Source organism: Paroedura picta, chromosome 8, assembly GCF_049243985.1.
Source record: "Paroedura picta isolate Pp20150507F chromosome 8, Ppicta_v3.0, whole genome shotgun sequence".
NCBI classification, from domain to species: domain Eukaryota; kingdom Metazoa; phylum Chordata; class Lepidosauria; order Squamata; family Gekkonidae; genus Paroedura; species Paroedura picta.
Window position 1 is genome coordinate 82,585,608 of NC_135376.1, and position 144,179 is coordinate 82,729,786.

A 144,179-nucleotide genomic window follows, 5' to 3' on the forward strand; every position below is an offset into this window, starting at 1 on the left:
AACAGCCCGAATGAGCTGAGCATCTGCTGATAGACTTGACTCGTCACTCAAATTGCCACTGATTAGCTGATTAAGTGCCAAATGGAATTCAGATTTCCACCCCCAAAAGCCTCGGAAGCCACACTCCAAGTGCACTCTGTCAAATGTTGCTGCCAGTGCTCACATCAGGGATAAAGGTTGTATTATCTTGCTGTATTGGTAGATTTCTTCCCTCCTGCTTCCCTGACATCTGGTCTGCTTAGAAAGCTGCCTTTTACAACCTCTGAACCTCCTCACCAGATTAGGAAATCTTGGCCTAATGCAAGGCAGCGGTGAAAGGTAAGAACCACTCGTGAAGAAGGAATTCTATAAGAAACACTTTTTACGCAGTAAGTATAATGTTGCTCTTATAATTACAGATGGTGCTAAGTGGCTGGTGCCTACCATATTGTTAGGAATTATATGGAGCTTTTTAAAAATAAGTAGCTTTAAATAAGTAAGGCCTCAGTCAGAAACGCAGATGAACAGTTCATTCAGTGGAATAATAATAACTGTCTAAATAGGATCACGCTGTGCTTTTTCCTGACGATAAAAATGTAAAGTAGGGCTTTGTTTTGCTGAGAAACACTACTGAGGTTTTTTTTGTAAAAACAAATCTTTATGGGAAACATGGGCACAGCTGCCATTTCTTTCGCTGTTCCATGCCAGAGGTCTCTGTGTTAGATATAGGTTTTGAAAGATGGCCTTAAAGAGGGGTTACAAATGTCTTCAATTTTTGTCTTAAAGGCAAGATGAAATGGGGAGGACTTTATTTCTCCAGAAACAAGTGTTGTTAAGAAAAGTTTGAGATACATTTGCACTGTTCAAACAGGGTTCTTCCTCAGGCCAGCCTTCTTGCCCGGCTCCTCCCCCGACCTACGGTGTCCCTGCAGGGGCATCTCCCCACCCGCACCATGGTGGGAGAGCAGCATGCTGCTCCCCACCATCATGCAGCAGGGGAGCTATGCCCCCGATCCCCCTCCACTGCTGCTGCTGGCACTTCAGCGCATGTACGGCACTTCTGGCTCCACGCTGCCTGGGGCCGTTGCGCCGGGGCAGCCAGGGTGTGCCCTGGGAGCTCCGCCTCCATGTATAGTCGGGGGACGGCGGGGCTTTTGGCTCCGGCGCAATGGCACAGTGGCAGCTTGGTGTAGCTGCTGCCATGCATAATCAGTCTTTGTTGGCTTCACATTATATGCTGAGTACACATCACTGCTTGCCAGTCAAGCCTCAGAAGAAGTAAAATGGCAGCCAGAGGGAGGGGAACTTGGCTGGAGGAAGATTTGAGAAGTTGAAAGCCATAAGCATCCCTGCTAAGAGAGTTCTCAAGGGGCCACTCACTGGCTCCTGCAATCATCACAGATGTATAAGAACACTCCTAGCCAGAGTGAGAAAGGGAGGAGAGGCAGAAGTCAGAAGTCAGAGCAACCAGCTCTTGTTGTGGAAGGAATAATGCTTCTCCTTGCAGCAGCACCTCACCAGTAACTTTGGAAGCCACTTGCTTTGATGGGTGGAGCCTGTTAGAAATGTTCAGTATGAAAAACAAATTGTATCCTTTTTTTGCAAAAATACCAGGCCTTTTACTATCCTTTTCCTGTCTTTTTCTTTTCTTTTCTTTTTTTTTGGCAAAAGCAGACCTGAGATCTCCTGTACCCATTCATGCAGTAACTTTGCCTTCCTTATATACATACATAGCTTCAACATGGTAATTCATGGAGGGGAGTTAAAAAGCTGAAGTCATATGGGTGCCTGAGCTTTGCTGGATAGCAACGCACCCAAAATGGCCAAAATACCATTATGGAGGATAAGAACAAGAGGGGGCTGACAGAAGGAACCGTGGAGGTCAAAACAAACAGTGTTGCTATTGTCTTATTTGCAAGAAAGGGACAGGATGAGCAGCAGTAGATGGTGCCTCTTGAGGCAGGAGCCTGAGGTTGATAGCTGCAGACAAGCAGGTTGGAGGGTTGTACAGAAAGAGGTCGGGGGCTGCATGTGGCTTGCGGGTCTCAGGTTGGGGACCCCTGCTGTACAAAGTTGTTTCCCTTCTAAACAAAACTATTTTATTCTTTTAAGTAGCTTGGTGCTTTACCTCCATTGCAAATTTAAACTCTGCCATCACGGATCACCTCAGTGCAACAAAATGACATCTTCCTATTCAGTATGTGGTTGCTGATTGCCTGGGATCACTCACATGACAAAAAAGTGAAGATCCTCACCACGTTTGAGCTTGGGGGGACCTTTGGAATGATGACATGGTGTGGTGGGCTCAGCCTCTAACTGGCTGCCACAAAATGGCTGATGGGGAAGGTAGAGCTAGCTATAAAATGGCTACTTCAGCTTATCTTCAGTCACACTGAAAATCCTCGTGCTGTGGTGGTTTCTGGTGCCAAAGCACTGGTTCAAAAAAATATATATATCTACAGCCAATGAAATCTCCAACGGCCAATGCCCACTTTCTCAAAACCACTTGGTGGGGACCAGGTAAGGAGTTGGCAGGTACCACATTGGGAACCCCTGAAGCAGATTTAGCCAGAGGAAATGAGGTATGCAAGACAGGAAAATAGGGGAGTTTTCCTACAAATGTTTCAAGAAATAGCTTTATGCTACCAGAACAAGTAATAATAATAACAGTTGTCAACCTGAAAATTGAAACAGAAGGATATTCTGCAGAGCATTATAACCTTGTTTCCCCCCTTGTCTTGTAAGAGGCTGATTTCAGGTCCCATTTCTTGAGTTCAATCTTTGCAAACAGCTTGCCATCCTTCCCCCCATTTCTAGCTCCCACTTTCTATGCCTGCAGCTCAGCAGACGTTAAATGAAGTTCCTATTATTTTTGCCCGAATGGAGTTTTAGAAGTCCTAAAATACATTCTCAATACGTTGCCAGAGAAAATATTGCGATAATGTACAGGTGATTTTCTACGCTATTCTCTTTCCCTCTCTCTCTCATACCCAGGCACACACACACACACACACACACACACACACACACACACAAAGACATACACACACACACACACACACACAAAGCTCTATTGAATCCTTTTGCTTTGTCAAATCAAAACTACAATTCTTTCCTTTAAAAAAAAAACACAAAGGTGTCCATTCTTTTTTACCTCAGGGAACCTCATAAACACTTTGTCATGTTTCCTCCTTCAAATCTCACAATTTTTATAAAAAGTCAGTGCAGAAGGAGTCAAGATTGTGACAGCAGCTCTGAGTTAAGCAATTTATTTATTGTCTTCTCCATTATGACAGCCTAGGGCTGGTAAGTGATGTTAATTATAAAACGCCCTCCTGACAACCAGTAGGGGGTGGATGGGGGTTACTGGGAGCAGCTGGGAGGCCCGTCTGATATACAGCAATGTGTCCACATCATTGCCCAACTGACCTGGAAGTGACATCATCATAACCAGGATGTTAAGCTGATGTTTTGGTGCTTGGGCAAAAACTCTATGGTAAATTTGGTTTCTACAATAGAGTTTTTGACCAAATGCCAGAGCATTTCCCCAATGTGATTGGGTCACTTCTGAGTCACCAGGACAATGATCTAAACAAGTTACTGCACTATGGATGGTTCTCCCTCTTAAGGAGAGGGTAATTGAGGGCCATTTCGCACGGCTTCAAAGTAGCACAATGGTTGCTATTTGGAAACGCTACTAATTTGCCATAACCCACGACGTCGTAGACAATCTGCAACAATCCTGAAACCAATCAGCAAAAAGCGCTTCGTTGTGGCGCTTTCAAGGGAATCCAGAAAAGTGGATTCACCCTCCGGATAGCGATACACTCCTGCAACCAATCTGCAACAGTAGCGCTAAAGACCTGTGCGTTACCATTGTTGCTGGTTCTTCAAAGTCCCTCCCCCTGGCTCTCTCCTCCAAACTTCCGGCGAAGCGATCGCCATTTTTTTTTCTCCGAGCGAGCGGGGATAAATGCACCAGCGAGCCTCTTTCTGTTTAGAGGCTTCCCTGGCTTCAGTCCTTCACCTTTAGTCACTAAGCACAAACCACTGAAAAGCCCGTTTGCTGAAATAAAGTCCCTTTATTTTTTACAAATAAATTCAGCCGAAAATCGGGCCCGTGAGAGGGGGGGGGGATTTTTTTTTTATCACTCGAGGCAGCGTGCAAACGATCATACAATCAAACGACAGCTCACATTAGGCAGCTGGATGGGTCTCTCCGTAGCAACGAATCTACCTAGATTCGTTGCTATGGGTCGTTTTTTTTTTTTTAAAACCTTTCTTAAAGGGAAAGGGGCTGTTTGGGAGCATGCTAACGGCTGCCCATTGGCTGCTTGACGGCCAGGGGTGGGACGAGCTTGGCAATAGCGCTTCCTTTCTAGCGATTTCTGCCGAGACCGGAAGCCTGTGGGAAACGCTAAAAAACGCAACTGATTCCACTACAAAGGCAGGTATGCATAACGACGAATTCCACTATTTTAAATGGCGATTTTTCATTCCGCAAACAATTTGCAACAAAGATCCCTGTGCGAAAAGGCCCTAACTTTCCTAGCCAGCATATCAGCAATAGGGAGGTGGGGCCTGGAGAAAACAGTAGCTTTAGAGGGCAGGAGTTATAACATCACATTCCTACTGTCCTATGTCATCACATCCCCTATGTCCCTCCAAACTCTGACTACCCATGACTCTGACTACCCAGTAACTGGAGTTAGCAGCTCTAAATTTCAGTGGCAGAATTTCAACAGTTTTTTAAATAGACATACCTGGTTAGGAGCATCATGGACCCAGTGGCAGAGTAGGTCTAATTATTGCTATGATCTCTGTAAATGATGCTGCTATCATGTTGTTATTAGTCTCTTTTAAGTTTTATGATGGTTTTAATATTAGTGTATTATTTTAAACTTCTTGTAAGACTCCATGAGCCAGCCCTGCTGGGAGTGGTGTCCCGCTTTACCAATGTTAAAATCTGGTCACCTTACTCTAGAGGTGGCAACTCTCCTTTGATAACCACCTGAAATTTTTTTTTAGAGAGGGTGGAGTATGTGGAGGAGAGCATAACTGATGAAGCAACATCACTTCTGGGTGATGGCTTGGAAGCCACACCCCCACTCCCAGCTCTGCTCTAGGAATTCCATCAATCTCTATGGTAAAGATCATAGAGACTGGTGACTGGAAGTGACATTACCATGTCCATGGTTTCATCCCTCCTGTTTTCTGCTGCTGTGACAGTGTGAGAGTGTGGTGTGGGGAGAAGGTTGTCCACCTTGGTCGACAGTCTGGTAAGAAGCAGACAGATTTCCTTCCCATCAACTCTGCCACCAATAACATAGAATTGGAGCGAGGGAGAGATGTCACCGCTGCCAATGAAGAGCTCAGAAAGGAAGTACTTAAATTCATACTGCAAGTAAGCCTGACAAGCCACCTAGGTTCATATTTCAAATCTATCAACAAAGACTTTTCAAGTATCACCATAAAAAATTAGGCAGAATCCATAAGGAAATAGTACAAGTCACATTGAAAAGCTTCAGAGGAGCACAAGGCTATGGAAGGAAGCCATGCAACAAGGAATCTTTCGCTAGAGCAAGGCTTTTCATTGAGCAGAAGATAGTTGTTGGATCTAACCATATGTATTCTCCCCTCCATCTTGATGGGGAGCGAATGCTTTGATTTGCCCCCCAATTCTGTCTGTGAAGAAAGCCCAACTGAATGCTTTTCTGGAGAAACCATTTCCGCTTTCAAGAATTTCAGCTCTCTACAAATACAGCCAACTTATTTTCTCAAACAGTTCTCAGAAGCCCATTTCCAAGCGCCCCTCATCCATCCAATCTGTCTTTTTACACAGTCTTCTTCTGGCACACCTTGAAACCTGAGTTAATGAGACTGGCTCTCAGTTCTCTAAATGTGAGTTCATCCCGTGCAGCCTCCTTTGATTTGCATTCAGGGTTTTATTTATTCATCTGAATATTCTCTTTGCTTTCATCTTCTTCTGAAAAAAAAGAGAAACCAGGACAAAAGATTCCAGTGCCTTGGCTGCAAACAAAACCCTCCAAAGGTTACATTCGCCAGCAGATTTTCCTATGAGGGCCAGATTCCTTTGTATAAATCATTTATTACCCCGTGTCCAGATGAATACGTGCAGTTCTGAGATTTCAATTGGACCTCTGGCCTTTCGGAATAGAATGTAGAGCCCACAGCAGGGCCATACCTTGAACATTTGAATGATTGCCGTGGCTCTCTGCTCCTTTTTTAGGCAATACAACAGAAAATTTGGGATCCATCTTCAAGGCAAACTTTTCTAGGTTAGGCACATCAAATGAGGTGGGCAATAAATGATGACTCCCTACCCTAGGAAAGTACACATAAACAAAGCTTATCCAGTAACCTGAGATCACTCTCTGATTCAGCTCTTAACACGGCCCAGTATAATGTGGGATTCACTGAGCCAGACGGAGAGCTGTTTAATGATTTCAATATTTAATTTAGGAACAATAGCAAAGCAAGCTTTTGAAAGAATCTACTCCGAGGCAACGCTTGCGATCACAGTGCTGTAATGTTTTCATTTTGTTTGACTTCGGTGGGTACATTTAACAAGGCGGTTAATTATGGCCATGAAAGGGCTAAACGTCATCAAACTGTGGACACTGTGTGGTGCAGGTTGCCCTGAAGAAAAACGCCCTTTCTTCTGTGATGCCCTGCTTATGAAGCGAGTACGGACTGCCAAAATTAATATCCCTGGCTTTAATTTTATTTTAAAAAAGCAGTTCAATGGCATGATTCCCTTTTCAGTGACCTCTTTGAGCCCTTGGAAGATGGGTTTCCAACCAATTAAGTATAAACGTACACCATCTTGAACTTCACAAGGGGCCTATCAACCCTAAACCTAACCTCCCCTTCAAAAATTCATTGAACTCCAAACAGAGAGGGTGTGTTTGTGTGTTTAACTTCTAATTAATGCAATTAGGAACAAAAATCTTAATGGAAAGGGCCGGATTACAGTTATTTGGCGTTTGTTTCCTTAACGCCTGGCATCTTAAAAAAAAAATAGTCTTATTCATACATTGCCGATGGTATGCATACTGCTCATTATCCCAACATGTCTAATTGCTGTTTTTCTTAAATAACTACCAGGCCATATGTAAATGATCTTAAAAGCATTGCCATGACGTTGTGTGAAAAATTAGCGTGGATAACAGATTGGGTGACGGATCACACAGGCTGAGCGTGCTGGAACCCTGGGCCTTCCGTGCTGACACCAGGCTTGAAATACTAACTGCTTACTCGGAAGCTGGCTGCCTCTGGCCCATCTGGGGGAATTTAACTTAGTTAATTAAAGCTTCATTTGCTCAAATCCTGGCTTAACCAAGAGTCAGTAATGACCCCCTCTTCCTTTTTCTTCCTCTTTTAGATGCTGCTGCATCGCTGAGCCATGGCCAAGTACTGATTGGATTGTCGCTGGCCAACTGTTCGATATCTGGCAGGCTTTGATGCCCTCCTCTTACTGGGTTTCCTCTGCCTTGGCAATGATCCTGGCAGCAGCTGACCTAGAAAAGGACAAAAGGGGTTCTTTCTAATAGTTTTGAAAAAGTTGCCAGGGGGAGGGGGGGATACATTGAAAATAGCCAGCGCTTGAGTGTTCCTGGTGTCTCTCTACCATTATGCTTGCTTTTGGTCACAGTTCTTGTCCACACTTCTTCCAAGGAACTCCAGGAAATGTGGAATTTGATGCCAGAGGAGGCAGTGATGGCCATGGGCATTGATGGGTTTAAAAAAGGATCAGACGGATTTGTGGAGGATAGGTCTATGAGTGGCTACTGGACCTGGGGACTAAAGAGGATCTCCATGTTCAGAGACAGTCAACCTCTGAACACCAGTGCCAGAAGGCAATGTCAGAGGAAGGCATCAGCCTCCATGCCCTGTTGTCAGCCACCCCAGAGGAACTGGTTGGCCATTACGCTGTGCAAGCAGTACGGGACACAGGGCCTAGTCTGGATATAAAAGGACAGCCAGAGGGGGCTGGCAGCCCCTTGCTTCTTACCATGTCTCAGCTTGCTTCCCACCCTCTCTCCCTTTTCTTACAATCTATGAGGGTTATTGTTGTGTTTGTTTTATTTGTCACAGCCAGTGGTTAGGGTTAGGGGTGGATCCTTTTGAGACAGAGTCCATCTCTGCATGCCAGATTCCCCAGGATAGGGGCCTCCAGGGGAGGGGGATGGCTGCCTGGCATGGTGGGTGGCTGGGAGTGGCTCCAGTACAAAATTGAACCCATGGAGCTTCTCCTTTGCTTGCCTTCCCAGGTTCTAGCAGGCCTGATGGGTAGCAGGAGCCTGACCAGTGTTTTCCTTGGACCCTGAGGGCGGGCCTGTTGATGGGTTCTCTCCTCCGTCGGCCTGTGGTCAGACTGAGTTGGAGGGTAGGGATGGTTTGGATCCACCCAAGGATTGCCTTTGCTCATTCGCATCAAAGGTTTGGTCTTTTATCTCCAATATATATATATAAGCATTCTGTGTCTGTTCTCTTTGCGCCTGATCTCTCTCCCTGCTCTGCGAGCCAGTGGACTATCATACATACCTACTATATATGGCATAGCACATAATTCACTGTCTAAGACCAAGCCCTACAATCCAACCACACCTAATCTGGTCCCTTGCTATTCCTTAACACCTGTAAGGTTGTCATCAAGCATTAAAAAAATTATATTTACCTGGGAAATAGAAGAAACAGATCAGTTATGCCACATCAGCTTGCCAGGCATAGCTTGGCAACAAACAGGAGGGTTAGGATGGGGATTTGTGAGAAGGCATGTGATGTTGCTGATGTCACTACATCACTTCCAGGTACAACCCAGAAATGACAATGGGTAACACTAGGAACCACCAGAAACTCTTTGGCCCTACCATAGGGTTTGTGGTGCTTTCTCATTTTATTCATGTTCACTTCCAGGTTGTACGCAGAAATGCCAATTGTCTTCTACAGATGCCAGCTAAAATATCACAAGCGTATGTTCAAGGAATTCAAGATCATTGTGGAAGTGATACTCCCTTCTGACAGAGCTTGGGTGTTTCTAAACCTGAAATTACTACTGACCTGTAACTGACCCTTGCATTCTGTGTTAGAGATAAGAAACACTAGTATGGGAGCAAGCAGCCGTACTGTCAAGAATTCATTCCTTTGTGCATCTCCCAATGCGATAACTACTATCGTTGGCTAAATTATTTTCTCACACTGAAAACCATGCTGTGAGAAGGAAGGGTGATTCTTGGGGGAATGACTTGGAATACAGATACGGAAGGCAGGGAAAGCATTACATTCTCCATGTTGAACTTGGTGGGATTTGCTTCTAAGGAAATGTGCATGGAAGGAAAGGTGGCACATGATAGCTCCATCTTCTCAGATGGTAGACTGGGTCAGTACTTGGAGGGGAGACCATCAAGGAGGACTCTGCAGTGGGAGGCAATGGCCAACCACCTCTGGTCATCACTTGTCTTGAAAGCCCTTTGCTGGGGTCACCATAATTTGGCTGCTTCTTGAAGTCACTTTATGCACACAAATGTGCATGGGCTTGGGCTGCAGACAGATTCATTAGAGTTTTTCCATCATCAGAAAGATGGAAGAACTCCTGTCAATTCCAAAGAACATGTCACTTCCTTTATATGATTTAAATTCTATTCCACCTTTGTAGAAAAAGAAGTCCTTGAAAAAAAACATGCCTGAAGTTTATTCCTGTAATCAGAGTCACTAATCAGAATCTGTTTTGAAAACTGATCTTCTTATTCTGAAGTTTCATGGACTTAAAAATAAAGGGGGGGGGGGGTTGCACAAACCGATACAGACTCTGGCTGTTCTGGGTTGTGTGGCCAATGTGGTCTGGTAGTTTTAGTTCCTGATGTTTCTCCAGGAACTGTGTTTGGTATCTTCAGAGGTAGGACATGGCAAGAGGGGAATCTCTCCATGCCAAAGTGTGAAGTGTGTAAACAGTGGTTGGGCATTTTATTTACTGTGTGTGTATGTGTATCATCTCATTCTTCTCTTATCTGGGATTCTTCAAGCAGATGGACTGGAAATTAGACGTGCCACACATTGGCACAGAGACATTCCCATTTTGCTATGTCCTACCTCTGAAGATGCCAGCCATGGTTACTGGTGAAATGTCAGGAACTAAAACTACTCAGAGGGCCCCAACAAGCAGGAAGACATGAGGACAGCTGGGGCCTGATGGTATGCATGCCTGGCTGGGTGTGCTCGGCCACAGCATAAGGGGTGGAGGGTGAGCACCTATATAAAGCGCCACACTGAACTAGCCTGGGCTATCCATATCAACAGTGTTAAGCTGATATGCTCTGTCTGGTCTGTCCCAGTCTGTGTGGTACTGGGGGTGGTGGTGTCATTATCCTGCCCTGTCCCCAGGTTCTACTTTCCCAAGGTCACCTTCTGCTAGCAGAAGCTTTGATTTCCAGAAGTGCATCCCATTTGTGTGGGTTCCAGGCTTTCTTATGAGCCATAAGCATTGTCAGGTGCAACCACCCCCTGCAATTGCTCACTTCTACTTGGTCAAATGTTTATGAAAGGTACTTTTTAAATAGTCTCTGGTGACAAAGCCTTTGGAGTTCCCCAAGCCCACTTGAGATTTCACTTGTGGTTCAATGTTTGCTTCAGGGGGTGGAGGATGGGGGGAAATGAGTTACCCATATTGGCTTTTGGACAGGCATCAAGGGCATTTCATGATTTATTGCAATCTGACCAAATGACTGGGAAGCTTTTAAAAGTCAAAGCCCATCAGGACTACAGGAGACAAGAACACGCTTAATGCAGCCCACTGTCTTGATCCATGAACATTGAATATAATGCAGCAATATGGGTGGTCTCTGGGAACCCATTAGCTCTGCCCCTCGAGTCCCATGTTTAATATCCTTAAAATGGCATCTTTCCTGATATGAAATTATTCTAGCTCCCTGCCTGTAAGTTCTGCCTGAGGACCCACAAATACAAAAGGCCATCCCAGGGCAAGCTGGAAGTGTCCAGCTGTCAGTGGAAGAATGTGTTGAACCACTGAATACCGAACAAACATGTTTGACCATGGGATTGGGATGCCAGTCCCCAGGTGGGACCTTGGAATTATGGCTCATCTCGAGGGGACTCATATCAGTTCCCCTGGGGAAAATGGCTCCTTGGGAGGGTGGACTCCATAGCTCTGCACTCCAATTAGGTCCTTTCCACCCCAAATCTCACCCACTCACAGAGTCTATCCCCAAAGTCTCCAGGTATTTCCTAACCCAGAGCTGGCAAGCTTACTTGGGATTCAAGAAGGGAGAGGGGGTTAGAGTAGTAGAGAGACAATCCCCCACTTCAGCAAGCTCAGGGAAATCAAGGCAAGCACTACTTTATTTTATTTTACCTCACCTTTCTCTCCAATTCAAAAAGCCTTACGTCACTCTCCTCTGCTTTATCCTCACAACACCCCTTGTGAGGTGGGTGAGGCAGAGAGTATATGGCTAGTCAGCCAATAAGCTTCCATGGCCAGAGTGGGGATTTGAACCTGGGTCTCCCCCATCCCAGTCCAGCAACATACTGGCTATTTAGCGAATCACTGTGTCTATCTTTACATTGAGTATGGGGGAGGGAAACAGTGTAGCAAGAGATTGTGAACGCACACACAGAAGGTTTGTACAACCCAAACACTGAGTCAACCAGGTGAAGTTGGCAAGGCTAGACTAGAGAATATCTTGGCTGTATTTGCCTCTTATTGTTTTATGCCAATAAAGGTTATTGTTATTGTTGTTGTTGTTGTTGTTGTTGTTGTTGTTGTTATTGTTATTAGGGGCAGAGCCCATTGTATCTAAGAATACAACGGGCGCTAGAGCTTGGCAGTGGGATGAGGAAGGGGAGAAGTTTTCCAGTCTGTAAGGGCATGGGGTTAAATTTGTGTGTTGTGTTGGAGGTTGTGGTGGTGTGGTGGCAAATGAGGGCATGGGTGTGGAGATATGGGTGTCAAGAACCTGTGGTGTGAAATGTTCGTTGAGTGTGGGAGAGGACTGACCTTTGGGAATTGTGGCGTAGTGGTTACAGATGAGCTTTCCAGAGCCATGTCTTCAGATATGTGAAGGGAAAATCAGACTGGAGACTCTTCTTAGGGGAAGAATGCATGGCAACCAATTCCTCCCAGTTCTGCGTTATTTCCCTTCTTGTGTGAATTAGGCCACAGACACCAAAATGCCCCTCTGCCCTAATATACATGGGGTAGTCACAGAATACAGGTGTCCACCCTGTTCCTTCTTCTCCATTTTTTCACTGTTGATAAAATGTTATGTGCCCACATGCTTCTTTCATGTTCTTAGAAGAACGGATTTTTGTACCTTGTTGTTTACTACCCAAAGGAGTCTCAAAGCGGTTTACAAACACCTTTTCCCTTCATCTCCCCACAATAGTCAATCTGTGAGGGATGTGGGGCTGTAAGAGGTCTGAGAGAACTGGGAATGGGCCGCAGTGACCCAGCAGGCCTCAGGTGTCTCAAAGCATTTTCCAATCTTCCCTTCCTCTCCCCATAGCAGACTCCCCATGAGGGAGGTGGGGTAGAGAGCCTCACATAAAAGCTGGCAACCCTAAGAGGAAGACTCTCAGTACACAAGCAGTCTTGACCTTAGTAAGATTTTTTATACTGTTTTTTAATTTGCCAGGCCAAGCTTGAAAAAAAAGTTATTGCAGTTCCCATGTCTCTCCAGCCATTTACTTGTTCACTATTTACAGTTTCAGGCTGTAAATATTTATTTAGATCTTCCTGCACTTTCCAAACTCACAGAACTGATGCTGGTCTGCCTGTCTGTGCCCCAGAATACAAACAGTTGCTGGTAAGTGCTGGCCATAGGTGTGCCCAGGAGGGACACACCTGCACCACTCCCTATCAACTGCAGGCAAAAATGGCTCCTTTGAAGGCTGGACTCTGAGGCATTGTACGATTTTGAAGTCCCACCTCCAAGCCTCCAAGAATATTTCCAACCCATTGGTAGCCAACCTCCAGGTGTGGCCTGGAGAGCTCCTTGAATTACAGCTCACCTGCAGAGTATAGATATCAGCTCCCAAAAAGGTTGTTGTTGAACTGAAAGACTTGAAGCCTACTGCACAGTGTTGTTGTGCAGATGAAACAGGATACAAAAGAACTTCTGCAACAGCATCCAGTTTCGTCTGCTGAATAACACTGTGCACTGGCCTCAAATCTGCAGAGAGTTGCAAAGAAGAAAGACACATTGCTTGGCTGTGTCTAACCCCCGGCCAGAACAGTATTTTAAGTGGGAAGGGGCTTTTCTGTGGCCTCCCTGTCAGGCAACTGTTTGGCAGAAGTGGAAAGTTCCCCACCCTCAAAAGGAATGCCCACACCCATGCCCTCAGGCTCGCTTGCATTGCTCTTGCATTGCCCCCCTCCCCTCAGTCAGGGGCTGTCAGGGGCTCCTTCCCAGCAGGGCTGAAGGGAGGGGGGAGGGGGAGCACTCACCAGCCTCCTGCCAGCTCTGTCAGGGTTCTGAGGCCAAGTTACAGTTGGACATGGCAGTTAGGACAGCCTTGGGGTGAAAGGGGCTGGCTCATCCTGTCCAAGCCTCTGTTCTCATCCCCCTTGGCAGCCCTACTGACCTTCTCTCCCTTTGTTGTTCAGGGGCAGACTGGCAGCGATGTCTCCAGATTGCCCCTGGCTGGGCTGGTTGGGCGAGCCCTGTCAGAACTTTGGCTTTGTGCTTTCCGACTGGCTGGAACTCTGATCTGTCCTGGTGAGGGCCCAATCGGAAGGTGCTTTGTGCCTTCCAACTGGCTCCTCCACTTGTCAGTCCGGGGCCAAGGGGCCAATCGAGGAGTTTTGATCCCGGACTATTTTATTAAGAGGGACAGATTATTATTATTATTATTATTATTATTATTATTATTATTATTATTATTATTATTATTATTATTATGAATAACGCCACCCAGCTTTGATCCCAGCACCAATCCGATATGCTCAAAATGCCTTCCCCCCCCCTTTTTCTTTTATCAACCTGCAGGCTTTTCTTGGCCCAGACTAAAAGCTCCTCACAGTTTAGAAGCTAAGCAGGTCCACCATGGTTAGTCCTCAGATGGGAGACCACCAAGCTCAAGATCACTATGCAGAGGAAGGCAATGGCAAACCACCTCTGGCCATCTCTTGCCATGAAAACCCCATGAGGGGTCACCATAAGCGACTTGCGACTCGACAGCACTTTTATTATTACCACAAAAGATTAAGGATCAGGCATGGGGGATGGGAAAACTGTGTGAGAATGTGCATCAGCAATGCATGCACAATCTAATTTTGAAGGTTGGTTTATTTCTTAAAAATCTGGGGTGCCATTGCATTTTCTTACCCCCACAGAAGAGATGTGTTAGTGAGAGGGCGGCAGAGTACAGGCCAACCCCATCAGATCTTGGAAATTAAGCAAGGCCACTACTTGGAAGAAATAGTGTTGGATTTTATACCCTGCTTTCACTACCTGAAGGAGTTTCAAAGCAGTTTACAATCGCCTACCTTCCTGTCCCCACAACAGACACCCTAGGAGTTAGGGGAGGCTACGAGAGCTCTGACAGGACTGCTCACTCCTAAGAGCACTATCCAGACTGTGTGTGGCCTATGGTTACCCAGCTGGCTGCAGGTGGAAGAGCAGGGAATCGAAATGGGCTCACCAGATTAGAAGCCACTGCTCTTATTCACTACACCTTGCTGGCTCTCTGGGAGAGAAGTGAGTCCAGCTCAGCTCCTTTGATGGCTTAATAATTCCATTCCAGTCCTAGGAGGCAGATCAATTATAGTGATCGGCACTGGTGTTTTCCCTGAGTTTCGCCTCCTGATATAACTCCCCATTCAGGAACTAATCCAAGCTACACAAGAATCGGTTTTGCAGTCCCTCACAACTTTTACCTGAAGAAGCCGAATCCTTTGAGAGAGTTTTCATTTGCAGAGGTTACTCAGTCATAATGACTAGCCAATTACTACCGATAGAAGCGGGGGGGAAGCTGGCGTACGGGGTCATGCATCACTGCAAAAGTTCTTTCAACACATTATTGCACAAGGTGTGCGCACACGCAAGCACACACACACAAATCAATTACCCAAACTTAGAAATACTTCAAACAAAACAATAAAACCCAAAAGGTCATAATGAAATCAAACAATGTCATAAATATTTATAGGGGTGGAAAAATGTCCCGGAAGGATAGCGCCTCCCCTAAGCAGTCGTTCTGTGGCTTACATTCCTTTAATGTCATCTAATAGCATGTAAATTTCTATTCTTCTCATTTCCAGTAACAGTCTAACCAAAATCATTGGGAGGGGGGAAATCAAAGGATATTTTAAAGTCACTCCCTTTTTTGAAGTAAATAAAAGATTTTTTTTTGCCTTGAAGTGTCATGTTTCATTCATTGTGAGCCAAGGAGAATTCATGAGTCTTTCAAAAAAAAATATTAAAAAAAAAACAGCATTGTGCTTTTTTTTTTTTAATCACCTTTATTAAATGTCTGCAAGGTAGATGAATATTAGGATTTTTCATTGTGGAGGGAAGAGGCTGAAATTGTATCTTAGCTAAAGCATCAGTCATACCTTTCCCATAACATAGCAGCTAAAACTTAAATGCTGGTGTCACTGTTCACATTGAGCCCTTTTAAGTTTGTGGCTCTGCCATTCTATATTAATTGCTGGCAGGGACCAATCAAATATCCTATGGAGTCATTTTTAGAGGGGTGGAGGAGGTTTTTCTTTCCCCGGGTTACAGGTCACTTAGCTCCCATCAGTTTCCTCCTACAGCACACAGGATAGGGGCAAATAACCCAGAATCACTCCTTGTCTACCAGCTGGTTCACACATTACTTCAAAAAATGCAAGTTCAAATGATAAAACACATGCATGGGGTATGCACATTGTAAATCAACTGGATTCCCCCACATCACTGAAATGGCAGAAGGAAGGATAAGGCCTTCTATCCATGTTTAATAATGGAAACCCACCACTGAGAGGCACACATTTCATTCCTAGTTGATGGTGTCAATCTGCATTTGGAGAGAGGACCATTTGCCATCAGCACAATCACCATGTGTCAACTCCCCCTTCCTCCCCACAAACATTATTTTATTTATTCACTTTGACATCATGGAATCAGATGTAGCATCGGGACATCATCCTGTCTATTGGGCAATTGACTGAGCAAAATTTGGAATCTCTCTTTCTGCTCCTCTTTTCTCGGAACTTCCATCTGATTGAAACTAAAATGCTCCAAAACAGGCTCCCAGTTCTTGAAAGGAGGGAAAGAAATGGATTCTTGGAATTTAGGGAGAAAATGAATGAAGCAGAACTAAGAGAAAGTCAATCCACACATTGCACCAAATTAGAAATAGTGGGAGGTGAGAGAATGGTGGACTCTTACCATTTTGGTGTGCTGGGCTGTGGGTCTGCTGAAGATTTAAATATTAAATATTTTCAGGATGTAGCTGAATGGAATATAATAGAGAAAGAGGTTTAGTCACACTTAAGTGTGAAGAAATTTTTCTTTGAAGGGGGAGACTTAAAATGCCGCACCCCCTATCTGCAGTCTGGAGTAGTCCACTTCAGAATTCCCCTCACATCTTTAAACCTCTCCTGCAAAGCGGATTAAATAAAAGGGTAAGGGCTGGAGTTAGGGTGGGCCCTGTCCGGGATAAAAAACTCGGAGGGCCCAATCAGGAGCTGCAAAGCTACCGGACTCAATGTTTCTTTCACCTAGCTTGTTCTTCCACATGGCTCTGTGCTGAAAGATGCAGTGTGATCCTGTTTGCTTGAATGTCTGCTGAGTTAAGTGTGGCTTGAGTTATTGGCTTTAAAGACATAAGTGGAATGACCCTACATATGACAGCAGGGGTCACCCAGAGCTGAATTGCGGGCCTTTGCTCATAAAGTTGCCGTGAGTCATAAATGGCTTGATAGAACCTAACAACAACAACTAACAAGGGCCCTGCTCTGGCTCAGGTGCTACAGGCTCTCCAAATTCTTAAAGGGTCATGTCACCATTTCCAGGGTTCCAGTAACAACAATAACAACAATAACAATAACAATGATGATGATAAGTTCCCAGGCTGCTTTTACTTTTCACTGCACCTCTGATGTCATGAATTCATAAACATTAATGAAAGATGGACAAAGCATTGATGCATTTTGATTGAACCATGGACACATTTTGTTGCAACCTTTCTTGTTTTAATTCAAAAAATTAGGGGGGAGGGGGCATGGATCACGACATTTGTTGCTTTTCCACTAAGTATATGCATTAAGGGCATTCATTGCCAGAGGCTGTAGTGATGGTCAAGGGCGCAGACAGCTTTAAAAGAGGATTTGACAGATTCAAGGATTATAGATTTGTGTTTGGTTACTAGCCCTGGGCCCATTCTGCACACAGTGGACAGTGCACTTCCAAAAATCTAGCTGCAGAAGCACATTGCCGTTGCATTCTCTGGTGTGTGACTAAAAGGAATTTTCACATTCAGTGGTGGTAATACCCGTGCCAGGAGATAACATCAGGGGAAGGCCTTGACCTCTATGCCTTGTTGTTGGACCTCCAGAGCAACTGTTTGGCCACTATGTGAATACAATACAAAAGAAAAAATCTATTCCAAGGCTACTATAGATGTAGTAGATTTATACAGAATAAATGAAATAAAAGGTTCTTCGTTCTTGTTTATTCTTGTATACGATCCAACCAGAACGGTATCTAGATATGTCCCGTTTTCAAATAATAATCTTCCTCAGTGGTTGTCCTCACTTTTGAATGTGAATGTTATGAATGTCCAAATTGTGAAATTCAACCTCTATTGAATAATATATATATCGGCCTTTGGCTTTTCAATATGGGGATGCTAGTAATACCAACTGCTCCAACTTGTCTATATCTGGCCACTATGTGAGACAAGATGTAGGGCTAGATGGAACACAGGTTTGATCCAGCAAGGCTCTTCTTGTGTTCTTTTCATTTTGTAGATAATATGTGTATTGTACCACAGTAGAGAAATATTTGGTCGCTGTTATTAATTCCAAGACCATAGTAACAGTCTGTAACAATGGATCCATGAGAGCTGTGATTTAGAAGTGGAGTCTATGATCACAGGTATTCTGAAGGACTATTTGGAAGTATAGTGAAGTAAGATCTAGTAATAAGGGAAGGAAAGAGATGTGGAACAGATTAAAGGTTCCATAAAAGAACTGTCTGACCTTTAAGTATGCCAGTCAGTCATTGTCTCTTGTGATCTTACAGGCTTTCAGCCAATTTGGAAAAGGACTGATAAAATTTGCATGGCAAAGTCTTACTGTAAACTCTGTTGTACTCCCCTGATCCCTCTCTTGAAGGTATCCATTGAAGACTCTTTGAATCTCCAACATCAAAATAGTGCCAGATAAATGTACAGTCCTTTGGAAGGAGGAAAAGTGACAGGCACTATATTTATTCTAGACAAGGTATAACTGTCACTAAATGTGATAAGATGGAGCACTCATGAGAATGTAGACAAAGCCAGAGGATTTCAAGGATACCTTTAGGGAACAAAGTCATGTCTATACGGAGTCATTGCCTACATAATCCTAAAGGCTGAGCATTGTGAAATTCAAATGCTAAACACATTGGAGAAAAGGTTATACACTACCAGGAGGCTATCTATTCAAAGGGGCCACATGTTCAGCATGTAGTAAAGTTATAGTGAAAGAAATATGGAAGAGCGCTGAAAGTATGCATACTTACTCCTTTAACTAATTTATTTATTTGTGCCGGCATTCAAAGTGACTTGACAGGTAAAGAACATAATCAGTGGAGGCCCGGACAAAAATGCAGTATCTACATTTAAATTGTGCCACCTCCACTACTGTCAAAGCACATGGAAGACCTTCCTGAATATAAACTGTGTATCTGAAAGCAGAGGTTAGAGAGTGGAAAGGCCGAATGACTATCCTTAACTGGATCCAAAGTATGGGGCCATCACTGATTATGCACTGTCCTGGCTCCAGCCAATATAAGTTTGGTAAATAAAGGAATATAGAAGAAAGCAGCACCTAATCTTGTTTAGGATTGTTCTCGGTATTGGTCAACGTGCTCTGTGATAGAAATGTAGCTCCCTAACTGTATGAACAAAGTTGGAGTCCATTGGCAACATGCACACTGAAGCTTATAACTTGAATCAAACTTTGTGGGTCTCCATCTTTGTTCTGTTGTTTCAGACCAACATGGCTACCCACCAGAATCTATAAATATATGAACTTGCCTTAGACAGAATCAGACCCTTGATCCACCAGACAGGCAGTGGCTCTGCAGGGTCTTAGGCAGATGTCTTTCCCATCACCTACTGCCTGGCCCTTTTAACTGGTGATGCCAGGGACTGATGCATGGAGATAGGCAGATGAGCCTCTGAGCCCCTCTCCATTAGAACTTTAATCACCAAGACCCATCCAACTTGAGCAAAACTCCTTCGCCAAATATACCAAAATGATTCAAACTGGAACAATTGTTTCTGACAACCAATAGTATCCAAAGGTTCTCTGAATTGAGAGGTATTCTTGCACCTCGCTCTCTCTTTTCAGGTTTTTGAGACTCAGGATACAAAAAAAACCAAGACATTATAGGCCAGGTCTTTCAGAATTCTGGGCAGTAGGATTTTAAAATGTTTTATGTAAAGAAATGCATTTTTAATGTTTTAAAGCAGCCATCACGTACCCAAGCCTAGGTTTGTTTGTTTGTTTTTAAAGGCTAAAACCGGCTTAAAGGCAGCATAGCATTAATGTAGAAGAATTGCTCAAATTTGGAAGTTGGGGAGGGGGAAAATCCTGAAAAGCAAAAATAATCAACCTGAGGGAGAGAGAAATCAGGGGTCCTCAAAAGTAAAAAGAGCCCCTCCCCCCAAAGAATCAAAGATTTCCACAGCTGGACTTCTCTGGTGATTGTGTGTTTACTGGGAAATGGTATCTGTCTTTCAAAACTTCAATGTTTAGAACAGAGAAGATGAGAACAGTTTTTGTACCCAATTTTTTACAACCCAAAAGAGTGTCAAAGCAGCTAATAATTGCTTACCCTACATCTCCCCACCACAAACACCCTGTGAGGTAGGTGGGTCGGAGACCCATTATGCACGGGGGTTTTAGTGCACATTCGGGGTGGAATGGCGGCGACTAAAATCACCGATAACGCACGGAGCCGGCTGCAACCGGCCGCAGCTTCGGTGCATGCCGCCGAAAAAGCCGCGTCAGTGAAATGCGGAAGAAAGCGCAGCTTCCGGGTGACCGGGGCGCAACCAGAAGCGGCGCCCGTATCGCCGCGTGCATAATCGGTTACTCTGGGTTTTGCCGCCGTCGCGCCCCGCCCCGTACATAACCGGTATGCGTCGCGTCTTCCCCCTCCGCGTTTTCCATGTGACCCGAAATCGCCGTTTCGGCGGCCGTGCATAATGGGCCCAAGAGAACTCTGAGAGAACCATAACTGGCCCAAGGTCACCCAGCTGGCAGCATGTGCAAGAGTAGGGAATAATACTGTTCTCCAGATTAGAGGCTACTGCTCTTAACCACTACATCAAGTTGCCTCTTATGCATTTAGTCACCTATTGGTGGGTGGGAGACCATCTCCGTTCCAAACCAATGGAACAATATTTGACTAAAAGCTGAAAGGGGACTTCAAGACACAGGTTGTGGTTTCCAAATTTGAGAAACAATTATCAGTTTCAATGTCCTGAGCAAAATCTCTCCTGTGTGGTAGAGTTTTGGTTAGATGTTGTGGACTATTTTATAGTTGTTCCAAAGCCCAGACCTAGCCTTGACCTGGATGGCTTAGGCTGGCTCAATCTTGTCAGTTCTTGGTAACTAAGCATTGTCAAGCTTGGTCCGTATTTGGATGGAAGACCACCAAGGAAGTGTAAGGTTACTGAGTACAGCCACACAATGTCAAACCCTCTCTCTTCATCTCTTGCCTTGAAAAGTCTGTAGGGACTCCATAAACTGTCTGTGACTTGATAGATCTTTCAACTTACACAGCCGTTTCTCTCTGGGGCTCAGTTTTTGAGTTTAATCAGTTTATGATGTTTCTGGAGCTGGAAACAACCACCTGCTTTTTAATATCTCAGCAGTGCAGTCTTAAGGGAAGTTATATCCTTCAACGTCCTTTGATATCAATGGACTTAGAAAGATGTAGCTTTGCTTAGGATGGCACTATAAAATTTCATTCCTCTGTGGAACGTGCCCTATGATTCTTGTGATAGGGGACAGTTTAGGAGCCGATACAAAACAGTATGCAACATTGTTGTGAGCCCCTGCTGATCAGATTGATCTTGTCACACAACCAGCTTTCATTCTGTTACTAAGGAACCCAATTCAAGTTTATGAAAGGGCAACAGACAAGAACATGGGTTCTTATGTTCTTTTGTACCCAGATGCCCGAGACAAGTAGAAATTGGACTGTTAATGCTTTTATAAGTAATGGCCCTTAAAATTAGAAGGAAATAGGCATACAGTATGGTTGAGTAAACATTTAGCTAAGAGGCAAAATTAATTACTATAGTATAATGTTAAACTATGCTATAGTATTTATCATTATCATTATTATTATTACGATCATAATCATTATCATCATCATCTGTAGTTTCCAAGTTGCTGTCAAGGATGGACATGGGCAGCATGAGAAAGAGAGAGAGAAGAGAAGAGAAGCAAATGTTCAAGGAATGATCTGTAGGGGTACTACACGGTACTACATCCTCACAAAACCTAAGTGAAAAAAGATGGCCCATCAATGAAATGGAATGGACAGTATCATATATACATTGGGAGTATTCAGCTGCCATGATCATTTCAATGCATGCCATAGACTACATTTATTTATTTATTTATTTATTTGTTTGTTTGTTTATTTGTTTATCATACTTCTATACCGCCCTCCCTGGAGGCTCAGGGCGGTTTACATTATAACAGAGAACAATACATAAAACAATACATGTGCAGCAATCCATATGTTTGTAGTACACATGCTGTTGAATCCTGTAAGGATTGTACCCTGAACAAGTTTCCTAGCTGGGTTTGATGGGGTGAGGGGTAAAAGGGGGGGGGGGTGTAGGGATAAACGCCTATATGAACCTTGTTACCAAAATGGCACATGTCAAGAACACATGTGAAGTGGGGAATGGCTTGTGACAGGTTAGTAACATAGTGAAAAGATTGAATGCCTATGTTTCATAAGGTAATTGAACCCTTTAGAACTCAAGGAAGACAACGGATAGTAGTGCAATAATAAACAATCTTTAGAAGAAAATACTAAAAAGAAATAGACAAACATATATCAGGCACACTAATAGACTATTGGATAGGGAAAAGAGCTGCAGGAAATAAGGGATTTACCGGTCCTGGAGAGTGGAGAGGCAGAGAGAGACAACACAACTGGCCAGCAGCATGAAGGGTGATCTGAATGGATCCCAGATCAGAAGCACACTTTGGCCTGGTAAAGCAAAGTTTTTTGCACCCTTCTGAGAGGAGGAGGTCATGCTTGGCACATGATGGGGGATGTGAAAGAAGCAGGATGGAAGCATGGTGGAATTTTCCAGGGGTAAGACACTGGGAAAATGGCCTGGCTGAGTGAGGAAATGGGTGATAATTGGCTTAAAGAAAGGAAATCATCATGTATCAATAGGTGTCAGAGGATTTCTGTAAACTAGATCTTTGGCGTGGGGGAGAGATTTCCCCTGGCAGATTGGCTTAGGTTGAGTCAGAGGTGTGTAGACAAAGGAAATTGCCTAGAAGCCTCCTGGTGAGCTTGACTCTGCTGGACACTTGATCAGCAGTACAATGGTGGGGGGGGGGGAAGGAGAGGAAAGAAGATAGGATGTGTCTCAGGGCTGCAGCTGTCATGTTGAATCTGTGGCTTGGATCAAGCTGGAGAGAAGATGGAGTCTGGCCAAGCTTGGTCTTGGTGGACCATGGAAGTAGTGTCTGGCTTTAGCATAAGTGTAGACTAATGAAGGGTGCCACGGGTCATTGGGCACAATATGCCAGTCCATCAATGCATAGTATTGCCACACATAACAGCCTCTACTAATGGATACATTGATAGTGTTACCTTTATGTCTAATTGGGGGTAACCTTTTGTTCCAGTCAAACCTAAACCACATAATTATGGTTCATATAACAGGTATCATGAGGCTGTGGCTCACTGGTAGAATATCTGCTTTGCATGCAGACGACCCCAGGATCAGTCCCTGGCATCTTTAGTTAAAAGGCGATATTTGCAGATAATATGGAAGGTTAAATAACTACAATATTCACAAAAGCATTATCAAAGATAAACAAGGGAAGGAACTGACTGACCAACAGAGCATCAAGAACAGGTGGAGGGAATACACAGAAGAATGGTAGGCATGAAGAACAGAAGTTTGCTCTCTTCAAAATGAAAAAGAAATAGAACTTGAACTGGCCATTCTTGAGAATGAAGTTGAACTGGCTGACAAAGGACATGGTGGTTAGATATGACCGGTTGTAAGCCGTGACTTCTTCGGGTTAGATACGATCCAAATGGACACCCAGGAAGTGATGTCATGTCTCTGTAGGAATTAATAGAAACTCTATATTAAAACCACATAGGTTATGGCAATTTTTAGACATCATCCCAGAAGAAAACCATTATAACAGGAGACTCCCCCCCTGGAAGTCTTATTAAAGGCAGAATCTGGCTATAATTAATATTATAGCCTTGACCTGGATCACTCAGGCTGGCCTGATCTCATCAGATCTTGGAAGCTAATCAGAGTTAGTCTTGATTAGTTATTAGATGGGAGCTCACCAAAGAAGTCCAGGCTTGTTTCAGAGAGGCAGGCAAATGGCACCGCAGAACGTTTCTTGCCTTGAAAACACCTTGGAGATCCCTCAGGATTATAGCTTTTCTCTGGACCACAGGGATCAGTTCCCCTGGAGAAAATGGATGGTTTGCAGTCTGGACTTCCTAAAATTGAGGTACCTAGTCTCCCCAAATTCTGTTCTAAAAATCTTTAGAAGTTTCTCAACCTGGATCTGGTGACTCTGTACCTATTTCTTCTACTGGGAGGTGGAGGGACCTGGCAACCCTATCCATCAACCAACTGCAACATAGCAACCCTTTCCGCCAGATCTGGCTATGCTTATTTGACTTCTGCATAATTGTTAATCTCAAGTGTTTAAAACATTGACTGGTTTTCAATGTGTAATTCAAGTATTTCAATCTGCGTTCTAATTGTGTTGACTGGACTATTGTAATCTGTCTCCTTACAATCTGGTTGCTGCCATGGTAGCTCTCTTGAATCAGCGGAGGTAAGGCTGGGAAAAAATATTTTGAATAAACAAACAGATAAATAAGAATAAAGACCACTACCTGAGACCTCAGGGAGCCACCAGTCAGACTAGACAATCCTGAGTTGGATAGACCAAAGATCTGACTCTGATTAAGGCAGCTTCATGTGCTCGTACAGGGTTAGAACCCAAGCTACAGGAGACTTCTGTGAAAGCAAGGGTGATGTATTTGTTGAGTTCCCCTCTCATTGCATACTCCCAGTTATAACCTTCAGTAGCTGCAGTTTGGGGAAGGGCCCTTGGTAGCAATTGCAAAAACACGGCAGGGAAGATTTGTTCCTTTCAAAAAATGGAGCTTGCAGTCTTAAAGATTCAACCCCTTTCCATTGTTGACTGATTCATTCTAGATGTGATTATTTAAAAGCAAGACAATTTCTTAATAACCGCTTGGCTATAATTCCTCAAATTACTGTGTAAGCAGTTCCTCCCCTTATGGCAACAAGCCTTTGGATCTGTGGTCAATTTTCTCCCTGGTGCCCTGCAGTGCAGAATGTTGGATTGTTCTATGAACAGGTAGTATTCCCCTCCCCCCATTCAGTTTTAATTCAAAAGCAATTGACTGTGACTGTGTTTGTGGTAATAAGATGACTCATAAAGGTATATCCAAAATACTCCAATCCCGGTAATACAGACCTATGCAACGTTCACAGCCGTCCTCTCATGGCTTCGTAGAAAGATTTCAAATAAACTTTGAAGTCAGTCAAGGGACAGAAATGAAAGGAAATTATCTTCATGCCTATGACTAAAACTAAGAAAGGAACATTGATACAAGATGAAATTTGTCATGCCGCTATTCCTCTAGGGATGATAATGACGTCCCTTCCCCTCCCCCCCCCCCACACACACACACCTGAATATCTGCCTGGCTTTTAGAATACTGAGTGGTCAGATGTTATCTGTGGAATGGATTGGATGAATGGGTCATGTGCTAGGCTTGCTTTTTATCCTTTCATTTCCATGCTTCATACAAACTACTGAGAATGGCGAGTGTGCTTGACCTTTTATTTATTATTTATTTATTTATTATATTTATATACTGCCTTCCCCCAAGGCTCAGGGTGGTTCACATAAAACAACAAGCAACATGGAACAGTAGAAAATGTGGGAAACATTAAATTAACTCATACTGATAGCGGGTTGGGTGGAATTATGGTGGGTGCTATAGGAGGGGGCTCAGGAGGAGGGCCCTTGGGAAGAGATGGCACAGGTCGACCTCAACCAAATGCCTGGTGGAGGAGCTCCCTTTTGCAGGCCTTCTGTGTTTTATAGATAGATAGATAGATAGATAGATAGATAGATAGATAGATAGATAGATAGATAGATAGATAGATAGATAGATAGATAGATAGATAGATAGATAGATAGATAGATAGATAGATAGATAGATAGATAGATAGATAGATAGATAGATGATCGATGGATGGACGGACGGACGGACGGACGGACATGGATGGATGGATGGATGGATGGATGGATGGATGGATGGATGGATGGATGGATGGATGGATGGATGGATAGAGGAGCTTCCTTTTGCAGGCCCTTCTGTGTTTTCTAGATAGATGGATGGAGGGATGGAGGGATGGACGGACGGATGGACAGACGGGCGGATGGACATGAACAGATGGATGGACATATAGACATAAAGATAGATATAAATCTTTATTCTTTTATCCTGCCCTTTCCAGTTGCTCATGGTAGGTAACAACATGGATTAAAACAATCAGGATATTTATTAAAACATTTATATGAACTTAGTAGATCTTGGGGTTGGGGACTTCCAGATCTTTCTTGAGGAGACAGATCTTCCTTCTATTCCAGCAGTAAGGATAGCACTTCTTGATGGTTTATTTGGGCTTCAACCATAGTCCTGGTGGAATAGCTCTGACTTGTGGGCCCAGACAAACTAGTTCAGGAATCACTTTCAGTAGACTGTTCCACCAGGCTGATGTCAAAGCAAAGAAGGCCCTGATCTTAGTTGAGGCCAATCACACCTTTTTTGGGCCAGGGATCCTTAGCAGATTTTGGTTTGATGGCCTCAATGCTCTTGGGGAGTGGGCATATATACTCACACACATACACATTGCTTTTGAATAAGCACCTGTATAGCATGTAAAAAGGAAATGATATGATCATGCTTATTTTATTTATTTACATTATTTGTAGTATGCCTCTCTTAAAGGGACACAAGGCAGATTGCACATTGTGAGCCAGTAGAATCACAAAAAAATGAGATGTTCAATAAAGAATGCATTAGGATTTTAGAAGTCTTGAGCCACCAGAAAGAACTGAAGCAGAGCGTTAAGTACCCACATGACACATTAAGCTGTACAGAAAGCACATAAATATGATCCTACTTACAATAAGCTAAACACAGCAGTGTAGATCACAGACCGTAATCACTAATCCAACCAAGTTTGTAAAAGCAATTTGTACAGTGCAACCCTATTACCTGTATAGAAAAGCTTCCTGGAATAGTCAGGTTTGCACCAAGATATGTTTTTGTGCTACAATCTCAGCACAGTGTCCAAAGGAATCCTGATAAGATCCTTTGTTTTATTCATTGGGCACACAACTCTTGCACACTGACCCATTGCAGTAGAAATATGACCCTAGATTGCTGTGTGGGGCAAATGGAAGAAGGGAGAAGCATAGAAATTCTTGCAAGTACCTTTAAGAAACAGCATGATACTCATGTGATTGTCATGTTGGGGGAAGAGAATGAACTTGCTCACCAATGCTGAAAGCAAAAAGGCTCTCTAAGAATCCAGATTCTTTAATCCTTTGTTGAATTTGTAAAGAACGGGGAGTTCTTGCTTAATACAGGAAAACACTTGATGCTGGAAAATGAAGAGTTAAACTGAGCAACTTTGGATTCCTAGGTCCAGTCGGCACAGGGCTTTTTATCCACTCCCAGTCTGAATAATTCCCTCCCGTCCACACTGAATTTTGATTTTGGTGGCATTTTGATTTTGGTGGCATTAAATTTTACTTCTGCAACATGCATGATTGATCTGCGGTGACCCTACCTTTCCCCCACGATATCCAAGAGTAGATATAAGCCTTGATATTTGAAAAACTGCAACCAGTATAATTGTAGATTTCTTCTTTTTGTGAATTAACTTACTGCTCTGTGCCTCATAGCAAAGCAGTCGTCCTGGATTGGCCAGGATGTCAGTTCAAAGACTTCCTGTTTCCCAATTGCAAGGCTTCCCTCCCTGTTTTAAAGTTACTTCTCTCAGCAGAGATTTGCCTCCTTCTCTAAGAGGCTGCTGCTGGCTCGGGAGTCAAAAGAGAAGTCACCCAGCCCCCCCCCCCGTTCAGGAAAGGTAGTTCAGCTTTGTGATCACTGCTCCCTTCCCCTCCCCCTCCCCTCTCTGAGCTTCCCCAATCAAGTACAGCAGGGCTTCCTGTTTCAATTCGGGGGACAGGGGAGAGGCTCAAATCCCAGGTTCAAATCAATCTGAATTCAGCAGAATCAACAATGGGAAAAATGAATAAGAGCAGAATCAGCCCTAGAGAAGATTTTCATGAAGTCTAGGAAATTAAGCCATCAGCCCAGTTGAGCAGGGACAGTGTTGCTGGCTGCCTTGCTCTCACAATTGATACAGGAGGACTGTTTACCTTCTCAGACCTGTCAGAACAACCTCAGAATCTTGTACCTCCTGCTAGAGGCCATGGGAAACTAATCACTGGATAATCTCTGAGCAGTGATTTATCTGACCATGATTAGATCCATTGGTCACTTGTGTTCCAGTGGAAAAAATGGTTCAGAGCTGTTTGGGACATAGAGGTTCACTTGCTGGTATGCATATTTCCCTGTGCCTTGTGGGTAATGGATGTGGACTTCAAACTTCCTCATCTGTTGTGGTCTTTGTTTTGCTGTAGTCAAAAATTCATGGGTTTTCCTAATATGTGTCTTGTTGTTCTAAGCATGTATTGTGATTGGCTTTCCCCAAGGTTTTTAAGTCTTATCGTTCTACTTACTTAATCCTGTCTCGTCTAATGGCACCCATGAGATTTCTGGCAGCGTTCTTGACCAGTCAGTAGTCTTGGATCCAATTATCTACTGCTGTGATAAAACTACACTGTCATTCTAGTATTTATGCTTGAAGTACGGTACAGATTTTTAAGCAAACTCTGGAGATCCCCTATTTTTCTTTTGAAAAATCTTTGTGGGGTTTATATTCCTGCCCAAATTAGTCAAATAGTTGTCTGCACACGTACCACTGGGAGGCTGGATAGGGGCCTGAAGGTGAATCCCTGGAGCATGGAGGTCCCTGGGGCCTGAAGGTGAATCCCTGGACCATGGCTACTGGCAGGCCCAGATGAGGTACACTCCAGGAGCCTGGCAGGCTTCTGTCAAATTTTCAATAAGCAGATTTGCTGTTGAAAAAAAGTGGCAGACAGAGTGCTAGGTGCTTCCTTGCTGGAGTGACAACAATCTTTATTTTATAGTCATTCAGACCAAAATTTAAATATACTTGTAATTAAACACTGAAGCAATTCAAAAAGAGAGGAACCAATAAGAATAGTATAAAAGCTTAAAAAGTCTGACGTCACAAGAACTTAAAATATACTTTAAAACACCAAATGACAATTGGATCTTTATCGCATTTAATTCCATCTGAAATCAAACAGAAACATCCTGATCGACATACAGAGCCCACAATTTCATGGTGACAGTGCCACATTTATTTGTGCAAAGAGTTATTTGCCTGTTTTCATCTTGAAGCAACTCCTTGTTGGAGCTAAAGGGCAAGCTTAAAAGGGTGGTATAAAAATGCAATAATAATAAATACTAAATAACTTTTGTGTTTCCCTGAGACTCTTCCCCCCAACTTGGAAATTAGTGAATCGGACAAAGTTAAGAGGCATGGAAGTTTCCCAGGCAAGGTTTCCCATGCAAAGTCCGCTAGAACCTGGACACCACAAAACATTCCTAACGTACGCATATATAAGAACACAGCCATTTAAAAAATGCTCTGGGGAAAAGAGGCCTTCTCCCCCCCCCCCCGGGCAATGAAAACATACTAACATGGCAAGGTAGAGAAGAGACCATGGGAACAGGTAAGCAGGTAACCTGTGAAAATGGCAAGGCTCGTGACAAGACCAGGGGAACAGGTAAACAGTGGGCCTGACCACAATGGCAGATGCTGTGAGCTGCTCTCGGCCCAGTCATGGTAGCTTGGCCTTGGAGCAGCTCACAGTCACCAGAGCAGCTGTGACTGGGCCACAAGGTGAGTCATGATAGATTTCATTGGGGGGGATTTGATTCCCCCTTTGCAAGTTTTAGGGGTCCCTAATGTATGTTGTACGAAAGTTTTCTGGATACTTTGGAGGCCAGTCATGCTCTCTCAGCTATACCTATTTGATAGGGCTGTGTTGAGACTAAAATGGGACTGTGAGACTCAGTATGCTGCTCCAAGCATTCTGGGAAAAGTTTGGGAAAAGTTCTTTGGGAAAAGTTCACCGTCTGAAATATAACAGACAAACAGATGGACTCTGCTTGTCCTTCCTTTGGCAGGTGACACCATCCAGAGCCTGGATGCAGAAAGGTACAGTTAACAAACTGACTAAGTAAATAAATAATATTTATCTCTTTAGCACTGTTTGGCTTATAATGCTAATAGCTTATCCCCAGTTATACATGAAGAAAGGGGAAGATTTCCACCTTCCAGAAATTTGTTTTGAGAGGTCCTATGTCTAGGAGTGGTTTGATGGAGAAAATTCTTCACAGACAGACGGGATCCTGTTAATTATTAAGGTCATTGTGATAAAAATAACTTCAGTTGTATAACAGAGCTCCTTACAGGAGGGAGATTTATGGTGGGAATCATTAACTCTAGCGGCTATTTTATCTCGGAGCACCCTGCATGAAATAGGGTGACCTTTTATCTATTACCTTTTGGGTTCACCCTGTCTCAGAGTTTTGAGATTGATGACTCATTTTCCTCCAGCTTATTGCATTAAATATTCCGCTCAGGCTATGTTTGCTTTACTGTGGGGGACTGTTTGCACAGGAAACAGCAGCGAGGCATATTGTGATAGGCGGCCTTTTGGAATTTTCTGAAGATTCAACCAATCGGCTACGGCTGTCAGTTTCAAAGGAGCCCATAGGGGCCACCGGGAGGAAATTGAGAGGCTAGGCAAGCAGAGGGAAATGGAAGAGGTTAACCGCTATAAATATTTCAGCGTTTGTAGCAGCCAACTTCTTTTGCACATGGGTGAGATGATGAGAGCCCTGCGACCGAAGCGGAATGCTCCAGGAGCGGCCTTAATAGGCTTGGGGGAACAGGAGTCTAATGGGCTGATTTGAGCTCATTAAGATGAAAGCTATGAAAGTTGGAGGTGGGAAGGAGGAAGCCAACTCGGCTTAGTGGACAAATTCCTGGGGCTTGCGACCAATCTTGTCAGATGGATTTTAAACATGTCTGCCTGCTCTGCAAATCAGGGTCAGTCAACAGCTTGCCAGATGGCTAGATGGCTTGGCAGTAGAGGATGAAGAAGAGCTGTTTTTTTTTTAAGTAGCCAAAAGAATCCCAAAACAGCTGACAAGCACCTTTCCCTTCCTCTCCCAATTAACACACCCTGTGAGGCAGGTGGGGCTGAGAGAGAACACCTCTGCAAAAAAAAACACTAGGAGAATTGTGGCAAGCCCTAGGCCACCGTGCTTGCTGCATGTGGAGGAGCGGGGCATCAAACATGGTTGTCCAGATAAGAATCCATTGAGCTTTAGCCACTATACCACCCTGGGTCTTAAAGATGTGTTTTGTATGCAGAAGGTCCCAAGTTCACTCCTCAGCTTCCCCAGACCATATGGACCTTGATCAATCAATGGCCTGATTCAGTAGAAGGCAACGGCCAAGTAATACAGCCTTGCAAGTGATTTTTTCTGCTTCTACCAAAAAGGCAAGCGTGTCCTAGTTTGCTTAAGGTAAGCCATGGATACTTTAACAAGTGATTAATTGCTTGCCTCAGTAACAAGCATCCAGTGACCTACTTCTTCATTTCAGACTTAATTGCATCAGGAACAGGGATCGCACAAGACAAAGTCTGGGTCCTGCGGCACCTTTAAGACAAGCAATGTTGAATTTGGGGTAGAGGTTTTCAGATGTATGCACACTTCTTTAGATTGCACAGCTGTAGGGGTGGGACGGCTCACCACAAAACAGCACACAGATAGCCCCATGCCTGCCAAGCATGAGTGAAATCTTTCGTGGTTTCTGCACCTGGGAGGGGGCTGAGGGTGAGTACCTACTCCCACCTTAAACTACGTCCTGTCTTTCCTCCCCAGACCTTCTTAAACCTGCCTGCTAACATGGGTGGTGATGTCACTTCCTGTGACATGTCACTTTTGGGGGTGTGCCAAGGAGGCATGGCCAGCTGACATCACTTCCTGGGCTCCTCAAAGCCTGAGAAATTATTTCAAGGATTCCTCCATGGTCAAAAGGTTGAAAACGGCTGGATTAGAAACATATCATCTTACTTTTCCTGTCTAGAATAGAGTTCTCGATTACATAGTTGTTATATTAATTTAATAGGACAACCAGAGTATGTGCTCTTTCTTCCTTTTTGCCCTCCCCTCCTTCCTTCCCTTTCCTACTCCACTCCTTCCTTCCTTCCTTCCTTCCTTCCTTCCTTCCTTCCTTCCTTCCTTCCTTCCTTCCTTCCTTCCTTCCTTCCTTCCTTCCTTCCTTCCCTCCTTCCTTCCTTCCAGTAGCAAAGCTGCACTATGCACACTGGCTTAATGAAGCACTCTGCTAACTATGTACCGCAGACCTATACCAGACCTATCCATCAGACATTGACTGGATGATGCTCCAATGGTAGGACTCAGTCTAGGGCAGCTTCAGGTGTTTATGTGTGCTTCTTCAGTGCAAGAACTGGGTTGTGTAACATGCAAACACAGCATTGAGAAACGTCGTGAGTCACATTGAAAATGTGTTGATATCCCTTTGAAATTCTTAAGCTTTTGTCACCCCCCCCCCCCCCCGCAAATACAGGGCACATCTTTGAACAGAAAATGTAAACAAGCATTCACCACTGTTTTTTTTTTCCTGCGGGGGGGGGGGGGGGGAAGCACCCAAGCAGCAATTTCTCTGCATTAGCTTTTTGCTAGTTGTTTGTGAGACACTCTTGGGGAGGGGAGAATAAACCAATGCAGTAGGCTTGGTTCAAGAGACTTCCGTTCCTTTTCTCAGGTTCTCTAGGAACCACAGTAAATAAATTACCGACGTCGCTGCAGCCTGTCTTCCCACAAAGCTCAGGTCGCAAATTCGATTTAACTTTTATTATAACGCACCCATTAGTTAGCCACAATTCTTTCGAGGAAGAACATTGCAAACATTTTACCTTGTCGGTTTCAATACATTTTTGTCCATCGTTGGTTTAGTTGTTCAGCTGGATCACCGGGGCAGTTTCATAGATTCCAGAGAACAGCATTGCAAAGACGAATGGCTCCAATTCTGCTGTAAAACACTGCAAAACAAATCTTAAATCTTCTCGCCGCAAACTACAGTTGTAATACAGTTGACAAAACAAACACTTTTAGTAAGTTTTTTTTTTTTTTGTGGGGGGGGGGATATGTACAAGAAAGCCACTGAGAATTTGGTGCTAACGTGAGTGCTAGGAAGGGGAGTGAATGGGCCAGGATTAGGGACAGATTATCCTGCTATAAGAGTCTGTTTCTACATCTGGGAGCCTAGCTGTTAGCTCGTTCTGACAGGCTGACTGTACCAGTTGAACCCAGCCATGCTCCTCATTGTATCATCCTGGCTTGCGGACAGCTGAGATGTTCTATTAGTTTCATCCAGTGTGCTTTGAACCTTGTGAGTACTTTTAATTCGGTGTGCTTTTATTATTTATGTGTGTATCTCACCTATGATATTCAGCGGTCTCAGACCAAGAGATCACTCTTATTTCTTTTAGGTAGGGGTCACCCACCCTGGTTTTTCCTTCACCACTCCCATGGCACTTATAAATAAATACCTAACAGTGACAACCTGGAGACTCTGGGGGTGGTTCCTAGGTGGGATTTGTGACAGGGAGGGACCTCAAATCCATATTGCTATGGAGTCCTGCCTCCAAAGCAGCCAATTTCTCTAGAGGAACTGATTTCTGTCACCTGGAGATGAGCTGTAAAACCAGGGGATCCCCAGGTCCCACCTGGGGACTAGCATCCCTAGCTTTAAGGAGAGGAGAAGTCCTGCCCCCCAGAACACTACTGCATTCACAGTGGTTCCGATCCAAATCCACAGTTATGACTATGTTTTCTACTCACAGAGGCATGTATAAAAGTGTACATTAAACTTATTTATGAAGTGGTGCCTAAGGCAAAAACGAAAGAAAAGGATAGTGCTGAGGGAAACTATTAATGCTAAAACTTTGATGATGTTTCCCCCCCCTCTTAAACAAGATTTCTTCTTATTTTAGCCACAGTCTATCCTGAATTGTATTTCAGTTCAGAATATTATATATTGATTTGGACCTGGAGAAGCACTGTTTCGGATGGTCTTTGATTCTATCTTAATTAATTCAAGAAATATTGAATCAGAGGAGAGTGAAAAAGTAATAAGGGCACCATGAAAGGGTGTGGGGGGAGTTTCCCAGGGTGCAATTTCACAAGTCATATGAAATAGATCACATCTTCCTCAGCAACTCTCATATATGAGAATGCTTTGGGCTTATTACCGTTTTTATTGTTTCCTTAAGCAGTCGTTGAGAAGTCATAGAATAACTGTGTCAGGTGTGGGATTTTGTTTTTAACCCAGAAGATTTATAGTAAGAAAAGTCCTGTCAAGATCTTAGAGATGAAGGAATCAACATTCAATGGCTATTTTCTCCAGGTCTATGGTTGAGGCTGGCTCTTCGAAGGAAGATCTGGACCCACCCCCAGAGTTATTCTTGGTGGCCAAGTGACTACTGACTTCTTGCCCTCTGGGATATTGAGTGGGCTGGGTTAGGTTGGCCGGGGTTGGATTTTTGGGCTGGGGTTGGGCCGGGGTTGGATTTTTAGGCTTCTTCTTTATTGTATTAGGAGTTTTGATTGGGGTTTTTATATGTTGTAACCCACCATGAGCCTTGCGGGAGTGGTGGGCTATAAGTATAATAATAATAATAATAATAATAATAATAATAATAATAATAATAATAATAATAATAATAATAATAATAATACTTTATCACCACTCAGTTTCAACGCTAAAGAAGTTCATCAACACGGAAGGTGGAGCTTTAAGAGAGATGACCGAGTGTGAAGAGCTGATTATAAAACAAAAAGATTGTTTATTATTGTGAACATATAAGTTATTCTTTCAGTTAGAAACAGAAGAACAAGTGAAAAAATGTATGATTAAATAGATGCTGAATTTTTGAGAGCAAATATCTATGCGCAAATAGGAACAGTTATGGGGGAAAGGAATTAAGTTCACAGCCAGTCAGGTCTTGTGAGGAAATATGTCTTTCAGATGGTATATTACTCCAGAGGATATTGAGAAAGTAGATAAAAAATGACAAAGGAAAAAGTTGGAAATCTACAATATGGAACCTTCTACCATAAGTGGTAGAGCCTCTTGTGGTGCAGAGTGGTAAGGCAGCTGTCTGAAAGCTTTGCCCATGAGGCTGGGAGTTCGATCCCAGCAGCCGGCTCAAGGTTGACTCAGCCTCCCATCCTTCCGAGGTCGGTAAAATGAGTACCCAGCTTGCTGGGGGGTAAACGGTCATGACTGGGGAAGGCACTGGCAAACCACCCCGTATTGAGTCTGCCAAGAAAACGCTGGAGGGCGTCACCCCAAGGGTCAGACATGATTCGGTGCTTGCACAGGGGATACCTTTACCTTTAACTTTACCATAAGTGGTGAACTTGAAAAGAAGCAAATGAATGAATGAATGAATGAATGAATGAATGAATGAATGAATGAATGAATGAATGAAAAAGGAAGGAAATACATGAAAAAATGCAGAATGTATTAAAATTGTCACACCAGAAATAATTACCTTAAAAAATAAAAACTGCACTAAAGTTAAAACATGTTTGAAGTGCAATGTCCTCCTTGGGTTTATGGCATCATTTTTTTTTTTACTTCGGGAAGCACGTGGCTGCAGTCTCTTCCAGAGCCCAAGTTTGAAGGATTGTAGGGAACAGGAGAGTCAATGGCGCTGTGTTCTTCTTGAGAGGCAGTGCGGCTGCTACAATGGCTGAAGAGGCCTCTGGGGGCTTCCCAGAACCTCATCCTCTGGCCTCGGCTGGTGAACGTCAAGGAGGGAATATTACCTCAGGTTCTCCAGACCAGTATACATTTTGGCAGCTGCACCATGGAGAACACTCTTTCTCATGGCTGAATGTCTGTTTGATTCTGATGAAAGATTTTGTACACTGACCAACTGCTGTCATGTTCTAAGGTTACATTGTGTTTCATCATACTGTAGAAATATATAGATGATGCAGCTTTGCTAAAGGGGGGCTGTCTTGGCCTTAATTCGATCACTTTTTAAAAAGGTAATCACTTAAAAAGAAAAATACCACACATCAGCATACCTGTGCAAATGCTTTTGCGAACTCTTAGTATTACATGCCGATGACAGTCGTCAATGGAGGTATTGCATGTTGGCTGGAATATTTAACAAAACTCCATTAATTTGTAGCTGTCAATCACAGGCACCAGATGTGCTTAGATTCTGAAATTTATTGACAAGCTGAAATAACTGACATTTAGATTGCTTGCTCTCCCAGATATAAACAGCCAAAGTTAAAGCTAAAACATGACATTTAGTTCTAATCCCTGTTGGAAGTGAGCGGGGGGGGGGGATCACTATTTTCTGCCTTTATGAAATATTTCTGAACTAGTAGCTTGAGCCACTTGTAGCAGGAAATACAACGGGTGCTAGCATGGTTTGATGGTATTGCTTAGAAGTCCTGGGTTTGAAGGGAGGGAGGGAGGGAGGGAGGGAGGAGAAAGTGGCAGTGGCCAGAACACTGGAGGGAGGGAGGGAGGGAGGGAGGAAGGCATAGAGAAAGGGAGAAAGAGAGGGGAGAGAGACAAAGTGAGAAAGAGAAAGCGAAGGGGAGAAAGGAGATAAAGCGATGGGAGAAAGAAAGGAAGGAAGGAAGGAAGGAAGGAAGGAAGGAAGGAAGGAAGGAAGGAAGGAAGGAAGGAAGGAAGGAAGGAAGGAAGGAAGGAAGGAAGGAAGGAAGGAAGGAAGGAAGGTGCAATGAAAGGGGAAGGAGGGGGAGGTAAAGGGTCTGCTGGGTGGGTGAGGGGGGTCAAGTTGTGTTGGGGGGTGGTGGGGGAAGAGTCTGGCGTAGAGATGGATGGGTATTTGGGGGGGAAGCTGTGGTGGGTGCGGTGCAGAGAGAGAGACAGAATGGAGAGAGAGAGAGGGAGAAAGGAAGGAGAGTAGGAAGCCACAAGGGAAGAGGATGGGGCAGGGGGAAAGGAGGTTGGGGGGGAGGTGAAGGGTCTGCTGGCTGGGTGAGGGGTGTGTGCCTTTCCCCCCACCCCCCTCCCGGGTAACTCAGTGTCATCGAGGCGGGCAAAAGAGCAGCCCTACCGCATCTGCGATGAGGCGGGGTGGCCTCTTTGGCCGCTCCAAAGCCTTCCCCCACTTGGCCCCCTGCTGCCAGACTCAGTAGGCCAAAGGGGGGCAAGGTTGGGGGGTGGCTAGGCCCAGAAGTGCTTTGTGCCTCCCAATTCGTCAGTCCGGGGCCAAGGGGACCTGGACTGACAAGCAGAGGGCCCAATCGGCAGGTGCCTCGCACCAATGCACATTTCATCCCAGGTTTGCACATCCCCCCCCCCGCCCACGTACACACCACCACCAGGGGGAGGAGAATCACCATTCAGGGGCTTCGCCCCCTAGTGCTGTCCAGCTAGCTGGTGGAGGACAGAGCAGCAGAAAAATGAGAGCTTGGGTTGTGTTGTCATCAAAGCAGCAATCTTCCTCCCAGCCTGCACTGGAAGTGACATCTTCATGTTGTGGGTGATGTAGTGACATTCTGGTATTTGGGCAAAACCTCTATGGTAAGAATGACATCAATCATAGATTCTTGCCCCAAACTGGAATGTCCTTATGTTGCCCTCAATGGGATGATGCTACTTCCAACATGTTCCAGAAGTGATGCTGTGAGAAAAGTTGGCCCAGTAGTTGGCGCTTTTTCTCCCAGTAAGTCCCACTAATCCCTCACCCCTGATGGTTGCCCACTTCAGGACTTCCATGCTGCTGCTGACATGAACTCTTCATTCTGAAAATTACCCTGAAATAATGATTAGTTTCTAAGGTGGTGCTGTCCTTCTATTTTGTTGTCTGAGATGGTGAAGGCGGGGGAGAGAACAAAATAATTCAGGCTGAGCTGAACAGAATCAGCCCGAAGAATGGCATACATGATGGTTTTTTGTTTCAGTCGATAAGGGTGTGGGTTGAATCTCTCTGCCCGTGAGGAGGGGGGCTGTAATATTCATTTCCTAGTTTCCAAACAAGTGCTTCAATTATGTTTGTTAAAAGTATGTGGGGGGGGGGGACATGAATAAAAGAAGAGGGGAATAAAAATCAATATCCACAAACTAACTCTCAACCTTGTTTTGACAATAAGGCATAAAACAAAAATCAGATTTTTTTTAAAAAAGGAAAGAAAGACAGGGAAGACAAAAGAGCACTGGACCAACTTTGAAAAAGCTGGCACCGAAAGGGATTCTACCAAGATTCACTCATTGATCCAATTCATGAGGTGAGCCTCGTGGGATAGCAAACACGCTGGATGTTTTTGCAGGAAAAAGGCAAACTGTTTGGCGGCTGAGGGGTCTAGGCCAAGAAAGAAGCCGAGTGCAGTGAAAATACATGGGATGAGAAGAGCGTAAGGGGAGACGTGTGAGCGATAGAAATTAAGGGTGTCTCCAGAAGTCTCTTTCTGAAGCTTTGATGGTACCCAGTGAAGCTTGATCTCTCTCAGTGTGAGGTGGAAAGCTAGTCATCAATTGCTTCTAATTTAGGGTTTGGGAGTCGGTAATTGAAGTTCTCGTTCAGCACTTGACTCGCCTCAGCTAAAACTGTCCCAGCAGGCCCCATCGCTCAAGCTGAGGACGAAACAGCAGGGGGATTCTCAGCTAAAGCCCAAGAGGACGAGACAATTTAAGGGCATATTTTCTCCTGAGGGGAAATCTTTTGGTAGGCATCATTTGGATTGTTCAAGCCAAGGTGGGAGGCTGGGGTCAGGAATTGTGGTTTATTTAAAGGTTTAAGGCTCGATACCGGTACTATGCTGGTTAACATCTTGACACTGTTGGCCTCCCACCAGGTCCTTGTTCCAAGATAAAAGAAGCAGGAAAAGACAAAAATCAGCAGCCTTAAAATCTTTACTGCCCCCTCGGTGTGTTATGAGGGAAGAACCAAGGAAGACTCTTATTGGCCTTCGGCAACAGAAAGAGAAGATGGTGAAAAGCAGAATAAGAAACAGGAAGAGACTGGCTCAGTCTTGATTTGTTCATGTGTAAACGGAGTTCACAGACTTGTAATCTTGTCGGTATTCACCATTGCTGTTTGGTGTGAAGAGGGCAATGTGTGTTTTTCCCTGGGAAGAGAAACCCAGGGAGGCATGCATTTGCCCATACCAAAGCAGGAAAAAACATATGTTGCCTTAGTCACACAAAATCCCCACAGATATTGAGAGGATTAAGATTAGTGTTCCTGTTCTGAGGTGTGATGTAGGAGCACCAGAACTGTAACAAGCGGACATTTCTCCATGCTTGCAGCATAAAGCTCACAATCTTTCCAACTCCTGATTTTTCCCATTCCTACCCTGGATGGCCCCTGTTCAATCTTGATGCCCCCACAATTTTTACTCTCTCCTTTACTTATACAGGCAATGTGCTATAGTGGTTAAGAGTGGGAGACAATATATGGAACTGGGTTTGATTCCCCACTCCTCCACTTGAAGCCAGCTGGGTGACCTTGTGTCAGTCAGTTCCCTCAGACCGTTTCTGCACAGAGGGTTAAAACGTGCATGGCCTCCTTGCAAATGTGAAATGGTAAACCTCGTGTTCGCAGCGCTCCTCATGGGAGACCCCTCCTGTGCATTCCCTCTGCCCCGTCACATCTTTTTGCCTCCCAATAAGGCTGCAGATGGAAAGCAAAAAGAACGTATCTCCCCACTCTTTAGCTTGTCGATCACAGCAACCCAGCAATCACGGCACAGCAGTGCTCTTGTGGACTGAAACTGTTTCCCCCCCAAGCCATGAAATTATTTTTAAGGCGCTTCTGTGTTGCTATGCAGTAATGCCACAACACAGATGAATTTTGAATATAAAAATAACACTTCCACATTGCTACGAAGAAATGACAGAATGATACAGCACCCCCCCCCCCCCGTTTGTGAATGGTGGTGTTTTGGACTCTACGTCTGGGTGGAATTGTGAGAGATTGAACATGGTAACTGGAGCTCAAAGAGTGCTTGTGTGTGAATGGTAGGCTTTAAAACAAGCAGCATACACACCTGGCTGACTGGGAGAAGGCTGCTTCAATCCGCCCGCCCCATCTTTCCTAGCTCATTCCTCACCTCCAGAAAACAGAAACTTGACTGTGTTTTGCCTGCGTGGTCCCAAAAAGACCATGGACACTTTGCTGAAGATTTTATTATACCTCTGTCAATGTAGGCTTATGGTCGCACTACAAGGTGGACTGTGCCATTAAAAAACAAAACAAAACTTGGGGCAGGAAATGGAGAGGGGAGGGTGGGTACAAGTGTGGGACAATGCTACAGAGACTATTGCACCTTTCTGCATCCATATGGACTTTCCCCTGGTAGCTCACCAATGGCATGAGAGATAAAAAATAGCAAATCCACTTTTTGCAATTTCCCTCATCCCAAGGCAAATGTGAGCCAGCCCCTGGACAGCCTTGGGATTCAGGTGTCATCATGCGGAGGGGGCTCAAAAACCCGCCAGCAACCAGAGGCTGTCCAGGGGCAGATTCCACATGCAGAAACGGTCTCAGAGCTCTCTCAGCCACACCTACCTCACAAGGTTTCTGATGTAGGGAAAGGAAGGGAAGGTGATTATATGCCACGTTGAGACACCTATGGTAGTAAAAAACATGGGATATATATAAGGAATTCTTATTCATTTGTTCCCCTGGTTACTGTTTTTTTGTTGTGAGGAGCTATTTTGGATTGCTACAGCAACCCTGAATTTCTTCTGGTAAATGATATCTGCGCATATGTAGACATGCCTGGTATGTTCTGAGGTGTGTGTGTGTTTTAGCCCAGGCTTGCCTAAGAATATAAGAGAAGCCATGTCACCCAATGACCTGTCTAATCCAACACTGTGTCACTCAATAAGGTCCACCAGCAGGGTCAGAACTCCAGAAGCCCTTCCACTGTGTCTCCCACCCCCCAAGCACCAATAAAACAGAACATCACTGAACCAAACACAGTCTTCCATCTCTACCTTGTGGCTCATAGCCACAGGTAGATTTCTGCTCCCTTTAGTTATCCATTCCCTTCTTATGGGGTCTCTATGCTTGCAGCCATTTTGAGTCTTGGAAGCTTATATCTCAAAAAACGTGTTGATATCTGTGGTGCTAGTGGAGTCAAATCTGGCTGGAGTGTTATAATATTCCTATCAGTCAAGTCATTTGCTGCACCTAATCATTAACCATTACAACCACAAAAAAACTGGTGTCGGATGAAATATGGCTTCTAGAATTTCCTGAACTTTGTGCTCACCTGTGCTATACGGATGTGTTCTGCCCATACCCATCACTGCAAAAATCTCTGCTGTGTCACAATTCCATTTCTTTTCCATTCAGTCCATTTCTCTGACTCCTTTGAATTCCCCCCCCCCATTTTTTTTCGAGTTAACTTTGTGGAAAGTAATTATATTCTGCTCATTCTACACCAGCTGGTATTTACTTCATCCTCCATCAGGCATCAACAGAGCATGGTGCTGCAAGACAGAAATATTACTCTGGCAAGCATAAATATTTCATTTTTCATACCACAAATGCGTTGATGATTTATTAATTAGCCTAAAGGCCTGCTGCTTCTGCATAGCTGAGCAGCAAAATAATTTAGCTAGGACGGTTGAGGAGGCCGGCACCATGCTTCCCCCTTGGAAAAAAAACAAAAGAAAAGAGAGAGAAAAATATTTTTGACCAGGGGGATGTCCAGAGGCTACAAAATCTCTTCCACTGGGACCTGAACAGAATTGATCATGATGAACCTCAACCATCAAGACCTTTGAACCACCTGTGGAGGACTCTCCTTTTGGGGCATTTCGTACCCCCCCCCAGTCCTTCATTTCTGAATTCTGTAGGTATTGTGTTAAAAAATGGTCTAGCAGCAACTCTTCCTCTGGCAAGGAGACTCCACGCAGCTGCGGTTCTCATTCCACGCCATAATTAAGGAAGCGGAGACTGAGTGTACTGACTCCAGAGAGGTTTGTTCCTTCAGGCTGTTAGCTGCGTGTGTGGCTTCCTTCAGAGAAACGGGATGATAGATATCTCTGCATGCTGTCAGAAGAACAAGGCAAACACAGAACTGATGGGAAAGGGAAACCCAAAGTGAGTTTTTGGAAGGAAGGCCAGATCAACAGGGTTTTGTGCAAAGTGACTTTATACCCGCCTCCAAAAAAAAGGGTACCACATTATAATTCTGGGTAGTTGGTTGACAATAAATTCAAGACACGCAATAGGAAATAGAACTAGACTGATCTACGCCTTAATTAAAAGTGTGTCAAAAGAAATTTTAGTCTGGTCCCTCAGAGAGAATGTCTTGACCTGGATGGCCCAAGATAGCCTGATTGTGTCACATCTTAGAAGCTAAGCAGGTTTTGCCCTGGTTACTATTTGGATGGGAGACCACCAGGAAAGTCCACGCAACAAGAAACCACTGGTGTTCATCTTCCACCTTGAAAACCCTATGAGGTTGCCGTTAACTAGCTGTGACTTCACACAACCAGTAATGGACTGCTCAACTGCCATGGGATGGGAATCTGGGCACTGGGTTTGATGAATTTAAGAGGAGGCTGGATGCATTTATGGCAGATAGAATTGACTCAGACAACCAGAGACAGGGCTTTCTTCAGTGGTGCCATCTTGCCTGTGGGGTGTCACCCCTTTTGAGACTTGTCAGGCACTATTGCTACTCTTTTTTGTGGTAGTGGTTGTGATGGAAGGTCAGGGCACTTTCTTTTAACATTTCTTTGACACAGACTTTTAATTAAGGGGCAGAGCATTAGAAATTGTTTTGACACTCTGAGGGCCATTTCAGCCTGAAGCCTGCATTAAGATTATCAGGTACTTAAGTTTCTGATGCTTAATGCTTTCTAATGGATTTTTCATGGTTGGATATTTTAAAAGATTTGTACACCACTTTCTTATCATGTTTACTTTGTGAGCCATCATAAGACAGTTCTTGGGAGAGTTGGAATAAAAACTTTCTAAATAAATAGATAATGGCAGTCATGAAGGGGAAACACAAACTCACAATGATATAAAAGACATTGCAGAGAGATTTCAATGAAGCTGTTGCAAATAGCCTTAAAGAGAACATTGCAAAAGCTCACATGCTAGCTGTAGCACATCAACACACATGAAGCTGCCTTAAAAAAAATTCAGTCAGAGTAGTTCAGCAGTGGAATAGGCTGCCTAAGGAGGTGGTGAGCTCCCCCTCACTGGCAGTCTTCAAGCAAAAGTTGGATGCACACTTTTCTTGGATGCTTTAGGATGCTTATGGCTGATCCTGCGTAGAGCAGGGGGTTGGACTAGATGGTCTGTATGGCCCCTTCCAACTCTATGATTCTATGATTCTATAAACTCAATCAGACACTATTGTCTACTCAGACTGGAAGGAGCTGTCTGAGGACTTATCCAGAGGTCTTTCACATCACCTAATTCACGTTCCTTTGAACGAGAGATGCTAAGAATTGAACCTTCTACCAAGACTGCCTACCTGGTGTGAGAATCAAGGATGTCATGGAAAGAGTGGAAAAACTTGTAAAGCCCAAGGACAGATATCCCTTCCTGCTTATCCATGTGGGAACCAATGATACTGCCTGGTACAGTGTGGAGCATATGAAATGAGACTACATGGCCTTGGAGGAAAAAAGGTGAAGGCCTTGGGAACAGCAGGTTGTGTTTTTGTTGGTTTTTCCTGTTAATGGCCAAGGATTAGGAAGGGAAAGAAAAATAATGCAGAAAAATGACTTGCTATGTCCTTGATGTCATTGGAAAAGGTTTGGAGCAGAGATCATGCTACCATGATGAGGCTCTTCTATCAGGAGATGATTTGCACATCACAAGGGTGGGGAAAAATGCCTTTGCAAAGAGTCTTATGGACCTGTTGAGGAGGGCTTTAAACTAAGTCCAATTGAGGAGACGTACATTCAAAACCTGGTTTGATGAAGATGGGAACACTGCAGATATGAAGAGAATGGTGCATATACAGGGAACTATTAATTTATGGAAAAGTTCAAAAACGAAAAGCCTGTGGTACTTGTATGAAGGATTATGATGTCTCTAAACGAGTGTGCAGAGTATGGGAAACAAGCAGGAAGAACTAGAAGTCCTAATAAAACAAGGGGACTATGATCTAATGGGCATTATAGAAGCCTGGTGGGATAGCTGTCACAAATGGAATAATAGGATTGAGGAGTACAACTTATTTAAAAGGGACAGACAAATAAAGAAGGGGGAGGAGTAGCACTATATGTTGGGAATATTTATGCTACAGCTGACTGCTGTTAAACTTAATAAAATTATTCTTCAAAATAACCTTGAAATCTGACCAGTCTTAAAATGTAAATCCATGCATATTATCTTAAGTTTGGCTAATACCAGGTTCAATGACCTTTCTGTTTTAATTACATTTGCAATTGGCTAACTGATGTCATTGTGGCCATTACAACTCCTTCAGTCCCCTCAGCCTCTACATGTATGATGATTTTGTACTTTGAATCAGAGATAATAGTGTGGCTATAAAACTTAATGTACCATTAGTCACAGCAATGATTCCATAGCACTAGCCAATTAACCTTTGCATTTAAGGAAGAGAGGGTCAATTCTAGTATTGAAATATAACATTCCCATTGCCAGTGGCTCACATGCTTATATACATGCTGATCTCATATCTCTCCAGGAATGTGTATATGAAGAAGCCATATGAGAGCACAACAAAGAATGTGGTAACTTTCCATATCAACATTAACTTATTTTCTAGCTGGGCACCATTGGTCCAAGAAGAAAACTCATCATTGGTTCTTAGCACATTGTTGGTTGTATACACACAGTTAGCATTGCTTTGGTGGAAAGTGCTGTCAAGTCTCAGTCAACTGATGACAACCCTATAGGGATTTGAAAGCAAGAGACAAACAGAGATGTCTCTCCATACCAGTTCTAGCTTTCCCTGATGGTGTTCCATCCAAATGCTAACCAGGATCAGAGACTCTGCAGAAGAAGGCAATGACAAACCACCTCTGCTTCTCACCTACCATGAAAGCCCCTTACTGGGCTCACCATATCACAAATGTTTTGTGCATTCCCATTCCTCTATGGCTTTCCACTCACCATCCCTCTTGATTCTCCCCCATCAATCATCTGCAGATGATTTCAGTTTTGGTGGAGTGGGGATAGCTTCATGTGACTCTTCGTTGTTCTTTTTGTGTCTGCACATCTGCCCCTCACCTGAGAGCAGTCACCTCCTCCAAGCTTGAATGGAAATTTGACAGAACCCTCAAGAGACTGTCAACTATACCGATCCATTAAACAATTTTCAGCAACCCAATTATAGATCATGAATGAGCACTGAGAACAGCCTTTGGCACAGTTTGCCAGATGAAGATGGTCATGAAATCACAACAGGAAGAATTGGAAGGCAGGCAACAATAGAAAACAAATCAGAAGCAAGAAAAACCACACTGTAGACCTATATTTCCCTTTGAAATTGAACAAGCAATCAAACAAATTTGGTTATGCATTCTTTGTACGTGCTCATGTACCATCAAGTTGCAACAGACTTATGGCAACCCCAACAAAGGACTTTCAAGGCAAGTGTCAAGCAAAGGTGATTTGCTAGGGCCTTCTTTCTATCCAAGTACTGACCCTGCTTAGCTTCTGATATCTAGCAAGATTGTGCAGTCCCAAAGGTCTCTCCCACTTCCTATTAAAAATGGATTTTAGCAATGTCTTTTGGAGACTTCAGAGACCCATTTTGAGTCAATGTCAATCATCCCTTGGAAGATAAACAGCTATCTGGCTTTATGTAAGGCAGATTAGGAGCAATTCTGTCTAGTTGGAAGAACATCCTATTTTATTCAATACAGCTTGGCTCAGGGAAGTGTTCTTAGTATTGCAGGCTTCAGGTGTTCCCATGCACTCTACCCAAAAGCTCTTTTCTTTGTTATTCCTCAGGGAACTGGTAGGGCTGCCAGCTCTTGGTTGGGAAATATCTGGAGACTTTAAGGATGGAGCCAGGAGTGGATGGGTATCAGGACCCTTTCACAGATTCACTGGTTCACCTGTTCTTGTGTTCTTACCATGTGTTGTTCCTTTGACCTGTTTGTGACCTGCATAAATTGTTTAGTAGTCTGTTTTTTTTTTAAGCTTTAAGGTCCAGGGCCTCTTTCTCACAGATCTCCTGGGAATATTATATATATATTTTCAACCTTGTTAGTCATGATGCATCTGTTAGGAGTGTCTTTGTATTGTCTAAGCTGTTTCATGCACTTTTTTGCATGGAAATACTGTTTGCACGGGAATACTGGCAACTCATCCTGCGTACTCAGTTTCAAATCATGAGGAGGGGACTTAGACACAGTGTATAGTTTGCTAGCTTACCTGTTTCTTCAGTTTTAGCAAGGAACCATCTTGTTCTCTGTTATTTTCTTCAATAAAGAGATTTCCTTTGACCAGAATCTGCTTATTGGAAAACTGACATAAGCTTGACAGAGGGATTTGGGAAGGGGCAGGACCTCAGCAGGATATAATGCCACAGAGCAGCCCTTTTCTCCAGGAGAACTGATCTTGTTTGTTTGGAAATGAGGTATAAAGGTGAGAGATCATCAGGTGACAACTATGTAAGGCATGTTCTGAAGTGAAAAGCAGATGGACCAATCCCGTAACTTCCTTCCGCCATAAACAAACTATTAATGTCATGCTTCTGTGTCCGTACATGCAACAAGAGCTATTCTGGGGCAACATCCCCTTCAATGTTCATATGGCAATATGCTCCAAATTGCTTAATTAGATTTCCTCAAAGAGCCCCCAAAGTGTCTGCACAGACCTGCTGAGCTTTCATTTGACCATCTGGAAGGCACAGGAAGGGGAAACCATCCCTGAACTGGGGGGCGGGGGAAGATTCATTGAGATAATATCGCTGCTGCATTAGGAAAGGTTGATAAGTTCACAAATATCCTTGTGGGAAAGATGAGATCAGGGCGAATCCTTCTAGCTGGCAAGGCAGACCCTCTGGAGGAGTAAATCATAACGCCAGATGCCAATGAAGGGCAAGCAGTTGTTTCCTCAAGAATTACTGTGTCTTTGCATCTTTTTCTTTAAGAGAGAGGTTTTCATCCCTAAATATTTTAATATGGATTGCTCTTGAGTCATAGTCCCTGGATTTGGCCTCATATGTTATAATGTTATAATGTAAACCGCCCTGAGCCTACGGGGAGGGCGGTATAGAAGTATGATAAATAAATAAATATCAAGGATCTGTTTTCATGCTTACTTCCTACCGAGTGGGCTTGGTATAGTGGTTAAGAGTTGGCGACTTCTAACCTGGGTGTAAACTGCACGGAGCTTATATTCCAATCCCAGATCAATTCAGTCCCTGCCCTCTTCACAGAATGCGATTTCCATTTGGATTTGGGGCGATTTAAAATTTCCTTCTGCAGCAAGAAGGATTGATCTGGAGTGACCCTACCTTTATTGTGCGATATCTTGGAGTGCATTTAACCCTCAATATTTAAAGGCTGTTTTGAATCTGGGCTGTCCTCTGTGGTGGAGGACCCGTGATTGGCCACAGGTGGTGATGTGACAAACTTGCCTTAAAGGAGAAGCCCCTAATTTCTCTCAACTTCTGTCGGTCCTAGATTTTTTCTCCCTTTTCTCTCTGCCTTTTTCGATCCTCTCCCACCCCCCCTCCAAGAAAAGAAAAAAAGAGGCTTGCCCCCCCTTCTGAACTACCCTAACCACGTGCAGAACACTTTCCTGTTTCAATGGGGAGGGAGGGGGAGAGGAAGATCCGAGTTCAAAGTGATCTGAATTCAACAGGATTGACAATGGAATAAACAAAGTAAGTGCAGACTCTGCCTTGGAGAGCTGGGTTTGATACTCCTTCACATGCAGCCAGCAGGGTGACTTTGGGCTAGTCACATTCCTGTTGGAGCTGTTTGCACAGGGCAGTTATGTCAGTGCTCTTTCAGCCTCACCTACCTCACAGGGGTTTGGTTGTGGGGAGAGGAAGGGAAAGTGACTGTAAGCCACTTTGAGACTCCTTCAGATACTGAAATGCAAGGGATAAAAATGCTGCAGCTTCATCTAGTGGAATGAACATATTGGGGGAATACTACAAGTTAGTTTTGGGGGATTCCTACAAAACAGGATTGGGGGGGGATCTTCGTGACTTTCTTTTTAGACCAGATCCTCCCTGGTTGTTACAAAGATAACCTTTAATTAATTTAAAGACACAGTGCATATGAACTGAGCATCTTTGCAAGAGAAATGGCACAGGCATATGTCAGTAAACTGACTACTTCCTCCTCTGTTGGTCCTGGTCTTCTTCTTGGCTGTGTGCCTTTTACAAATTTGGGAGATTAAGGATCAACTCTTCAGGCTGATCCCAAATATCCTAAATGTGAGGGTTGCTTGTGATACTGTGTTGAAGGAGGGGAGCTCTTCCTTTTAAAAAAATTGCTTATTGTAGAATGTCATATTTTGGAGGAGGGAGTTCTTGATGAGTCAACTAGCAGCCACGGCGTCCTCTGATGGTCACTGGTGCTGAAGTGGTTGGAAGGAGAAGCATAAAAAATGCTCAAGAAACCACAAAGAAGAAGAGTTGGTTTTTATACCATGCTTTTCACTACCTGAGGAAGCCTCAGAGTGGTTAGCAATTGCCTTCCCTTCCTCTCCTCAGAAGACGTCCTGTGAGGCAGGTGAGGCTGATAGATTTATGCAGAGAACCATGACTGGCCCAAGATCACCCAGCTGGCTGCATGTGGAGGAGGAGTGGGGAATCAAACCTAGATTAGAAGCTGCCATTCTTAACCATTACAAGAGAGAATACAGCCTGTCTCCTGTCTTACTGAGTTGAGTTCAGAAGAAGTCTCCACAAAATAAGTTGATGGAGAAGACCATTCCCTACCTTCCCCTTCTTCCAGCAGTCCATCATTGGTCCTGCAAAAGGGAAAGAGGGGGGAAAAGTTCCTCTTTTCATCTTTTACAGGCTTGGGGGCAGGTAGAGGTACCAAACCTTCAGCATGGCTGTAAGAGCCTCTCCTCAAAAGAACCCCCAAGTTGCAAAAATATTGGACCAGGGGTCCAGTTCTAGGGGGAAACTGATCTCAGTTATTTCCTACAATGAGAATTTATTACCAGACCTGATAACCTATTTTTTCTCATCATAGGAAACAATGGACATTGGATGAGGCACCCTCTTTGGGTGTCCAAGAATGGAAGTTCCTTTGGGGAGAAGCTCCTGTAGCCACACTGCAAGTTTCATGCCTCTACTTCAAACCCCAACTCAGAGCCTGGAAAAGATGAAAAGTGAAAAATGTCCATAGGCTTCAATGTGCTATTGGTTTCAGTGTTGCCAAATTGATTTTGATTCAGTCAAATCAATTTGACCTCATCAGAACAAACTCATGGGTGATCTGGACAAATCAGATTTAGTCCGAACTACTTTGCACCAAATATGAAACAGTCCAGAATTATTTTTCATTGCACATCCCTTTTCCTCTGAGTGGATTAGCAAGGCCTCATGAGCAAAATGAGCCCCAGGACAGATTGCTGCAGTGACAAGAGAGAGTCTAACCTGCCTTATTTGGAGAGACTTTGCCCATGCAACTGGACCATGGCTGACTTCCTATCAGTTTCACTTAATATTTCTGGTAAGGGCTTGGAGGAGGAGCTGATGGCTTAAGTGCCACTCAGTGCTTAATGCCCACTCAGGGCATCTGTCCTGCCCCTGAGTTCCTCCTCCTCCAACTGGCTTGCCTGTCTGTCCAGCGGCCAGCCAATTGCCTTCCATCCCCCACCCCTGACAACCCCCTCCTCCTTCCACTTCCCATTGAGGCTCTGAGGCTATAGATCCATGCTGGGTGAGAGCTGCCCCTACTGGTGACTTCCCTTCCTGGAAACCTCCGGCCTGCAGCCTTTCTGTGTCCTGGGGGAGGGAGAGACCATCTGCAGAGTTCTTCTACCCCCCCTACCCCCAGTCTAGCACCCATTGTATTCCTGAATGCAACGGGCTTTACCCCTAGTCTAATATGATATTGGAATGCTTTTGATATAACTCTTATCATGACATGCGGATTGCCCCTATTTTAACAAAGTTACATTTGATTGCAATAAAATACAGTCCCCTATTTGTTAGCGGACAGAGAAGCAAGGATTATTTCCTTAAAGAAATAAAGGATCCTTATTTGCTGACCATTAGATCAACGGATCTTGAAAGAAAGTGATTAAGCAAAAAGGGGGAATCAGGTAAAAATGGACTTCCAGCCACAAGGGTTAGGATGCTGCCATGGGGAGGGGAAAGGAGGCAACCCCAGAGCTGCAGGGGAGGGAAGGATGTGGGGAAGATTTGTAACCGTCAGCATGTATGTGCAATGTGCTTGTGGTGCTTGTGGTGAGGCCAATAACTTGTGCATTAATGAAATTAAAAAAGAAAAAACTATTAATATTACTCAGTGTTAGGGTTGCCCCCTTTTTAAAAAGCACAAATCTGTATTTTATTTTTCAATAGCTTTATGAGAAAAGAAACGTATACTTCAAAAAGATTATAAAAGCATAGCATGCCAGTGCAATAATACGATGGCAATATATTCTTCAGACAAACAATCTTAGTGGATTAATATCATCAAGCATAAAAGCAGTCACATGAACAATGAGCCATTTTGAAATAACTTCTAGTGACTGTTTCAGATTCTAGCGCTGAACGTCCGGGCTCTTGAGAAGAATTTATTTTGTGTCTATGTTTCTGGCAGTGAGTTAGTTCATATAAAAAGTGTTCCAATTATTATTAGATAATCCAGCTTCTTCCTATTACTCTTGCCATAATGATTAAACCTAATAAACATCTTCCTTCTCCCTTGGGGAAGAAATATTTTATAGCTGTTGATCCGAAGATGTTTTAAAGACAGAGACGGCTAGTAAATAAGAAATGTTGCTTTCTCAGCACTCTTTTCCCCCCATGCAAAAACAGTTCTTGGTGTATGTCATGCTAATAGTGAGACACTGGTAAGAGACGGACATTCTGTTAGGATTTGTAGATTATTTTAGGGACAAGAGGCCAGAGGCTGCAATTTTATTATAGAACTATAGACTGAAACTGCTGTGGCACTCAAGTCCTAAGAAAGCCAGCTTGGTGTAGTGGTGTAGTGGTTAAGAGTGGTAGCTTCTGATCTGGAAAGCCAGCTCCACACCTAAGTAAGCTGGGTGACTTTGGGCTAGTCACATTTCTCAAAGCTCTCTCAGCCACAGCTGTCTCACAGAGTGTCAGTTATAGGGAGAGGAAGGGAAGGTGAGATTGTAACCTGCTTTGAGACTCCTTCAGATAGTGAAATGTGGGATATAAAAACCAACTCTTCTTCTAAAATATAGTCAAATTTCCATTTCCATTTTAAACCTGCCAACTCTTCTTCTTTCTTTCAGGAGCTAAGGCCAACTTGGCCAGTACTTCCAACATGAGACCATAGGCATGAGGTAGCCACAGAAACTGGACTTGGGCCTCACCACCTTCCTCCTGGGCCTCAAAGCTTCAAGTGTCATCTGATGAGGTCATCTCCGAGTGCTGGGACAACAAAGATGATGCCAAGGAAATGTGACCCTCAGATGCATCAAGGCAGCTAGTATGCAGGGAGGCAGTCAGCAGAAGCCCAATCAGGATGGTGTGAATGTATCATGGGATGGCCCATGGGATGCAAGAGCCTGGGAGGAGTCAGATAAGGAGGGGACTGGCTGAAGACCTCCCAGGAACTGGCGAGTGACTGAAAGGGGGAAGATCAGCAAGGATGGGGCAGGAGACTCGGAAGAGGGGTAGTCTAACTCCTGGCTCAGAGGTTGAGACAGGTCATGGGGTGGGAAAAGGGTGAGACTGGGGCTGACTGGTGGGACTGGTGAAGAGGCATAAATGGTGGCTTCACAACCAGGCCATTGTACTGCCCTGATAAGGGTAATGCTCCTGTAGGGACAGGATGGGTGACACAATTTTCTGTTCTGTTCTGAAGTCTGAGGAGACAGTGGAGATTGAAAGCGTATGACTGCTGAGGACCAGGGGATAGCCCTAAGGACCCATAGGGCAGAGCCTCACAGTTTGTTCATCCTCATTCCCACGGGTTGGGTCTTGATTCAGTTAGCAGTTTATGGGACCAGCCAGAAGTGCTGACCTCACTGCTGAAACAGAGGGAAGATCTGCCCTCCAAGAATTGTGAGCCACCCCCACTCCCCATAGCCTAAATCAGTTAATGGCTACTGGATTTAGAACATGTTTATGGACTTACATTGAAACTCCTTTGGGTAGTGAAAAGGGGGCTATAAAAGCCAGCTCTTCTTTGGTTTTTTTTTAATTAACCCTGTTTGAACTAAAAAAAACAATGCCGTCTAATAAGATTTTACAGTTGTCTCTAAATACATGTACCAGTTTTGACCCCTATTTATTCCAATTTTTCCCAAAGCTAAACCACACCATTAGTTAGACTGGTCCATTTTTGCATAACCCCATTGAGCATCTGAATTCTATCTGCCGCATGGGCTAAAATCTGAAGAGAAGGAAGAAAGATCTCAGGAATGTCAAGAAAGGCAAAAAGAAGACTACTGATGTTTGTTGGGGATGCTCTGCATATCCCTAGGTTATCATGGTATTTTGCTTAAAGCAAAATTGAAACATATTTGGAGCTTTCTTCTTAGGCAACGTATATCTCTGAAATTTCAAGGAAAACTAAAGAAATTGATTCACAACATTTCTCAGGTGGGTTTTTCATATCTGTAAACCGGATCTGAAAACATCCACACATAGCACTGCGCACACTGTTGTACATGAGGGAACCCATGGGAAAGTGAAAGTTGGAACTGCCAGTTTTAAGAGGGTCGGTCTCTTGTTAGGGAGAGGGGAGAGCTTCCAGGCTTACAAAATTGATCAAAACACTTTTGGAACCATCTCTAAGTCTCTTGTTGGCTTCTGAGAGGCAGGAGTGAGTACATCACAGATCTCAAATGGAAGCCAAGTGCCTAGAGAATCTCCCAGTGAAGTCCATGTAACATCTCTTTGATGGTCCACACCAATGGTGGCTAGATTCAATTCCCCCCTCCCTCCAGAATATGAACAGGAGTTTTTGCTGAACAACCAGAAGCGATTTTCTGCAGGAATGCACCATTATTATTATTATTATTATTATTATTATTATTATTATTATTATTATTATTATTATTATTATTATTATTATTATTATTAGATTTATTTCCCGCCTCTCCCGATAGGCTCGAGGCGGGTCACAACAACTAATCCCATTAAAATTCCCATTAAAACATCACTCTACTAACATGGCGGTTAAAAATCCCATCCCTCCCCCAATTATTAAGAGGTGAAGAGGAAAGGATAGGGGAGTAGCGTACACTCCAACTCCTAGGGGGGGAGCGATGTCCCTGATTTGCTGACCCCAGCCTCAACCATAGACCTGGTGGAAGAGCTCCGTTTTACAAGCCCTGCGGAAAGCTGACAAATCCCGCAGGGCCCGCAGATCACCCGGGAGCTCATTCCACCAGGTAGGGGCCAGGACTGAAAAAGCCCTGGCCCTGGTCGAGGCTAGGCGCGCTTCCTTCGGGCCGGGGACGACCAACAGGTTCTCACCCGCAGAGCGTAAGGCCCTGCGAGGGGCATAGAGCGGTAGGCGGTCCCTCAGGTATGTGGGTCCCAACCCGCCTATGGCCTTGAAGGTTAAAACCAAAACCTTGAACCGGATCCGGGCAGCAATTGGCAGCCAATGCAGCTGCCTCAGCACCGGCTGGATGTGGGCCCTCCAAGATGTTCCAGTGAGGACCCTGGCAGCTGCATTTTGTACCAGCTGTAGTTTCCGGATCAGGGACAAGGGTAGGCCTGCGTAGAGCGAGTTACAGAAATCTATTCTGGAGGTGACTGTCGCATGGATCACTGTGGCCAAATGGTCAGAGGACAGGTAGGGCGCTAGTAGCCGGGCCTGGCGAAGGTAGAAAAATGCCTGGCCCGCTACTCTCTTGACCTGAGCCTCCATAGTCAGGGAGGCATCAATGGTCACACCCAAATTCCTAGCTTGGGGCACGATGGTAAGTTGCACCCCTGCTAGGGTGGGTAAACGCGCTATCTGTTCCTGCCCCCTTCCCCCCAGCCACAGGACCTCCGTCTTGGAGGGGTTGAGTTTCAGGCGACTCTGCTCGAACCATTCTGTCACTGCTTCCAAACATCTGGCAAATGGTTCCGGGGGGGAGTTCGGGTGACCGTCCATTAGGAGATAGAGCTGGGTGTCATCAGCGTACTGATGGCAACCCAGCCCAAAGCTCCGTACCAGCTGGGCCAGAGGGCGCATAAAGACGTTAAACAATGTGGGGGAGAGGACCGCACCCTGAGGGACTCCGCAGGGGAGTCTATAGGGCCGCGAGAGCTCTTCCCCCACAGCAACCCTCTGGGACCGGTTCTGGAGGAAGGAGCGTATCCAGCACAAGGCTGTGCCCCGTATCCCCGTACCGGCCAGGCGATGGACCAACAGTTCGTGGTCCACGATGTCAAAGGCCGCCGATAGGTCTAAAAGGACCAACACGGCTGACCCGCCTCTATCCAGCTGGCGACGGAGGTCATCCAGCAGAGCGACCAAAACCGTCTCCACCCCGTGGCCAGGGCGGAAGCCAGACTGATATGGGTCGAGTGCTGAAGTTTCCTCCAAGAAAGCCAGGAGCTGGTCCGCTGCCGCCCTCTCCACCACTTTGCCCAGGAACGCTAAATGCGACACTGGGCGGTAGTTAACAGGGTCCAGCGGGTCCAGCGATGGTTTCTTCAGGAGAGGGCGGACCACCGCCTCCTTGAGCCGCTCAGGAAACTCTCCCGTACTCAGGGAGGAGTTGATGATGTCTCTGAGCTGGCCTCCTATCTTCTGGCCACCTCCCTTGAGGAGCCAAGAAGGACAGGGGTCGAGGGGGCAGGTGGTCGCCCTGACTGAACCTAGCAACTTGTCCACTTCAGAAGAAGAGAGCCGCCTGAAGCCATCAAACCTCACTACCAATGGCGGCCAACAGGTCTCCAGTTCATTCACTGTATTAATTGTGGAGGGAAGGTCGCGGCGGAGTGACAAGACTTTATCCGCAAAATAGCTCGCAAATGCCTCGCAGCCGATTTCCAATTCTCTAGTGTTTTGGCGCCCCTCAAGGGCGGTAAGTGATCTAACTATCCTGAATAATTGGGCCGGGCGAGAGCTTGCGGACGCGATTTCCGTGGCAAAAAACTCACGTTTAGCCACTTTCACCGCCATCTCATACGCCCTCATAAGCGTGCGATAAGATGTTCTTGTAGCCTCGTCACGAGTCTTCCGCCACACTCGCTCCAGTCGTCTCACTTCCCTCTTCTTCTCCCGGAGCACCCCCGTGTACCAGGGGGCCCGTTTGAGTCGAGGGCAGAGAGGACGTTTATGGGCGATCTCATCTATGGCGGCTGTCAGGCGGGACTGCCAGTCCCCCACCATGGCCGCAAGTGAGTCGCCAGGAGGCATCGGGTCCCGCAGAGCATTCTGGAAACCGAGCGGATCCATGAGTCTCCGCGGGCGGGCAAAAATACGCCCGCCGCCCAACTGGGGAGGGGGTGGCATCTCGAGCCGGGCCCGCAGGGCATAGTGGTCTGACCACGGCACAGCCAAAGCTGTATCCAGATCCACCTCTATCCCGGAGCCAAAAATCAAGTCAAGCGTGTGGCCGGCGTAATGGGTGGGCCCAGCAACAAATTGCGAGAGCCCTAGTGTCGCCATGGATGACACCAGGTCCCCGCCAAGTCCTGAAGAGGGCGCGTCCGCGTGGACGTTGAAGTCACCCAGGATTAGAAGCCTGGGGAACTGCAACGCCCAGGCGGCCGCCGCCTCCAGCAGGCGGGGCAGGGCATCTGGCTGGGCTTTGGGCGGACGATATACCAGCCAGATAGCCAAGCTCTCGACCGAGCCCAACTCAATACCGACACACTCCACCCCACCGATTTCCGGCCCCGGGAGAGCCCTGTAGGAGAGAGCCTCCCGGACCAAGATTGCCACCCCCCCTCCTCTCTTGTGGGTCCGGGATTGGTGAAGAACGGAGTATCCTGCTGGGGCCAGTTCTCTCAAGGCCACCTCCTCTCCATCTCTCAGCCAGGTCTCCGTTATGCACACAAGGTCAGCCTTTGACTCCGCAAAGAAGTGTTGCAGAGTCGCAGCCTTGTTCTTGATCGACCTTGCATTGCACAAGACCAATGTCGGACCCACTTTCCCCTTAGCCTCCACCCTCACATCCCTGGGGATGGGACGGAGGTTAGAAGGGGATCGAGCACACCCAGAGCGCCGGTCGTGTTTCCACGGCCGGGCCCTATACGGGACACCAGTGCTCCCAACCCTTCTCTTGTCCAACCTCCTCCCCCAGCCATAGCGCCCCTGGCCTGTGATTGTCGGGATCCCGGCCCCTCTATATGCTCCCCCCCCTGACCAGAACTCCCCCTCCATAATTCCTCCCACCTACCCCCCCAAGAGAGGGCACTAATACACCTAAACTAGGTCCTTCTCCCTACAACTACATCCCACCCTAGCCCGCCCAGCCCGCTTACACTATCCCACCCAACCCCACCTCCCCCCACCCACCAATTCTAGTAGCTAGCGAGAGGGGTCCGATCGCAGGGCGAGATCCCGCCAATCTCAGGGGCTCTCTCTGTCCTCCGGCCGATCCTCTCTACTTAACTGACCTAACCTAATCTCAAGCCTCTCTTGGTGAAGATCTCAAAATGAGATCTTCACCTCTCTTGGTGAAGATCTCATTGTGGAATTCAGGCAATCAACTTTAATTCCATTAATCTAGCAATGTAGCACATCAGGAATGGAGGTTACGGAATGACGATCTGTCAAAATATTGGATCTTTAGATCTCCTGCTGACTGACATGTAAAGAGCATCACTGGAGAAGAGAGTCTCCCACACATACAAAATGGAAAAATTCCACAAGCCTTTCATAATGTTAATGCTTAAATAGAACTAGAGTGGTATAGTGGTTTGAGTGTCACATGAACACATGAAGCCACCTCATACTGAATCAGACCCTTGGCTATCAAAGTCAATATTGTTGACTCAGACCAGCAGTGGTTCTCCAGGGTCTCAGGCAGAAGTCTTTCACACCACCTCTTCCCTGAGCCTTTTAACTAGAGATACCGGGGATTGAACCCGGGACCTTCTGCATGCTAAGCAGATGTTCTTCCAGCCCATCCCCTTGGAGACCCAGGTCTGACTCCCCACACTGCCATGGAAGATCAGTGGGTGACCTTGGGCCAGATATATGCTCTTGGTTTAATCTGTCTCACAGGGTTGTTGTGAGAATGTAACAGAGGAGAGCAGAATGTTGTAAGCCACTTAAAGTCTCCATTGTTGGGTGGACAAATTGATTAAATAATACATAGACACATAACAATAATGACCTTAAGAAGTCTCCAGGGAGTAGTACATTTCTAATAGCAGCCAGGAGAACTGCCAGATTTGAAAGGTCTCCAAGTGAAACCTGGAGGCTGGTAACCCTAACTGCAGATCAAGAGAAGGAAAAGAAGAACTGTTTTTAATAACCCGGTTTTCAATACCCGAAGGAGTTCCAAAGGGGTCCACAAACACCTTTCCCTTCCTCTCCCCTGTGGGGCTGAGAGAGCTCTAAGAGAATAGCTCTAAGAGATTGGCCCAAGATCACCCAGCTGGCTGCATGTGGAGGAGTGAGGAATCAAATCCGGCTTGCCAGATTAGAAGCCACCAGCTCTTAAAGGCTACACCATGCTGGCTCCCCACCAAAAAAGATAAAAGGATGGAATTTATAAAGAAGATAACAATTAATGGATCAAAGTCAGAACATAGCCCTAATGGCAGTAAGACACCCCAGAGGGATTTGTGTTCAGTTCTTAACACAGGATTTTATGTTTTGCTGGCATGATGACTCCACACTGGAAAATTCCCTGGAGATTTGTGGATGGACCCCGAGAAGGTCATGGTTTGGGGAGGGGAGTGACTTCACTGGGGTGTAATGCCACAATCTCCACCTTCCAAAGTAGCCATTTTCTCCCTGGGTATTCAGCTCTGTCATTTGGAGATCTGTTGTAATTTTGGGAGATCCCCAGCACTTGCCTGACTGTTCACAATCCTGATTCCAGCCAATTCCCATATCTCCCATTAGAAACATTTACTGACACTTACTGTCTTCCATCTTTTTCAAAGGCAGCAAAAGAAACATTGACACCTGGTGGAATGGAGTTTTAAAAACCAATCTGGTTCCATCCATAGTTGAGAAAGACCGGAGGGTAACAGGATTCAAAACTTTGCAGGGGCTCAAGTTTAGTTTGGTGTAGTGGTTAGGAGTGCGGACTTCTAATCTGGCATGCCGGGTTTGATTCTGTGCTCCCCCTCATGCAACCAGCTGGGTGACCTTGGGCTCGCCACGGCACTGATAAAACTGCTCTGACCGAGCAGAGATATCAGCGCTCTCTCAGCCTCACCCACCCCACAGGGTGTCTGTTGCGGGGAGAGGAATGGGAAGGTGACTGTAAGCTGCTTTGAGCCTCCTTTGGGTAGGGAAAAGCGGCATATAAGAACCAACTCTTCTTCTTCTTCTTCGAGATTGCAGAGCAGCCTCGGCTGCTTGTATAAAACCAGAAGGCCTTTTCTTTTGCTTGGTTCTGCTCTGACAGCACCTGGGAAGAACCCTTCCAAAAATGCTCCTCCTCCCCAACCTTCTTTCCTATCCCACAGGGGGAGTGAAGTTCAGGAGTCTCAGGGAATGTCCCCCCCCTACCCCCAAGTTTGAAAGGAACACGATAGGAGAGGGAAAAAGCAGAGCTATGCAGAGCGGTGTGGGGGAATAGCTGGTTTCGCGGGAGCTCCATCGCCCATAAGATCTCCCTTTCAAATGAAGCTTCCAACATAGGCAGTTATCAAAGAGAAATCAATTGGACTTGTATTCCCCACTCCCCCATTAAGCCAGGAAGAAAGAGTGTGCATAACGGGTGAGTTTGTAATTCAGAATAAATAACAGAGTGAACAAATGTCTTCTTCTTTTTTTTTTTACCTTGACACATCTGCGGTCTTGAATCACTGCTTTCTGTCGCTGTGAGTTAAACAGCCCAATGCTTACTCCTGAGACATACATTTTTGGGGGGTGGGGGAATGGAGCTCTAGGCTCAGCTGCCCCACAGTATCCTTCAACCTTTTTGGCCTTCGGTTATCCTTGGGTGGGCCAGGTTAGCCCCATCATGGCAGGTTTCAGAGGCTAAGCAGGGCTTGCCTGGTGAGTCCTTGGATGGGAGACCCCCCCTCCACACACACACACACAGAAGTCCAGGGTTGTGGCAAAGCACCCCTGAATGTCTCTTTTCTTGAAAATCCTACAGTGCCTTCAAAAGTTAGCTGTGACTTGAAAGCACTTTACACAAACCAGTCCTGGTTGAGATAGCCATTTTGGTAACTGCTGCAAGATTAGGCAGCTGATAGAGGCTTCCATAACCAGAGCAATTGCTGGAGGAAGGCTGCTTGTCATGAGTTTCAGTCTAGAGTGCTCTGCTTAATGTATTTCACCAGGACTTGGCTTAGCTGCAACTAGTAGCAAGACAACCGCGCCTGGAACCCATATCCACCTGTCATCACAGGCCAGGAACAAAAGAATCTGAACACACCCTACAAGAACTTCAGTGGCTTGTTTTGGTTCCAGTCAACAGCACTGGAGGTCCAAGAGGTGACAGTGGGTACATGATGCTGATCTTCAACATGGTGTTCAAGGGTGCTGTGAAGCCTATCGTTGTGTTGGTTCCCACTTGTTTCTTCTTCAGGTTACCTCTTTCCCAAAGCAAAGAGCTTGTTGTGGCTTCCATGGGCCTGTTCTGGCTTTCTTGGACCTCCTTGGAGACAGAAATGCTTCAGAACAACCCTGAAGTAGAAGTGCATGTCTACAACATAGGCCTAAAACCTTGTGATTGACCCCAGCTCCTCTGGCAGCTGTTTTGTTGTTGGCTGTACCCTCATGGCACCCACTCAGGGCCATTCCGCACGACTTAAATGTAGCAGAAGTCTTACCTTTGGTAAATGCTACAAATTCAACGTTCCGCATGACGTCACACACAATCTGCAACACTCCCGCAAAAAGCGCTATGATGTAGCGCTTTTCGGGAAATCGGGAAAAGTGGATTCCCCCTGAAAAAATCTCTACAGTTCTGCACACAAGCTGCAACAAACCAACAAAAGACATGTGCATTCTCAATGTAGTGGTAGAAAGAAAGTCCCTCCCCTGCTCTCGCCCCCAAACTTCCGGAGAAGTGATCGCCATTTTTTCCCCCTTAGACCTACGAAAGCAATGAATGAGCGAGGCTTCTCTGGCTAAAGTCCCTCCACAGAAGTGATTTAAAGTAAACAAACCTTGCTAAGTTCCCAAGCACAACACAGCCCCCTGTTCGGTACTGCCTGTAATATCGGCCATAAATCGCGCCCGTGGGGGGGGGATTATTTTTCTATTTGAGGAGCGTGTAAACGATTAATCACCAGCTCCTATGCCAGCAAAAAAGGATTTCCGATGCTACAATTGAACGCATATTAGTTGCAATGAGTGTGTTTGGTTTTAAAAAAACAGTTCTTAAAGGGAAAGGGGCTTTTCGGGAGCATGAACACAACAACCCATTGGCTATTCCGTTTGATTGACGGCCAGGGGCGGGAAGAAGCGCAGGAAAAAAATTGCTCCCTTTGTTGCGATTCCAGCGAGACTGGAAACCCGTGGCGAATGAATGAAACGCTACTGAGACTTCTATATTCCACTAAAAATAAAGGTATGTGGAATGATGAAATTCCACTATTTAATATAGCGTTTCTGCATTCTGTAAACAATTGGCAACATTGGTCCTTGTGCGGAATAGCCCGCAGAATTACCACTCAGAAGCCCCAAAGTTGATGGTTCCTGTGGTAAGCCATGCCTATCGCCTCTTCTTATTTACCAGTTATGCTGAGAACAAGCCATACCCCATCAGCCTTGAAGGCAGCCAGCAGAGATGTGGGTCCTGAAGGAAAGTGAAGGAGTAAGCCCTGCTTGTCAACTCCTCCTATTTATTTCTTTATTATTTAAACTTGTATACTGCCGTTCGCCAGGAGGTCTCACGGCAGTTCACAATAAAACATTAAAATCACAATAAAACCCCATGTTCCCATTATATGATAGGCAATAATAACAACAATGGCGTTCTAATCCTATAACCCCCACCTGTTCAGTCAGAGGTCATAACGTTGGTCCCACAAGAGAGGGAGCTGGCCGATGGATTTAAGGGATCCAAGATGGAACCCGGGCTTTGTCTTGGCCTCAACCGTATGCCTGTCTTGCAGGCCCTGCAGAAAGCTGGTAATTCTGGCAGGGCCCTTAGAATCATAGAATCATAGAATCATAGAGTTGGAAGGGGCCATACAGGCCATCTAGTCCAACCCCCTGCTCAACGCAGGATTAGCCCTAAGCATCCTAAAGCATCCAAGAAAAGTGTGTATCCAACCTTTGCTTGAAGACTGCCAGTGAGGGGGAGCTCACCACCTCCTTAGGCAGCCTATTCCACTGCTGAACTACTCTGACTGTGAAAAACTTTTTCCTGATATCTAGCCTATATCGTTGTACTTGAAGTTTAAACCCATTACTGCGTGTCCTTTCCTCTGCAGCCAGCAGAAACAGAATCCTGCCCTCCTCCAAGTGACAACCTTTCAAATACTTAAAGAGGGCTATCATGTCCCCTCTCAACCTCCTTTTCTCCAGGCTGAACACTCCCAAGTCCTTAGTTCCTTTGGGAGCTCATTCCACCAGGTTGGGGCCAGGACCAAAAAGGCCCTGGGCCGGGTTGAGGCCAGGCAAACACCCTGGGGACCCAGGACAATCAGTAGATTCATACTCACAGAGCGAAGGGCCCTGCGGGGGCATAAGCAACCAAGCGGTCCTGCAGATAAGCAGGACCCAGGCCGCATATTGCCTTAAAGATTAATACCAACACCTTAAACAACACCTTAAATACCAACACCTTAAACTATGCTACCAGTCCTCTGGGCCCTGAGGAAAACGTTAGAATAATAAGACTGAGAACAACGGAGCAAAATGGAGGATGCCGTCATGGCCAAAGAAAGAATCAGACTGATTTTCACCTTTACATTCTTAATGACTTTGCACCATTCTCTTTTCCCTTGTCTGTGGCCTTTACTCTTCCAGTTCTGCCACTACGTTTTCCCAAGTTCTTTGTGGACCTTCCCCCTTTCTTTTTCCCTCTGCAGTTTCTTGAAGCATTTATTTCCCTTTTTTACTGCTGCTTTGATGCTACATTTTCTCCAGCCACTGTTCACTGAGTGATATCCTAGCCTATCAGGGATCACAAAATGACAGTGGCTACAAAGGATAGCATCTCTGAACTTGTTCAGTGTGAAATCAGCTTGCAACACCCACAACCCCAAGTGAATGGGAGGATGCATTTTTTTATTAATATTTTCTATTTCTTCACCCTACATAAATTTGCCTTACCTTTTTCTAACCTTGTGTTGTTCACTCTTTGGTTCCTGCCTTCTTTTTATTGGCAGACTTTAAATATGCAAAGTGGGTAAAGCAGCTGGCTGCTCAAAAGAGATACAACTTGATATCCAGAAAGGAGAGAGAGAAAGAGAATCATGTCTAACAGATGAGGAAAGTTTGAGAGAGCTTGGTATGTTTTACCTGGAGGGAAGACGCCTAAGAAGTGATATCAAGGGCTGTCACATAGAACGTGGAGCAGAGTTGTTTTCTGTTGCCCCAGAGAGTTGGACCGGAACCACTGGGATGAAATTAATTCAAGAGAATTTTCGACTAAACATCCAGAGGGAGATCCTGACAGTTACTGGGGGGATGCACTGATTGGTGGACCTCAATACCAATCAGAACCTCAATACCATCACTGGTGACACGATGGTGTCCCTTCTGTTGCATTCCAGAAGTGATGTCTTCATGCCGTTAACGATACAAAGGGTGCTCTGGTATTTCAGCAGAAATGATAAGCTAAAACTGGCTTCTGTCATTTAACATCAACACGACTGAGCTGCTGGCTTGGTGTAGTGGTTAGAAATGGCAGCCTCTAATCAGATTTGGTTCCCAGCTCCTCCACAGACAGACAGCTGAGAGACCTTGGGCTAGTCACTGTCCGGGTAGAGGTGTTCTCAAAGAGCAGTTCTGTCAGAGCCTTCTCAGTCCCACCTACCCCACTGTTGTAGGGAGAGGAAGAAAAGGCAAGTCTAAGCCACTTGGAGATTCCTTCAAATAGTGAATAGTGGAGTATAAAATACAATGCTTCTAGTGTAGGCCTCCCCCCTGGTTGCCAGGGATACCCTAGTGTGGAGCCACTGTCCCAAGCAGCCATTTTGTCTAGGGGGACTGACCACTCTCCTGAAGATGAGTTGCAATTCCAGTACATTCCAAGGGCCTACTTGGAGGTGAGCCACCCAACTGGTCATGTATCCATGAAAAATGGTGACGGATAGAGCTGCTTTTTCTGAGTGCACACACCCAACGCTCTTGTCTGTGCTTCCATAGATCCGTATCTCTCAGTCTTCTCTCCCTTTTTTGAATTCTTAGCTAGGGAACACTGCAGTACGACAGACTCCCACTTCCTCTCTCAAACCTTAAACGGCATGCCGGTTGAAATATCCTGAGTGGTGTTCCATCAAGCGGATGCTGTGCATCGTTACCACTTAAATGATCGACTGCCGCATAGGATCTCCCAGAGGCTTCCCAATTGCACTGGCCTTGAACTCTCACGTCTCCCCCCCCCAGCCCCCACTCTTCACATATTTTGACTTAAGTGCAAATTATTGTCTAGGAAACCAGCACTGGAGAGTCTTGTTTTTCCTGTATATAATAATCTTTGGAACTTGGGTAATCGCCTCCATACCCTTGGCTCATCTTTTGACGCACTGAATGGATTTTCATTCATTTTCGCAGTGAGCGCAAGAGTGAATTCATGCTTAGGGACAGCTCTGAGATGGGAGCTGTTTGCACGCTCCCACTCCCCACTTGGCACTCAACTTTCCATTTGCTGCTCCTCCGGCTGCTTCCCCGGGAGGTGGTAAACGGTCGGGAGTCACAATTAGTAGCTACGCCACAGACACTGCTCCATCCATTGACCTTGTCCAGATCCCATACAGCCAATTTTCACTGACCCTGAAGATGCCATCGGTCAGTGGTGTGGTAAACATATCCACAAGTCGAGTTAGCAGTGAGAGACAAATGTGAGGAGGCCAGGAGGATGACTACAGCTTCACAGCATTTTCAGTAGCTGGCTCATCTTCCATCTCCCTCCAATGGCCGGAGATTATGCTAATTGGGTTGGTCTGTTGTTCAGCCAATGGGCATCTTGGAAACACCAAGAGAGAATAGAAGGGCAGTGGAAGAACTTTGTGAAAGTTATGGAAGGGTTACTAAAGCCCAGAAGTCTTGGGGGCAAGAAGAATCTCTCTCTCTCTCTCTCTCTCTCTCTCTCTCCCCGCAGGTGCAAAGGCACAGGCGTTGAGCTGCCGTGCCTGTGCATTTGAGTCTGTGCCTCCCCACCCTCAGCACGGTGCACGCTTGCTGGCGGGCTCAAACATGCAGGTGCAGAGATGCTGCCCCTGCTTGTTTACACCTGCACCTCGTCACCTCCCTCCCCCCTGCTGTGGCCCTACTGAGAGCCTCATGGCCTGGTACCCAGCCACAGCCTGGGGGTTGGGGAACACAGCTCTACGGTACATGTTCAGCACATCTGGAACTTGCACCAACATGTTCAGATGACACAAATGGGATATAGCTCCTTTTAAGGTTGAACCAATTGTTTTCTGGAGGTTTAGGTATCACACAAAAAATGATGCTGGAAAGGGGCATTTGCCATATGCACAGAAGATCTGAGCACTTTCTTGACTGTACTGTTCTTTTTGACATTAGAAAAGAATGAAAGGCTATGAATAGGCGAGGTTTCTTTTAGCTGTACTACCACCTGTTACACAGGTTGAGCAACAGATTTAATTTGAGGAATAAGCATAATGACAAAATTAGCAGGAAAAAATGCAACTCATTTTGGAATGTTTTTTTTCCCCCTTTAACATTTTCATTGTTGGTTGTTTTGAAATCAGTGATTTAGGAAGGTGGGAGGATTCTGTTATAATACAGTTTTGCCCTGCAGAATCTGCTAAAGTAGCTGGAACCATCTACATACTACTAGGGGTGGGCATTGAACCATGAACCAATACATCCATCTGTGAACTGAACTAGTTTATATCAGTTTCTGAGTCATTTAAAGTTTAAATTCCAGCTTTCTGCTTTCCACAAATTTTAATGGGGAGCAGAAAGCAAGGGCTTAATAGGCTCTGAGTAGTAGTTTAAATGGCTTAGAGCTATTAAACACTGCTGTACACGGACCACCACAAACTGCCTTACAATTTGTGGAACCTTGTGGCAATTCTTCAGTTCATGAGCATCACTTTGGAAACCATGAACCGCCCCAAATTTGTGATGAGCTTTAATTCATGAGCCCATCCCTAGAGACTAGTTTGTTCAGGGATCAGGCTGGGGATTCTGGAACTACAAGTGTCAGAAAAGATCAAGGAGAAAAACATGAAGCATCTTTCCATGCTGTGAGGGTCAGAGAGACAGAGAAATGAAGAGGAGCCATTAAGTATGAAGTTATTCTGGCTTCTGCCAAGGGAGGTTCTGGGTAAGTGAGCCAGGCCACAACCAGAAATCCTCAGGAACGATTTGGGGGTAGGGGCTGATTGCTGGCATTGTGCCAATGTGTCTATGACACTTCTGGTTTTAAACTGCTAGTGAACCAGGGGATGCTCTAGCATTTTGCAAAAACTCTATGGGTTTTTTTTTTTTTTTTGCTGGAGCACCAGGCTTTTCTTCTTTCTCTAATTCCTTCCATCAGTGCCCAGAGTCCCTGCAAGCATCAAAGGCAATTGCTGGGAGGCTGACATCCCTCACTCTGGACCAACAGGTGATAGAAGGGAAGGCTGCTGTGATGACTCTTCGCATGTGTTTTGATGAGGGAGTTCAAGGGACAGTGAGGGGTCTCTGGGGTTGCCACAAATGTCTCAGTAAATCTGTTCAGATGTCAATCTTACCTTGATCAACGCTCACAATCAGTGTCAGATTAATGCCAGAGACCGGGTGTGACTTCTCAACAGTAACTGTGTATTGCAAACATAAAACCAAGCAGCTTTCTCGCTGCAAACAGCCCAACTATGAATTGATTGCCAGTCCACCACCAGCAAACAGGAAGCAAGCCTAACTGGCAAGTGTTTGAATATTCCTGGATGGCAGTTTCAGGCCTAAGGAATGATAAGGGAAATGGAGCAAATCTGGCTAATTTTGGGGCAAAAGGTGGTCAAGCAAAGGTTACAATGGGAAGTAAGGGCATGTATCTTGGGGAGAGCAAAGCTAAGAAACATGTAAAAGGAATGTATTAATTATGGCAAAGGCAAATGATGAACGGTTGAAGTTTGCATTATGACACTTCCTTTTGGCACAGTTCCATTTGTTGTATTTCACTGTGCTGCAGTATTCAAAGCTCCATAAATATCCATCAGGGTCGGGGATGACTATGTTTATGGATGGGTTGGGGTTAATCCCCCCCCTGCCTGTAGGGAACAGGAGAGAGAGAGAGAGAGAGAGAGAGAGAGAGAGAGAGAGAGAGAGAGAGAGAGAGACTGCCATTTCTACATGGAATAGATTTGGAGAGTATTCTGCCAGTGATAAAATGGACCCTGTCAGCTGCCAAAAGTCATATTCCAGCTCCGCGTTCTCACTTTGCAAACAAGGGGGCTTTCAACTCCATATCTGGGCAGGTTTGTTTCTCTCTGGAGCTACCTCCACTGGGTTTTCATCTGCAGCCAGGGTTTTCCATCACTTTTGCAACCATCTGAAGGGAGAAGCTACATTTAACATGACAAAATATTTGCTGCGAGATACCTAGAGGGACCCGTCCCACTGTTCAAGAGGTCATGTGCCAGGTTGTATGAATAACATAAATGGACTCACTTTGAATAATTACCTGGCAAACCTGCTCGCTGGCTTTCAAGGCAAGGATATTTCTTTGCATATTTTTAGTCCAGTAAAATGAGTCCAGCCTTTAGCCAGGGGGTGGGTAGAGTCATGTTCTTTATTTATTTTGAAGATTTCGATCACACCCTTCTTGTAAAAGTTCTTTGGGCAGCTTAGAAAAAAGAATAAAAGAGTTTTCTTCAGGTAAGCTAAATTAAAATGTGAAAACGGGTAAAAGCAACTGCAATTAAACCCCCTCCCAAGGTAAATTCACTCTAATGGGGAAAAAAAACCCAGAACTGTTAAAAATAAGCCATACTCAATAAGAAAATAACACTGATAAAAACAACAGCAATGACAAAAGCTTGCCAAAAACTGGATAAAATCTAGAAAAGTAATTTGTCATACTGTTTTGTTTCATTTTAAAATCAGACCTGGATCACAGATGAATTTGGTAATTGGAGTTGAAGGTGTAGGCTGCATTTACAACAACAACAACAACAACAACAACAACAACTTTTATTTACAGACCACACATTTAAAACATCAGTAAATGCCAAAAAATGTGTTAAGAATACAGAGATATATATTTAACCAACAGTATAAAACCTAAACATGATTAAAATTCATTGTTAAAACACCATATGCAAAGGAGCAAATCAAATCGATCTGAGGAGATACTTTCTGCCCTATGTATGTGCTATGCAATTTCATAGCAGCAGCACAGAAATCAACAGTGCATAGAGTTGTTCCACTGTTTTCATCGTTAAGAAGTTTCTTAATTTTATCCATTGAGGAAAGTCTTTGGAGTCTGTCTAAAACTGGCTGTATTAAATTGCCTCGGATGGCATTAGAAATAGGACAGATTTCTCATTCATGGAAAATGGCTACATCTGCAATTTTGTGAAGAAAGATGAAATGTGTTACTTGTATTATGTGGCTCAAACCAACATATATTTTGCTGATGAAGCTAAAACAGGTAAATTGATTCTGGAAATAATTGATATCCAAATTGTGAAATTCAACATAAAAAGGATATAATCCTAAAATCATTAAATGTTAATTTCAGATTTCAAAATGTATACATATACTCCCTAATCAAATACCGTTCTGACCTTTTTGGCTCTTCAATATGGGATGCTAGTAATACCAACTGCTCCCAACCACACCCTGTCAATCTAGTGAATTTATACTTTTATTAAGGACACCTTCTTCATGTGCTACATCCATTTACAGATCCTGTTAAAGTTACAGAGAGTAATAAACACAGTTCCTTATGAGGTAGCTATCCAACAAGATTGGTTGATTAATACCTTCATTTGGATATTCATGATACTTACATTCAAAGGTGAGGTAGAGTATGGATTTACTTGTATGTGTATAATTGCTTTCAATTTTGAAAGATATTAATTTTGAGCATTTATGTTTAGGACAACCCTTGAGGAAAATTCCCATTTGAAAATGGAACATATCTAGAAACCATTCTGGTTGTATCCTACACGACAATAAACAAACAAGAACAAAGAACCATTTACTTCATTTATTCTGTAATAATTTTCGTAACATCTCTTGGAATAGGTTTTTTCTTTCTCCTAAGGTATAATGCCATGCAATCCATCATCCAGAGCAGCCATTTTCTCCAAGAGAAGTGGAATAAAGGTTTTTAATAAATAAATAAGGGGGAAAACATGATTTATGTATTTCAGAGATCAGTTATAATTTTGGGAGACCTTCATCCTCCACCAAGAGGCTGGCAACCCTAGTCTACCCTCCGAAGCTACCATTTTCTTCAGGGGAGGACGGGACTGATCTTTGCCAGCTAGAGGTCCATTGCAATCCTGGCATTATCCAGGCCTCACTTGGGAGGCTAGCAGCTCTAAAGAGAGAGAAAGAGAGTCAAGACTAAAGTTCCACAGTTTCTTAGCAAATATACTCATATCACTTTGGAACTAATGCTTTGAGGGCAATATCCCCCCCCTCCCCCCAAAAAAGTCGCTCAACTAAATTTCCTTTCCCCCCTCTTTTTCCATTTAAGATAAAGAGATAGAAAGATCTTCCTCTGCTCCCAAGCCCTTGTTTACATCACCTTTCTTTTCCCCTGGCTTATTCTGTCTGTTGCTGGCTTTGCTTTGGGGGGCTGTCTTCCGTTTCAAAGGCAGAGCAATGCACTTTCTTGCATCTCTGTATGCTTGAACCACTTTGCAGGATGGAATCTGTCAGAAGTGCTCAAGTATTCAATGCTTCAGGATTGCCTCTCTTTGAATGGCTGACACAAAACGACTTTTCAAATCAGACAGATTGGGAAGACTTTCCTCTAGCTCCAGCATCAAAAAACCCTAATATGTCCAGGTGTGTTTGTATGTGCCCAAAACACACAGTACTCCATAGGAAATGAAGCACGGCAGGCTTCAGTGGCTGGAGTTATCTTATATGCTTTAGGTTGATCCTACATTGAGCAGGGGGTTGGACTAGATCAGGGGTAGTCAAACTGTGGCCCTCCAGATGTCCATGGACTACAATTCCCATGAGACCCTGCCAGAGAATGCAGGCAGGGGCTCATGGGAATTGTAGTTCATGGACATCTGGAGGGCCACAGTTTGACTACCCCTGGACTAGATGGTCTGTATGGCTCCTTCCAATTCTAGGATTCCATGTATGTTTTTTGAATCCAGTTTATTGGCATCCTCTGTGCAAAGTATTAATTTTCCTTACTGAGGAAACCAAAGTTTATAAAGGCTGAAATCTGTGCTAAGATAAACAGTGTTTACGTTACTCTAAAAAAAAGTGTTTTTTTCCCTATCCAAATAAGAAGGAAAATCAATATGTAAAACACCCTTGTGTTTACCCCCTTGATTTAAGGTTAATTAAACAGAAACACTGTCTCAGATTTCATCTCTTATAATTATTTCTACTTTCAGATGTTAATTAGTTTGGATGCCGATGACGTTCCATTGAACGCAATGGCAAAAGTCCAACTGGTTTTAATGGCATCTGTTGGTGGAGGGAAGAAGAATCAAATAATTTGAATCGACTTCCACTTAAAGGAATAATTAGACAATTTAAAAAAATGAATAATTTCAAAAAAACAGTCTAAGACAGCTAGAGTGGTATGACTAATGATAGTTGTCAACAACTATATTTAGTTTAATTGTGTCTCGGGTATGCCAAAGAGAAAATTCTGAGAGTTATTTATAAGGTCAAATGTCATCTTAAATAAGCCCTCTTAACAAGAAATCTCAGCCACAAATCAAAATATGTTTAGGGGCTATATATAGGTAATTGTGGTGCAGAGTGCTAAGGCAGCAGACATGCAGTCTGAAAGCTCTACCCATGAGGCTGGGAGTTCAATCCCAGCAGCCGGCTCAAGGTTGACTCAGCCTCCCATCCTTCCGAGGTTGGTAAAATGAGTACCCAGCTTGCTGGGGGGTAAACGGTAATGACTGGGGAAGGCACTGGCAAACCGCCCCGTATTGAGTCTGCCATGAAAACGCTAGAGGGCGTCACCCCAAGGGTCAGACATGACCCAGTGTTTGCACAGGGGATACCTTTACCTTTATTTTTTTAATGTAGATAATTAATAGCATTTGTGACTAATGTTAGTGAGTTCTTAGAAAGGATGCAATTATTACTAAAAGTAATGCGTATACATTTCAGGTAAAAGCCCATTTTTCCCCATAGAAAATAAGAGTAAGGGTGTGGGGGTTGTGGTCTCTAGTGTGGAAATCTAAGTTTGATTCCACACTTCTGCACATGCAGCTGGCTGGGTGACCTTGGGCTAGTCACTGTCCTGTTAGAACTGTTCTCACAGAGCAATTCTGCCAGAGCTCTCCCAGCCCTACTTACCTCCCAGGGTGTCTCTTGTGGGGAGAAGAAGGGAAAGCCATTGAAAGCTGCTTTGGGATTCCTTTGGCTAGTGAAAAGTGGGGTATAAAAACCAACTCTTCTATTAATCCTTGCGTTTTTACCATCACCTTCCGGACTCTGGCACCCTAATTTGCTTTAGGAGCAAGACAGCCTGACATGAACATCTGGATCTTGCATAGGTTTCTTATTCTGGAAACAATGAAAAGTGAACACAGTAAATGAAACCATGCCAAAACACTGATGCTGGAGAAGATGACTCATGCTGTCTAATCCGGGCATGGCTACTGCAAGCAGATGAAGACAGATCACAACATTGAGAGTGTAGCAATCAAAGATGCTGGCCCAGATGTTAATCTGAAACTCTTTTCTGGAACTTAAGCTCCATTCCCCTTCTTATTTATTTCCTTTATTCTTTATTTTCAGATTTGTAGACCATCTCTCCCAGAACAACCGGCATGTGGCGGTTTACATAAATCTAAAATCCCATAAAACAGTAAAATATCCCAGTAAAATCCCAAAATGGCAGTCAAAACACCCCAGGATAATCCATTAGACTGTTCCCACCCCCCTGACCCCCACATCCAACAGTTGCAAATCTTCCAGGGTGCAGCTACAAGGGAATGTCCCAGCAGCTCTTCCAAGCCCTCACATGGAGGGTGAAGTTCTTCCTAGCCCGGCCTCAACCAAATGCCTGGTGGAAGAGCTCCATCTTAGAGGACGTGCACAACATTGAAAGCTCTGTCAAGGCCCTTAGCTCTTCTAGGAGCTCATTCCACCAGGTTCGGGCCAGGACAGAAAAGGCACGTTGCACAAGTAACTGTCATAGAAGTGGCAAAGCAGCACCGTCAACTAACTCAGAAGGCATCACCGAAGCAGGCATTCTCGCAACTGGTCATTTCAATGCTCACTCTCATCAATGGACAAGAGCTGGTGCAGGAAACGGGCAGCCTTCCAGGGTGTATCGTGCATGTAGGTGTTGCAGACAGGTTTTCAGAAATGATTTTCTTTCTCAAGTACAGTTGTGGCGGGATTTGACAGATCCCTGGAAGAGTTCATCAAGGTAACCTTTGTGTGGGGGGGGAAACAAGGCGGATCTGTCAATTGGTTAATCAGATGCATCATAAATAAATAACCATGATGTCCCCACCGTAATGAACTGGCACCAGTTCATTGACATATTTGAAAGCAAAGCACATTTGTCCTGCTCCTTGTCAGATCAAATGAAAGTCCAGACTAGAAGCCGAGGAAGTCATCCTCGGGAGACTTGGCTAAACTAAAGAGATATACGTCTGATCCAAAAGAGATGAGACACGAGGTGAATTGACACTTTAATCCCTTCAGTTGCCTATGGAAGAATTACAAGGCTGGAAATGATGAATTTTGCACAATGCTGATGCTCAGAGGCTAGTCCAGCATAAGTTTCTGAGCTCAGAAAAGTTCATAGAAACCAGATTATCCAGCTAGCCTTCAGCCTGCCATGCAGAGAAGATGACAGTGGGTAGGTTAATCATATATATCAAGCAGAACAAAAGATCTCCCTCTCCCCATAGCATCAAGATGGACATGTTAACCATGAACTAATAGTTATTTGCTAAAGCAAGGCTCCTCAACCTTACTGAGTGAGCAGGGACTTCTGGAATTTTGAGATTAGGTAGAGGCACCCATGGGAGATGGAACCAAGCTCAAAATGGCCTTGGGAAGGGCAGCCACATCAGTCAATTTAGGTTACCTATACCAAAAACACATTACGGAAGTTCAGGAATTACTCTTTTTCCCTTGGTGACCCAGCTGGGTGAACGTGGGCTAGTCACAATGCTGTTTTCACAGAGCAGTCCTGCCAGAGCACAGACCTGTTTTCACAGAGCAGTCTGAGCACTCAGCCTCATCTACCTCCCAGGATGTCTGTTGTGGAGAGAGGATGGGAAGGCAATTGTAATCTCTTTGAGACTCCTTTATGTAGTGAAAAGTGGTATATAAAAACCAGACTGTTCTTCTAATAAACCTGGAAATATGTTTTCATGGACCTTGTACCCGTAACTCCCAAGTAATTTTTGTACAACTTATAGACCTTAGATTGTCACTGGACTAGATATGACAGAAAAAGGAAAGACAAAGGGAACTGGATGATTTAAACTTTGATGTGGGGAAAGAGTCTGCAATGGTACTGGCATAACCTACAGTACGTGTGTGTGATTTATCCTAGTTGAATTCTTTCTTTAAATAATGCTGATAACTTTGACCCATAGGCTTGCTCAGAGAAATGTAGGGCAAGCTGTGGCAGGTGTAGTTGTGAGAATGCTTCAAGGGTCAAGCTACAGCAAATACAATTTTTATCAAATAAATACATTTATTCTGTAGTGCACACAATAATATAATGAAAAACAACACAGAGTCTGAACATCAGACTACATTAAGAGTCATTAAGAATAAGTTTTATATTAGCTGTTGTAATTTATGATGCAGAGCTGATGATAAATATCAACTTTTTGGCCCTGGCCCAAGGGTCTTTGCTTAACGTGTTATAACCCCAAACTATGCTAGAATGGAAAATGTTTTTCTTTATTTATTTTTAAGTTTTAGTTACAGCAAAAAGAATAATTCATGGGAAACTCTTATTCATCAAAACGTTGTGCAAAGTGTAGAGGGTTGCACAGAATGTCTATGTCATGTGTACCTCAGCTCTAGTGTTACCAAAATTTGCACATGTTAAAGACACATGTGAAGTGGGGAGTGGCTTAGCAAGAGGTTGGTAACATAGAGAAAGGATCAGATGCCTATGTTATATGAGTTAACCAAACCCTTAGAACTCAAGGCAGAAAACAGTATTACAATAATAAGCAATCTTTATTTACACAAAAACAATAAAGAGAAATAGACAAACTTATATACCAAGCACACTAATGGACTATCAGACAGGAAATCCAGGAGGGAAAAGAGTTGCAGTGAATAAAGGAAGATATTTACCAGTCCTGGAGAGCAGTGAGGCAGAGAGATGACACAACCAGCCAGCAGTGTGAAGGATCATCTGAATGGGTACTGGATCAGAAGTACACTTTGGCTTGGCAAAGCAAGGGCTTTTATTCCATTCTGAGAGGGGGTCATGCTTGTCACATGATGAGGGTATGATGAGAACATGATTGGAGCAACGTGGAATTTTCCAGGGGTAAGACCCTGGGAAATGGTCTGGCTGGGTGAGGAAATGGGTGATAATGGGCATAAAGAAAGGAAACCATCATGTCTCAATGGGTCTATAGACTAGCTCTTTGGGGTGGGGGAGAGATTTCCCCTACCAGATTACTTTAGGATGAATCGGAGGTATGAATACAAAGGACATTACCTAGATGCCTCCAGATTAACTTGACTTTGCCAGTCACAGGATCAGCAATACATTGGGGTAGGGGAGGAAGGAATGCAGGACATGTTGCAGGCTGCAGCTGTCAAGTCAAATCTGTGGCTTGGGTCCAGCTGGAGGGAAGATGGAGTCTGGCCAAGCTTGGTCTTGGCGGACCATGAAGAACAGTGTCTGGCTTTAGAATAAGCCTAGACTGATTAAGGGTGCCGTGGGATGTTGGGCACAATGTGCCAGTCCATCGATGCAGAATTCTTCCACTCATAACACCAGGACCAACCCCCAAAGTCTCCAAACCAGCCCTGAAGCCCCAGCCCTGAAGATCCATGGGGTCACTGGGCCAGCACTTATCACTTCAAGCTTATATAAAATAAAGTATATTCTCAAAGCAATCCTCCACTCCTGGCAGCTGCTTTTATCAGACATTGTTCTATCAAGGATGTAAGGTCACGGTGACCTAGAATATTAATCAAAGCATAATTTCTTAACATATCTGGAAGGCATTTCTATTCTCTATAGATCATTTTGCATATGCTCTCTTCTAGGTAAAATATTATACATAATAACAATCAGCATTTCTTAATGCAGAAAGAGAGATCAGATCCTGGTCTCCATTATGGAACCAAAGCCAATTTCCCATAACTGAATGATCAATTAGAAAGTTGTAATATTTCCTTAAACACCACTCTATCAAAATGACCAAAAGAAGACCATACATGTTTTGGCCTCAAATGCCTTCCTCAGTGGTCAGTAACACATAACAGCATTTCCAAAAACACATCTGGTAAATACACCATATAAAGAAATCCTTCTCACGTGATGTTATCTCATATGTTGGGTGGGTTGATATTGTGTTTGTCTGAAGCAGCAAAACAATGTTTCAGTCCCGTGGTACTTTTAAGACCAACAAAGTTCCGTCTGATGAATGTGCATGAAAATGAAAGCTTATTGCCAGAATTAAATTTTGTTGGCCTTAAAGGAGCCTCTACGTTCAAACTGTGTGGTTGGATGTTAGTTTACAAAGCAACCATGTTTCTTTTCACATGTCAACTGTACTCAGACATAAATCATCCATTGACATTATAATGTGGTATAATAAATTCAGATAAAACCAATATATATTGGTTTTATCTGAATATATATCTGAATATATATCTGAATATATATATATTGGGGGGGGGGTCCTTTTAACCTAGTAGTCGACCTCATAAAGCCTTTGGCCTATTGTATCTCTGCACCTTTGAGGTGCAAAGAGACAATAGGCCATGAAATTCATGCAATTCAATTGCCATCATTTACTAAACATTGACATTTAATTAAATCCTGTGTTTGTCTTGGATCTTCCAAGGAAGAACTGAATGTGCCCCAGCTGATGCGGGTGCCAGCCCAAACACTGAGCTGCTTGCTGAACATTGCATCTGACCATGGAGGAAACACATATATGCATATCTCCAGGTCACTGAAAGTGGCGATATGCACACAAGCTAAACTGCTTAACCTTTCAGTAAAATTCTGAATTTGTCAGCATACTGCCAAATTGATTGCTTTAGTTGTGGTAGAAGTAATTATTATTATTATTATTATTTAATTTCTAGACCGCCCTTCTCCCAATAGGTCTCAGGGCGGTTTACAACATAAATAGTTAAAACACAATAAAATCCCCATAAAAACCCCAATTAAAAGTTACATATAACATATCACATAACATATAGCGGCGGTGGTCACAATTCTGATCTTAGTTCAGCCTGGTGGAGAGAATAATGTTCAGAAGAGGGTGGCACCAATACAATAGATCTAACCATGATCTCGGTGTTAGAGATCTCAATATTGGAGGGGATCCTCTGATGGATTAGTGGGAGAGCTGCCCTGGCCTCAACCATATGCCTGGCGGAAGAGCTCCGTCTTACAGGCCCTGCGGAAAGCTGGTAGATCCTGCAGGGCCCTTAGCTCTTCTGGGAGCTCGTTCCACCAGGTTGGGGCCAGTACTGAAAAGGCCCTGGCCCGGGTCGAGGCCAGGCGCACATCCCGTGGGCCCGGGACAACCAGTAAATTCATACCCGCAGAGCGGAGTGCCCTGCGGGGGGCATAAGCAACCAAGCGGTCCCGCAGGCAATAGATTGTCCCGTAAGCAATAGATTGTGCAAATTGGAATAGTGAACGCTGACAGGGGCTAATGGGAATTGTAGTCCATGGACATCTGGAAGGCCACAGTTTGACTACCCCTGGAATAGTGCCTTGGGGACTCTGATATGATTGTCTTGCTGAATTTCAGCTAAGGTCCTGCTTTGCCCACTTATGGAGGGGAGACCTCCCACCAGTTGTAGCCTTAGTCTACCAATGCCCAGCTGGCATGCAGAAACTGGAGCCAAAGTGAGCATGATTATCCTGGGTAAAAAAATAAATTATTCTGCTCATCCTGATGGACCGGCTCAGGGCAGGGAATTCACAATCAGACTGATACAGCAATGGAATCACCTGCCTAAGGAGGTGGTGGGCTCCACCTCACTAGCAGTTTTCAATTAGCACCTGTACAGATACTTCTCCTGGGCCTATTCTGCACACATAGGATAATAAACTTTCAATGTGCTTTGGCAGCTGGATTTTCCAGTGCAAAACAGGAAAATCTACTTCTATAGTGCACTGAAAATGCATTATCTATTGTGTGCGGAATAGGCCCTGGATGCTTATCCTGCATTGGGCAGGAGATTGGACTAGATGATCTATATGGCCCCTTCCAACTCTATGATTCTATTATTTCTATGCCTCATATCTATTCCCAGGACAGACTTGGGAACTCACTACAATGAGGCGGGCCTTGCATTCAGTCTGAAAACACTCCTGCCCCACCCAGTGTGGATTTGGGTTGGGAGGGAATTTTGCTCTGCCCCTGAACTAAAGCTGGGTTGGGCATCAGGAAAGATGGCATCAGATTTTCCAGACATCAAAGCACATTTTTCTCATTTTACTGTAGGACACTTTCATCAACCTTCCTTCTGACAGATGATTTTATTTCAAACAAATGAGCTAAACAGACTTTTTCAGCATCTGCTCTGCATTCTGGAGGAACATAAAGCGTAGCCTTGGTTTGTTTTTGCAGCTCCAAAGGAACTGAATGCCCTTTCCTCTGACAGCAGCAAACTTTGTAACAACTGGCTCTCTTCAAAAATGTATGACTTTTTTTTTTTTAGTCTTTCTGTTTTCCTGTCCCATAATTGATAATTATTTAAACATCTGGTACTTTTCAGAGCTCTGTGCAAATCCAGCTGTTGTATACTAGTGCGCAGGAGGGAAAGAGACAGAGAAAAGAGAAAGAAAACCAGCAAAGGGGCCAGCAAAGATGGAAAAAGAGGAATGTGGTGAACTCCGGTACAAAATGAGGGCAAACACCAGGTCCTTATACTTTTCACCGGTTTCCTGGCTAAAATTTCATGAACTGTCAGACAGAATAGTTAACCAGCAACTCCACTCAAAATAGGACACATTATTCAATAATGCTTTTCCTTCTGCCTTAAATGCATTTGAGTATGTTTTCGCTTATCATCAGAGCAAACTTTTTATATCCCAATAGCATATAGGAAAATCAGAGAATGAATTGCTAAACACTTTTATGGCCTGAGACAACTGGCTGTTGTGGGTTTTCTGGGCTGTGGTTTGGTCTTTTTAGTTCTGTGGATGGCAGGGCATGGCAGGATGGGAATCTTTCTGGTCCAAAATATTGATTGTATTGATTCCTTGTCCCTGCAGCTAACTTTCTTGAGGTTTCTCCCCCCTTCTTCTTTGCATGTTATAACCCTTCCCCACTACCTACAATAACATACTATTTGTTCCCATCAATGCATTGTTTTTAACATTGTTTTATTATCTTAATATTTTTATGCAGCAATACTTTTGTATTTTTACTACACATATCAATTAATTTTTATCAGTGATTGTAGTTTGTATTGATGCATTATTTATATGGGTCAATTGACTGAATAAACATACTGACTGGTCTGGTCCAAAGGGTGGTGCGTCCCAAGTGCGGAGAACCATAGAATCACAGAGCTGGAAGGGACCGCCATGCTCATCTAGTCCAACCCAGAATGTGGGAAATTCACAACTAATTGTGCATCACAGTGGCCCCAGATGATGCCCCTTCCCAAGATTCCCATCTTGCCATGCCCTACCTCTGAAGATGCCAGCCACAGTAACTGGTGAAATGTCAGGAGGGAAGGGTTTGGAGAGACTCAGCAAGGCACGATACTACTGGAACAGAAGATCTCCAGGTGCCACCAGGAGATTGGCAAGCCTACTTGTATGCATTTTAAAAAACCCTGGACATTAGGAATAATTCATATATAAAGAATAATTAGGAATAATTCATACAAAGAGGACCAGTTTCTTGGTCCTCTCTCACTCTCTCTCAGAAATTCAAACAGATTACTATTGGGCAGAGAGACGCTCACGGAAACATTAATCAATCGATATCTTCCAAGGCAAAGAAAGATGCCCGAGGCCCGGCTTTCTGAACTGCCTATTAGGCTGGGGCAAGGCAAGCATGTGGCACACCAGGCTGGATAACTGAACTTCAGCTGGGAGAGTAAAGGCTGATTACCATTTAAATTGAGCGTACCAGCCAAGGAAGGCTGGTAGGCAAGAGGCACCAGGTACTCCCCAAAACGGCCTGATTAGGGCAGCAGTGTGACAGGTCTCTTTATCGCGTCTGGCAGGCTGATCACACAATGGAAACGTCGACATTGTTCTGCGCCACCGCCCCCCCCCCCGCCCAAACTCAGAGCCTTTTTAAAAAACGACTACAGCTATGTTGAAAAAGCCAATGTAAGTCGGGTTCGTCATTCAGAATTTAAAAAGAAGACGGAGAAGGGTGGATGGCGTACAGGGGTAGTCAAACTGCGGCCCTCCAGATGTCCATGGACTACAATTCCCAGAAGCCCCTGCCAGCATTCGCTGGCAGGGGCTTCTGGGAATTGTAGTCCATGGACATCTGGAGGGCCGCAGTTTGACTACCCCTGGCGTAGGACAAGGTTTCAGAGAGAAAGGGAGGGAGGGAAAATGTATTCAGCAAGAAAGAAATGATGATATGAAAGGGGTGAGGGAAGACAGCAACAGGAGGGGATGAGGTAAAGGTAGGGATGCCAACCTCCAGGTGGGACCTGGGCATCCCCAGGACTCCCAGCTCATCTACAGATTAGAGAGATCAGTTGCCCTGGAGAAAATGGATGCTTTGTGCTTGCCGAGTTTAAGCTTACAAAGAGAGACGAAGCACCAGGCTGTTTAAAAGGATAACATAGCTTTATGATGAAGAGATTCAACTTGGTTTAGGAAGGAGAGAGAGCAGATTAGTCCTAATAGTAGTCTAACTCTCCTGTTGTGTTCATTCATTCAGATTGGGAGGCAAGCAGGGAGGGAATGTGCTCAAAAGAGCAGGAAATCTCCAAAGAGCCAATCGGGGCATCAGTATTTGAAAGACCTGCCTGGCTGACAATTTCATTTATCAAATGGTAGATGAACCCACAAGAGGTTCAGCCATACTGTACTTAATACTGACCAACAGGCAAGAGTTGGTGGATGAGGTGAAGGAGGTGGGGACCCTAGGGGGAAGTGACCATGTCCTCATAGAATTTCTTTTGAGATGGGGAGGCAAGGAAGCTTGTAGCCAGATGCGGATGTTGGATTTTCGTAGGGCAAACTTTAATAAACTCAGAGACATGATGAGTGTCACACCATGGACGAGAATGCTGGAAGGGAAGGGAGCATGTGAAGGGTGGGCGCTACTCAAACAAGAGCTATTGCATGCTCAATCAATGACTATCCCAGAAAGACGAAAACACTGCAGGAGCTCTAAGAAGCCTATTTGGATGAACAGAGAACTTCAAGAGGAACTAAGAAAGAAAAGGAAAATGTTCAGGAACTGGAGGGAAGGACAGAGCTCTAAAGAAGAGTACCTACAGGTTACTAGGCACTGTAGATCAATCATCAGAAAGGCCAAAGCTTAGAGTGAGATAAGATTGGCCAGGGAAGCCCATTGTAACAAGAAAAGATTTTTCAGTTATGTGAGGAGCAAATGTAAAGTAAAGGAGGCAATAGGCCCACTGTTGGGTGCGGATGGACCAACTCTAACGGAAGATGCAGAGAAAGCAGAAAGGCTTAGTGCCTATTTTACATCTGTTTTTTCCCACAGGTCAAAGTGTTTAAGCACATCTAGAGATGGCCATAGCCAAAGGACAGTGTCTGGGTGGCAGGTTAACATGGATAGAGAGGTTGTCGAGAGGCATTTAGCTGCACTGGTTGAGTTCAAATCCCCTGGTCCGGATGAAATGCACCCGAGAGTACTCAAAGAACTTTCCAGAGAACTTGCACAGCCCTTGTCCATCATCTTCGGAACCTCTTTAAGGACTGGAGATGTCCCGGAGGACTGGAAGAGAGCAAATGTTATTCCAATCTTCAAAAAAGGGAGGAAGGATGACCCGGGAAACTACAGACCAGTGAGTCTGACCTCTGTTGTGGGGAAGATAATGGAGCAGATATTAAAGGGAGCGATCTGCAAACATCTGGAGGACAATTTGGTGATCCAAGGAAGTCAGCATGGATTTTTCTCCAACAGGTCTTGCCAGACCAACCTGGTTTCCTTTTTTGACCAAGTAACAGGTTTGCTGGATCGGGGAAATTTGGTTGATGTCATTTACTTGGATTTTAGTAAAGCTTTTGACAAGGTTCCTCATGATGTTCTGATGGATAAATTGAAGGACTGCAATCTGGATTTTCAGATAGTCAGGTGGATAGGGAATTGGTTAGAGAACTGCACTCAAAGAGTTGTTGTCAATGGTGTTTCATCAGACTGGAGAGAGGTGAGTAGCGGGGTACCTCAGGGCTCGGTGCTTGGCCCGGTACTTTTTAACATATTTATTAATGATCTAGATGAGGGGGTGGAGGGACTACTCATCAAGTTTGCAGATGACACCAAATTGGGAGGACTGGCATATACTACGGAAGATAGAGACAGAGTTCAACAAGATCTGAACACAATGGAAAAATGGGCAAATGAGAACAAGTTGCAATTTAATAAAGATAAGTGTAAAGTTCTGCATCTGGGTCAGAAAAATGAAAAGCATGCCTACTGGATGGGGGATACGCTTCTAGGTAACACTGTGTGTGAACGAGACCTTGGGGTACTTGTGGATTGTAAACTAAACATAAGCAGGCAGTGTGATGCAGTGGTTAAAAAGGCAAATGCCATTTTGGGCTGTATCAACAGAGGCATCACATCAAAATCACAAGATGTCATAGTCCCATTGTATACCGCACTGGTCAGACCACACTTGGAGTACTGTGTGCAGTTCTGGAGGCCTCACTTCAAGAAGGACGTAGATAAAATTGAAAGGGTACAGAGGAGAGCGACGAAGATGATCTGGGGCCAAGGGAACAAGCCCTATGAAGATAGGTTGAGGGACTTGGGAATGTTCAGCCTGGAGAAAAGGAGGTTGAGAGGGGACATGATAGCCCTCTTTAAGTATTTGAAAGGTTGTCACTTGGAGGAGGGCAGGATGCTGTTTCTGTTGGCTGCAGAGGAGAGGACACGCAGTAATGGGTTTAAACTTCAAGTACAACGATATAGGCTAGATATCAGGAAAAAAAATTTCACAGTCAGAGTAGTTCAGCAGTGGAATAGGCTGCCTAAGGAGGTGGTGAGCTCCCCCTCACTGGCAGTCTTCAAGCAAAGGTTGGATACACACTTTTCTTGGATGCTTTAGGATGCTTTGGGCTAATCCTGCGGTGAGCAGGAGGTTGGACTAGATGGCCTGTATGGCCCCTTCCAACTCTATGATTCTATGATTCTATGATTCTATGAAAGACAGCTGGAAGTTACTTGTCTAACTATGCTAAATACACCCCTCTTCCAATGCCCCCTGTAGGATGCCCTTCATATTCTGTTTAATCATGGACACTGCACTTCTCACATATTCCCACACTTTGGATAGAAGGCTCTATGGAATTATATTCCACTGATGTTCTTGTCCTTTCCAGGCTCCATCCCCAAATCTCCAGGAGTTTCCCAACCTGGATCTGACAACCTTAACCCCTCATTCCCTGGCAATGGCCAGGAGGGAACCTGGCAACTCTAGGTAAAGTTAGGGTTGCCAGCTCCTTCTTGGGAAATTCCTGGACATTTAGGGCTGAAGTTTATGGATGTTGGCAGAATTTGAATATTCAGGGGAGACAAGTTGTATTTATGAAGAAAAACATCTATATATAGACAGAGATAGAGACCAATAGCCTAACTAGCTATTGCCCGAAGCTATAATTCCAGACGCTCTTCTGGTCTCTCTTGGGGTCTTCCTATCAGGGCTTGTGTTCAAAGGAGTTATTGTCATTGTGATTGCTATTATTTATTGTATTTGTTACCTGCCCTTCTTCTTTGGTGGGAGACTTCATATTAAAAATATATAAATACGTACAATAAATCATTAAAATACTAAAAACTCTGCAAGCAGTTCCATTCATAATTGCCTATTTGTCAAGACGGAGCGACGCAATTGGGAAATCGTAATGACGTGGCCCCCAGGCAGTGTGCAATCACCTCCCAGGGCCTCAAATGTCATCTTAAACCATGGAAGCCAATGAGAAGTTGGAGAGTATCTGCTTTGGTGAGACTTCCCACCTTGTCTTTCTTGCCACAGGATGATTTCAAGTCTGATCATTCAGCCTGGATTTAAATAAAGGATAAGACGGCCATTTAAATGAAGATGCCGTCTGATTAAGCAGAGGAGTCAGATGGCTTTCCATGCTTCTTCTGATCAATCCCTTATCCCTCGGCAGATCTCTGCCAAGCTTTTTTGTTACCGTCATGCCCAAAAGCCAAGAATGCTGGAGGCTGAGCATGTGTGGTATAAACAGGATCCTTTTTTTTAATATTAAAAGTTTGCTTTCTCCTGAAAGATTGCCTGCTTTCTTGTGAATTAGACAGGATAAAGATCACAGCACTTGGCCAACTGGCTTCGTGCCACTTGCTAACAAAGGCAGAGTGACTCCAATCTACGTGTGTTGGTTTCAGTGTAAATGACATATGGAAAAGCAGAAGAAGAAAAAATTCTAACTTCTTAAGAACAACTTAAAAATGTAAGAAGAACCCTGCTGGATCAGAGCAGTGGCCCCTCTGCTGGCAGCCTGTCTCAGAGGGCAGCCAACCAGCTTAAGGTCCAGCAACAGGGCATTGAGGTTGAGGTCTTCGTAAGAACCTAAGAAGAACCTGTTGGATCAGACCAGAGGTCCACCTAGTTCAGCATCCTTTCCTACACAGTGGCTATCCAGGGCATGGATTTGGGGGTGGAGCCAGGGAGGAACAGGGACCACAGTGGGATCGAGTGCCCTTCAGTCCACCCCCCAAAGCACCCACTTTCTCCAGGGGAACTGATCTCTGGAGAAGAGCTGCAAAACCAGGGGATCCCCAGCTCCCACCTGGAAGTTGGTATTCCTCACTGAAAGTTACTCTCCTGGGTCTCTGGCAGAAGTCTTTCATATCACCTACTCCTGGTTCATTTGACTGAAGACTCTGGGAACTGAATCTGGGACCTTCTGCACACCAAGAAGATGCTGTCCCACTGTGCCACAGCCTCTCAACCTCATTCCATCTAGCAAATGGAAAATGGCCCTCTTCTTCTTTGGCCCCACTCCTCCAGAAGAAATGATAAGGATATTTGGATTCCTCCCATTCCATGTTTATAGGTCCTGCAATGGTGTTCTGTTCTTTACAGTCAGGATGCCACACAGCACTTGTAACAAACAGCACTGAGTTTGCTCCACTACACAGATGAACACATAATATTTAGTCAGGGTTTTTCATATACTGCTTTTCTCGTGCCAGGTTTTGAATCCTATCAACAGGAGAGAGACAAACAGCCCTACTCTTACAAGCTGGCAACTGTCTTTTCTCAGTTTCCTTCATGTTATTTATTCATTTATCATATGGCATGTGTGTAATGTAGCCAAGAGATCCTAAAATTGTCTGGCAGCCAGGCAAGAGACATTCAGAGGTGGTTCGTTATTTCCTGTCTCTGCATCATGAACCTTGCATTCTTTGAAGGATGCCCTTCCAAGTGCTAGCCAGGGCTGACCCCACTGATCTGATGGGATCATGCTTGCCTGGGCTTTCCAGGTGAAGTCTCTCTTCCTGCGGAAGGCACCTCTGGACATACCTAGGTGCTTACAACAGGAGATAAACACTCAGCCTGGATCTTACTTGCTGGGAGCCATCTTCTCCCATTTAATGCTGAAAGTACCTCTGAATCTGCCTGTGTTTTAGGTACCTGATAAGGGAGAGAGAGAAGCAGCTTGGCTCTTGATAGATACATTTATTTCAGTCAATGACCATTACAAAATACAAAACAGTAAAACACTATATAAGATTGATTACAAGTTCCAAAATACTTAATGTGTTCAATAAATCCATCCTAACCCTTATACATATTTAGCCAGGCACTTCTACATTTAATTGCTAGTCTTGCATATTTGGCAATAATATGGGATACGTTCGTATTTTTTATCCAAAAGGAGTTCCTTCAATTTGGCTTGTCTCTTAAAGGTTAGGCCCCATCTTCCTACATTTCCCCCTCTGGGTGCAGCAGACACAACCGGCTAAGAAAAGTTGAGTCTGAAAGGGGAGTTTTTCTGAGAATGACAAATCAACAGGAAACTGTGCTCTGCACAAGGCTATGATTTCCAAAATAATGGGCAAGCAAATAAAATAAGGAGGGGGTATTGAAATACATTTGTCTGCAGCAGAGAACACCACATGTTTAGAAAGTGGACAGTTTGTCAGAATATGCAGCAGGTGGTCTGTCTACATAGATCAGATCAGCTGAAAATAGGGGGAGGGTATTCCTGGATGTTGTAGAAACTCAAGAGCAATCCATCCAAGGGATGGGTTACACTGATGTTCTCCACCTGTTGCAATTTTTGGATATTATTTTGCACTAAAATTACAAGGGACAGCCAGAGACATCCAACTTGGGTTTACTTTCTGTATCATCATTCCTAATATTCTTGCTAAGATTTTTTTGACTCATTATTATTTATTTATTATTACATTTATTGACCACCACGCTTGGCCCAGCCAACTCATGGTGGTTTACATAAAAACATTAAACCCCCTAAAGCCCCAGTACATAAAACAATATTGGTGGTGAAAACAATCTACCAAAGCAATCTACAGTGTCCTCCATGCCATTTCTTCAGCCCTATCACAGCAGTCACCACTGTCCTGGAGGATGTTCACTGGTGTCTAGCATAGGGGTCTATAGAGGGAAGGACACGATCTTTCTAGCCTGGCCTCAGCCAAATGCCTGGTGGAGGAACTCCATCTTACAAGCCCTGCAGAACACTGATAGCTCTGTCAGGGCCCTCAGTTATTCCGGGAGCTCATTCCACCAAGAAGGTCCTCTGGATCAGGGGTAGTCAACCTGTGATCCTCCAGATGTCCATCGACTACAATTGTAGTCCATGGACATCTGGAGGACCACAGATTGACTACCCTTGCTCTAGATAAACAGGGCCCAGGCCACTGATAGTCTTAAAGGTAAGAACCAAATCCTTGAGCCTGATAAAGAATCTAGTTGGTAAGCAATGCAGCTGCCTCAGCATCAGCTGGACATGGGCCCTCCAAGATGACCTTGTGAGGATCCTAGAAGCCACATTTTTGTCAGAGACAAAGGAAGGTCTGTATACCGAGCAGTGATATCAGGGTTCTCTCAGCCTCACCCACCTCACAGGGTGTTTGTTGTGGGGAGGGAAAAGGGAAGACAACTTTAAGACACTTTATGACTCCTTTAGATAGAGAAAAGCAGCATATAAGAACAAACTGTTCTTCTTCTTCTTCATATAGTGAGTTACAGAATCTAGTCTGGAAGTGACCATTGTATGGATCATTGTGGCCAAGTGTTATTAGGACAGGTAGCACACTGGTAGCCTAGCTTGGCACAGATGAAAAAACAATTATTGTCTTTTTCTTAATAGGCAGGGGGTGCTCTGAAAGAAGAGTTGTTTTTTGTATCCCACTTTTACTACCTGAAGGAGTCTCAAAGCCACTTACAATTGCCTTCCCTCCTCTTTCTACAGTAGACACCCTGTGAGATAGATGGGGCTGAGACAGCTCTGAGAAAACCAAGACTAACTCAAGGTCACTCAGCTGGCTGCATGTGGAGGAGTGGGGAAACAAACCCAGTTTACCAGATTAGAAGTTGCCGTTCTTAACCACCACACCAAAATGGCTATTGAAACCAGATGTACCATCCAAATTTGTACTGCTTTGGCTTGGAGTCTGCACTTTAACATCCAGCAGTCACCACCTAGAGCCAACTTCCACCATCCAAAGGAAATTCAAAGCAAGACTAAAACCATGTATTCTAATATGGAAATGGTCCCTGTGGACCCATCAATTTAATCTGCTGTGAGAGACCATCAATTTCAGCTGCTATCAGGGTCACCACCTCTAGATTGAGAGATACCTGGAGATTGTGAGGATGGGGCCTAGGAAAGATAAGGTTTGGAGAAGAGTAGGACCTCAGTAGAGTATAATTCTGTAGAGTTCACCCTGCAAAGCAGCCATTTTCTCCAGATGTACTGATCTCTGTCAACAAATAACATAAAGGGAAACAAATCCCATCCTGGAAAACAGGTGAGAACCACAAAGTTTCAGCAGTATATAGACAAATATAAACAATTCATTATTGGAGGTCAAACTGTTCAAAAACCAGAGAAGAATATCTTATTGATTGGGCACACATAAAGCATCACAGTTTGTACACCACTAATGCCAACAGCTTATTCTGTACACATTGGATAATGCACTTTCAGTGTGCTTTTGCAGTTGGATTTCCCTGTGTGAAATAGCATGAGACCCCAGTAGATTTTTCCCAACAAGCAGACTTTGTTGGGGCAAAAATATCTTTATTGGAAGTATAATGAAGCAGGCATCTCTGAATCCCTGCTAAGACTAATGCACCTCAGGAAAGGCCCCCTTAACTAGCCTGTACTCAAGCACTCCCTGAAACTCAGGCTTAGGCACAAAACCCTCCAAAATTCATTTTCTCATTGCCTTCTCTGAAAACAAAAGTTAGTGTGCTGGTCTCAAGTTCAGCTCCCTGCTGGAATGAAGCAGTGACAGGATTACAGGAAGAATTAGTATACTAAACAGAATACCAAGGGAGAAGACAGCAGACAGAATGCAAGGTCAGACAGTCCAGTGAGTCAAGGGGTCATTCAGGCAGTCCAAGAACATTAGCAGGATACAGGTAGCTATACAATTGCATCCCCAACCCAATCCTTGAAGCTCCAAGTTAATATAGGTTGCCAGCAGCCTCTCCATCCTCACTCTGTGCTAACTCACAGGTTTCTGCAGTCAGCACCTAACTTGCTAACCTGACATGGTTACTTTTGGACTGGAGCTCTCTTTGAGTTCATTGCTTAATAGGCTCAGGTGAGCCAGGTGAGCTGACAAGACAGAGAGCTGCAGCTGAAGGCTGGGCAAAGGAATGAGGAGCTTCTTCAACAACTTTTGAGCCAAAGATCTGGTATGTCTGCAGCTCTATTCCCTTATGCTGGTTAGAGTTCTCTGTTGTTGACTATCTGGATGGGTTTAAGTTCTTACCCAGCTGAGGCTCAGGTGAAGCTGGGAGCTACTGGCAAGGCTCTTCCTCCTAGGAGTCCTCACTAACAGAACCTGGGCTCACAAATCAACACAGCATCCCTTCTGGTCCCAAGATCAGTGAGACAACTGTTCTCAAACTCCTAAGAGATTGATAGCTGATTCCACATCCCCCCCCCTAAATTGTCAGTGAACCCTACATTACAAAGAAAATGGGCATGCCAAACATGGAGTTACAACTGCCTATTAGAATCATAGAGTTGGAAGGGGCCATACAGGCCATCTAGTCCAACCCCCTGCTCAACGCAGGATCAGCCCTAAGCATCCTAAAGCATCCAAGAAAAGTGTGTATCCAACCTTTGCTTGAAGACTGCCAGTGAGGGGGAGCTCACCACCTCCTTAGGTAGCCTATTCCACTGCTGAACTACTCTGACTGTGAAAATTTTTTTTCCTGATATCTAGCCTATATCATTGTACTTGTAGTTTAAACCCATTACTGCGTGTCCTCTCCTCTTCAGCCAACAGAAACAGCATCCTGCCCTCCTCCAAGTGACCTTTCAAATACTTAAAGAGGGCTATCATGTCCCCTCTCAACCTCCTTTTCTCCAGGCTGAACATTCCCAAGTCCCTCAACCTATCTTCATAGGGCTTGGTCCCTTGGCCCCAGATCATCTTCGCCGCTCTCCTCTTTACCCTTTCAATTTTATCTACATCCTTCTTGAAGTGAGGCCTCCAGAACTGTACACAGTACTATTCTAATTACTTAACTTAATGAAAATTGACGCAAATACAGAAATGCAAAAACATGGCAGAAACTTGTGGTTACATAATTTTGACATATAAGAAAATTTTCTAAACTGCATTGAAAGTGCATTATATTATGTTTATGGAATGGGTCCATTTTTGGTTCAGTTAAATGAAATCTTCTATCTAAACCAGCTTCAAATTTAAGTTGGGGTGAAGTTTGCTCAGTTGTTTTGGTTTGGAAAGGGAGTAGGGATGGAGCCATGTTTTTCTCAGCTGTATATTAATTAATCTAGATGAAAAGCCTGTTGTACCCAGGAATACAATGGGCACTAGCACCTACACCTGCACTGTGACCTTCCTGGGTTCTGTCCCTTTTCCCCACCACTCCCCGCTCAGCTCCAGATCTAAGTGTGGTGAAGTGGTTAAAGAGTAGCAGACTCTAGTCTCAGGAGCTGAGTTTTATTCCTGACTCCTCCTCCATATGCAGCCAGCTGGGTTGCCAACTTCCAGGTGGGGGCCTGGAACCCTAAACAAAGATGATAGACAGGATGAGAGAGAGGGTGAGGGTTCTCAATCACTGCCTCTATGTCAGCTTTTCTCAACATTTTTACCATTGAGAACCCCCAGAAATATTTTTTAGGCTTCAAGAAACCCCAGAAGTGGGATCTCTAGGTCCCATCTGGAAGCTAGCATCCCTGCCACTGTTCAGGAGGAGAAGGTACAGAATATCTATGCATAAAGAGAACCACTGAACATTCCTGCTAGTATTACCTGAGCAGAAACCCTCTATCACTCTGTCTTGAATACAATATGGGATAAAATTCAGTAGCAACTCTGGCAAACCACCTCTGATAATGTGGACATCTCTCTTTGACCCTTTCAACTTCCTTGAAACTTGGGAGCCCCATGTCAATGAAATAAACGATTGTAATTTATTAAATGGCAGTGCACACTTATCTGTTAAATGCATGCAAACCACAGTCTCCAGATATGTTTCTTGTCAAAATGCCATTTTAATCTGTTAGGTTCATGTGACATTACAAATCCCAATTTGTTGCCAAGTCCTACTGGAAGCCACAGTTGCCATTAATGGCCTTATGACTTTCAGTAGATCTTTGTTGCAGTTAACGTTAGCATGCGTGGGGCCAAGCCACTCAGTTGCCATGCTTCCCAAAGGGCCAAACTATCACTGGTATTAATGGTTGTGCCGCGTTTGAATTTCTCAAGTCCTTGCACCCATGACATTTTCTTACAAAAGCCATGGGTCATTATAACATGCCCTATTTGCCGTTTGCAGCAGAATAAAAGATGGAGGAGGCAGTTTTCCCTCCCCCCCCCCTTATTTTACCTTTGAAATATTCTAAAGGTGGCCTCTCTTTTGTCCTAGCCCCAAATGTCAACCCCGCAGCAGCTTTTATCAGCAGTGATTGATTTCTTTGGCTCTTTAAGTTGGCAATATGAAACTGGATTTCTCTTCCCTCCAATTGCCCCAGTCCTTCGTTTCCCGTATCTGGAAATCTCTTTGCAAAGTTAGTGGAGTAATTCTCAGTAAGGCTTGCATCCCAGCTCCAACTCATTTTTGATTGTCAAATGAAATATGGGTTCAATTTTTGTCCCTATTTACTGATGTTCTTAAAAAATAGCCACGCTCGCATGCATACATGAGAAATGTTGCCAATGCTACAAAAACATATTTGGTTTCGCTTCACAATGCTTTCGACTTTTACTGGAAATTCATTTCCAATGTTATTTTGTATGCTCTTTGGTGACAACTTAGATCTGGCAATGACGTCCTGTTACGGGAGTCCTCAAGGTGGTATGTGGGTAGCCCCAACAAGACAACTCCTATTGTCCTTGGGCTTCTTCAGTGGATTTAGAACTTCAGTGGATTTAGAAAGACATATCTCTGTTTAGGATTGTAGAGCATATTTGCTGAAAATCTTATGCATATTCATTAATCTGTACCTGAACAAAGGGATATGCCTTTGATATTTATTTAAAAATAAATTATTTGAGCAAATTAAGTGTGGAATTTACCTCCTGATGAAATTACAGTCTTGTTTCTGAAGCCACCCAGCGTGTATGGATTTACATGGCATGCTCTTTCACACAAAATAAGATATTGATTTGATTTTGCACAAGTCTGGAAAAGGGCACCGGGTGGGAATGGCAGAGAAAGAGATGAAATTAATAATGTAAGTTAATCCAACCATGATGCATAGATATTTACAGCAGGAAAAAAACTCAGCCCAGCGCTGCTGCCCCAGCCTGAAAAAGGATCTAAAACTCTGAAATTAAATAACACTTTTCAGTCAAGATTGGAAAAGTAACTGCCTTTGCCAGCTGTCAGAACCGACTGGCCAAGAAAAGTCCTTTCACTGAAAAAGAGATCAGATCCAGGAAAGAGATTTAAATTCAGTCTCAGTTGATTGCGAAAGAAATGCAGGAGGGTTGTCTTTTAAATTTTGTTTTGCTTGATTGAATGAGAAATACAGACGGACCATGTCTATTTAAGAATATGTAAGCCCATCATGATACAATGAATAGTATGATGCTCATAAAGTGACAGTAGAATGCTTCATCTGCAAACAGTCCACATCAGGAAAAACTACCCTTTCTGTGTCAAGAAAGTCTGGACGCATAAGAAGGATTAGAAGAGTTAATTTTTATTCCCTGCTTTTCACTACCTCCCTTCCTCTCCCTACAACAAGCACCTTATTAGGTAGGTGGGGCTGAGAGCATTCTGAGAGAACTGGGACTGTCCCAAGGTCACCCAGCAGGCTTCATGTGGAGGAGTGGGGAATCAAACCCCATTCTCCTAAATAGCGTCCACGTCTCTTAACCACACTGGCTCAGGAAACACTACTGTTTTTCATGCTTCCCTTTTAAACAGCTTTTGTGCCAAAAGTAGCCCACCCATTTGTTTTGTTTTTCTTCTGCCAAGGGGTACAGGGTGCTGTTATTTATGTGCTTTCTCTCATGAAGAGAAAAATGTCTGGAAGGGAGACTGGATATCTTGTGCAACCTCATTCAGTCCATGCACATAATGCCAAGTTTAGGTGGCATCTCCCTATTGTCTAGATCAGGGGTAGTCAAACTGCGGCCCTCCAGATGTCCATGGACTACAATTCCCAGGAGCCCCTGCCAGCGTTTGCTGGCAGGGGCTCCTGGGAATTGTAGTCCATGGACATCTGGAGGGCCACAGTTTGACTACCCCTGGTCTAGATTTATCTTCAACAGATTTGCTTTGGTTCAGCCCAACACCCGCGTCTCCATCGTAGCCCTCTCTCCTTCCCGCATACCTCTGCTAAACTGCATTATGATGACACAATTGTGGTAATTACTAGGGCAGTCCTAAGGGAAAGTTATCACTTAAGTTGATGGGGCTCTGTTTGAACCTGCACCATAAGTATCATTTGTGTAACTCTGCTTCTGCATCTTACAACGCACTGTAAGATAATGTTTGGTTCAAAAGACTTTCTCTACTTGTCCTTATACTGTCATTGCTGTTGCTTAGCTGTTCATACATGATGGGGCAGAGTACTGTGTCAGCTGCCCTGGACAACACCCTACCCAAGCATTCACGGGGGTCTAAGCTTAATGCATAGGTTATGAGCTTGATCAAGTTGCTTATGACTTACAGGGACCCTATGTATTAATGACCTTCAAAATGTCCTATCCTTATCAGGCATGCAAATTGAGGGCCAAGGCTACCTTCATTGAACCAATCTGTTTTGAGTTTGGACTTTCTTTTTTCCTAATTCTTTCATCTTTTCCTCACGTTATTCTCTTTTCAGCAAGATTTGTCTTCTCATTATATAACCCAGGTACAATAGTGTCAGATTAATCATTTTATCTTCTAGGGAGTTCAACTTAATAGTCTATCCTCTTAGACAAAAAATCCCCAAGATACATCTGTATACTATTTCGGTCCTTTAGCCCAGTCGTCCCCAACCCCCGGTCCAGGGACCGGTCCCGGTCCATGGATCAGTTGGTACCAGGACGCAGCTCCTCCTTGTCCTCCTCCCCAGCTGCTGCCTCAGGGGCGACCCTGCCACTCTCCCACCAGCTCACCTTTGGTGCTCTCCAGCGGCCACCATGGCTGCCCCCCCTCGGGGTGGCACTGCACAGATGCTGCTGGCAGCGCCCCCCAGCGGGAGGCGGCAAGTTGGGGGTGCCAGCAGAAAAGTAAGTGGGCTCAGGCAGCGGCAACATCCCTTGGCAAAAGACTACCTCCCACCCCCCCGGGCCTCAGTAAAATTGTAAAGCGTTGACCGGTTCCCGGTGATAAAAAGGTTGGGGACCACTGCTTTAGCCTAATATGTCTTTAACCTATAACTTGACCTTCATCCAAATAAAGTGGGAATTCATCAGGAAATGACACACTCCTTCCTACAAATCTCCCCTTTCATATTCTGTCTATGAAGTCTAGAATATAGCTGGTGAGCAGAATTCAAAGAACAGTAAATAAAGATTATATAAAATCACCCCAGCTTATTTTAAAGAGATTGGGCAAAATCCATACTAAATGTGTAGAAAGGAATAAAAAAAATCATATTTCGCTGCATCACCACAATCAGCTTTATTTATTTTTCTTTAATAAATCTAATCTTCCTACTGATTGTTTCCCACATGTAAAATAATAGTTTACTCCTGCATTCACCATAGTTATTTCTGTAGCACCAGTACTCTTGGGATATTAACATGGCAAGGAAATACATTACTGTTCGATAAGTTTTCTGAGCCCTCAAATTATGAATTCAGGAGGACCAAAGAATTGCGAGTCCCTTATCCCCTCTGCTTCCTTGTCAACCTGAGCTGAGGCCTGGCAAAGAGCTGGGCAAGCTTCCCTAGCTCAGCTTTCCTATAATGGAAGTTCAAGCAATCTGAACTCTTGCCTAATCCATTGAAAATTGATTGTACTGATAACAAAATGAGAACTTTTTGTTGTCCCATTTTAACCGCCAGATTGGTTTAGTGGTTAAGAGCGGCGTCCTCTAATCTCAAAAGCCGGGTTTGATTTCCTACTCTTCCTCCAAGTAGCAGTCACCTGGGTGACCTTGGGCCAGTCACAGTTGTCTCAGAATTCTCTCAGCCCAACCTGCCTCCCAGAGTATCTGTTGTGGGGAGAGATAAGGTGATTTTAAGCCATTTTGAGATTCCTTCGAGTAATAAAAAGAGGGATACAAAAACCCTAGCTTGTCTTCTTCCTCCCTGGTCCTCCTTCACCATGATCTAGGCATGTTTGCACAGAAGAAAATCCCATTGTGTTCAACGGCTTATTTGTAGGTGAGCATGCATCTGATAGAGATGGACCGTTTATGCACTGGGAACTTCACTGTCCCAGCTCTCGTGCAGGAACACAAATCGGGGGCAGATGAGGTGCACCGGGCTAAATGCTCCCCCGTGTGGGTGCAGGAAGAGGTGGGGCAACCTGCCATGACTAAAACTCCAGCCTGCAGCCTGGCATGAAACCTCCAGTGCATAAATGGTCATAGAGATCCTTCTTGCTAACGATGGCAAAGAGTTAGAGAGAGATGAGTTTCTCACCAGCTCAATAAAACTCATCCCTGGTGCAAACTGCTCAGATACAAAGCCTGGGAACTGATCACTTTCAGTGATGAGTAGGGATGGGCAATTCAGTTTGGACTTCTGCAAGAATTTACTGAAATCTGCCATGGGTCTATAGCCTACCCTGTGTTCTGCTTTATGAGACCAACAGTGAGACCTCGTACAGCAACAGGGGTAAGTGATATCCTTATTCCTTGTTCTTTGTTTTAAGCCTGATCCCATCTGATCTTGGAAGCTAAGCAGGGCCAACCCTGGTTAGTGTTTGGATAGGAGACCTCCAAGGATTGGTGTGGTGGCTCTTCCAATGAACACTAGGGGTCATCATGACATGGAAGCAGGCCACGGCAAACCACCTCCGAATATCTTTTGCTTGGCTACCAGACAATGCATGAATCTCCTAGATATACTATACACGACATACAATAAATAGGAAATAATAATAGTTTAGAGATATTTTTTGCTCATAAAGTTTATTTATTAGCTTTAAATCCTAACTTTTTGCTTTGGAACTCGGAGACATCATACCTGAGACTCCCACATCATCTCCTGTGCAGATTTAGACATTTACACTTTCAGATAAGCGGCTGTGTTATGTATCTTCAAATCATCTCCTGGAACTGGGCTCCATTATAAAGAGAACGGCAGGACATATGGGAACTTGTAGGAAATAAAAGTTATTGAACTGTCCAGGAAAATGCCCATTATCATTTAACCTGGCATTTGGCCCAGGTTATGTGTTTTCTTCTTTTTTCTTTATCTTGTGTGAGTGTTACGAACAACTGTATATCGGGCTTTGCTCTGCCAGACAGAATGACGGGTCATCAGAATGACAAAATGAAAGGTCAATGATATTATTCACTTACAGCAGTAAAGGTGCAGTGATAGCCATCAAAGGCTTGCCTGATGCCCGTTTGCTTCCCCAACAACACATGTCTTCCCCTAAGGAAACAGCAAGTTCTGGCTTTCATCCACCTCCCTGGAACAGCACGTGTATCAGAAGATCCCAAGAGGCATCACCTTTGGATCTGCAGGGAGCCCCCATTCAGAAACAGCTATTACCAACATAGAAGAGGGCTTGGTTTGCAACCTCCCACAATCTGGTTACAGGCCCCAGTACCCATTTCACAATTATCTCCCATAGCAGCCAATTTGTGGTGGTGTGCATTTCCCATTCTCTAGATTCTGAAAATGCCTATAGGCTTAGCAAGATGGGTGAATGCTCACAAAGAGCATCCAGACATTAGCCAAAAGTCACTGTAGACCAATATAGAGATCACAGAATCATAGAATCATAGATATGGAAGGGGCCTCCGGGGTTATCTCGTGCAACCTCCTGCAAAATGCAGGAACTCACAACTACCTGGCTACCCACAGTGACCCTTATTACATGCCAAAGTGATCACCCCTTACAAAAAATATCCAGAATTTAACCTGGCCTGGAGAGAATTCACCTACCATCCCACAATGATGATCAGCAATTACCTGGGTATGCAAGGAAGGGCCACAAGAGACCTCAGTTGTCTTCTCGCCTGGCTAAGCAGACCAAGCTCCCTCTACTTTTCCTCATACGACTTGGTCTCCAAACCCCTCACTATCTCCATAGCCCTCCTCGGGACATGCTCCAGTTTCTCTACATCTTTCTTCAGTTGTGGTGCCCAAAACTGAACACACTACTCCAAGTGAGGTCTTACCAGAGCAGAATAATGTGGTAACAATAACTTGTGTGATCTGGACACTATAGTTCTTTTAATACAGCTTAAAATCCCATTTGCCATTTTAGCTACCAAGTCACACTGCTGACTCATGTTCATTGTATGGTCTACTAAGACCCCCCCCCCAGATCCTTTTCACTCATACTACTGTCGAGACAAGACTCCCCCATACTATAGTGATGCTTATGATTTTTCCTCCTTAAATGAAGAACTTTATGTTTATCACTATTGAAATTCATTTCATTTTATTCATTTTAGCTCAGTTTTCTAGGCTTTCAAGATCATTAAGTCTTCTAGTGTGCTTTTGACCCCCTCCCAGTTTAGTGTCATCAGCAAATTTGATAAGGACCCTCTTTATAAATATGTTGAACAATGCAGGGCCATTTATAAATCATTTATAAATAAATTGAACAAGATTACGAACCAATAATTCTGATGATGGATTGAATTCAAGAATTCTGAAGATAGATTGTGGGTTCTGGTTGCTGAGGGAAAGGATATGCTGATTGCTGCTCCACAAGTTTTTAATTCTTTTACTTTATTATCTGCTGCTACTGCAATAACATAATAAACTTCAAACTCCAAAGTTTGTAAGGCAACTGCATGTTTTAAATGCTCTCATGTGATTAGCACATTTTCCTCATAACGAGGAGAACAGTTTTATTATTGGTAACGATAAAGTCTACTAAGATGAAAGATAAAAAATATGATGGATTGAATTCTGGTTATTTTTGAATTTCAGAAACAAATTTAAGTCCACCCCACACAGATTCTAATGCTGCTAAACGTACAGACACCAAATTTGCTCTTCCAATCTATTTATCAACACTCAGTTTTCTGACAAACCTTGCGAAGTGTATAGGGACTGAATTTGCGTGGAGCTTTTATTCCACTTCCAGGTCGATTCAATCCCTGCCATGTACACTGAATATGATTTCCATTTAGATTTTGGGCAATTTAAATTTTTAATTTGCAACAAGCATGTTTGATCCGGATTGACCCTACCTTTCTCCCACGATATCCTGGAGTGGATATAACCCTCGATATTTGAAAAATCAGCATGAGTAAAGGTCCTGCTCTCTGCTTGTCCCTCCAATGCTGTAGAAAAGTCCTGATTGGCCAGGGCATAATTTAAAAGGAATTCTCATTCCCATGTTGCAATGTCCCTTTACAGGAAGCCTTAACGTCTCTCAGCAGAAGCTCCAGAATCCCTAACTTCTCTTGGCAGAGATTTTTCTCTTGGATTCATTTCCCCTCCTCTTCTGTCTCCAATCTTCTCCCCGTCCCTTCAAGAAAAGAAGGAGGCTCCTGCTGCACTTGTCTCCCCCCCCCCTGAGCTTCCCTAATCACGTGCAGAACACTTTCTATTTCAATGGGGAGGAGGAGATAGAGGAAGACCTGAGTTCAAATTGATCTGAATTCAGCAAGATCCACAACGGAATAAACGAAGTAAGTGCAGATTCAGCCTAGGTGTCAGTGCCTAGTTGAATTCTCAATAAGCAGACTCATTGCTGAAGAATTCTCTTTATTAAAAAATGAAACAAAACTGGTACATGAAGTTCTTTGCTGAAACAAAAGTTTACACACTTGCTTACCTATAAGGCCACCCTAAAGCCCACCCCCATACCTCCACTGGCACGCAAAAGCTAGGTCCACTATTTCATGTTCCCACACTAAAAGCCTGCAAAAACAAAAGTGATAAGAGAGGCTCTCCAGGATATCTCAAAACCATGGTCCCAAGTGCCCAAGATCAGGGAGACAACTAGAAGGCTCAAAGTGGAAGCTTGCTGTACATTCCCCCTGGGTTAAAAAAAATACCCAGCAGCCATCAGAAATGAAAGGCCCAAACATAGGTCAAGCAAAGGCATAAAACATGGCTAGCAACAGAACCAATGCATCTAAAGGAAAGATATTAATACATCCTGAAGCATAACAAGTGACTAATACATTATAACAAATATAAGTGAGCCCAAATACAGACATTGTGACAAGAACAGGTGAACTAGAGAACAGGGTCTTGACGCTTGGAGGAAAATGCTTAGATGGCTACGTTAATCAGGTTATTAAGCAACTATCACCCAAGAGGTTGCTTTGGACAGCCTAAACAAGTGGCTCATCTTGCAATGAAGGATTTAATTTACTCCAGAAATGAGACATGTAAACCCTGAAGATACTGGGAAAATGAGGCATTGGAGGGTGAGGCTTGGGGTAATTATTTCCACTCAATGTATTTTCAAAACTGTAACTTTTCAAAAAGTAGCTAGGCTCCTTTAAAAAAAAAGAAAAAAGAAAAGAATAGATAATGGGCAGTGTTTAAGCTTCACCGAAAACCTCTGGATTAGCAGAAAATATCTGGTGCAGGTATTCAGAAGGCCCCTGTGTAAATTTATTCCTTCATTAAAAAACCTCCTCTCCTTTTATGTGAGCCTAATAAAAGTACACTTAATTTGTAATTTTGTATAATTATAGGCCTTAATGAGCCCAGATGAATGTGAATTCTTTCTCACCTAATGGGATCATTGCTTCTTGTATCATCCACTTCCCAATTATCTGTAAATGTTTGACTTCAGGAGATTTATACTTGGTCATGTTATTTCCGATACCTGAAAAAATATTAAACAGAGTTCCAAACCAGTGAAGTACGCTAAGGTGGTTGGGATTGACAAGACCCTGACTCACATCTCAATGCAGATATTAATATAGCATTGCAAAGCTCTAAAAAAGTTCTCAGATTAATGCTTAGCTCATAGCCGCGGCCAGCCTGATCTCATCATGTCTTTGAAGCTGAACAGAGTTGGTTCTGGAGACCTCCACGGAATACAGGGCCATGCTACAGTGGCAGACAATGGCCAACCACCTCTGAAGGTCTCTAGCCTTGAAAACTCTTCAAGGTTGCCATGTCAGCTGTAACTTGATTGCAAAACGAGAGAGAGAATAAGATTTGCAAGGATGCCATGATGCTGTTCTTGCTAGGTTTCACCACTTCAGAATGCAGGACGATAGGGTTGATCTTCCAGAGAGGTGTAGTGGTTAGGAGTGGTGGACTCTAATCTGGAGAACCAGGCTTGATTTCCCACTCCACATGCAGCCAGTTGGGTGACCTTGGGCCAGTCAGAGTTTTCATAGGGCTGTTCTCGCAGGTGTCATATTCCGCCTCCTATTCCTGTACAAGGTATGCTTTTAATTTACTTAATACACTTCTTTTCATTTTAAACTTCATTATCCTGATTTCTGTGAACCATATCAATCCCCATTTGATCCAGATTTACCAGGAACAGAAAGGGACCCCATAGTGCTGTGTTCGTTCAGAGACCATAAGAGAGAGAAGAGTCCAAACACAACCCTTGAACTGAAATTAATCTCTTAATCCTTTTGGGATTTGTGGTGTTTTGGACTCTATTTATGTCTGGGTGGATTTGTGAGATGCTGGAAATGGTAACTGGACCCTGAAGAGTGATTGTGTGTGAACAGTGGGCTTAAAAACAAGGTGTACCGACACCTGGATGATCAGGAGAAGGCTGCTTGACCACCCCCCCTTTCCCTGTTCATTCCCCAACTCCAGAAAACACAAACAGGCCTGTGTTTTGCCTGCCTAATCCTAAATAGACTGTGAGCACTTTAAATAATATTTTATTTTACCTTTGACAATGTAGCTTTGCGATCTCACAGCAACGTTGACTGCACCATTTAAAAAATACTCTGAGCAGGAAATGGAGTGGTTAGAGGGGGTGTGAGGGCAGGACAATGCTACAGCGACTATCGTGCCTTTCCCCCTCCATATGGGCTTGTCTCTGCTTGCTCACTGATGGAATGCAAGATAAAATGTGGCAAAGCCACTTTTTGTGATTTCCCTCATCCTGAAACAAATCTGGAAAACTTGAGCCAGCTCCTGGATAACCTCAGGATGCAGGCAATGTCATGTGGAGGGGGCTCTAAAACCCACCAGCAACCAGAGGCTGTCCGGGGCAGATTCCTCTTGTGGAAATGGTCTAGAATCTTCTAACATTGACCGACCCTTGCTGTTTTTGATCCAAGATCTTCATGAAAAAACTTAGGGGCTTTTTGCACGCCTTCAAAATAGCACAATGGTTGCCAATTGAAAACGCTACTGATTTGCTGTTATGCACAACCTCGTCGACAATCTGCCACACACCTGAAACCAATCTGCAAAAAGCGCTTCCTTGTAGCGCTTTCAGGGAAATCCCCAAAAGTGGATTCACCCTCCGGAAAGCGATACACTCCTGCAACCAATCTGCAACACTAGCGAAAAAGACCTGTGCGTTAACATTGTTGCGGTTTCTACAAAGTCCCTCCCCCTGGCTCTCTTCTCTGATCTTCCGGCGAAGCGATCGCCATTTTTTTTTTCTCCGAGTGAGCGGGGATAAACGCACCAGCGAGCCTCTTTCAGTTTAGAGGCTTCCCCGGCTTCAGTCCCTCCCCTTCAGTCACTAAGCACAAAGAACAGAGAAGCCCGTTTGCTGATGTATTTTCCCTTTATTTTTTACACATTAATTCAGCCGAAAATCGGGCCCGTGAGAGGGGGGGGGATTTTTTTTTTTACTCGGAGGGAGCGTGGCAACGATCAAACGACAGCTCAAACACACTAGGCAGCTGGATGGGTCTCTCCGTTGCAACGAATTAACACAGATTCGTTGCAATGGGTCTGTTTTTTTTTTTTAAACCTTTCTTAAAGGGAAAGGGGCTGTTTGGGAGCATGCTAATGGCTGCCCATTGGCTGCTTGACGGCCAGGGGCGGGACGAGCTTGGCAATAGCGCTTCCTTTCTAGCGATTTCTGCCGAGACCAGAAGCCTGTGGGAAACGCTACAAAACGCAACTGGATTCCACTACAAAGGCAGGTATGCATAACGATGAATTCCACTATTTTAAATGGCGATTTTTCATTCAGTGACCAACTTGCTACAAAGATCCCGGTGCGTAAAGCCCCTTAATTGAGAGTTATATAAAACAGACAAGGACACCACTCAGAAGAAATAAAGGCAAAAAATGGGATGAGAAAAAGGTGTTTGTTGGCTGCATAAAGAAGAAGAGGAGGAGTTGGTTCTTATATGCTACTTTTCTCTACCAGAAGCAGTCTCAAAGTTGCATATAATTACCTTCCCTTTCTCTCCCCACAATAGACACCCTGTGAGGTAGGTGACATTGAAAGAGCCTTGATATTACTGTTCGGTCAGAACAGCACTATCAGGGGTCTGATGAGCCCAAGGTCACCCAGCTGGCTGCATGTGGCAGAATGCGGAATCAAAACTTGTTCACCAGATTAAAAGCCTAACCACTACACCAAGCTGAACACACCTGACCAAATTTAGCTGATCATAATCTATCTGTCCTCCTTTATACTGATACTATCTAGAAATCTAATCATAAATAAACACCATCAAAATCCAGGATCTGGATTCAAAAATTCAAGTACCTAGGAGTAATCTTCCAAGCCTCAGGCACAAGGATGGCCCATTGTGCTTATGCTGTGGATGAAGAAGGAAAGTCAGTTCTCAACATAATAAAGTTCCTCCATACCAGCAGAGGCCATTCTGTCCCTGCAGCACTTATGTTATTCCAGGCTAAATCCATAGTACAATCACTATATGGGACTCATCTCCCAAAGGCTGCCTGATACCTTTGGAGTGAGTCCAGATGAAGAACCTGAGAGTAGTTCTTCAAACACAAGATGTGTCTCAAATGCCATGATACAACTCTAAACTGATAAGGATCTGTCTTAGATCCCTATATTTTGGCTCAAAATAAAACTCGGAGCCCAAGGGCATCTTCCTTTGATTTTTCAAAACCCTTCTAAATCTAGTTGGCTTAAAGTTACTGAGACTAAACTTGCCTGCTTGGGCTTCTTCCCAAGTGACTTGCTTAGACTGGGTGAAGATCAGGCTAAGCAAGTCCTTGGGCACTGAAAGGCAAATGGACATAGCAAACACTCCAGTTTTTATTTCATCACCAGCTATGAGATATACATTAAAACCAGCTGCCTATCTCTCATCAATTAATATCAATAAATTTAAAAGAGCCTTTGCACTAGCTTTTTCGGTCCTGGCCCCCACCTGGTGGAATGAGCTCCCGGGTGAGCTATGGGCTCTGCGGGATTTGTCAGCATTCCGCAGGGCCTGTAAAATGGAGCTCTTCTGCCAGGTTTATGGTTGAGGCTGGGGTCTGCGAGGTAGAGCATTGCCCCCTGGGGGGGGTCATCTCCCCCATTCTCTATCACCTTGGCAGGTGGGAGTAGATTGTGATTGGTTGCCGCCATGTTATGATTTTTAATGTCTTTTAATGGGGTTTCAATTGGGATTTTTAAGACAATGGTTACCCACCACGAGCCTACCCAGGGAGTGGCAGGAAATAAATCAAATACTAATACTAATATTAATACTACTACTACTAATAATAACAACAAGATGCTCAGCTGTGCCAACAGCATTTCTGGAGGGCAGATATAAATGAACTCTAACCTTAGACTGATTGTGCACCTGTCCATTAAGGGAGGCAAAAACTACTGGAACTATCTTTGCTCACTGCCCTTTGTATTCCACAGCCTGCAGCAAGCTTATCTTCCGGACAGGAAGCCATGCCAAACAGAAGCAGATTAGTCTAAAGTACTACTCAAGGATGAAAAGCCTCCTTCCTAATACTGAAATTCTGCTCCCACGTGATTCAAGCCCACTGGAATAACGAAACACAACCACCATCCCCTTGTCCTTTTAGCTAATTGCCTTGAAAATTTTTAATATTTATATTGTCTAAGAATTTTAAAGTTTTAGCTGTTTTCTGATCAGTGACCATATAAATAAAATTGACTAGGCTTGAATCTTGCTAACATAAATGCTCATCATAGCTGGGGGGCTGTCAAATGGTAAAAGTATGAGGCAAGGAACCCACAGCTTGGCCAAAGTCCCAACCTCAAAGGACAACGTGATCCTCTGGCTGTCTCACTGAGATCTGGTCATTCCATGTCCAGTAATCTGTGCTTGAGGCTTCCATATGCATACGTTTCAGTTGTCATAGATGCTTTGGCTAAGAAGATTCCCAGAGATCTGATCGTTTGTTCAGTGCATCTCAGCCACTTAGATGTAGAATATCCCATAAGATATATGTTTCAGATTTTATATCTGCAGCTTCACAATGCACACAGTCATTTTGCACAGTTACCAAGGCATCTAATGAACATGATGGGCAAGGAATGTACTTGTGCACCATCTTTGTTTCTATGCTAAAGAGAGCATTCGTAATACTCCAGGGTACTCCATAACTGAGTTTCCTTGTTTTCCATAAAAAAACCAATATTTTACTTAAGCCTCATAAATGACGACAGCCTGTGCTTCAAGTCTAATTAGGAAAATGCTGGTAAATAGAGAGTTCTTCTTTTAAAGTTTAATGAACAAAGTTTTATGAAACGCAACAACAAATGGAGAAAAGTGATCGTGACAAAAGCTCTGATACTTTTTTTCCTGTAGAGTTAAATGGGTAGAACAAGCACAGCAGCTTATAGGAGATGACAGGAAAACGTTGAATAGGCTTCAGAAAGGAGCGCCTGAATTATCGCAGACCATCTGAAACATTCATTTATCTGTCACCTGTGAATTAATGGCATTTTGAAAACTGCCTTTCAGTTCTGCCTAAAGTAAACTTTGAGGCAAATGTGGAAGGCCTAGTTCAGGTTCAGCAATTGTAAGGCTCTGGATAGCATTTGACCAATTTCCCTTTGCTTTTATTGGGCCGTGGTGGTGCGAGGGTTGGGGGAGAGTGTGGGCAACAATTATGGGAAGGGTTATCAGAGGTGTCAAACTCATTTGTTATGAGGGCCGGATCTGAAATAAATGTTACTTTGTCAGGCTTCGCCATTAGTATCAAGAAATCTAATGCTAGGCATCAGAGACATAAATTTTATAAAGGATGCAAGTAAACCCAATTAATTATATATATATACTGAAAATACAAGCATGCTTAAAACATCAACCCTCTTGCAGTATTTCCTTCTAGTGTCTCGTTGATGCCTACCCTCCCCCTTCCACCACATTATGTAGTGAATGACCAGTTCCTTTTGTGCCAAATAAGAATCTTGGATGGACCAGTTCCCATATCTGGACCATATGTTAGACACTCCTGGGTTACTTCCCTTGCCTACTTCTTCGCTCCTGCAAATCATATACTTTCTGCTTCTTTTCCAGGGACTGGGCTTTGCAGATCAATGGGCCAAAGGACTACAAGTTTATTAAAAAAAGAGAAAAATAAAAGGAAAAAAAGAGAAGTGGATGGGTCAACTTTTGCCATCAAAATCTTCCTTATTCTGCCCTGATTTTGGTGTTATCAGAACCCTGATGGGGCCTGAATAAATTGACTCCCTTCATAGATTCACATATTGGTTGGACGTCCCCCCATAGGGAAGGTGCTAGGATAGAGAAATACATTTTCTCTACCCATATATAAATATGCCTAGACTAAGATAAGTCTAGAGCTTTTAGAAATGCTACTGTGCAGGTTGGCATTTCACTAGAAGTCCCCTCCATTTCTTTTAAATGGAGAGGCAAGCAGCAGAGGGGATCTATCTCCAAGGGCCCATGATGACCCTTGGCAGCCTAGGCATTAGTTCCCGGTTTAGGTCAGTAATGTTTTCAGCATACTCAGAATGCCCTGGTAATTCTCACCTGCTCACTGGAGAAGGGGCAACATGAAGCACATCACTGCAATTTGTTCAAAGGCTATCGCTTTGGGGACGCCACCATGTCACTGCTTTCCCACCAACAGTTATGACTGAAACATCAACAAGTGCAACAGAAATAAAGATGACAGCATGACTCTCTCCTAACATGTGAAGTGTATATCAAGAAAGGGAGTGGTGATCTCCAAACATTCATAACATCTATCTGTCACCGGAACAATGAATGTTCACTTTGGCCAAAATGTGTTGGCCAGCTCTGACTGGCAATTTGTAACACATTGTTTCTGGTGGAATTTTCTAAGCACTCCTTGGGATGCCTTTCGATGATCTGTGTTTGGGTTGGGTTCCGGTAATTTTGCATAGTTTTATTTGATATTGTGCATGTAAGACATTCACAGCTGGAAACATGAGCTTTCTGGTCTCTTTTACACTCCTGCTACAGCCTTTCTTCTTCACAGACATAATTTCGCTTTCTAAACTGCTGTCCGGCAACCTGCGGAAAGACTCTCCTTTCTCCTCGGTAAAGCTTTCAATTAGGACTGAGCGGTTATTTCCAACTCTCTCCTGTTTAGGGTTTGGTATCCCTCTGTTTCTGGTGATTTGCCTCAGTGACTATCTGATTTTGTGAAGTTTCAAGGAACACAGACCCAGGGAGAAAACAAATGCAATTCTTCCCTTCCCTCATCAACCGTCCTTCCCTATTTTGCCTACTATGCACAGAGACTGAAGACAGTGTGGAAATTGGTTGTTGTGGGGTTTCCAGCCTGTGTGGCCGTAGTCTGTTAGTTTTAATCCCTGACATTTCCCCAGTAACTGTGGCTGGCATCTCCATAGGTAAGCCATGGTAAGATGGAAATCTCTCTGTGCCAAAGTATGGAGTGTGTGATTCAGTGATCACTAGAAAGCATGGACAAACTTATGTGAATATAAGGGGGAAAATAGGTATTGTGATCATGGGGCAAGTACACACATGCATTTCCTACAGGACCTGGTGTAGAAACTGGGGTCTTTTCTGTACATGGGAAAAAATGTGTTATGCCTGCACAATGGCCTAACACTATAAAAAATTGTGCCTCCGGCCATTCCTCACCACCTGGCTCTCTTGCTGTCCTCTGCCACATTCACCCGCTTCCTGGCACTCCACCCACCTGCTTAAAATGGAGGAGAGGAACATGCTATACATGCAAATCTCCTCCGCTTGTCAATCAATCCAGGCAGCCAATCACCTTCCCCCCTGTTTTAAAGGAACCACAATGCAAGCTTTTTTTTTTTAAAAAAAGTGAAACTTCTTTGTTGAGCTGCCTATGCATCTAATGGAACATTGCCCCTTGTCTTGAGGCTGAACACGGGTGCAGAGAGAGCTCTCTTGCAAGCACCCATCTTTTCCTTCTCCTGCTCCTCCAGGCTTTCTGCCATGGTTTGCTCTGAGCTGCCGCCTGCGTAGCTGCTCAGGGGTCCATGCATGCATTATTGGGGGATTAAGTGCCTCGTATGAGGCTTGCTGAGTTCGCCATTCAGACAGGACTAATCTAGCAGCATGGGAAGAAATTAACCTTATTCCCAATGTTTTTTTTTCGGGGGGGGGGAGTTTAGAGAGGCATGCTTAGTGTGCTGACAGGGGGGGGGTTGCTCTGCCTGGACTATTCAATGTGTATGTGTTGCTCCAGGCAGTTTGCTCTAAAAAAAAAAGGGGGAAAGGAAAAAGCCCCATCTCCAAGAGGCATGAGAGGGAGGCAGGTGTGAGGGTGGGCACTAGAGGTGGAGATCATGCTACTTCAGCTACTCACATTTTGTTCACATGTGGCTTGCTGTGTGCTCTCCTCCCACTCCCATGACATAGTTGGGGGAACCCACTTTTTGGAATTCCCCAACTACCACTTTAAAATGGAGGATGTAGCTGCCGGGGTGCTTGGTGCTCACGATGTCATTTGAAATGCCAAAAATATGGTGTCTGCAAAAGGTAAGTCTTTCACATTATTTTCCAGGTGCGGAATGGCCCTGGGGAACACATTTTCTTGTTCTCTGCAGGAGTGTGTTTTTATGCTCAAAGCAGATTTGTAAAAGTGCAATCAAGCATTCGGTTAGATTCTGTACTATGATCTGAGTATTGTGATGTTAAAAACAGCATCATGACCAAAGGGCTTCTCAATAAATGGGATGTACAGATTCCTTCCCCCACCCCTGCTTTTATAAGAACCTTGAAATTTCTGCTGCTGGCATTCCCATTTTTAAACAATATATTTAGAACATTTCTGTGCTCTTCCAGAGATTCAGCCAGAGGCATTTTGGGTGGCATTTTTAGCAACTGATGCAAAATCAAGCATTAATTTTAACAGTAGTGTTTTTAATCAAATGTCAGTGGTATGTTTGGGAGGGGGGGAAAACCTGTCGATTTGTCCTAAGCAAGGAAAACACTGCAGAAACTATACATTTAAATAGTTTCTGAAATATTATTGAATTTGGAAATAACGGGCTAACCCCTCACCCCTGCTCTGCTGCCCACATAACTTACCTTGGCTTCATCTGTGACAAACCAACTCAGATTTTATTAACTATAACAGAACATCACTGCTGTATCAACAGATTACTAAATTGTTGTGTTTCCCTCCTCCTTATCGCCTTTGTCCAAAGTAATAAGAACTGTCTCATTCAAATTGTTTCATGCAACTGACCCACAAGGAAATGCTAATTCCAAAAGACACGAGCCAGTAAATTAAGCCATTAGGAAGGCTAAATCAGGGCATTTGTGGGTTACCGTGTCATTGCAACTTGGTCCACATAGAACACCCTGATGCATTTTGAATGGGGATTCCAACCAATAGCGGGAGCTTGTCATATCATTAGCTATTTAATGTCTTGCTTTGCATGAAATCTGTAGAGAATGCAAAAGGAAAACCTCAAGAAGTCCAAATTCACAACTTATAAGCTAGCAAAACAGATAAACAGGTTAAATCAATGGTCGAAGGGAAGCCAGATGCTCTATGCATATACACATCTGTTCCACATAATCTATTTCTGGTAAGGCCTTGGAGAGGGAGTGTGTCCCCCACCCCTGGCCATCCCTTCCTCCTTGCATGGCTTAGAGGCTGCAGATCCCTGCTGCCTGAGAGCTGCCCATACCAGTGAGTCCCCTAACAGCTGCCTGCAGCCTTTCCAGGTCTTGGGGGGTGGGGGGAGGCCATCTGAATTCTTCCACCCCCCACCCCCAATCTAGTACCTGTTGTATTCCTGAATGCAATAGGCTTGGCCCCTAGTCTGTTTATAAGCATGTTAAATTATTATTATTAGACGTTTATACTCGGATCTTCAGCCCAGTAGTGACCCAAAGCGTCATATATCATTACTGTTTGTTTCTCTGTTTTATCCTTACAAATAACACCTTGTGAGGTACGTTAGGCAAAGAGAGAATGACTGATCCAAGATCACCCAATGAGCTTCCATGGCAGAATGGGGCATCAAATTTAGGAGTGCAGACTTCTAATCTGGCGAGCTGGGTTTGATTCTGCGCTCCCCCACATGCAGCCAGCTGGGTGACCTTGGGCTCGCCACAGCACTGAGAAAGCTGTTCTGATCGAGCAGTAATATAGGGCTCTCTCAGCCTCACCCACCTCACAGGGGTCTGTTGTGGGGAGAGGAAAGGGAAGGAGATTGTAAGCTGCTTTGAAACTCCTTTGGGTAGAGAAAAGCCGCATATAAGAACCAACTCTTCTTCTTCTTCAAACCTAGGCCTAGTCTGCACACATAGGACAATGCACTTTCAATGTGCTTTGGCAGCTGGATTTTCTTGTGCAGAGAAGGATAATCTACTTCTAAAGTGCATTGAAAGTGCATTATCTATTGTGTGCAGACTAGGCCCTAGTTTCCCACCATACAACACTGGCTGAATTCTGAATAGAAAAATATGGGCCAAAAGACAAAAAGAAGATAAAGAAAAAAGAGAAGAGCTGGATTTTTTTTCATACTCCAATTTTTACTACCCATAGAAGTCTCAAAGCAGCTTACAATCACCTACCCTCCTTTCCCCATGAGAGACACACTGTGAGAAAGCTCTGAGAGAACTCTGACTGGCCCAAGGTCACTCAGCTAACTGCATGTGGATGGAGAAATCCCTATTAAAAAGGGGGGGGGAACAGGTCTAAAGAAACGATCACTGTGACTCAATAAGAGAACACCCTTCAAGTAAGCGGACTTCTGCACGGGTCGCTCATGTGCCCATGTGCATGCATGCACATCTGAATCAAATACTAGCCGGCGCGTTGTCTTTCTGAGCTTGGAAAAGTGCAATGGATTCAGAAACAGATTGCAAACTCTATTTAAATAAAATGGACCGATTAAGCCTGTTCTGCTATTGTGACTTCCAAGAAATTAAGTAAAGCTGATGGCTATTAGATCCTTTGTTGAAAACCCAATTAGTTTCCTATCGAACTTATTGTGTAACATCCCCCCTTCTCCAACTTTAGCGATTTCAGTTTGAAGCTTTTATGACCTGGACTGGCAGTGCCTAACAAAGTTAGAAGCCATTAGGATTTGAGCAGTTAAATAATGCCTCCTGTTTTGTCAATTCTCTCAATTATTCCAGCAAGGGATATCGATCCTATTCTGGTGCAAAATACAAAAGCGAAGGGAGATCTAAGAAAGGCAACGGAGCTTAACAAAAACCACAGAGGGATGTATCCGTACAAGAGCATAATTGCTCCATTTTAAGATCCAAGGCTCTTGTTCCGCAATTCCCCCAGTTATAGCGGTGCGTGGAACTCCGTTGAGAAATTTACCAGTATTTCTCAGAACGACTCGTTAATTCCTCAGTTGATTTGCTTAAGCAGGAAACCCTGCATTTTTCTCAAATGTCACCTTAAATACAATATATTTTCAATTGAAGGGAATGCTGGTCTCGCCAGGGGAAAGGACTGGGGCTATTTTGAAGTTCTTTTGACTTCCCTTGAAATTCCCCAGAGGGATTTCTGCTTGGGAAATGTGACATTCACTATAAAAATCCACTTTTTGAGCCACTGGATGCTGACTGTGAATTGTGGGGAGGCACATTTGAAACTACTCCGAATCAAATATGCACTACTGGTTAATCTTGAAAAGGATATTATTATTAAACAAATTATAGATTTGGAAAAGGTACAGTAAAGAGCAAGTAAAACTATTAAAGAGATGAAACCCCTTCCCTATGAAGAAAGGTTGAAAGTGGTTAGGGCTTTTTAGTTTGGAGAAACAACAATTAAGGGGTGACATGATAGAGGTTTGCAGAATTATGCATGGGATAGAGAAGGTAGATAAAAAAATACTCTTCTCCCTTTCTCATAATATAAGAACTGGTGGGCATTCAGTGGAGGAGGTGAATTGAATTTTTTTAAATACAGATCTACACAGTACATGCACAGATCACCAACATAATAATAAATAAAACATTCCATAAAGTGTAAAAACAATATTGATACACCAAAAAAATGAAATCCCATTAATTATCTTTGAGCATTCTCTATATGCAGTGGCCCAAAATTTAGCAACCTGCCTAGAAGTGGCCTCTTTCCCTTGCCACAGGAAGAAATTAAGGGCCATTTCGCACGGCTTCAAAATAGCACAATGGTTGCTAATTGGAAACGCTACTAATTTGCCATAACCCACGACGTCGTAGACAATCTGCAACAATCCTGAAACCGACCCGCAAAAAGCGCTTCGTTGTAGCGCTTTCAGGGGAATCCAGAAAAGTGGATTCACCCTCTGGATAGCGATACACTCCTGCAACCAATCTGCAACAATAGCGCTAAAGACCTGTGCGTTACCATTGTTGCGGGTTCTTCAAAGTCCCTCCCCCTGGCTCTCTCCTCCAAACTTCCGGCGAAGCGATCGCCATTTTTTTTTCTCCGAGCGAGCGGGGATAAACGCACCAGCGAGCCTCTTTCTGTTTAGAGGCTTCCCTGGCTTCAGTCCTTCACCTTTAGTCACTAAGCACAAACCACATAAAAGCCCGTTTGCTGAAATAAAGTCCCTTTATTTTTTACACATTAATTCAGCCGAAAATCGGGCCCGTGAGAGGGGGGGGGATTTTTTTTTTATCACTCAAGGCAGCGTGCCAACGATCATACAATCAAACGACAGCTCACATTAGGCAGCTGGATGGGTCTCTCCGTTGCAACGAATCTACCTAGATTCGTTGCTATGGGTCTGTTTTTTTTTTTTTAAACCTTTCTTAAAGGGAAAGGGGCTGTTTGGGAGCATGCTAACGGCTGCCCATTGGCTGCTTGACGGCCAGGGGCGGGATGAGCTCGGCAATAGCGCTTCCTTTCTAGCGATTTCTGCCGAGACCGGAAGCCTGTGGGAAACGCTAAAAAACGCAACTGATTCCACTACAAAGGCAGGTATGCATAACGACGAATTCCACTATTTTAAATGGCGATTTTTCATTCCGCAAACAATTTGCAACAAAGATCCCCGTGTGAAAAGGCCCTAAGTTTTCCTTTTTCTGAAATGGCACCAATCTTACGGAGTAAAGGGGAGATATGACGAGCTCTGGCTGGCATATAAAATAGACATCTAAATAACACGTGTTCTACAGACACCAGCTCTCCAGAATTGCAGGGGCAGAGTCTTTCAGCGCTTAGATTTTCTTATATTGACCCTCTAAAATCACAGAGGGGAGATCTGAAGGTCTTGCCAAATGGACACTCAATGAAATTAATGAGGAGTAGGCTAAGAACAGATCAAAGGAAGTACTTCTTCATCCAAAGAGTAACGCGTGGTGTTCACTGCCACAGGAAGTACACAGCTTCAAGAGGGGACTGGATAAACATGTGGAGCTGAGGTTCACAAGGTATAGATGGGACACTATCTTTGGCAGTGATGCTCTGGATTCTTGGTGTTTGAAGGGCAACAGTGGGAGGACTTCTGGAGATTTGTTCCTGTTGGCTGGACCTCTTGATGGCACCTGGGTTTTGGTCACTGTTGAAGATTCTGGAAGGGGTGGGGGGAGGCCAGGTGGAAGCTCATATAGCAGTAGGGCTAATCCGTGTGATGTTGCTGCCAGCCCAGCCTCCTCCTGGGCCTGGCACATTTTAGAGCTCTGTTGCCCTGTGTTAAGGGAACACAGATATTTTCCCCAGGGGACCCAGGGGCCAATGGGGCCTAGCTAGGTACAAGCCCATGTGGATGTGGAAGTCATCTGGCAGGGACATGCCGGCAGGGACAAAAAGGTGCCCCTGTTGGCTCCACGGCACTTCACGGTATCCAATTGATATCTCTCTGCCAATAATTTTATACATTTACGTTTACGTTTACGTTTACGTTTATGTTTATATACCACCCTCCCCCAAAGGCTCAGGGTGGTTTACAGGGAACAGGAAACAGGTACAGATAAGATGAGGTAACACATGTGACAACAGCAATAACAGTACAGCAACAATAACCCCAACATGACAACAGCAATAATAAAATGATAGAAGTGCAAAGGAGCCTCAGCTCAACTCTTACTGGGACCCAGTGCATTAGGCAGATTAGTGGCGGTCATAATAGGAGGGGGGGGGCTGAGGGCCAATTGGAAGCGATGGTCCGGGTAAACTTCAACCAAATGCCTGGTGGAGGAGCTCCTTTTAAACCCATTGTTGTGATTCCTGTCCTGTGATGCCAATAGGAACAGCTTCCTGCCCTCCTCTAAGTGACAGTCCTTCAGATATTTGAAGAAAGCCATCATGTCCCCCTCAGCCCCCTCTTCTCCAGACTGAGCATTCCCAAGTTCCTCAGCCTTTTCTGATGGGGCTTGAATATGATAGGTATCTGGCAGGGACACTGGATAGCTCTGACCTGATTGATCTTGTCAGAACTTGAAAGCTAAACAGAGTTGGCCATGGTTAGTACCTGAATGGGAGAACACAGAAGAAAATGTGGGTCGCTCTGCAGAAGAAAGCAATGGCAAACCACCTCTTGCCTTGAAAACCAATGAGGGGTTGCTATAAGTTGACTGCAACTTCTCAGCACACCATAATTATTTATAAAAAATGGAGTATGTGAGCAAAAGGAGGTGAAGCACATAAGTCCCCATGCTTGATGTGCTCTCTGTTTTGAAGCACTTAATATACTCCAAGCAAGCCTGCTGGCTCATCAACAAATATGTGCAAGTTAATGCATTCTGGGTAAGAGAAATGAACGTAGTGTGGGATTAAGGTACGTGGGTTCTGGGTTATCAGCCATCATCATTTCCGTTGAAAAATTGAGCCTGTCTCATGATGTTGCCAGTCATAGAAGACAGAGGAAAAAATCATCCCCATGCCTCCATGGGGGGCTCCACAAAGGAGAGCATTATTGCCTATAAAGTGGAGAAACATGCTCCAGTTGGTTGGCAGTTTGGCAGTCACTGAGAATTTCATCATACAGCTGGGGCCTTGACTTAGTGGTAAAGCTGCTTTGCGTACAGAAGGTCCCAAACTGAGTCCTGGCATCTCCAGTTCTAAAGAATCAGGCAGTGGGCGATGTGAGCAATGACTGAGACCCTGCAGAGTCATTGCCGGTCAGAGTAGACCATAATCAGCTTGATAGAGCAAGCGTCTGACTCCCAGTCTACTTCCGGATCCAGTTCAAGGTTTTGTTTCTAACCTTTAAGGCCTTATGCAGTCTGGTCCTTGTGTATTTGAGAGTCTATGTTTCCCAGAGAGCATTTTGATCTTGTAACACCAACCAGCCAAGGATTTCTGGCCCTAAAGAGGTTCATTTGGCCTCCGCCAGCCTGGTGGAATGAGTTCCCCAGGGAGATCAGGGCCCTAATGGATCCGGCCATGTTCTGCAGGTCCTGCAAGATGGAGCTCTTCTGCTGGGCCTATGGTTGAGGCCAATTAAGACCTACATTAGACCAACTACCGGGCTTCCCTCTTCTTCCCCGCCCCCTCCCTCTGACCCCTCTTACTTCCTTATTGCATTGCCATGATGTGAACACTACGTATCACTGGTGTTGTCAGGTTTTTCAAGTGTGATTTTAAATTATTGAACTGTGATGAATGTAACTTGACGAATGCAACTGGATGATGAGTTCCCCACCCTGAGATAGTGAGTCCAAGAGGGGTGGTAAAAGATTAATAATTATTAATAATTAATTAATATAAAATACAATTTTTAATAATAATAATACAATAATATAATTCCTTTGAGCAGGGTTGGGTTGAGAGAGAGTTCAAGGTCACAAATGAGCTTCCTTGCAGAGTCAGGTCTCCTAGTACAAGTCTGATATTGTAACCACTGCACCAATACAAGCTCTTTCTCATGACAGCGAAGCCAGCCATTGGAGTTTTGGGACTGGCCCAAGTGTTTTTTTTTTGGGGGGGGGGGAGTTTGCCTTTCCGAAGGAGACAGGGCATATTGAAACACAATACAATGCCAGCGTGAAATTCATTTTAGTTACTAAGCAACCACAAAGCACTCTCCTTCACAGGGCACTGCACAACTGATCCTAGAGTGCTGAAATGCAAGCAAAAGGTAAAAGGTATGATATGAAAAGCTCATAACAGGGAGTGAAGTTAAAATTGCTCATGAATAGGAACCGCCACATACTCAAATTTGTCTAAGGATGTGGGGAAATGGCACTGATGAGTTATGGCAAGCCTCTTTCCGCTTCCTTCAGCATCCCCCCAATTTTCCCCCGAGTAGGAAACTCCGTGTTTACCTCAATTAAAACAAGATTGTCCAGAATCTTAAGGCATTCTCCACATATCGCAGATGTTCCTTGCAAGTGGGTTCTGATGCTTCCTGTTTCCCCTCAAATGTTCTACTTTAGCTGGAATGTCCAGATTTACCTCAGGTTTATTTATTTTATTTATAATTGGATTTATATACCGCCGTTCGCCAAAAGGTCTCACGGCGGTTCACAATAAAATATAAAATCAAAGTAAAATCACATAAAATCCCATTATTACAATAAAAGATGGCATTCTATTCTATAACTTTCCCCGCTTCTTCTGCTCTTGCAAATACTTGGTGGCACCTTAACCTGCATATTAATGTATATGAATGTACTGTCACCATCCAACACATAAGAATGGACAAGGAGGGCAGAAAGGGTGATATTCCTCTCTTCCTCCCTTATTGGGAGGGGTTATGACTCGGTGGAAGAGTTTCTGCTTTACATACAGAAGGCCCTGTTTTCAATCCCTAATATCACCAGTAATGATCAGGTCGCATGGGATGTGAAAGACCCTGGGAAGTCACTGCGAATCTTTAGTAGACAATGCTGACCTTAGGGTTGCCATCTTCCAGTTGGAAAATACCTGGAGACTTTGGGGCTAGAGCCTGCAGAGGGCAGGGTTTGGGGAGGGGAGGGATTTCAGTGGGGTATGATGCCGTACAGTCCTACTTCTAAGCAGCCGTCTTCTCCAGAGGACGTGATCGCTGTTGCCTGGAGGTCAGCTGTAATCCCTGGAGGCTGACATCCCTAGCTGACTTTGATGGAGCAAGGGCATGATTCAGTAGAAGGCAGATTCATGGTAGTTCCATGTGTGCATTTCAGAGTCAGTCCGGGCCTCACACGGACAAGACATTTGCGGTCCATCGCATCAGGACACCTGTGCTGTGTGAGATCCTTTCGGCACTGTTTCAGTTTCAATTTTGAAATCCCCCCAACAAGCAGCTGCATTTCATCGATCTGCAATCTTGTTAAGAGAAATGCAGGGAGGAGGGTGGGGAAGGCTTAAGCCCTCGGGGCAGTTCCTCAGCAGAAGAGCACACACGGCTCTCATATACCGTCAATGCCGGCAATCCCGTTTGTGCACCTGAAGGCTTCGTGAGAGGCATGGAACCGCGCAGCCTTTGTGCTGCAGAACAGAAAACCACTCCGAAGCCCAATAAAGCCCTTTCTGAATTCAACTTGCACTCTAAGCACTCTGAGGGAATTAAGTTGTCTTGGCTGCTGTCGGTCTTGATTCCCTCACTGCCAGCCTGTGACTCTCTTGAATAGAAATTCATAGAATGTGAGCTGCCTCTCGTCGGCTGGAGAGACCTTCTCCGGCTCAGAAGGAGGAGGTCAGTCCTGCTTATTGTTTACAGGCAAGCAGAATGGACTCTGGAGAAAAGAGAGACAAGGGAGGAGAATCCTCTATTTTTCTCTCCTGTCTAGTCGGTCGATGAAATGATGCATTAAAAATAACGCGGATGGGACCACCCCCCTTTCAGGGTTATTTTGTCAGAGACAGGCATGTTTTTAATCTCGGTTGAGACACATCTGGGGGAAATTCACACATCTACCAGGCCATCCCAAGCAGATTTACTTCTAAAAGTATTAGAAGAAGAAGAGTTGGGTCTTATATGTGAGGGAGGTCTGAGAGAGCCCTGATATTACTGCTCGGTCAGAACAGCTTTATCAGTGCCATGGGGAGTCCAAGGTCACCCAGCTGGCTGCATGTGAGGAAGCGGGGAATCAAACCTGGCTCGCCAGATTAGAAGTCCACACTCCTAACTACTACACCAAGTATGGGCAAGGCGAGGGGGTTTCAGGTGGGATGTTCCAGCACCATGCCCACCCTCGTGGTCCTGGGATCACCCTCTCCGACCATGTCCTCCTTACTGCCTGGCTCCTCTGCATCACTGATAGTGGCTGGCGTTGAGTCTTCACCGCTATTTAGTTTTAATGTGCCTTCCCCAGTCATTACTGTTTATAGCTTTTCAAAAAGACAAAAAGCAATTAGTGGAAGGCTTGACTGAAAGAAAGGGGGGAAAGGGTATTAAGTTGGGCAACAAACGACCATCAGAAGGGAGGTCGTTCAGGAGGTGCCAAAATGATTTCCCCCAGGAACCAAATTTCCAGGAATTTTCCTAAGTGAGATACATGCAATGTAGAGAAATATGCCTGAAATGACATTGTTTACTTGCCGAAATATGAAGATTTGATGCTGAAAACCTATCCCCTGAGAGCTAGTTCGGTGTAGTGATTAGGAGTACGGACTTCTAATCTGGCAAGCCCGGTTCAATTCTGCACTCCCCCACATGCTGCCAGCTGGGTGACCTTGGGCTCACCACAACACTGATAAAGCTATTCTGACCAAGCAGTAATATAAGGGCTCTCTCAGCCTCACCCACCTCACAGGGTGTCTGTTGTGGGGAGAGGAAAGGAAAGGTGACCATAAGCCACTTTTGAGACTCCTTTGGGTAGAGCAAAAGTGACATATAAGAACCAGTTCTTCTTCTTCAGTAATATCAGGGCTCTTCAGCCTCACCTACCTCACAGGGTTCTGTTGTGGGGAGAAGAAAGGGAAGGCGACTGTAAGCTACTTTGAGACTCCTTCGGGTAGAGAAAAGCAGCATATAAGAACTCCTCTTCCTCTTCTTCTCTTGTTGCTCTAAAGTTCTACTAGACTCCAATCTAGTTCAACTTATAGCAAAAAGAAAAAAAATACAAATTGCTCTTGAGATCTGTTGTGTCTGCCTCAGACTTCTCAGCTCAGTAACTATCTAAGGAATCCTTCTTATTAAACCCTATTTTGACTGGAAAACCTGATCTGTCTCATTGCCAACTTGATGTTGGTTAAACAAGCCAATCTTCCTTTGGATCCTCTTGTATATTTTATCTGATGAACTGGGTCAAAGAAAATCCGGTTTGAAATAGGGGGATTTTTTTTAAAAAAAAGACCGAACCCTTACATAAACAAATGCATTGGTTTGGTGATTCGTTCCTGAATATTTCATTCTCTTCCCTGACTCCCTGTTATCCTCCCCTCCTAAGTCTGTTCTGTTTGTTTTGCTAAATTGACACCCTGACAAATCCATCTATCTGCTGCTGCAGGTGTTTGTGCTCTCTCCAACCTAAAGAGCCAAGCAAGAGAAAGCGCCTGATTTAATTAATGTTCTTTGATTCTCTTTCTGACAATGCAATTAAAGCTCAAAGAGATGTTCAGCGTGGCAGGGGCGAAGAGATGTCTGTCTTAAACGGCTACCTTCACCATTAAGACACACACGAGCGCAGGCACAGCTGTCAAGGGTCTTCTGGATTGCTATACGGAGGGCAGTACCAAATGACAGCTCCCTGTGGTTGGGAGTTTGTACAGGAGATGTGGGATTTAAAGACAGCCGAGATCTTGGCAAAGCATGTGATTTTCTCAGGAAAGGAAACAGTAAGGCAGCCACACTGACATTACTGTCCTGGTTTCCTGAGTGGTAGGTAACCATCAAATGAAGTTGTGGGTATGTACAGCCCAACTCAACAGTTGTCCACATTTCATGCACTACAAATCCCCAAGTATCAAAGGTTATTGTTAGATCCGTGGGCTCAAGAATACACAGATGCTGGATTTCAAGGGAACCAGCAGTGCTTCAATACTGACAATTCCCAAGATTATTAGATTGCCATTGAATTTCATCTGAAACAATATGTTGAAGTGAATGCAAACATTCCAGCTTATTTGAAATATGTAAGAAATGAAAGAAATGCCAATGGAAGTAAATTAGAGCAACCTTCCTTCCTTCCTTCCTTCCTTCCTTCCTTCCTTCCTTCCTTCCTTCCTTCCTTCCTTCCTTCCTTCCTTCCAAATATGAAATTTGAACTGCAGAACGTATAAAAAGGAGCCCAGACCCTGTTGTGGGGAGAAGGGAAGGCAATTGTAAGCTGCTTTGAGACTCCTTTGGGTAGTGAAAAGCAGGGTATCAATCAATTCAATTTCAATTTTATTTAAACAGTCTTAACTAGATGGATATAAAACACAAAATAAAAACAAATAGAATAAAACAGGAAGGGTGGGAACATTCCCTTATCCATTAAACTGGAATATAATAGGACAATCCTACAATTTTCCCAGAACGGTCACCTTACCATGAGGCGACGGATTTTACAAGCAATGGCACAAAACTTTGCTGAAACAGCTGACAACTCAGGATTCTCATCCCTCAATAACATGCTTACCAGCATGAGTCAGAATGGCCAGGGAACCTTTTTAACACAGGTGTTATTAATTAAAAACTGATATCATTGTGAAAAGAACAGTGCAATAAAACATGTTCTATGGTTTCAAGCTGTCTAGGAAGGAAGGAAGGAAGGAAGGAAGGAAGGAAGGAAGGAAGGAAGGAAGGAAGGAAGGAAGGAAGGAAGGAAGACCTTTAACTAACTACATTGTTCAGAGGTCGTGTTCACTCTAACAATTGTGATTAAGTTTTGTCTGGGACAAAATTTTGCTATGAATGTGTATGTTCCCGTTTGAGCAGGATATCCAAGGAATCTTGAGAGAAGCAAAAAAGAGTTTTGATCGGCCTTGCACAGCTTCTCAGTGGGGAATGCAAACATTGCTACCTGTCAGAGGAACGTTTCTTCCAAGTTCCCTTGGAAGCTCTTTTGCCACTCTTACAAAGGTGTCACAATCCATTGTGGCAAGTGGAAAGGAGTCACACTGATCCAAGACGAGGAGCCTGCTGTTTAAGGACGGCCTACCTTTTAGATATTAGGCTATTGCCTAAAGGAGCAACTCAGTTAAACATCACAGCAGAAAACCACTCAGCAGGAAAACTAGCCTAATCAGAGGAGGCTGGAAGAGTCTGGGGGTTAGAGGGCAGGGAGAAGATTGAATGGGAGAGCACATTCACAGCATGTTGTGCTAATGGTATCTGAGCTAATTTGCTTTTATTTGTGAGTGCTGGCATTTAGGCTTTCCTGATCCTTCTCCTATATGTGCATCTAACAATGTTGGCTGCTTATGTATTTGATCTGAAACAAAGGAAGAAACCTTGTGGACATTTACCATTCAGTGTCATCGGCAGATGTAGGCTTAGAGCCAGAAGAGCATAACTTCTCTAAATGCCTCATGCTGCTGCTGAAAATACCCTCCAGAATGCTGTAAAAAAAAAAAAAAACAGGATGAAAAAGTTGTAATTTGTGGGCAAAAATGCTTCTGCCCATGGAAATGCTCAGTTGGATCCAAGTTGGCCCACCAAAATCCAAGTGGCACCTGGTGTTTTCTCACTATTACAACTGATCTTCAGAAAACCATAATCGGTTCCCCTGGATAAAATGGAGGCTTTGGAGGATGGGCTCTATAGCAACTTTCTGAGGTCCCTCCCCTTGCCAACTCCACCCTCCCCAAGCTCCACTCATGAAATCGTTGGGTTTATCACTGGTGACCCTAGACCCAAGCTGTAGTTTGGATTAAGGTTGTACCAAGAAATACCAGTAGGCAGTCTTTTGACTCTCCTCTTCCAGATGTTTCCTTTAAGAAGAAACTGACTCATTTTCTTTTGGTTTGCTGTTAGATTAAATATGGTGGCAATCGAGGGTCATGCAGAGCCCCCTGGAGAAATCTCACAATTCTTTTCTCTTTCCTGAGGTATTCTTCTGCTGTTTTGATTAAGGAAGAACCCACCGCTTTCATAACAGCTTTTAGTATATTACTGGCAAACACTAGCATTTCTGTTCTCTGCTATAATCTTTTTATTATTGCTGCTCCGACTACCTCCTTGGGTTGATGTATCACAGGGAAGTCTTCTTGATTAGTCCGTGTAAATACATTCTGTTTGATTTCCTTGGAACCTCAGGAAGAACGACTTTGTGTTAGAAACATCCTACTGAGATCTTCACAGAACCCAATCAAGCTTCAGAACTGCTCTCCGTTTGATATTAATGGACGTGCCGGAGAAGGGAGAGGAAGGAGTGTTTGGGCACGAATACGTGTGAGAATGGTACCGCGGAAACATTGCAGCACTGCATGTCACATTGTTTTTAAAATACAGGGGCATCTTTTTGGTTACCATCACAAAGGTTTCACCACAAGCCAGAAGAAGAAAAACAGAATTATTTCCAAGGCTTCTGGAAACAAATTCTGTTAGAATTTAAGCACATTTTACAACTCATCAAGGATGTCTTCCACTGGAACTTGGAGGACTCTTGCTTCTGCCAAGAGGGGCTTTTCCAGATGAGGTCTCAAGTGTTTTGGCTGTCTTTGTCCTATCATACGAGAAACTAAATCTTTTTAAATTCTTCAGATTTAAGTGAGTAGCCATGTTGGTCTCAAGTAGTAGAGCAAAGTTTGATTCCAATGGCATCTTTACAACCAGCAAAGTTCATTACTGCAGCAAGAAAATATGAAAAAGCTAACCTTTCTAATACTTCTGTACATGGTATTAGATGGAAAACCTTTTAGAGTATCATAATCCAAGCTGCATTCAAGTGGGTAGCCATGCTGCTCTGAAGTTTTATTCAGAGTGTATGTGTATCTGGTAAATATCTTCAGTATGCTTTGTACTAATCCATGATCCACTCTCTGCTTATATATGTGCTCATGTAATTTCCATTTCATTGTGTCTGTCAAAGTGTGCTGGGTACCTAAATAAAACCTTTTGGTCTTAAAGATACCATTGACCTCTAACTTACTGCTCAAGCATTTGTCTACATAGGAGTCCATCACAATGGCATAGTCAGATCCACTGTCCAGTCAGATCATAAGGTCAGCATAGCTTCCCTTTTGTCTTTGGCTTAATTATAGTCTTTGGCCTTTTGGTCTCCTAAACCCAGCCAAGGACCTCACTTGATGGAACCCTCCAGAAGATGACATCTATTTCTCTTCCCCCTCCATCCCATCTGGTTATAAAACTGGACACAGGGTCCCATGAGAAGCCAATTCCCACATTCCTGACTGAGGCCTTGAAAGATATAAGGATGGTGAAGACGGGGAGGTCCAGTTATGGAAACCTGCAAGCCAGAGCAAGCCTACTAACATTCACATTAACTCTTGCGGAAATCAGTGTCTTTTGCCTCACAATACAAGTCATTTGTATCACAGGGCTTTGATTAGTGTCCCTGTAATGCTGGTACAGGACCATGTTTTGAGGGTACTGCATAGACATAATGTGACCTTTGCACTATTTTGGCAAGGGTTCAGTTTAGCCCTTTCTTCCCTATTTCTTCCACTGGCCTCCAACCATGGACATTGGTACTGCCTGGATACACTACAATGCCACAGCTATCATAGAGCAATAGAAGCTTTTGGGGTAAGCCGATTTGGCTCTTTTCTTCTTTAAGTCATTGTCATTGGTTTTTGATCCCTTTGCAGCAATGCTGATGTCAGCTGATTGCCAATTATGGGATTTGTGAGCACTGTTGCTATGAAAATAATGTAGACTGTTCATGTTAATGGGCCAACTTCAGCATAAGGAAAGAGAAATGGGGATGGCAGTTTGAATCAAAGCCCTGGGAGAACTTCCTACCAGGATGGAATGAAATTAAAATGGGGATATTCAAATCCAAGCAGGCAGCTTTCAAGTTCTTTCATAACCCTAATAATACCTTACGGTCATTACATCTGTGAGGGGCCTGCCACAAGGCAGGTATGAACTAGTGTGCTGTCAAGTCACAATGACTCGTGGAGACCCTAGCAAAGGTAAGGAGAGGTAGATCTAGGCAGTTTCATGTGTTCATGTGGCTGGGGGAAAGAATTAGAAGAAGGAATGTGTTCCCATTGAAACTATTCTATGTATGTACATGCTATCAAGTGGCAACTGGCATGGTGACCCCAGCAAGGGGCGTTCAAGGCATGTGAGAAGCAGAGGTGGTTGGCCATTGTCTTCCTCTGAAGGATCTACCTTGGTGGTCCTCCAGCTAACTATTCACCTGCATAGATTTTGAGATCTGAGGAGACTGGGCCATCCTGAGCCATCCTGTTCAGGACAATAAAACCAGCATGTATAGAAGTGCTATCAAGTTGCAACCAACTTATGGTGACCCCCAACAGGTGTGTCTTTCAAGGCAAATGAGAAGCAGACAGAGGTGGTTTTGTCTTCCTCTGCAGAGCCTCCCTTGGTGGTCTCTGATCCAAGTTCCACTGACCCTGCTTAGTTTCCAAGTTTATTTATTTTATTTATTTATTTGAATTTTTATACCACCCATTCTTTACAGCTCTGGGTGGTTCTGCTGAGGCTGAGCTATCCCATGTCACCATCCCTCCCCCTGCCCCCCCCCCAAACAAGGAGGACATCTCAACAGGATTTTTATGTGGATCTTCTCACTAGGCAGGAGGCAGGAAATGGATGGTACCACAAGTATGTGGACCACGTAGGGTGTCCTATAAAACAGCCCCTGAGTAGAGTCATTATCACTGAGAATCACCATGGCTTGATAAATGAATCTCTCTCCTCCAGTTATATTTAGCTCATCACGCGTACTGATGTTCTATTCAGGGAATGTCTTCAAAATAGCACTGCTCGTTCTTCAGACTATTAACATGAAATATGGATTCCCCCCCCCCCCCCCCAATCATCATTTCCCTGGGTATGGAGATTAGTTGAGATATTTTCTGGGTAAGGCTAGTGAGTGTGCACTTTTTCAGAACATGCCTGTTTTTTTGTAGTTAAAAAAAAAAGTTCTTCATCGTCCAGTTGTACCCATGAAGGCTAACCAGCCCACGGAAGGTATTGAAGTTCATTTTGGAATATTAATATCGCAATGATTTACAGCAAGACATCTGCTTTCTCGTTGAGCTTACAGTCAACACAATGCAATTAATCTCCAGCAAAATGTGAATGGCCAGAATCTGATGCTCTACCTCTTCTGAACATAATGGGCCTGACGGACGGAATGAATTACCCAGCCTTTAATGGGATGACCCTGTATTGTGATGGGTATATTACCATCTCCTTAGGAAGTGAAACCCAACCAGAGTTTTGGAAGAAAAGATAATCTTTTCTTGAGGATGAGGGCAACAATGGTGGTGATGGTAGGAATCCTAGCTTGAGGTCAGTTAGACTCAGCACATTGGGAGTGAATGAAAAACGTTCCATTCATGGAACCAGTGTGGTGCAATGGTTAAGAGCAGGGGCTTCTAAATGGGTGAGCCACGTTTGATTCCCTGCTCCTTCACATGTAGCCAGCGGGGTGATTTTGGACCAGTCACAGTTCTGTTAGAACTGTTCTCATAGAGCAGTTCCATCAGAGTTCTCTCAGCCTCACCTACATCACAGGGTTTCTGTTGTAGGGGGAGGAAGAGAATGCGACGATAAGCCACTTCGAGACTCCCCTGGGCAGTGAAAAGTGGGTTATAAAAACCAACTCTTCTTCTTCATTCTTTTCCTAAGTTAGTGATGATACATGGGTATAAGAAACTCCCTCGTATTGAACCGAACCCTTGATCCATCCAAGCGGGCCTTGTCTACTCTGATCAGCAGTGGCTCTCCAGGGTCTCAGGCCCAGAGGTCTTTCACAGCACCTGCTGCCTGATCCTGAACTGGAGATGCCAGAGATTTAGGTGAATACCTCCCGCATGCCAAGCAGATGAGCCGTGGTCTCAGTGGTTGTCAAATCTATTCAGCTGCTTCAATTTTATCCCTCACCCAGAAGAGGGGTCACCAATTTGTCCCTCATTTGAAAAGAACCGTGAAGATGACCAACAGGAAAAAGAAACGCTTTGAAAGAAAATGCAGCTGGTGGCATACCAACTTACTGAGGAAGCCTTATAGCGCAACACTAATCAGCACTGATGCCACTGATACCACAGTTGGATCCTCCACTTCTATGGTAGCTTTGGCAGGTTTATAAAAGTGCAACACACCCATTTCCAACTCATCCATTTCAACCATTTAAGCATTGCTAGGGTGATCAAAAACTCTGATGCCTTTCAGCTCAAGCTGAAGAGCATTCTGATATCTGGGACATGACATGAAAGCAGTAAACTTATCTAACAGCAGTCATTAGAATCACTTTTTTTTAAAGATACAGACGTGGTTTTATTTTATTTTATTTTTTGCCAAATCTCACTTGTCTTGTGAGGTTTTCAAGGCAAGAGATAATCAGAGGTGATTAGCCATTCCATGCCTCTGCATAACGAGAATCGTGTTCTTTGGTGGTCTCCCATCCAAATCCTAGCCAGACTGACCCTGCTTGGCTTCTGAGATCTGCTTCTTGAGCAGGGTCATTGTTAGCAGAATTAACTGGCTATTTGCCTTGCCAGGTATTCAGACCAATTCTTCATTCTGAAAACAAGCAAATACTGGGCATATTTCAAGACCAGATGGCTGATCAAATCTGATCAAAGCAGATCAGATAACTGATCAATCCTTGAGCATTTGGTTGGATGCTTTCCTTCCTCGCCCCACATCAGACACCCTGTGAGGTAGGTGGGGCTGAGAGAGTGCTGAGAGAACTGTGTCTGGCCCAAGGTCACCCAGCTGGATGCATGTGGAAGAGGAGCAGGGAATCCAACCCGGTTCTCCAGATTAGAGGTCACCATTCTGAACCACTACACCAAGCTGGCTCTCAAGTGGACTGCATGACATTATACCCTACTGAGGTCCTTCCCCTCCCTAAATCTTACTTTCCCAGGCTCCACCTTCAAATCTTCACATAAGCCTGAATCCAGAACTCGTAACCCTATTCCTGGGGTTTGCTCTCACCCAGTGTCATGGTTCAAGAGTGTGGTGTAGTGGTTAAAAAGACTTCTGAGGAGATGAGTATGATTCCCTACTCCTCCACATGAAGTCTGCCAGGTGACTTCGGGCTCGTCGCAGTTCTCTTAGAAGAAGAATTAGTTCTTATATGTCACTTTCCCCTACCTGAAGGAGTCTCAAAGTGGCTTACAATCACCTTCCCTTTCCTCTCCAACAGACACCCTGTGAGGGAATTGAGGCTGACAGAGCCCTGAGATTACTGAAGAAGAAGAGTTGGTTCTTACATGCTGCTTTTTCTCTACCAAGGGAGTTTCAAAGCAACTTACAGTCGCCTTCCCTTTCCTCTCCAACAGACACCCTGTGAGGTAGATGAGGCTGAGAGACCCCTGATATTACTGAAGAAGAAGAGTTGGTTCTTATATGCCACTTTTCTCTATCAAAAGGAGTCTAAAAGTGGTTTATATTTGCCTTCCCTTCCCTCTCTCCACAACAGACACCCTGTGAGGTGGGTGAGGCTGAGGGAGCCCTGATATTACTGCTTGGTCAGAACATCTTTATCAGTGCTGTGGCAAGCCCAAGGTTACCCAGCTGGCTGCATGTAGGGGAGCGGGGAATCAAACCTGGATCACCAGATTAGAAGCTGGCACTCCTAACCACTATACCAAACTGGCTCTCACAAAGAATGGTTCTCACAAAGCCGTCCTGTTAGCGCTCTCTCAGCTCCCTCTACCTCAGTGTTTGTTGCAGGGAGAGGAAAGTAAAGGTGTAAAAAGCAGAGTATAAAACACTCAATTCTTCTTCTTCAATTCCCGAGGGCATGTGGATTCGCAAAACTAGGGGAACGTTTGAGAAGTCCCACCCCATGGATAGAGATCTCGGCAGTCAGAAGACATTTGGCACGGGATCCTAGGCTTCTGCGGAGGTTTTGCCAGCATGCGATCTGAGTTAATATTTGACTTTGTTTGCCCTCTGATGTGAAATGGAATTTAACGAGGAAGGCATTAAGTTTTATACCGATAGGATCAAATCAGCAATCAGTTACTGAGAAAACAACACAAGGGGGCCACCTCTTGTAGCTCTGCCAGATGTTATTTGAAAACCCCTTATTGTAAAATGATGGCCCTCATTCCAAAACATCACACAGACAGACACCCAAGACAGCCCTGTTTCATCCGTGAAGTTTAACCCCCCACTGTTTTTCGGTTTTCTGATGCCCCAGCATTTTGCGCATTCCTAAGGCCATTTGTGTGTTTGTGTGGAGGGGGGTAACGCAAAGGGTTTTTTTAGCATTGTCTTTGCTGTGTGGAGAGCTTTCAGTATTTGGCTGACAGAACGTCCATCGACATCACAAGGAATGGCAAATGTTCCTCGCGAGCCTTGTGGATGCATATGGTCCTTCCTAGCCTGGGCTAATGAACAACTCTCCACAGGCAGCAGCTTTAGATTTCCTTGGCCAGCTGCAGGGATGGTTTCTCTGACCTTTTGTCTTTCCGCATTGCATTACACAAGTCCTGCTCGGCAGGAGATCGGACTTGCCGAAGAATAATGCTGCCTCATTCTCCACATTGCTTCCGAACCCCTTTCCAAATTGGCCAAGAGCAAAATTGTCCATCTGTCCCTCTGTAAGTCCTCGGAAGGGTCGATTAGAACTCTGGCACATTCGCTTGTCTTTTCTACCACTCGTTTTCTGAAATGTAACATTTAAAGAGTTCTGTAGGGAAAAAAATTACTTTCTTAGACAAAAGGTTCTTTGGGTTAGTGACCAACTTTTCCTCCTCCAGCACTTTCTGACTGATCTATATTTCCTGACTGATAAATCACCCCCTGAAATGGAGCAAATACATCATTAGGTAAGCTGTCTGAGCAGAAATTGACTGCATTTTCAGAATGTGCTGATGTATGTGTTTTCAGGGCATTATCTTACTTCCTAATAGACTTGAAAAGATAAGTCATAGCAGCTATTTTGCTCCGTGTGAGGATGACTGGGTAGGAAAGAATAAGACAATTGAATATTTAGATACTATTCCAGTGGTCAGCTATTGCTTGTCTCTAAGTCTGTCCCCACAAAGCCAATGGCTGAGCTGCTGTGGTGTAATGGTATGCTCCATGAGTTTCTAACAATGACCCATTATGCATGGCGGAAGCTATGCCAGGCAGCCGCCATGGTTCCCCATGTATGCACTAGAGTGGGGCTCCCCCAGCGTACGTGGATGGCCCGGCATAGTGTGCTCACACGTGCTGTGCGCCAGGGACAGGAAGTTTGGGATGCTGCCCGGTAGTGGCAGCAGCCAGGGGGTAGTGGGGAAGGGCCTGGACCCCTCCACACGCAGGCAGAGAGTGGCACGCCACCCTCCCACCATGGTGGGTGCAGGGGGATGCCCTTGCTTGCTCCGTGGCTCTGTGGAGCTCACAGAGGTGTGTGGTGTCCCTGCAGGGACACTGTAGGTTGGGGCCGGGTGGGCCGAAAGGGCGATCACTGTCAATTATGCACAGCACCAGCCTGCCCCAGTCCCTGCCAGCGTCCGCGTTATTCCAGGAACCATGGAAGTTCCCACATTCCCATAATGCAGGCCTTCTGTCGCCCTGGGCTGGGCCTGGGCCGTGCTGGCGGCGGCATGAATAATTTTCGACAATGCCCTGCCACCACCAGTGCAGGCATTCTGGCCCATGCATAATGGGTCAACAAGAGTCTAATAAAAGAATGCTAACATGTGGTATAACTTCTCAGTCTGTGAGAAATCTGACACTAGAACTAGGGGTGTGAGACACTAGGAAAGGGGCATGGGAATGCTGGAATTGCAATCAGCAAGGAGAGCCAGTTTGGTGTGGTGGTTAGGAGTGTGGACTTCTAATATGGCATGCTGGGTTCAGTTCTGCACTCCCCCACCTGCAGCCAGCTGGGTAACCTCAGGGCTCTCTCAGCTTCACCCACCTCACAGGGTGTCTGCTGTGGGGAGAGGAAAGGGAAGCCACTTTGAGCCTCCTTCAGGTAGGGAAAAGTGGCATATAAGAACCAACTCTTCTTCTAGTAATGTGCTTAAGTCAGCCTTGAACAGCTGTTGTTAAGCTGTTTAAGAAGCTGAACTGCACCTATGTGCTCACTAGTGCACCTAAGGGGCCTTCTGAGGTCTCAGAGGAAAAATCCCAAACACATGGCTAGGATTTCCTTTGTTTAAGATGGGTTCCTGCCCACTTCCTCTTTCTTCTGGAAGTGCAGATCAGTGCGAGTTTTGCTGAAACAAGGAGCAGCATCCTTCATCAGGCCATCTGCTGATCTGTAGGCATGTAGTCTGCTTGAGCCAGCCATAGGGGCTTGCAATGTGTTTTCTTTGTAACTATCTTTTAAGCTTTTGTACTCTGCTTCAGTAAGGAGACTGAAACAGATGAATATGATATATATCCATGTGCAATCTTTCCAATTTAGGGTCCTTGACCAATAGGCAAACCTTTGTCTAAGACTAATAGATTTCCCAAGTCAAACTGGAAACCATGAGATATGCTACTTGAGGATTCTTAGCTGTATGTTTATTTTGGTATTCTTCATCCAGACACCACCCCAAATTGTGCCTGGCTGTAATTTTTCAGGCTATGGGCACTGGTTTTAATGTATTACAAAATTAAAATTTTAATTGTGTTCTTTTCTCGTACCGATAAGAGCCACCCCTATACCTTCTGGAGATGAGCAGTAAATGAACAAATCAATGAATGAAATCTCAATGCTCTCTGTCATTAGTGGTCACCAAAACAATCAGCATGAACTCTGACACCTCTTCTAAGGAACTACACATCTGTGCTGGTCTCAGGTTTCAGCTCTCTGTTGGAAGAAAACACAGATGAGCTGACAGGAAGGCAGGGAGAATTAGCATCCAAAACAGAATGCTTTAGATCATGCTTTTCTCCCCAACGGAGACCAAAAACTGATTGCATCATTCTCTCATTGTCTATCTAATCCTCACAACAAATAACCTTGTGAGGTGGATTAGACCAACAGAGAGGAGAAAGTTTGGTCTCCCAGTGAACTTTCATGGCAGAGTAAGGCAAAACCTGGGTTTACCAGAGCCTGGGCCAACACTCTAACAGGTGTTGAGGTGTGCAAGTGGAGGCTGGGAAACCATGGAGTAACGTGGTAAGAAGGAACAAAATTTGAATCCAGTGGCACCTATAAGACCAACAAAGTTTAATTTTGGGTGTAAGCTTTCATGTGCATATGTGACTCATCAGATCCATTCATAATGTGGAGCTGCAAGCTGCTGAGGGGGTGCTCAAATCGGGGTGGGGGGCACACAAGCAAAGAGATGCTGGCAGCCAACATGTCAATGGGTGGATAATGGAGAATGAATACCAATGAGTATTTTTTTTAAACTTAACTGTGAGCCCTGCTATTGGTTCCCATACCAAACAGCCCTCTTTCGGTGTGCGCATGGGGAAAACATGGACCAAGGAAATCCTCTGTCTGCTGGGGCAAAGAGTTGCTTCCCAGCCTGTTTTGGATTTACATCCCTCTCTAACCTAGGAAAACCTTTTACATGGGCATTAGGCTGTAAAGACATCATCTCTGTCAGATGATTTCATCGTCAAACTGTGTGAAATGGATACGGCAGTAATGTTTCCTTGCCCTTCTCTGGCTCTTAAAAATCCTCCAGATTCCCCATCTATGATCTCCTTACAGAAAGTATTCTTTAAAAGGATGGTGTATCCTATAATAGGGCAATGTCAGAATTTCTAGACAAGGAGCCATTCCGCACAGCATTAATGTTGCTGAAGTCTTACCATTGTGTAACGTTATTTTTTTAACATTACGCATGATGTCGTACACAATCTGCAACACTCCCACAAAAATTGCTTTGTTGTAGCTCTTGAGAACAACCTGCAACACATCCAAAAAATACATGTGCGTTGTCAGTATAGCGGTAGCAAGCATGTCCCTCCGTAAGCTCTCACACCTAAGCTTCAGGTGTCGCAATCGCCATTTTTTCCCATTAAAAAGGCAAAAGAAACGAATACGCAATGCTTCTTCGGCTGAAATCCCTCCAGGTTGCAGTAAGTGTGTGGGAATGGGTTAAAAAGAAACAATTATCCCTTTCAAATGTTCCCTGATATGGTGTCTTCAGCTAGCTACTGAATGAGTCTTGAGAACCTAGTCTTTTTCTTAATTTGCTGTAGAGGCAAGCAGCTATTGGGCAGCAGGATTCATGTTTAAGTTGAAAAAGTGGGTTGTCTCTTCAGTAGGTAGTAGAAGTGTCAGGAAGCCTATGGCTCATCATCAGTTTTCTTCTATTTTCTGAGGGGTTGTGAGAACTTCCTGAAACCATACCAGGGGCCACTGATGGTCCCCAGTTTACCCCAGCAAAAAACAAACAAACAAACAAAACCCCAAAAAACAAAAAACACAAACACAACAAACTCTGAGTTAAAAAATATATCCACACTTGTGTTCTTGAGAGAACACATAGAGAGAGCTGACAGGTAGTAAATGGATTCATTAGAAATTAGGTGTCGGAGAAGAGTTTTACAGATACCGTGGACTGCCAAAAAGACAAACAAGTGGATTCGAGATCAAATTGGGCCTGAACTCTCCCTAGAAGTTAAAATGACTAAACTGAGGCCATTATGTTTTGGGAAAACAAAGAGTCACCGGAAAAGATTATAACACTGGTAAAAAATTAAGTCAGCAGGATAGAAGGAAAACCCAACATGAGACAGACCAAGGAAGCCACAGCCCTCAAGACCTGAGCAAGGCTATTCATGATGAGATGTTTTATAGGACATTAATGTATAGGGTCACCATGGGTCAGAAATAGAGATGCCAGTCACTGGGTGGGACCTGGGGATCCCCTGGAACTATAATTAATCTCCAGTCTAAAGAGATCAGTCCCCCTGGAGAAAATGGTTGCTTTGGAGGGTGGACTCTATAGCATTATACAGCACTGAGGTCCCTCCCCATCCAAGATCTCACCCACTCCTGGCTCCACCCCAATGTTTCCAGGTATTTTCCAACCCAGACCTGGAGGTATTTTGCACGGAGCCCAATAAAACAGTTTAAAAAACAACCAGAAATGATTTGCTGGTACTTAACACAAACAAACATGAAGAAAGATTCAAATTTATATGAAGAAGTAAATATAAAGGGGAATAAAGGAACTCAACAACTTTGTCCTTTTAAGTTGTAAATGGGAACAATGTCCCACTTGTCCCAGTTAGTTTCTGCTTTTAAAAACAAACAACCCCAAAAATGCTCCTCACCTGCTGAGGCATAAAACCACCCCTCAACAAATATCTACTGCTTTTGACATGGGGTGCTTTGGGGGCTCAGCCAATATAACACATTGGGATGAAGGGGGGGGGAAACATTCATTTTTGCAAATGAAAAATGAGCCAGTGAAATGAAGTGAAATATTATCACTCTCAGTAAGTTGGTGCAAGCAGGAGTTCAAAGGAGAACATTTCTTTCTCTCTCTCTCCAGTCAGAGGTCGACTTGGGATAGAAAAATTACTTCTCCTATACCAAAAGTGTTAATAATAACAACTGTTAATAATAAGAACTGTTTAAAACCAGAGTCTGAATATTGAAACACACTGCTTTCTGCCACCACAAATATAAATTGTGTTTGGTTTCATTTTACTATCCCAGGATTCACTAGAATTCAGCTTGGGGGAGTGAATGTACCCAAACACAATTCATGGATTTCTTCCTCAAAGAAACTTCTTTTAAAGGATTTTGAGAAAGTACAGAAAGTACAGTTGAGATTTAAAATTATGGCTTCTTGTGTTGGTAGATGGGTAGTGGGGGTGGTTCACAGACGGTACAGGAGATCTGGATATGAGTCTGGTGTCTGCCATTCCATCGGGAGGGGCATGCTGAAAATCCTCCAGGAGTTTTGTCACAGGTTACCTCTGTGGCCTTGGAGCCCAGTTTGAGCTGCAGTGACTGGTGCTTAATCTCATTTCACCATGAAAAATGATGTGGGGGGGGGGAGAGGTATCAACTGGAGTTGTCACCCCCATGGCTTAATTCTGACTTAACTGCAAATGCGTAGTTGTGCTATCCTGTTATAGCAAAACAAAACAAAAAGTCTAGTGCCAGCTTACAAACTTACGAAAGATGATGCTACCAAATCTGTTGCCTGTCCATTCTATTGATCTGCACCAGCAAATGTGCAGATCTGTCACTGGGGGTGGGAAAACCATCCACATTGAGGGTGCCCTTCTTCTATAGGCTTTGTGTTGTGTTCTTTGACAGCCACTGCAAAGGCTCAACTTTGGTTCTAGGAAACCACAAGGACTAGTTTCAGTTCCCTGTCTCCGTGATCCTTTCTTGTTTTTGCCATTTCTCCTTGGACTGCTCGTTATGTGACACCATTCTGTTTGCATTCAGCAGATGTCAAGGTGAGCCCAAGTTACATGTGTCTGGAAGTGACTCTGAGCCCCTAGGTAGCAGGGAGTCAAACAGAAGCAGATTTGAGGACTGGAACAACTTGCCAGCAGATGGAACTGCAAAGTTGCATAATTTGCATAAGTTGCATAATTTGTGATCATCAAAGACCCTTTTCAGCATTCCCTTTGTTCCCTTTCAGCTTTGCCTTCGCTTCTTTGGATCTGAGCATGCAGTTTGCTTGTTTCCAATTACAGGTCTTGTCTGAAAAGGTAATATTAACACTCAAAAAGGGAATATTTGGAGATGCAACATCAAACTTCAGTATAGGGTGGCCAAGTCCAAGTTAGGAGACTTCTGGAGATTTGAGGAAGGAGCCTGGGGAGGACAGAGGAGACAACAGAGTACAATAGCATAGAATCCAGTCTCCAAAGCACCCATTGTATTTGCATATCCCCCCCCCCCCCCATCTTCTCTGCTCAGGGCAGTTAGCAACATTATACAACCATACACAATAAAATCAGCCAATTAAAACCTCCTAGTATAGATTCCCTATAGAGTCTTTCAGAGTTTGGAAGGGTCTCCATTGGTGGATGTTTCATGTGGGGAGGCCAAAAATCACAATCCTCCTGATGCACAAGGTTAGACTCATTTTGATGGAACAGTGTTGACACTGTTCTGTTATCATTAGTAATTAACTATTAGACAATTATTTTTTTAAAAAATCCGTACTTGGACTGGATACTTGGGGTGATGTACCTGAACCTCTATCAATGGCAGATATCTATAACCACAGATTTGATTTGCTGTTTCAAAACATGATGTAATATTTCATTTCACCCTTTCTCATTTTTTGACCTTCTAGGCCCATTATGCACGGCCGCTGAAACGGCGATTTTGGGTCACATGGAAAACGCAGAGGGGGAAGACCCTCCAGCCTCCCCGATTATGCACGCGGTCAATTCGACACCACCTCCGGTTGCTCCATGGTCGCCCGGGAAGCTGTGCTTTCTTCCGCGTTCCGCTAACGCGGGTTTTTCGGTGGCGTGCACCAAATCTGCGGCCAGCTGCAGCCGACTCTGTGCGTTATCGGTCATTTTAGTCGCCGCCATTCCACCCCGAACGCGCGCTAAAACCCCCGTGCATAATGGGTCCTAGTCAACTCTATTATCTCTGCCAGTTTTGTACAGCAGTTCTCTTTCCTTGTATTCCTTCCTCAGGATTCACTTCTTTCTGCCTTCTGCTGAACATTACCTCTTCCAGTCCTCTCAGCCTTGTCTGTCCTGTTCCTAAGTCCACAAATCCATCAAAGATCTGGCTCATGTGACATTTTGTTGTCCAAGATCTGTAACTGCTTTGGAGTTGCTATTGGAACTTTGTTGTGTTTCACTGTTTTTCCATCATGTTTTATTGTATTTTAACCATGTGCTCTTTTTAACAATGGTTGTGATCCCCCTTTTGCATGAGTGGGTGATATATAAATGGAATTAAAAATAAAACAAAAAGTACTATAGAAATATTTGCCAGAGAAGTCAGAGCAATTTTATTTGTGTTACTGGCAGAACAGAACAGATGGATCACAACGCAAATGGCAAAATTTGGAGCCTCAGTTACCAAGATACAGATAAGATTATTGAAGTAAATTATATTTACAAATACATTTATTTAATAAGATTCTTTTGGTAGGATTTATTGTATCCTATATGATTGCATGGGTTTTATGGATTTAGGCTTATTGACAGGGTTAGGATAAACTGAAGTTTTTTTTACTGATGTATTCATGTGATAGTTTGTGCTGCATTGTAATTTGGTGTTAGTATTATTGCATGCCCCTTCTTTTTTGTATTTTGTTGAATACTATAGCTGTGTAAAGTAATCTGATCCTAGCCCCTTCCTTGGTTTCCTGCCTTTTGAAAGCTCTGACTATGGCCCTTTCTGCACACATAGGATAATGCACTTTTAGTGTGCTTTGCTAGCTGGATTTTCCTGTGCGGAACAGGAAAATCAATTTCTAAATTGCATTGAAAGTGCTTTATCTATTGTGTGCAGACTAGGCCCAGGACTGCTGGAAGTTACCCTGAAATTCTCTGCAGGTCTCTCAGCACCATTCAATCACACCTGTTGATCGTGTGCGGAAAAATCATGGACACACATGGCTACCAGAGCCCATGAGAAGTTGTCCCCCAACTTGTTGGTAGCCCCACTTCTGCCTCCTTTTCTAAGGCATTCATCTTGGTTTCAGTCTTTATTTCCATAGGACTAACACCCTGTTCTCCTCTCCCACACAACAGTATAGCTAGCAGTTGCTATCTCCTCTGCCTTCTGTGGCATTAGATCATTCACTCCAAGTGTTGCCAAATGCTACAATTACACATCCCCTTAGCATGGAGCAGTGGTTAAGAGTGACAGATTCCAGTCTACAGAACTGGGTTTGATTCACTGCTCCTCCGTGTGAAGCCTGCTGGGTGACCTTGGGTGAGTCATGGGGAGTCGCAGCACTCCCTCAGCCCCACCTATCTCATGAGGTGCCTGTTGTGGGGAGGGGAAGGGAATGCCCTAAGATTCCTTAGGGTAGAGAAAAGTAGGATATAAAGAAACCATTCTTCTTCATCTTCCAAATGTAATGCCATGTTGATTACTAATGACATATGTAAAATCAAAATCTGAACTCCTTGCTTGCTACACTTTATTCCCAAGATATAGATTTCAAAGGTCTTTCATTAAACCAAAAAAATACCTATATTCTGTAAACCAGGGATTCACAACCAGTCATCTGTGAGAATTCCAGAGGGAGTCCTGAGCCTTTCCCAGCCTGCCTAAAGGCCTCAGCTACAAGCATTGCTCCCCCTCCCTCCTGAGCATGAGTGATTTCTATACCTCATGGTTTCTGCACTTGAGAGAGGGCAGAGCCTGCACACCTACCCCCATCTCAAACTGTCTCCTGTCTCCCTCCCCATCCTCCTCAAACCTGCCTGTTAATATGGGTGGTGATGTGAATTCTAGGGGTGTGGCAGGTAGATGTGGCCAGCTGTCATAACTTCCCATGCTCCTCAAAACCTGAAAAGTTATTTCAGGAGCTCCTCCATGGTCAAAAGTTTGAAAAAGGCTGTTATAAATGACTTCCTCTATGAGTGATAATAGGAAACCTCATAAATGGTTTCAAGGCTAGAAACTTCGGGACATCAGCAATGTGTGAATTTCTCTTTCTTTTCTCATGTGCCTTGAATGCAGTTCATATAAATGTTCTTATTTAGCATGTTCCAGCCGGGATAACTGACGCTTATGAGTGTTCGTGCCATTCATCAAATCATTACGAGCAATAATTCAAGAGTTATTCCGTAACCAGAAAATATTCCGTAGCCTGGCATATATGGATCAGGGTGACTTGCTGCCATGTCATGTCATATTCTGCAAATTTCCTTGCATTATATTTTTCATGCACTATGTTCCTAGAAGGAAGATTGATACAACTGTGTGAAAAATAATGCTGAAGACAACGTTTGATTTCTTATCATAGCATGCCAAGAGGAATTTATGGCTTATAGGTTTTCCTCCCTGGTTCCAAGTTCCAGCCCTTTGTAGGAACAGATTTACTAATTATCGGGAGAGACTCTGGAGTCATGGGGACATCTGATAATTAGCAAATGCCTTACTAGAAACAGCTGGAACTGGGTGGGAAATTTATGACCCATGAGTATCCCTGTGTGGGAGGCTCTTTTTAAGCAGCCCTTGCAATCAGCCATAGAAATGGGAAACAAAATTAAAAGTTCATCTGCTCCTTTGCTGTTTTCTTACCAGAATTAATTGTGGAATGAACGTGGTGAAGACATACAGACAGATTCCTTTAAAAAATAGCCAAACTAAACACTAAATCTGGCAGTACTTTGACAAAGAAACGAATAACCATTGGTGGACGCTGTATACAATATAACGTGGGGATCCATATGGTCCTCCTGAAATCTATACTGAAACATTGCCTGTACAGGATGGATTCCTTCTCTGATGTGGGTAATGGGAGAGGACACCCACTTGTGCAGCTGTATTCTCCACCAGTTATAATCTCCGGATCAGGGCCAAGGAGAGCCCCATATAAAGACAGTTGCAGTAATCCAACGAGGAGGAGATCGTTGCACTAGTAGCTTGGCCTGGTACAGATGGCGAAATACCAGGACCATTTCCACACAGAAGCATAAAATGCATGCCACCTCCTGTTTGCAAACGCATGATAGGAAACAACATGTTTGCAGACTTCCTTATGAAAGATCCTTCCCATATTATCCTGCTGCCTTGTCACGGCTTTTATTTTCCCAATGAGGTGGTGGAGAAGCCTTAAGCATAGACAACCCACACTTCTCACCCCGCTCCTTGGGTTGTCAATCAATGCAAGCCATCAATCCCTTCACAGTGGTTGTTTTGGGGACTCAAGCTTCCACCCCCCAAGTCCCAAAATTAATTTAAAAAAATACATTTCCACATTGCTATAACAATAAAACCTTTCCTTGCATCCCTTTTTGAGAGACTTTGTATAATGGTCTCCCTTTATGTTCGGGTACATTTGTGATAGTCTGGCCATGGTAACTGGAGCCCGATGGTTGTGTGTTCACAATAAAGATTTAAAACACAGAACAGGGATGCCAAGTTAATAGGGAGACAGCTGCTTCATCACACACTTCCCTTCTTTTCCCCTTCTTTTCCCATTCATACCCCACTGCCAGAAAACACAAACAGGAATGTGTTTTAGCTGCCCAATCCCAATGTTACTGTGCACAATGAAGAGGACATTTTATATGTACTGAGGGCACGTCACTTCGCAGTCCTGTAGCAATGTGAACCACATCATTAAAAAAAAAAAATCTCAATCTGGAAATGGAGAGAGGAGCGTGGGTGTGAGAGCGGGAAAATTGCTACCAAGACTGTCACACATTTCTCCCTTAAGACAGGCTGGCCCCTGTTTGCACCCTGATTTGTAGTGGAACAAGAAAGGAAAATTGGCTTTTTTTTTTTTTTGCAATTTCCCTTATAGCCAGTTTGGTGTAGTGGTTAGGAGTACAGACTTCTAATCTGCCATGCTGGGTTCTTCGATTCTACACTCCCCCACATGCAGCCAGCTGGGTGACCCTGGGCTTGCCACGACATTGATAAAGCTCTTCTGACCAAGCAAAAATATCAGGGCTCTCTCAACCTCACCCATCTCACAGGGTGTCTGTTGTGGGGAGAGGAAAGGGAAGACAACTGTAAGCCAGTTTGAGCCTCCTTCGGGTAGAAAAAACCTGCATATAAGAACCAAATCATCATCTTCATCTTCATCTTCATCATCTTCTTCTTCTTCTTCATCATCATCATCATCATAGCGGAGCAAACTGGGCAAAACCTCCTGTACAGTCACGGGTTGCTGCCAACGTCATGTGGAATCAGTACTAAAATCCACGAGCAATGAGAGGCTGTGCAGGCGCAAATTCCTCATGCGTAAAAGATCCTGGTGACCTACATAAGTAACCTGCACCACCATTGACAAGGGGGTGTCAAAGATCACCCCCAAGCACATGATGGTGTGTGAAGCAGTTAGACGCACTCCATCAAAGCAGGGGATCACCTTTCCTCCTTTAGCTTTGGAGGGTGGACTGTATGGGATTTTACCCCATAGAGGTCCTTGTTCTCCCTAGGTGCCACCTGCAAATCTCCAGGAGTTTCCCAAACTGGATCTGGCAACCCCACCACCTCACCAATGGCCAGAGAAGACCTGTCAACCAGATATGATTTTCTAATGTGTCAGTTAGCCTTTATTACTCTGAGATCCATTCTTTCCTTCTCTTACACAGAGTCTGTTCCTCCCCATCCCAAATTTTTGAACTAGGAGGATTGAACTGTGTTTGTGACAAAGAAGCACACTGCAGTTAACCCAGATGTTTGCATTCAGATATCGCAGAAAACTAAAGTTTTCATGAAGACCAAGCAGTTTTTTTAAATTGCATTCCATGAGGGGAATGCAATTAACCAGCTAGAACAAGTTGTGTTCAACACCATCATGTAAAAAAAAGAGGTTTATCTGAATGTGGCTTTTCTCCCTTCAAAATGCTTTATGCACGGATAAACCCCTCCCTTTACCACCCAAGCTTGTTTTCGTCAAAATTCCAGAGTACATGTAATCACCCAGCCCATGTGGATTATAAATGACTCTATTCACACTGGTGGAGGCAAACACAGACACCACATGCAGAGAAAGCCAATTCTGATGAAAAATGAGCATTTAATAGTATAGACTGCACCCCTCCACCATGTTTTTCAGCCTTCTGGCAGAAATGAGAAGTCACACACGCAAGATTTCTTCAAGGGTGCTCTTGTAAGATGAGAGTGAATTATAGTGACAGCTGCTCAAAGCAAAGGACATGGCCTTCCCCATCTCATGCACCTGAACATGGTCCCTTTTCATTTCGCCTGTTTTCTCAATCAAGCAGAAATAATGGCCAGGGAGAGACAAACCCCTCAAATTAGAGATCGATCTCCATGGCCTGCTGTTGCCACTGCCTTGGAACGATGCTGGCTTCCCCAACCTTTTACTCAGCACTGGTACCCCTTTGGATTGATGGCTGGTCTTGAAGGCAATCACTCCTCTCAAAGCCTAGCTGAGCTCACAGGCTAACTTGACATGGCTTCTGTGTCTTTCCCCATCCATTCAAAGACTTACACATTACTCCACTTCAGAAGATAGACCATGTCACCTTTTTGGTATGTGCTGCTGCAGGCTGAATCCGAATCCATGTATTCTGATACTGTAAAAGAAAAGTTGGTTTGTATACCCTACTTTTCACTACATGAAGGAGTCTCAAAGTGGCTTACAACTGCCTTCCCTCCCACTCCCCAAAACAGACACCTTGTGAGGTAGGTGGGGCTGAAAGAACTCTGAAAGAACTGTGACTGGCCCAAGATCACCTAGCTGGCTGCATGTGGAGGAGGAGTGGGAATCACACTCGATTCTACAGATTATAGGCTGCCACTCTTAACCACACCAACTGATTACCCATTGGTTCTAAGATCTGGTTTGTTTCTCCTGGGGTCCCTCAAGTGTTACCCCCTGGAAAGGTATCAGCAGGTATCCAGCCATTCTCCTTCTTTTTAAAGAAAATGGTTGGGCAGGTAGAGCTTTTGCATAGCATGGCTTCTGACTGGCCTTTGGAGATTTGATCGGCTGTGCATTTTTTTTTAAATATTGATTATAAGATAAGGTGACCAGATTATCCCACTTTTGGAGGGACATATGGGGGCACCTGGCAAATTGTACTTATGCTGAAATTAAAATATATATATATATATTACAATACTATTTTTGTGTTCTATGCGTTCTATGAACATTTTTGTTGCTGTATATAGACCAATTTTTAAATCAAGACACCCCCCCTCCCAGTCAATGGTGTCCCACTTTACCAATGTTAGAATCTGGTCACCTTATTATAAGAGGAAGCTACAGGCTAGCCTGATCTCATCAGATCATAGAAGCTAAGCAGGAACATATTGGAATGAGTGACTCAGCATGCCTACACACTGGATGGGGGTCACTACTTTAAGTGTGTGTAATGATTACCTCCTGGAATGAGATGCCTCTCTTTGTCTTCACTTGGGAGCTACCCTCTGGCCTCTTCTCTCTCCATAACTTGGTCCTCTCACTCATTGCACATGGCTTTCCATGGAGACGGATATTTCTGTAGATACAATATCCTCATACTCCGACACATATGATGCCATTCAAGCTGGTCAATCTCCAGTGCGGAAATGGTCACTGTGAAATCCAGTTGTAAAGTGCATTGGAAGTGTGTTATTAATTATGTGCAAAAGCATCAGACTCTAACCAATTCTACAGAGTTGTTAGGAGAATAAAATATGCATGGGGGAGGGGGGAATCTATATATTTTTCTCCATGTCCCTTAGGAGAAGAGTGGTTTAAAAAATAGATAAGCAGCCTATAGCTAGTAATTCCCATCAAGTTTTGTGGCACAAACTCAGTGAGCCGAAGGAATCCAGACATTTGAGGGAGAGATCATATCAGAGATTATCCAATGTTTGTCAAAATCCGTGTTAGAAAATCAAATTTACTTTGTTTGCCATGCTTGTTTGCTTTTGCATCAAGGTCCTAATATGATTGTCTCAAAGATTTGCTCACAATCAGAAATGAGTAGCATTTGGATTAGTTTAGTTCGGTGTCTACTCAGCCTTGACATTCACATGGTGGCTGCCTGAGTAAGAGGTGTTGCTACGTCTTCACAATTCAAAAGTTTAAATTGGGTGCAGGGGTTAGAGCAGGGGTCCCCAGTATGGTACCCATGGGCATATTTGTTTGGGTCCCACCGACTCTTTTTAGAAAGTGGGTGTGACCAGTTGAGAATTTTGCCCAGCAGGACATTTGATTACATATACATAAAGGCAAAGGTAAAGGTAAAGGTATCCCCTGTGCAAGCACCGGGTCATGTTTGACCCTTGGGGTGATGCCCTCTAGCGTTTTCATGGCAGACTCAATACGGGGTGGTTTGCCAGTGCTTTTCCCAGTCATTACCGTTTACCCCCCAGTAAGCTGGGTACTCATTTTACCGACCTCGGAAGGATGGAAGGCTGAGTCAACCATGAGCCAGCTGCTGGGATCGAACTCCCAACCTCATGGACAGACAGCTTCAGACAGCATTTCTGCCGCTTACCACTCTGCGCCACAAGAGGCTCCTTTATATACATATACATATACATATACATATACATATACATATACATATACATATACATATACATATACATATACATATACATATACATATACATATACATATACATATACATATACATATACATATACATTTACATTTACATTTACATTTACATTTACATTTACATTTACATATACATATACATATACATATACATATACATATACATATACATATACATATACATATACATATACATATACATATACATATACATATACATATACATATACATAAGAGCCTCTTGTGGCGCAGAGTAGTAAGGCAGGAGACAAGCAGTCTGAAAGCTCTGCCCATGAGGCTGGGAGTTCAATCCCAGCAGCCGGCTTAAGGTTGACTCAGCCTTCCATCCTTCCGAAGTCTGTAAAATGAGTACCCAGCTTGCTGGGGGGTAAAACGGTAATGACTGGGGAAGGCACTGGAAAACCACCCCGTATTGAGTCTGCCAAGAAAACTCTGGAGGGCATCACCCCAAGGGTCAGACATGACTCGGTGCTTGCACAGAGGATACCTTTACCTTTACCTTTATACATATACATATACTTCAGAGGCAGTTGTCAACATAGCAATGATTTTTTTTAAATATTGCCCCTATTCTTCCCTTCACTTGGACTTCCTCTGTGCATATGTGGCACTACCATCCACAGCAGCCATTTTGTGGTTGTCTCCCCCTTCAATGGCAGACATTTTGTGCTTGCACACAACATACTTTCTCAAAATTCCAAAGGTGCTCACAAGCTCAACAAAGTTGGAGACCCCTGGATTTGACTGTCAGACCAGGACCGTTTCCACACCAGGAATTTGGCCTAACTTGCCACTCATTTCAGATTGGGCCAAATTTCAGCTGCTGGATGATGTTGGCACTGGTCCGGAGTGGTCCCAGACCTGGTGTGACTCAGGCTCTTGGTTGGCCTGTAGCAAGGGAATGTGGATAAATCTGCATCCCCTTCTTTGTCATAGGCTAGGACTGATATCAACCTGAGTCACTCTGGTTAATGCATCTTCTCATATTAGGGATGCTGGGGATCCCCTGGAATTCTAGCTCATCTCCAGGCAACAGAGATCAGTTCCTCTGGAGAAAATGGCTGCTTTGGAGGGTGGACTCCATAAAATTGTATTACAATGAGGTCTCTCCACAACCCAGATTCCACCCCTCCCAGCTCCACTCCCAAAGTCTCCCAAAGGTATTACTGAACCTAGACCTGGCAACCCCATATCAAATCTCAGTCAGAAACTCTACCAAAGAGCACTATGCCAAAGTGGGCATCTATAATTTAGTAGACAACATAATGGGTTTACACTAAAATCCCCACAGTGCTGTTCCAAAAGTATGATGACTACTAGAGCACAGAGGGCCATGAAATAATATACTGCCGTCATCTTATTTGTGGTACCTGGTGGTTCTTATTTTCAGGTGGATCTCATCCTGCCTTTCCAAAACGGACGGAGCAGAAATTATACACCCAACACACATCTGAGCCAGAGAGAGATTGCTGGTAGTCTCCCCCACCCACACAAAAAATGTTCCAACTCAAATAAAGCTGATCTATAGGCCTCCCAGCTCAGAGAGTTTTACAGTTCAGTCAGCAATTCCTCTGCTTTCTTGATAGAGAAGTCATAGATTTTAAAATGAGAGATTTAACTGGAAGCACAGCAAGGAATGCTAAGCTGATCTTTTAGGTATGCATGGGTATGATCATCCTTTCTCAACTTTCTTACCATTAAGAAACCCTTTAAACATTCTTCAGGCTTCAAGAAACTTTCTCAATCAAGCAGAAATAATGGCCAGGGAGAGACAATGGCATAATCATGAAGAATATGGTTAGGAAGCATAGCTCTGTACATGTCTACTCCAGGCCCCTCCCCTTCCCACCCCTCCAGGTGCATCATTGGCTGTTTTGAGAGGGGTGGGTGGGTCAATATGAGTATATATGGTGATATCACCCAATAAATGTTTAACAAATTCTTAAAATATATTTAAAATAATCAACTCCTACACATTCTGGAAACTCTTCTAGGGTCATCAAGAAACCCCAGAGTTTCGTGAAAGCTTGGGTGTGATGCTCAGGAGGGGAAGTCATGTCCAGGTGGGATCAGATGATTGTGCAAATGGGGGAAAGGGTATATTTCTTCATAGCAAGTTTAAAAAAATGATTTTATTAATAAGGAAGTGACATTATATGTACAAGAGTGTAAAAGGTACATGACACATTGCACCATTTAAAAAAAAATCTTAAGATTACAACCTAAAATGTTATTACTGACATTTTTTGTATTGCTTTAGACCAGATAGATTCCGCATTCTCTATATCCTTATTGTTTTGGTAAGCAGTTAATTTAACAAAGATATGCATCGTTTGTATTTGTGACCTTTTGCCTGATATTTTCCTTCCACGCTCTAGCATACACTAGCCTAGCAGCTGTGATCATATTCAGAACAATAATCCTATATTCACCTGGGATTGTAGGGGGATACTTTAGTAACATTGTTTTTGGATGACATGGAATAATTATATCTAGGCCAGTTGCCATTATTTGAGCTATTTGTGTCCCCCCTCCCAAAAAAAAATGCAAGCAGTTATCCAGATGATTAGGACGATCCTCTTTCTTTACCAAGGTTGCTTGTTTGTTTTTCTTAATAAAACTATTGTATTCTTTAAGCAGCTTGGTGCTGTACCTCTCTTTACATATTTAAACTCTGCCGACACAGCGTCCCCTCAGTCACACTCTGAAGATGGTTGCGTTGTGGTGGCAACCGCTGTCGAAACAATATTTAAAAAAAAAATATACACAGCCAATCAGATCCATAGACATCCAGAAAAGGTATTGAACAATACCATGTTGGGGACTCCTGGCCTACAGAGGGTACATGTGGCAATGCCAGTCCATAGCAAATGTAACTGCTCAGCAACATTGTTGATTGGCACCCACACCCGTCCTTGCTGAAGCATGTCTGAATTAAAGAGTTTGCAGAATAGAGTTAATTACAGAATTTTTTTGATAGAGAAACAATCCTCCCATGGCACAGTGTGGGGAAAGGATCATTTTATTCCTTTATACTGCCCTTCCATGTTTTGCCTACATTGCTCCAGGGTTATCCATATAATTGTATCAAGATGTTCCTGCAGGGACAGAATGTCAGGGTATTCTTGTGTTCCTTGCTACCTCTGCCCCATGCTGACAGGATAATCATACATGTATGTTAGTCAATCCTCTGTCTTATTCCTGCAGCTGGGTGAGTTGTCCCCCAGTCTCAGAGATGAAGTTCATTTAAGTCTAAGGAAACAGCAAATCAAACAATATAAATAGAAGAAAAACCCAACTTCCTATAAATATATCAGAACCATCCTATCTCCCATCAGTATTAC